General features: G+C 45.1%; 1 protein-coding gene across 1 annotated transcript; it reads left to right on the top strand.

Moving 5' to 3' along the window:
• Positions 1 to 45,301: 45,301 nt before the first annotated feature.
• On the top strand, positions 45,302 to 111,518 carry LOC138669685 (catechol O-methyltransferase-like). Its single transcript, XM_069756366.1, has 5 exons — positions 45,302 to 45,543; positions 76,916 to 77,195; positions 97,458 to 97,651; positions 98,155 to 98,286; positions 110,844 to 111,518. The coding sequence occupies exons 1-5, from the start codon at positions 45,409 to 45,411 to the stop codon at positions 111,021 to 111,023; spliced, it is 921 nt and encodes a 306-aa protein (XP_069612467.1). The 5' UTR covers positions 45,302 to 45,408; the 3' UTR covers positions 111,024 to 111,518.
• Positions 111,519 to 144,179: the final 32,661 nt, after the last annotated feature.

Raw genomic sequence — 144,179 nt, 5'->3', positions numbered from 1 at the left:
CATCTGCCGGCCGGCAGGAGAAGAGCAGTTGGGGCTAAAATTAGGGTTAGGGCTAGGGTTAGGGTTAGGGCTAGGATTAGGGCTAAATTTAGGGTTATGGTTGGGGTTAAATTTAGGGTTAGGCTTCTTTCACACTTACGTCGGTACGCGGCCGTCGCAATGCGTCGGCCCGACATACCGACGCACGTTGTGAAAATTGTGCACAACGTGGGCAGCGGATGTAGTTTTTCAACGCATCCGCTGCCCAATCTATGTCCTGGGGAGGAGGGGGCAGAGTTACGGCCACGCATGCGCGGTCAGAAATGGCGGATGCGACGTACAAAAAAGTTACATTGAGCGTTTTTTGTGCTGACGGTCCGCCAAAACACTGATCCAGTGCACGACGGACGCGACGTGTGGCCATCCGTCACGATCCGTCGGCAATACAAGTCTATGGGCAAAAAACGCATCCGCAGCACATTTGCAGGATCCTTTTCTTGTCCAAAACGACGGATTGCGACGGATGCCAAATGACGCAAGTGTGAAAGTAGCCTTAGGGCTAGGGTTAGGGTTGGGGCTAAAGTTAGGGCTAGGGTTGGGGCTAAAGTTAGGGTTAGAGTTGGGATTAGGGTTAGGGTTTGGATTAGGGTTGGTATTAGGGTTAGGGTTGGCATTAGGGTTACGCTTGGGATTAGGGTTAGGTTTGGGATTAGGGTTAAGGTTGTGATTGGGGGTGTATTGGGATTAGGGTTAGGTTTGAGGTTAGGGTTGAGATTAAGATTAGGGGTGTGTTGGATTTAGGGTTTTGATTAGGGTTATGGTTAGGGTTGACATTAGGGTTGTTTTGGGGTAAGGGTTGTGATTATCGTTAGGGTTAGTGATTAGGATTATGGATCAGGTTGGGATTAGGGTTAGGGGTGTGTTGGGGTTAGGGTTGGAGCTAGAATTGGGGGGTTTCCACTGTTTAGGTACATCAGGGGGTCTCCAAACACGACAGACAATTTTGTGCTCAAAAAGTCAAATGGTGCTCCCTCCCTTCTGAGCTCTGCCGTGCGCCCAAACAGTGGGTTACTCCCACATATGGGGCATCAACGTGCTCGGGATAAATTGGACAACAACTTCTGGGGTCCAATTTCTCCTGTTACCCTTGTGAAAATAAAAACTTGGGGGCTACAATATCTTTTTTGTGGAAAAAAAATATTTTTTATTTTCAGGACTCTGCATTCTAAACTTCTGTGAAGCACTTGGGCATTCCAAGTTCTCACCACATATCTAGATAAGTTCCTTGGGGGGGGTCTAATTTCCAAAATGGGGTCACTTGTGGGGGGTTACTACTGTTTAGGTACATCAGGGGCTCTGCAAATGCAACATAACGCCCACAGACCATTCTATCAAAGTCTGCATTCCAAAACGGCGCTCCTTCCTTCCAAGCTCTGCCGTGCGCCCAAACAGTGGTTTATCCCCACATATGGGGTACCAGCATACTCAGGACAAATTGGACAACAACTTTTGGGGTCCAATTTCTCGTTACCCTTGTGAAAATAAAAACTTGGGGGCTAAAAAATCTTTTTTGTGGAAAAAAAAAATATTTTTTATTTTCACGACTCTGCATTCTAGACTTCTGTGAAGCACTTGGGCATTGAAAGTTCTCACCACACATCTAGATAAGTTCCATGGGGGGTCTAGTTTCCGAAATGGGGTCACTTGTGGGGGATTTCTACTGTTTAGGCACATCAGGGGCTCTCCAAACGCGACATGGCGTCCGATCTCAATTCCAGACAATTCTACATTGAAAAAGTAAAACGGCACTCCTTCTCTTCCAAGCTCTGCGGTGCGCACAAACAGTGGTTTACCCCCACATATTGGGTATCGACGTACTCAGGAGAAATCGCACAACAACTTTAGTGGTCTAATTTCTCCTGTTACCCTTGTAAAAATAAAAATTTGTGGGCAAAAAGATCATTTTTGTAGAAAAAATGCGATTTTTTTTTTTTCACGGCTCTACGTTATAAACTTCCGTGAAGCACTTGGGGGTTCAAAGTGCTCACCACACATCTAGATAAGTTCCTTAAGGGGTCTAGTTTCCAAAATGGTGTCACTTGTGGGGGGTTTCCATTGTTTAGGCACATCAGGGGCTCTCTAAACGTGACATGGCGTCCGATCTCAATTCCAGCCAATTCTGCATTGAAAAAGTCAAACGGCGATCCTTCACTTCCAAGTTCTGCGGTGCACCCAAAAAGTGGTTTACCCCCACATATGGGGTATTGGTGTATTCAGGAGAAATTGCATAACAAAATTCATGGTTACATTTCTGTTTTTACACATGTGAAAATAAAAAAAATGGTTCTGAATTAAGATGTTTGCAAAAAAAAGTTAAATGTTCATTTTTTCCTTCCACATTGTTTCAGTTTCTGTGAAGCACGTAAAGGGTTAATAAACTTCTTGAATGTGGTTTTGAGAACCTTGAGGGGTGTAGTTTTTAGAATGGTGTCACACTTTGTTATTTTCTATAATATAGACCCCTCAAAATGACTTCAAATGTGATGTGGTCGCTAAAAAAAATGGTGTTGTAAAAATGAGAAATTGCTGGTCAACTTTTAACCCTTATAACTCCCTAACAAAAAAAAAATTATTTCCAAAATTGTGCTGATCTAAAGTAGACATGTGGGAAATGTTATTTATTAACTATTTTTCGTGACATATCTCTCTGATTTAAGGGCATAAAAATACAAAGTTTGAAAATTGCAACATTTTAAAAAATTTTCGCCATATTTCCGTTTTTTCATAAATAATCGCAAGTAATATTGAAGAAATGTTACCACTATCATGAAGTACAATATGTCATGAAAAAACAATCTCAGAATCAGCGGGATCCGTTGAAGCGTTCCAGAGTTATAACCTCATAAAGTGACAGTGGTCAGAATTGTAAAAATTGGCTCGGTCATTAAGTACCAAATTGGCTCTGTCACTAAGGGGTTAAAGAAGTTTTTCACTACTTGGACAAAATCTTCTCATATCCCAATAAAATTAAAAAAGCTTATACTCACTTCTCATGCTCGTCCCGCGGTGTCAGCACTTGCTCTCCTCATGACTCCTGTGCTATTATTGCCCAGTTCCCAATCAGCGCTGGCATCACTGTCACCGCCTTCTGTTGAATTGTAAATGAAGAGAAAATCAGAGATCAGCTGCAACCTCCTCAATTTGTCCGAAGGTGGGGACAGTGACGCTGGCTCCCTTGATTGGGCGCCGGGGTTACATGTCACAACAACCTCAAGATAACCCTGGTGTAACGGGGTCTACCAATCTGGGGTACCTCTTTCAGTACGACACCATGTTTCCGGAGGTCCACTCTGCTTTGGCTGGAGTCTGAATGAAGGAGGCTAGCTGGAATTCCTTAGTTACATGGGCGCATATAAAAGATCACTGCTTCTCCACGTATTTCCAGTCTGACAACACTTTACTCAAAGGACACAGAATATATAACACAGATACAGAGGGCAGGCCAATAGAAAAGTGGCAGGCCAGACATACATTACAATAGCCGCAGGTGGCCGGAGCCTGCCGATATTTACTGTCGGAATTACAAAGGTGGGTGTCACGCACGTGGCCAGACTGGTTGGCGTGGGCATACGGGGGTGTGGCCCCACTGGACCACAGACCAAACTTCCCTGGAAGGGGCGTAACTAAGTAGCTTCCTAGGTGTTCGCTGGAGCCTCTGATGGTGAGGTCAGACTTGTGCAATAGGAAGCTACCAGGTGCCACTCCAGGGTAATGTCTGGCTGTGGCTGCTGATCCCACTAAAGAACGGAGCGGGCACGGCTGGCACACTGGCTGACAGGCGGGCACGGCTGGGACACAGGCAGGCAGACAGGTACAACAGACACTGGCGGGCAGGCGGACACGACTGGCTCTCTGGTAGGCAGGCAGGTACGGCTGGAACATAGGAAGAACCGGTAGGGACCGGTCTGCAGGCAGGTATGAGAAACAGGTTGGAACCTGTTCAGACAGGAGGACTAAGTAACAAGTAGAGAAAGACCGCAAGAGCGGATGCAGAGCGAAAGCACAAGAGCTAGAACCAAGAACAGAAACGCAGGAGGCTGAGTACGAGTAGAAGGTGGAACTAAGAGAAGAGAAGGAGAAGGCAGAGCCAAGGGCGGAGCCGCAAGAGGCGGAGCCAAGAGCGGAGACGCTGGAGGCGGAGCCAAGAGCAGAGACGGAGCCAAGTGCAGAAACACAGGAGGCGGAGCCAGATAGAACCGCAAAGAGCGGAGCCAGATAGAACCGCAAAGAGCGGAGCCACAGAGCAAAGCCAGAGAGTGCGAAGCAAGGTCTGAGTGCAGAGCCGTAAGAGTGCGGAGTGTAAGCAGACTGAGAACACAAGGAAAGACAAAGCAGGGAAGGAAGCCACAGACAAGGAGACCGAGAAAAGACAAAGTACAGACAAGGCAATGGAACAAGACACAGGGACAAAGACACAGGGACCAGGATATTCTGCCTCCTGGAGGGCGGACTACAAGATCAAGGCAATAGCACAGAGAAAAGCCTCCAGAGAGGGAGTAACTCAGAGCAAGGCCAGGCAAACTCAGCAGCTAAACACTAACTGAGCTAACACATTGCACAGGCCCAGACCACAGGGTGGAGCTGCACTATATACAGGAGGCCTCTTGATAATTGGTCAGGAACTGATTAGACAGATGCACCTGATTCCTATAAGAACCAGAGAGTTCAGGCGCCGGCCCCCTATACACACAGCCATGAAGCATGCACAGAGCAGAGACACAGAACATGGAGCTGGCATGAAACAGAAACCACATCATGGCCTGGAGCAGTGGGTAAGATTGTGTGAGAGATGTGAGGCCATGCTGTGATGCCAGCAGAGTTGTTACAGTGGGGGGTGGACAAAAGGGGAATATCGTGTCCCCTCTGCCCAGGGGCGCAGCCTGTGGGCTGATGTATTAGGGACATGCATCTCACATGGAACCTATTATACATACATATAACTGCACAACATATTCTGGGTGCTGAGTGGTTCCGTAACACCCGGGATCGCAAGTGCTGACACCACTGGAAAGGCACCTGTTATGATCCGGTGACCTAGGAGCTGCATGAGAACTTTCACTGGAGAAAGTGGCCACTGTAGCGACCGCAATCCTGAACTTATCACCGCAACTAGAAGTAGCCGTGGAGTGTACCTAACACACCTAGACACCTCGTCACAGCCGGAGAACTAAATACCCCTAAAGATGGAAATAGGAATACTATCTTGCCTCAGAGAAAATCCCCAAAGGATAGACAGCCCCCCACAAATATTGGCGGTGAGTCGGAGAGGAAAAAACATACACAGGCAGAAAAACAGGATTAGCACAGGAGGCCACTCTAGCTAGATAGGACAGGATAGGACAGAGTTCTGTGCGGTCAGTATAAAAACCCTTCAAAACATCCACAGCAGAATATACAAAAACTTCCTACATCTTTACTAAAAGATGTAGGAGCGTAAATCTGCAACTCCAGTGAATCCTACAATCAGAGCAGGAATAAAACTGAAACAAGCACACAGGCAGTGTGCCACAGAAACAAAAACCAAACACTTATTTTTTCTTGAAATAGGCAGCGAGTAGGAGAAGCCAGAAAGTGATCCAACACTTCACAAGGAACATTGACTACTGGCAAGGGCTAAAGGATCCTGCCCACTTAAATATCCCAGTCAGAATTGTAATCATCCGATACACCTGGCCAGGTCTGTGACTCAGAGACAACTGCATTCCCACCTACAACCACTGGAGGGAACCCAAGAGCAGAATTCACAACAGGCACCACCACGGAAGGTGAGTATAGGTTGTTTTTATTTTATCAGGGCCAAACATTTACGGGAGATCAAGAAGGGGTTATCTAAGTAGCTGTTCAAGGGCTGACCTGACCAAACTTTTGAAATCTACCTTGTTACTTTATATCATAAAAACTATTCTACGCTTTAACATAGCCCAGCGATTTTGAGATGTTATATTGGTGTGACACACTGTACTTTGTATGTTAGTGAAACATTTAGGTCGATAAATGTTACAAACCCCCAAATATAACAGAAAGCATGGAAAGTCTACTTCTAAAGCAGATAAATGAAGCTGCAACCCATAATGAGGTCCTGGTTATGGGGGACTTTAACTACCCGGATATTAACTGGGAAACAGAAACCTGTGAAACCCATAAAGGCAACAGGTTTCTGCTAATAACCAAGAAAAATTATCTTTCACAATTGGTGCAGAATCCAACCAGAGGAGCAGCACTTTTAGACCTAATACTATCGAATAGACCTGACAGAATAACAAATCTGCAGGTGGTTGGGCATTTAGGAAATAGCGACCACAATATTGTGCAGTTTCACCTGTCTTTCACTAGGGGGACTTGTCAGGGAGTCACAAAAACATTGAACTTTAGGAAGGCAAAGTTTGAACAGCTTAGAGATGCCCTTAATCTGGTAGACTGGGACAATATCCTCAGAAATGAGAGTACAGATAATAAATGGGAAATGTTTAAGAACATCCTAAATAGGCAGTGTAAGCGGTTTATACCTTGTGGGAATAAAAGGACTAGAAATAGGAAAAACCCAATGTGGCTAAACAAAGAAGTAAGACAGGCAATTAACAGTAAAAAGAAAGCATTTGCACTACTAAAGCAGGATGGCACCATTGAAGCTCTAAAAAACTATAGGGAGAAAAATACTTTATCTAAAAAACTAATTAAAGCTGCCAAAAAGGAAACAGAGAAGCACATTGCTAAGGAGAGTAAAACTAATCCCAAACTGTTCTTCAACTATATCAATAGTAAAAGAATAAAAACTGAAAATGTAGGCCCCTTAAAAAATAGTGAGGAAAGAATGGTTGTAGATGACGAGGAAAAAGCTAACATATTAAACACCTTCTTCTCCACGGTATTCACGGTGGAAAATGAAATGCTAGGTGAAATCCCAAGAAACAATGAAAACCCTATATTAAGGGTCACCAATCTAACCCAAGAAGAGGTGCGAAACCGGCTAAATAAGATTAAAATAGATAAATCTCCGGGTCCGGATGGCATACACCCACGAGTACTAAGAGAACTAAGTAATGTAATAGATAAACCATTATTTCTTATTTTTAGTGACTCTATAGCGACAGGGTCTGTTCCGCAGGATTGGCGCATAGCAAATGTGGTGCCAATATTCAAAAAGGGCTCTAAAAGTGAACCTGGAAATTATAGGCCAGTAAGTGTAACCTCTATTGTTGGTAAAATATTTGAAGGGTTTCTGAGGGATGTTATTCTGGATTATCTCAATGAGAATAACTGTTTAACTCCATATCAGCATGGGTTTATGAGAAATCGCTCCTGTCAAACCAATCTAATCAGTTTTTATGAAGAGGTAAGCTATAGACTGGACCACGGTGAGTCATTGGACGTGGTATATCTCGATTTTTCCAAAGCGTTTGATACCGTGCCGCACAAGAGGTTGGTACACAAAATGAGAATGCTTGGTCTGGGGGAAAATGTGTGTAAATGGGTTAGTAACTGGCTTAGTGATAGAAAGCAGAGGGTGGTTATAAATGGTATAGTCTCTAACTGGGTCGCTGTGACCAGTGGGGTACCGCAGGGGTCAGTATTGGGACCTGTTCTCTTCAACATATTCATTAATGATCTGGTAGAAGGTTTTCACAGTAAAATATCGATATTTGCAGATGATACAAAACTATGTAAAGCAGTTAATACAAGAGAAGATAGTATTCTGCTACAGATGGATCTGGATAAGTTGGAAACTTAGGCTGAAAGGTGGCAGATGAGGTTTAACAATGATAAATGTAAGGTTATACACATGGGAAGAGGGAATCAATATCACCATTACACACTGAACGGGAAACCACTGGGTAAATCTGACAGGGAGAAGGACTTGGGGATCCTAGTTAATGATAAACTTACCTGGAGCAGCCAGTGCCAGGCAGCAGCTGCCAAGGCAAACAGGATCATGGGGTGCATTAAAAGAGGTCTGGATACACATGATGAGAGCATTATACTGCCTCTGTACAAATCCCTAGTTAGACCGCACATGGAGTACTGTGTCCAGTTTTGGGCACCGGTGCTCAGGAAGGATATAATGGAACTAGAGAGAGTACAAAGGAGGGCAACAAAATTAATAAAGGGGATGGGAGAACTACAATACCCAGATAGATTAGCGAAATTAGGATTATTTAGTCTAGAAAAAAGACGACTGAGGGGCGATCTAATAACCATGTATAAGTATATAAGGGGACAATACAAATATCTCGCTGAGGATCTGTTTATACCAAGGAAGGTGACGGGCACAAGGGGGCATTCTTTGCGTCTTGAGGAGAGAAGGTTTTTCCACCAACATAGAAGAGGATTCTTTACTGTTAGGGCAGTGAGAATCTGGAATTGCTTGCCTGAGGAGGTGGTGATGGCGAACTCAGTCGAGGGGTTCAAGAGAGGCCTGGATGTCTTCCTGGAGCAGAACAATATTGTATCATACAATTATTAGGTTCTGTAGAAGGACGTAGATCTGGGTATTTATTATGATGGAATATAGGCTGAACTGGATGGACAAATGTCTTTTTTCGGCCTTACTAACTATGTTACTATGTTACTATGTTACTATGATAAGCTGTGTATTCACAGGAAAATATCTAAAATGTACCTTAGGCCGGTTTCACACGTCAGTGGCTCCTGTACGTGAGGTGACAGTTTCCTCACGTACCGGAGACACTGACTCATGTAGACACATTGAAATCAATGTGTCTCTGCACATGAAAAATCCTTTTTTTTTTTTTTTTTCGTGTTTAAAATAAAGATCCCTGTCCCCTTTTCCCCTCCCACCCCCTGTGCGCCCGGCCGCTGTTACTAAAATACTCACCCGGCTCCCTCGCAGCGTCCTCTCAGCGCCAGCTTCTCCTGTATGAGCGGTCACGTGGTGCCGCCGATTACAGTCATAAATATGCGGCTCCACCTCCCATACTTTACATTACCTTACATTTTTACAATTGAATTGTTTAAAAGTTTAAAAGTAATTTTTTTAATGAGATTTCGAATACTTGTTTTTTAGGGGACACTTCACTTTTGAAGTTACTTTGAAGGAAGACAGTATTTTAAAAACAGCAACTCTCAAGGCATTCAAACCATATTCAGATGATATTTGTAATCCAGAAATACATGACACATCCGCAATTAAAAAATATAGAAATGCTTTATTTAATTCATATAAAAAAATATGTCCCACGAAAAATCACATGGTCTGCCCAGCGATTTTCCCTGGGATGTGTGTTCTACAGGTCTGCGCTATGATTTTTCCTGGCACATTAATGGGTAATACCGTTTCGGAGGTTACAGAGTTCATATCTGAAAAGTCATAATCCTGAACAGTTGCTGCAATTTCGGGTGGCCCTAATTCGGAAGTCACAGAGTATGATTCAAAGAACTCGCGTTCTACCACAGCTGCAGTTGTCCTGCGAGAACGACTGGGGCAGTTGATAATAAAATGTCCTGACTTCCCGCAGTAAAAACATAAATTCTCCTTGAAACGAAATTCCTTCCGTTCATCACTTACTCGACTTCGAAGGGAATTTACCTGCATCGGCTCGGGTACGGACTCCTGAGGACTCGAGTCTGGAATCACCTTAGGAAGAAAAGGAAGAAGCGATTTATTGCTGCGGTTCATCTCCGTCCACCTTTCTAGTTTTCGTTCGGAGATGCGAGCGTCTAGGCGAATACAGTGATTGATGAAATCTCCTAGACCAGTGGGAGCCTCCGCACGTGCAAGCTCGTCCTTGATCGAACTGGACAACCCCTTCTTAAATATTGAGTACTTTGCTGCACTATTCCAGGTGGTATCCTGAGCCCACCTTCTAAAGTCCATAGCATACTCAGTCACTGGGCGTTTACCCTGACGCAAATTCAGCAGGGCCGTCTCCGCTGTAAGACCACGGTTCGGATCGTCAAACATCTGCCCCATGGCGGCGATAAAAATATTGAAGTCATTCAGACATGCATCCTGCGATTCTATCAGGGTTTGCCCAGGCAAGAGCCTTGTTAGTCAGCAACATGATAATAGTCAATACTTTGGATCGGTCCGTAGGAAACTGTGTGACATGTGCAGCAAAGTATAAACGACACTGGTTCAGAAACCCACGGTATTTGTCTCGGTCGCCACCAAACCTAAATGGCGGTAGTTTGGGGATGGCAGGAACAGAAGCCTGAGGTTGTGCCTCCAGAGCCGCAACTCGACCACGCAATTCCTGAGGGGTCTGACTGAGCACTTGTATATCATATTTAGTCTGCCCCTCTAGGCCTTCCATTCTGCTCTTCCATGTCTGCACTTCAGCGTGTACAGTGGTAGTGATATTATTTAGCTTCTTAACACGCACCTCTAAAGTCTCTGACCCAGCGGCATCCATTTTTTCTGGCTTGTGTATCCTGACACGATACTAGTGGATACAACTGGACACCAGTGGCTAGGTCAAAGAGACTGCAGACACATTGGTTTGAACAAGCAGAATTGTATTTGTGATCTGAATGCAATATAGCATGTAAGTCCAGATAAATGTTCAGTCAATCTAATAAACAGTAATAGCAGAACTGATACTCTGCGACACAGCATGCAAAGTCACTGAGCAACGAGTGCACAAGAATGTCCAGCACTGACACAGTCTCTTGCAGAGCAGAGGAACACACAAGCTGGCTGGAGTTCTTACTTCACCGCAGGTGTGGTCAGTCAGAGGTTTCTGAAGTCAGGTGTCCATCAATCACTTGGTCAGCGGGCAGGGATCCAGACGTGCAGGTTGGCAGAGGACTCCGCCGTTAGGAAAGGACCAACAGGGATAGTAAGTCCAGGCTTGGGACTGCAGAGGAACAAGGTCCAAAACATAATACACAAGCAATGAAACAGAGCAGGTGCTGGCTTTATATACAACTTTGGCAGGAAGCAAGATGGCCGACGTGAAACATCAAGATCCATGTTAACTAAGGGCAAGTCTAAGGGCAAGAGAAACAGATTCCAGGACTAGATACTGATAGATATATATAATCATGGGCTCACCTCAGATATTAACAATATACAATGTACAATTTTTTCACCTCTACTTGATTTTGGGAATGTTAGCACTGTCACTTTCAATATGCACTGCCACTTTAAGTATATGTAATTATGTATAGGTTCCAATTTATGGGACACACAAAATGACAGTGACATGTCAGTCATGTGACTGCCCTTTTTTCTTCTTTTCACTTCTTTTTTGACCTACCATGGAATGAGATGGGTGCTGGAGGAACTGCCCCATTCTAAAATGTCCACCACTGCTTTTGCCAGAGCTGAAGATGGTGTCTTTCGTGGAAGTGCTCATGCCTGGTGGGCGCAGCTGAACGGAGAATTGCTAAAGGTCTCTGTGATCCCTGGTGCAGGCTGGATCATGACATCATGGGGGATTTCCCCCACCCAGCCGCACTTAGGATGAGATCGAACGTGATGCAACAGCCATGGCACGTGTCACCATGCATGCGCTGACTAAAACATACTACGGTAATTGGAATCCCTATATAAGAGCCATAAGAACCCCCAGATAGTCACAGCCCCCCCGAGGAAGTCCACACAAAACGCATGTTGGGGCTGACCGCATACGGTCCCAGGTGGATACAATGGGTATCCTTGCAGTTTTTATTTCCCTTTAGGCGGTACACATCTTATTATTGAGCTAGTGAATATATCTTCCTGATATGCATGTGTTGCAAATGATTTATGGACTAGCATTTTCTGCAACTTGGGAACAATGTCTGTATGAGCACTAGCACTTTATAAATATACTAGATGGAGGCCCAATACAATCGCATCGGGAGGGTGGTAATGTCACGATGAGGGAAGGCTTTGCAACATTGAGAATCTCACCCACCTATCCACTCTCTCTTTCCCCATCTGCTGACTTCTCCCGTCTGTGCTCTCTTCTTTGACCTAGGCTTCAGTCACTAGGCATTAAGGACACTGCCCTCTTCTGGTTCTCATCCTATCTTTCCGACCGCTCCTTCAGTGTATTGTTTGTCGGCTCCACTTCGTCCCCTCTTCCTCTCACTGTCGGGGTACCTCAGGGCTCAGTCCTTGGCCCACTTCTCTTGTCTCTCTACACAGCCCCAATTGGACAGACCATCAGCAGATTTGGCTTTCAGTACCATCTTTATGCCAATGACACACAACTATATACGTCATCCCCTGACCTTACTCCCACTGTACTACAGAGCGCCAGTGACTGTCTGCCGCAGTCCCCGACATCATGTCCACCCTCTATCTGAAATTCAACCTCTCCAAAACTGAACTTCTTCTGCTCCCACCGTCTACTAACCTCCCTAAATCTGACATTTCCCTCTGCGTGGGAGGCACCATAATAACACCCCGGCAGCAAGGCGCGCTGTCTGGTTGTTACGTTTGACACCTATCTCTCCTTCACTTCCCATATACAATCTCTTGACTGCTCATGCCGCTTATATCTAAAGGACATCTTTAGAATCCGCCCTTTTCTCACCATGGAACAACTAAAACCCTCACTGTTGCCCTGATCCACTCCCGCCTGGACTACTGTAATGCTCTATTAATTGGCCTCCCCCTCACTTGACTTCCCCTCTCCAGTCTAACCTTAAAGCAGCAGCCAGGGTTATCTACCTGGCTAATCGGTATTCAGATACAGCCGCTCTTCACTAGTCGTTACACTGGCTGCCCATTCAATATAGGATCCAATGCACAGTACTTGTTCTCATCCACAAAGCTCTTCACAGTGCAGCACCCCCTTACATCTCCTCCCTTATTTCTGTCTATCGGCCTAACCGACTGCTGCGCTCTGCAAATGACTTTTGACTAACCTCTGCACTAATCCGTACCGCTCACTCCCGTCTCTAAGACTTCTCCCACGCTGCGCCAATCCTCTCGAATGCTCTATCCCAAGAAATTAGGACCATCCAAAATTTGCATAGTTTTAGGCGCACCCTCAAACCCTCAAAACATATTTGTTCAGAGCGGCCTATCACGTTCCCTAAACAAAGTAACAAAGTAATTTTATGTATAAGGGCGCGTGTGTAGCCCATTCACTATCTCCACCTATCCCCCACTCCCTCAAGATGGCTGGTTGTAGTTACATCATTGTAAATAAGCTCCTGCACTTTGTATCTCCCCCATTTAATTGTAGACTGTAAGCTCTCACGAGCAGGGTCGTCTTATTGTGCTTTAATTATTGAATTGTTACCCTTATTACTTATGACTTGTGTTTGAAACTGTTAAACTGTAAAGCGCTGCGGAATATGTTGGCGCTATATAAATAAAAATTATTATTATCATTATTATTATCACTAGATGGTGGCCCGATTCTAACGCATCGGGTATTCTAGAATATGTATGTTTGTATGTACATCGCGCTGTGAGTGGGGGTTAAATTCCGCGCCAATATCGCTGATTGGGCGTGCCCAGCTGGTCGATCAGCAAAGTGTGGTTCAAATCTGGCGCCAATTCGCGGCTGGACTGCGCCTGTCGCTGATTGGGTGTGGCCAGCCGGGCACTACCAATGACCGAAGTGGTGTTTAAATCCCGCGCCAGTATCGCTGATTGGTCACGTCTGGTCAGGCAAAGCGTGATTTAAATCCCGCATCAATTCGTGACTGGACTGCATCTGTCACGGATTGGTCGCAGGATGTCGGGGGTTTGGGGCACTGGATGTCGGGGGTTCGTCGTGCAGGATATAGTACAGCCAAGTAGTATACAACACAGCCACGTAGTATATAGCACAGCCACGTAGTATGTAGTATATAGCACAGCCACGTAGTATATAGCACAGCCACATAGTATATAACACAGCCACGTAGTATATAGCTGCCACGTAGTATATAGCACAGCCCGTAGTATATAGCACAGCCACGTAGTATATAGCACAGCCACGTAGTATATAGCAGCCACATAGTATATAGCAGCCACATAGTATATAGCAGCGACGCAGTATATAACAGCCTCGTAGTATATAGCAGCCACGTAGTATATAGCAGCCACATAGTAAAAGTCACGTAGTATATAGCAGCCACGTAGTATATAGCAGCCACATAGTATATAGCAGCCACATAGTATATAGCACAGCCCATAGTATATAGCACAGCCATGTAGTATATAACAGCCACATAGTATATAGCAGCCACGTAGTATATAGCAGCCACGTAGTATATAGCAGCCACATAGTATATAGCAGCCACGTAGTATATAGCACAGCCACATAGTATATAGCACAGCCCACGTACTATATAACACAGACAGCCATGTAGTATATAGCAGCCACGTAGTATATAGCACCCACGTAGTATATAGCACAGCTACATAGTATAAGCACAAGCATTTTGGTAGAGTGTGGGTTGAGGAAAGGACGGATTCTGGAAATATTTTTGAGCTGGAGGCGACAGGAGGTGGCGAGAGCTTGGATGTGCGGTTTGAAGGACAGAGCAGAGTCAAGGGTTACTCCGAGGCAGCGGATTTTGGGGACAGGGGAAAGTGTGATTTCATTTATTTTGATAGATAGATCAGGTAGGGAAGATATGCGTGATGGAGGAAAGATCATGAGTTCAGATTTGTCCACATTGAGCTTGAGGAAGCAGTATAGTATATAGCAGCCATATAGTATATAGCACAGCCACATAGTATATAGTACAGCCACGTAGTATATAACAGCCACGTAGTATATGGCAGCCACATAGTATATAGCAGCCACATAGTATATAGCACAGCCACATAGTATATAGCACAGCTCGTAGTATATAGCACAGCCACTTAGTATATAGCACAGCCACGTAGTATATAGCAGCCACATAGTATATAGCAGCCACATAGTATATAGCAGCGACGTAGTATATAGCAGCCAGATAGTATATAGCACAGCCATGTGGTATGTAGCAGCCACATAGTATATAGCACAGCCACATAGTATATAACAGCCATGTAGTATATAGCACAGCCACGTAGTATATAGCACAGCCACGTAGTATATAGCAGCCACATAGTATATAGCACAGCCACGTGGTATATCGCAGCCACATAGTATTGATATAGAAGGGTTAATAGTTTGCCTTTAGCTACCTTGCCTTTAAGTGCCTTTTGCCTTTAAGTGTTAGAATTACTAGAATCTGTTGACTCAGTAGCCTGACGGTCTCCTCTTCAAGGAGACTGTACTTCTTATCATGTATGTTCTCAAGAGTCAGTACAGCATATTCTGGGTTATGGTAAATAAAGTATGACCCTGGGTGATGGTGGGGGCTACATGAGTTACATTGAAATGCATTATGTGTAAATGGTATAAAATATTGCTTCTTGCTCTATTACTTCAGATAAAAGTGACTTGCTCACAGGATATGTGTGAGGTGTCTTTTTGTCTCCAAGCGCGCTTGTAAAATGATGGGCGTAACTCCACAATTTGGTCTCACTGGTGATCTGTAAGCTGACATTTGGGTCAGAATGAAAAACAGCTACGACAGTTTTGGCGCCCGACCGGGGCCGTGTATCCAGCCTATTCGGAATCCGTATGGGGGAGCTTCTGGGAGATTGGCATGCAAAACACCAGCTGCAGCAAGGTGAGAAATGTTATTCTTACAAACCTGTTTTGCACTTGCAATCTCTCATCTGGATCTCTCCATACCTCTGGGTAAAAGGCTGCGAGCATGGTTCAAAGAATCCACATCACCAGTGAGTTTTGTGTTTTGTCTATTTATGTCCGTATGAGAGTTGAATAATAGAGTTATAAGATGATAATTGTTATCTGTATCATTTGTCAGTATCCTAATTGGTTGTGTATTTGCGTAGTGTGTAATACAGAGCTGGGATAGACTCTGTGCAGTGTTGTTATTTTGGTCATTTTGGATTGGCAGTACATTATATGAAGCTGTATTTTGTATAAGGCCGTGGTTTTTGTTGTTTGGCCTTAAAGTGCTTTCAGAGTGTCAGTGGACACTGCTGCAGTTTTTGTTATATAGAGTTGTGTTAATTCCAAAGTGCAAAATAGGCAGGCTGTGTGAGCCTTGTATGTCTATGAGAACTCTGAATGAGTAAATGAATATAAGGAATAAACATAAATCCCTGATTGATGAGGGGTTCCGTTAGCTGTGGTCCTCTGTATGTGACAGAAGACATTATTCAGCGCAGTTTGAGCTGAATTAGGTGGAGTGATTGAGATAAGGGATTTTCTTCTTGTAAAAATCAACTGAAAGTGAAAGGAAAAGAAACAACAATCCCTGAATGAGCATGTATGTATGAGTGATCACATAAGTATCATTACTTATCTAACTGTTGTTAATTGTCCAGGATGAATGAGTTGTGGATATTTTTAATTTACATCTGAGATTCAGTGAAACCCATGTTATATATGGTTTGAGATTGGATAGGTTTCTATATGTGTTTTGGCCGGACGCGGTCAGAATCAGCTTATTCAAGTTGTGCAGTGATCTGCCTGTATAGAGAAACTGTTTTTAATTCCGAGAGAATGAATGTTTTGTAGAGATTAAGTTTGAAAACTGCTGCATTCTGTTTGTGTGTGTGTAAGACAACAAGCTTATCAGCGCAAAATAGCTGATGGGAGGGGTAAGCTGAGCCCCTGCGCGACTTGCTTGACATTTCTCCCTTTTGTGCTGTGGGCCAGAGGAAGGGGGTCCACATAACTGCATTCTAAAGTTTCTCTGTCTTTGGTTTAGTATACGCTGAGAGATTGTGTTTAAAGCAATAAGTACTGTAGGTATTGAAGAAAAAGGGAATGTTGTACAATTGAAGTTGGAATTTGAAAGTGAAAGAATGGTGCCTATTTTAGAGGAAATTTAAAGTGATTGAAAAGATCGGTAAAAGATTCTCCTGCTTCAAGTTGAGTGATTGATATAGCAAATTGAGGATCAACAGAGGAGGTAGCCAACTGCACGGCTGATGTAATAGGTGGTGTAACCTGCTACAGTCAGCCTACGGCAAATTGGTGGTGTAACCTTGCCGTCCATGGAGCTGTGCTAGCCAGCTGATCTACCGAGTGGTAGGTGGTGTAACCTGCTCGCTAGAATCCTTTAGGTCTACCGAGTGGTAGGTGGTGTAACCTGCTCGCTAAACCTTGACACTCACTCTGACTTGTCACGTGTTGCAACCCTGGTTTAAGGCAAGGCACACTAAAAGAAGGGCATTTTTAGAGGTGAGTGTCTGAGCGGATAAGTTGAAGCCATGGGCAACTTATTCTGTGTGCAGTCAGGGCCCCCAATGGGATCCAGAACCGCTATAGAGATTGTAAAAGACAGAGAAGGAAAGGAAGCAGTAAAAGATGTGAGACCAATATTGAAAAAGGCAAAAATGCCGGAGTGTGGATGTTTGGATGTTCAAAAAGGCACAGACAAATGAGGAAAATAGCATGTGAATAAATGGCATCTGAGAGAGTGCAGCAGGACGGAAGTAAGGTGTATTATGAATGTTTTGATGCTCAAAAGTCCGACTATGACCGACACATTACTGCTACGGTCATACCTTTGTATAACCAGAGACCAAGACAAGACAGATGGACTTGTAAACATTGCGGTCAGACAAACCCAGACTGGAGAAATACTTGTATGATCTGTGATGTAATCAGGTAGTGTAAGACAGATACAGGAGTATTATCCCTGGAAGCCCTCTGACTAGCTAGCTATGCTAAAACAATTGGCTGACCCTGAGAACAAACCTTTCCCATTTTACAGACAAAGACAATATGATGGACGTATAAGTGCACCTGAGCAGACCTAGAGAGTTGGTGAGCACCAAAGCAGGTGACGTACTAGGATGCAAATTAAGACTTTTACAGATGTGGCAAAAGGAGAGAGAGTAGAGATGTACTCTGGACGGTTACAGCTGAAATGGGCAGACATGGGGTACAGTCCAGTAAACCCACTTGATCTTAAAATATTGGTAAATACATTCATTTACGGTATGACCAAAAGGCTTACGAGACGCAGTACAGACAGCCGGACCTAAATGGAGAAACGTAGATCCAAAGACCTCCTGAAGGTTGCTCAGGAGTTGAAGAAACTAGGACAATAAGACGACGTGTCATGTATGCTGGAGCACAAGGAAAACAGTAGAGACGTAGTAAGGGACCTAAGGACTTAGAAACAGTGAAGTGCTGGAATTGTGGAGAAAATGGACACTCAGACCAATTCAGACTAGGAAACTGACAACCCAGTGACAAATTTGTGCCCTGTTATTGTCCCCTCCGGACCTGGTCCTGCCTTGAGGACCACCATACCAATGCTGGGAGGGAAATAGACAGAATTCTTGACCGACACTGGGGCAGCTGGGACTAGTACACAAAGACTTGATACTGCCAGACATGATTACTGACGAGACTGTGGAATACGTGAGGGTAGGGGGACAAGCGACTGAAGCCCCTATGACTAAACAAGAAAAGACTAGAGTCACGAGACAGCCAAGAGGTGCTTACAAACTTATTGTTAGTGACAATACCCCTATGGATTTGCTGGGAGCAGAGTTGAGTGCTGTCTAGGCACTATACAGTGCTCTCCTGAGGGTATTACAGTCACAAGTCCACTTTCATATAAACACTTGGGGCAGAGGGACGCCAGGGTCTTCCATGTGCACATTATACCACAGGTAAATCATGCCCTATTGTAGTTACACTTAATTCCATTCATTTGCCAGTTTTAGTAGTTTCCTTACACAAGATGGTATAGTTACTGTGTATTTTTAGGTTGTCTTCATATGATATATAGTTTTTTAGCCATTCATTATATTGGCTCAAACCATAGTCACTGGTTATTTGTCTTTTCCAGTTCATATACCTTATCGCAAGCAACTGGCATTGATATTTGGCATTTTTCAAATCCCTTCTTTTTGTATTCGGAACTGTTAGTTATGGATTTATATAGGGCTGTTACTTTCTTAGAATTGTACATTGCTGTGGCCTATGGCATTGTGCTCCCCCGTTTTATGACTCAGAATCTTTCGTAATTATATATATATAATTTTCTTTTGGTAACATTTTGTGAATCAAATTTAGTTTTTTTTAAGGGGTACTCTACCCAATCAAATACGGGTATAAATATTTGGACATTAATGTGTGACTTATATAAACACTTGTGTAATATTGCAGAAATGGTGTATATGGCAAGAGTAGTGAAAGTAATACCTGACACCAGAATGTCTGAGGACAGGGAAAAGAGTCAGGTACCAGACACCGTTTGGGCAAGGGGAAAATCTGATATGGGTCGGCTGCCCATTCCCCCTGTCATGATAAATCAAGAGAAGTAATCACTCCTCTTTGGTTAAGGCAATACCCCTTAAGTCTAGTCAAGTCCGTGGCCCTGAGCAGGAATATTAAAGAGTATGTTAAGGCAGGGGTTATAGTGCAGAGATATTCCCCCTGCAACACCCCTTTGTATCCCATTAAGAAAAAAAAGGGACCCAAGGGTTCCCCTGACACTTACAGAATAGTTCATGACTAACGAGCTATTAATGATGTTACAGTGAGTGTGACCTCAACAGTCCCTAATACACACACCGTACGGTCACAAATCCCTGCGACGTCAAAATGTGTCACAGTTATTGATTTGGCAAATGCATTCTTCTCTGTACCACTGCACTCTGACTGTCAGTATTTTTTTTTGTTTCACTCACGAAGGTAAATAATACTGTTGGACGGTCCTCCCACAAAGGGGGAAAGAACTCCCAAACCATCTATTCAACAGCGATGGCAGGGATTCTTGAGCAGTGGCAACCACCTCATCCACAGATTGTGCTATTACAGTACGTGGATGACCTCTTGCTCTGCTGCCCGGACCAGATGTCCGGAAGCTACAGTTTCCTTGCTGTGTTTTTTTTTTTTTGGCAGAAAAGGGTTGCAGAGTCTCACGTGACAAATTACAGTATTGCAAACAAAAGGTGACATTTTTAGGACATTGTATTGCTGAAGGTACAAGACACCTGACTGAAGACAGAAAACAGGCAATACAAATCTCCCTTTACCCAGGTCACACCAGCATCTACGCACTTTTCTAGGTTTGGTGACCTACTGTAGTCCTTGGATAAGGTCTGCTTCACAAATGATGCACCCACTCAATGACTGTTTGCCATCAGAACCCTACAATCTCACTCAAGAAGCAATTGACTTCTTCCACTCTCTCAAGCTGCTCATTGTGTCAGACATTCCAAACTATGATCAGCCATTTTTCTTAGTTTTCACAGAGCAGGGTGGACATGCTACCGCAGTTCTGACACTACGACATGGAAAGAAACAGAGACCGATAGCTTACTAGCACAAATAGACCCAGTGATTAGAGGGTCTTCTACATGTGTACGTGCTGTAAGAGCTGCTGTATTACTGAAAGGCATGTGAGATCACACTGACTTTTTCTTTTTGACTTTTTGACAATTTTGTTCCCCACGTGACATTAATGCCATACTCGTACAAGTTCAACCAAAACAAATTGTCAATGGATAGACAGATCAGACTTGAATGTGCTCTAATACTAATTCCTGAATATGTCACCCTCAAAAGACATAATGTTCTGAATCCAGCCACTCATCTGCCTGCGGATTCAGAAAAGGGGGAATTGGTGACAGCATTGGCAGGTGGGAAAGAGAACATGACATGACGTTGACATGACGCACGAACATGACTGCATAGGAACTGATGAGTCAGGAGACAGTGGGTTTTACATATGTTCGTGGGAAGAAAAAAACCTGTTCCTAATGCATATTTTGAGTTTTTTTATTTTTGTAGATGGCTTCAGATACCACCAGAATGGGCGACTCTACATTGGATATGCAGTAGTATCCTCACATGAGGTAATCCGAGCTGAACCACTCGCTCCTCACATGTCGGTGCAGGAGGCAGAGTTGAAGGCACTCACTGAGGCGTGTAGAGCTGCTGCAGATAAAGTCGCTAACAGTTACACAGATTCGAATTGTGCATGGGGAATATCCCATGATTATTGCCCTATCTGAAGAAGCAGAACGTTTCTTACATCAGCCGGTAAGCCCATTAAAAATGCAGAGCTGGTGAAACAATTAGTGGAGGCATTGACGTTATCAGTCCAGGTTGGCATCGTCAAGGTAAAAAGCACACACGGACGGTGACTCTGTGGAGGAAAAGGGCAACAGAAGGACGGACGAGGCTGCTAAAGTAGCAGCAAGGCGGCCTAGGGAGCAGTGGATGGTGGCGGGGAGTCAGCGTATTCCAGCCACACTGAGCCTAGATGTCCTGAAATCCCTCCAGCTGCCCAAACAGAGAAGGAACACTGGGAGAATGGGAGCTGAGCTGAACTCAGAAAGAGTATGGTTGAATCAGGATAAATCGTATATACCAAGAGCCCTGCTCCCAATCATGGCGCAAGCAACACAAGATGCCTTCTGGATCGCTCCTGGTTTCAGTTACGCAGCCGCAAAGCTCGTACGGTCATGCCTCATCTGTGCACAGCACAACCCAGGTAAAACAGTAGGAATCCCTAAGAAAGCGACACCCAGGCCTCTCTACCCGTTTCAGAGACTGCAAACTGGCTACATACAGCTACCCAAGGTAGGAGTGTGTGAAAAATATCCTAGTATGTGTAGATCTCTTCTCTGGTTGGCAGGAAGCCTATTTTGTAAAATGTGCAAATACTAAAGCGACTGCAGACAAACTCATGAAAAAAACTGATCTGCAGGTATGGTGTCCTAGAAACCATAGACAGCGATAGGGACACACACTTCACGGGAGAAATAATGAGGGAAGTCATGCAGGCCCTGGGAGTACAGCAAGCATATCATGCACCATATAGACCACAAAGTAGTGGGAAAGTGATGAGACTAAACGGGACACTTAAACTGGAAAATCAAAGGCCATGGCAGACAAAGGAAAGAGCGGGGTAGAGTGTTTGTCTCTTGCACTCTTCAGTCACACACACTCCAAATAAAAAGACAGGCTTGTGTCCTATTGAAGTCCTGTTTAGTAGTTTGCCAGAGGCTGGTCTGTACTTCCCACAGGTGCTACAAAAGCAACACGGTGCTATGACAGCCCATGTCCAAACCTTACAGAAAAGACTTAATGTGGTGCATAAACCTGTGTTTTCATCGATTCCAGATCCTAATGCCAGTGCAGACATATATCAGCTGAATCCAGGTGATTGGGTGGTCATACACAGACGTACATCAGCTGAATCCAGGTGATTGGTGGTCATACACAGACACGTGAGAAGGAGCCTAGATCCACGGTTTGACGGCCCGTTTTAAAGTCCAGCTGACCACATTCACCTCAGGGAAACTTGAGGGAAAGCCCACCTGGATCCTTGCCAGTCACTGCAAAAAGATCTTTTCACCAGCAGAATGACGGTTCTCCTAATCACCTTGCTGGCAGTGGTAGGATGTTTGCATCTTACAGAGACACTGGATAAACAAACTTATTCAACATCTTGCTTTTCTTATAAAAGACGCGGAAGGACAAAAACTGCTGGACTGTTGGATCTGTGCACACAGCCCAGTATCTGCAAGGACTATGCTGTACTTAGCCTTACCCCAGGAGCCAAGGAAGGTATTAACACCACACTGCATGCACAGTGAGACTTGGACACAGATTTTCGTGGTTCCTTAAGGCTCTTAATGAGACTAATACAATATAGAGACTCCTTTTTTTTCCAGCCAATTGGCTTAGCGGCCTAGCGGGATGGATTATTTTCGGTGTTTTACAGACTTCTATGCAAATTTTGTTGCTTTACTTATTCTTTTATGTAGCCGTAAAAGCGCTAATATATATATTACCTAAGCTATGGAATAATGTAGGTGTAGAAAAAAAAGTAAGGCTGAACCTTCTGTAGTGTATCATAGGCCCCGTATGGCCACTGTTGATGGGGAAGTTGAGTGTCCACACTGAGGGTGGATGGGCGAAGCAGGTAGGAAGTCCCCTTGTGGGTACTAGACCCATGAGACAGTAGCTCCTTTGTGGACATCAGCTGACCCCGTAGCAGAGGTTATACCATTTACAAAAGGGGGAAATTGATATAGAAGGGTTAATAGTTTGCCTTTAGCTACCTTGCCTTTAAGTGCCTTTTGCCTTTAAGTGTTAGAATTACTAGAATCTGTTGACTCAGTAGCCTGACGGTCTCCTCTTCAAGGAGACTGTACTTCTTATCATGTATGTTCTCAAGAGTCAGCATATTCTGGGTTATGGTAAATAAAGTATGACCCTGGGTGATGGTGGGGGCTACATGAGTTACATTGAAATGCATTATGTGTAAATGGTATAAAATATTGCTTCTTGCTCTATTACTTCAGATAAAAGTGACTTGCTCACAGGATATGTGTGAGGTGTCTTTTTGTCTCCAAGCGCGCTTGTAAAATGATGGGCGTAACTCCACAATTTGGTCTCACTGGTGATCTGTAAGCTGACATTTGGGTCAGAATGAAAAACAGCTACGACAGTATATAGCAGCGACGTAGTATATAGCAGCAACGTAGTATATAACACAGCCCACACAGTTTAGAACACTGCCCACATAGTATATATCAGTCACGTAGTATATAACAGCCACATAGTATATAGCAGCCACGTAGTATATAGCAGCCACGTAGTATATAGCAGCCACATAGTATATAGCAGCCACGTAGTATATAGCACAGCCACATAGTATATAGCACAGCCATGTAGTATATAACACAGACAGCCACGTAGTATATAGCAGCCACGTAGTATATAGCACCCACGTAGTATATAGCACAGCCTGTAGTATATAGCACAGCCACATAGTATATAGCACAGCCACATAGTATATAGCACAGCCACGTAGTATATAGCAGCCACATAATATATAGCAGCCACATAGTATTTAGCAGCCACATAATATATAGCAGCCATATAGTATATAGCACAGCCACATAGTATATAGCACAGCCACGTAGTATATAACAGCCATGTAGTTTATAGCAGCCACGTAGTATATCGCACCCACGTAGTATATAGCACAGCCACATAGTATATACAGTAGCACAGCCACATAGTATATAGCACAGCCATGTAGTATATAGCAGCCACATAATATATAGCAGCCACATAGTATTTAGCAACCACATAGCATATAGCAGACACATGGTATATAGCAGCCATATAGTATATAGCACAGCCACGTAGTATATAGCAGCCACATAGTATATAGCACGGCCATGTAGTATATAGCACAGCCACGTAGTATATAGCAGCCACATAGTATATAGCAGCCACATAGTATATAGCAGCGACGTAGTATATAGCAGCCACATAGTATATAGCAGCCACATAGTATATAGCACAGCCACATAGTATAAAGCGCAGCCACGTAGTATATAGCACAGCCACATAGTATATAGCACAGCCACGTAGTATATAGCACAGCCACGTAGTATATAGCACAGCCACGTAGTATATAGCAGCCACATAGTATATAGCACAGCCACGTGGTATATAGCAGCCACATAGTATATAGCAGCGACGTAGTATGTAACACAGCCCACACAGTTTAGAACACTGCCCACGTAGTATATATCAGTCACGCAGTATATAACATAGCACTCGTAGTATACAGCAGTGTGGGCACCATATCTCTGTTAAAAAAAAAAGAATTAAAATAAAAAATAGTTACAGTTGTGGCCAAAAGTATTGACACCCCTGCAATTCTGTCAGATAATACTCAGTTTCTTTCTGAAAATGATTGCAATCACAAATTCTTTGGTATCATTATCTTCATTCTCCACAAATGGGCCAGACAAAAGTATTGGCACCCTCAGCCTAATACTTGGTTGCACAACCTTTAGCCAAAATAACCGCTTCCGGTAACCATCAATGAGTTTCTTACAATGCTCTGCTGGAATTTTAGACCATTCTTCTTTGGCAAACTGCCCCAGGTCCCTGATATTTGAAGGGTGCCTTCTCCAAACTGCCATTTTTAGATCTCTCCACAGGTGTTCTATGGGATTCAGATCTGGACTCATTGCTGGCCACCTTAGAAGTCTCCAGTGCTTTCTCTCAAACCATTTTCTAGTGCTTTTTGAAGTGTGTTTTGGGTCATTTTCCTGCTGGAAGACCCATGACCTCTGAGGGAGACCCAGATTTCTCACACTGGGCCCTACATTATGCTGCAAAATTTGTTGGTAGTCTTCAGACTTCATAATGCCATGCACACGGCAAAGCAGTCCAGTGCCAGAGGCAGCAAAGCAACCCCAAAACATCAGGGAACCTCCACCATGTTTGACTTTAGGGACCGTGTTCTTTTCTTTGAATGCCTCTTTTTTTCTCCTGTAAACTCTATGTTGATGCCTTTGCCCAAAAAGCTCTACTTTTGTCTCATCTGACCAAAGAAGATTCTTCCCAAAAAATTTTGGGCTTTCTCAGGTAAGTTTTGGCAAACTCCAGCCTGGCTTTTTAATGTCTCGGGGTAAGAAGTGGGGTCTTCCTGGGTCTGCATAGGCAGCATCAATAGTAAAAAGTTGGTCACACAGGGTTAATAGCAGCGTTAACGGAGTGTGTTACACCGCGGCATAACGCGGTCTGTTAACGCTGCCATTAACCCTGTGTGAGCGCTGACTGGACGGGAGTATGCAGCGGGCACTGACTGCCGGACTGTGCTCGTCGCTGATTGGTCGTGGCTGTTTTGCCGCGACCAATCAGCGTCTTGGGATTTCCGTTACAGACAGACAGAAAGACAGACAGACAGAAAGACGGAAGTGACCCTTAGACAATTATATAGTAGATTATTGACCTCTGAACCCCATGTGCTATCCCCCTTGTCTGCTGTCTCTCTCCTTCCTGTGCTGTGTTCTCCCCTCAAAGACAATGCTGACATTACAGCAAATCGCAAAGGATACATTTTGTGAGGTAAAATATTGTTTAAAAACAGTCAGTGAAATATTTTACCTGACAAAAGAAATCCTCTGTGATCCCCTGCTGTAATGTCAGTATTGTCAGTAATGTCAGTAATGTCTTTTGCTTCCTCCCCTGCCCAGGAGATGTGGTATGCTTCGTACACAGTCAGTCACAGACAATTTTTAAAATGAACTTTCGTTCATGGGAAAACCCCTTTAATGTGACCGGCTTCCTCTGCCTGTAGACACGTTGTGCATCTGCCGCTGGGATCAGCCAAATGATTCACTGCGCCTGCACGGAATTCATGCAGTAAATCAGACCGCCGCCATCTTTGTGCAGACAAATAGCGGCGGTCACATTAAAACTGCACATGCGCTCCTCCTGTACAAAGATGGCGAAGGTCAGTGAATCATTCGGCTGATCCCAGAGGCAGCGTGTTCGCGACAGTGTTCTGCTGGTGGTACCGTGCAAGAGGCTGCATATGGCGTATACAGTGTGTGTGTGTGTCTGTATGTGATGCATACGGCATATACAGTGTGTGTGTGTGTGTGTGTATGGTACATACGGCATATACAGTGTGTCACTAGTGGTACAGCACAGGAGGCTGGTACCACCAGCAGTTTCCATATTGAGACACCCATCACTTGGGTGTCCCAATATGGAGATCGGTGAACTTCCACCGCTTGGAATTTTGGGATCCGGACACATCTGGATGGAACAGGATGTGAAGACATTACAAGGTAAGTACAGTATTTATTAAGATTTTTTGTTATTTTTTTGCTCTTTCCCCATTTACAAATTAGTGAGGCTAATGTGCCTTACATCTGTGCAAATCATCTATCCACCCTTTTATGTGAATCATTTTACTTAATTTTTAATTTATTATCTTTATAATAAACTTTTTCTGCTCTTTTTTTCTTGCGTTTTCACTAGTTATGGGAGCATTCCATGCTAAAATAGCCCCCTCACCGCTTGGTATAGGGCTTGATTTTTTTTCATGATTATGCATTCTGTTTCAAGAGTTGTGATTATACCCTTCGCTGATTTCTGTAGGAATGTACTGAGCATTTTGGACAGACAGGTGATTCACAGAATTTTTTTAACAATGGGGTGTGAAAATGAAAAAAAATGTTTCCATTAAAATATTGCTTTTACATTTTTCGCATTACCCCATATGTGATCAGAAACTACTGTATGAGCACATAGCAAGGAATGAGAGGTGCGCTCTTTGTCTTGTGAAATAAAATTTTGGCTGGAATAGATTATTTATAGGTGCCGTTTTGTATTTTCAGAATTTCTGGGGTGCTGAAACAGAAGAAATCCCCACACTTTGGATACTTCATTCTTTAAGGAATTAATCTATGGATGTAGTGCGCATTTTGTACCAACAGATGCTTCACAGAATTTTATACCAATGGGACGTGAAAATATTTTTTTTCCACTTTAGCCTCTAATTTTTATTTTTACAGGGGTGTTATAGGAGAAAATATGTGGTCAGAAACTACTGTTCTGGCACACTGTAAAGCTCAGAAGGTAAGGAGGGCCATTTTGGGGTGCAGAATTTGCTGGAATGGTTTGCTGGTGCCATGTTGCATGGGCAGAGCCACAAAGATGTCAGGACAGGAGAACCTTCTCATACCCCATCACAAAAGTGATTTTTTTTACATACTACAACTTTCAGTGAATTCATATTGTTTCACAAAATTTTATATCATTAAGCCATGAAGAAAAGAAAAAACATTTTAGTGGTAAAAATGTGTTTGAGCCCCAATATTTTTTTTTTCACAAGAGGAAATAGGTGAAAATAGGCACACTTCTGGGTTCAGCATGGATGGAGTCATTGGTAGAGATGAGCGAATTTGATCGCCAAACATAAATTCGGCACAAATATGGCACATTTGTATTCGTGATTGGAAACGAGCAAAATTTTATAAAATCTGTAAAAATCGGTAAAAGTGAGGGAAAATGTTTGCGTTGCCACAAAAATATTTTCAGAACTTTAGCAACGATAATGGTGGTGTTTTCTGAGCGTTTGGCACATGTTTGATGAGGGGAGGGGGTTTGCAGAGCTCATAGGTGCGGCTTTCTTGGAGGCACGGCAGTTTTCTTTTCCCCTAACTTTATGTGTGCACATTGCGGCTAGCCAATCAGGGCACAGGAAACATCCACAATGTCCTGACATCACAGCTTGTGTCATTGGCTGCTGAAATCACATGTCCCTCTCCATATAAATATCTGACATGTTGTTTTAGCACCATTTGGACACTGATGCAGCACAGAGGCTGCTCCTGACGTTGCCACTGTTGCTAGCAAGATTGCAGCTATTTAGTTAGGGTATGTGCACACGTTGCGGATTTACTGCGGATCCGCAGCGTTTTTTGCCGTGCAGAAACGCTGCAGATCCGCAACTGATTTACAGTACAATGTAAATGAATGAAAAAAAAAATGCTGTGCTAATGGTGCGGAAAATTCCGCGCGGAAACTCTGCAGATTAAAAGAAGTAGCATGTCACTTCTTTTGTGCGGATCTGCAGCGTTTTTGTACCCATTCCATTATAGAAATCCGCAGGGGTAAAAACACATAAAATCTGCACAAAATCCGCAGTAAATCTGCACAAAATCCCCATAAAAAAAACAAATCAAATCCGCACCTGCATTTTCTGCCAAGAGATGCAGAATCAGCACAAAAATTTCCACAGGCAATTCCGCAACGTGGGCACATAACCTTAGGCAGTTGTATATCAGTCAGATAGTGTAGCTAGATAGTGTCCAATGTGGCTGTAAAATTTACCTTCCGGAATTATTATTTATTTATTTTTTTGGCATTACTGAGGTTCCCAGACAAAGCGGGCAGGACACATTTCCTACAAGTGTGTTGTGCACAGCTTTTATACTGCTCCATGCACAAGTAGCATAGCATTCTAAATTATAGGATTTCAGTAGCTAAATGTGGAAAGGTCTGCTGTATCCCACATTGTAGCTACTAAGATAGGTGGTTGTATATCAGTCAGATAGTGTAGCTATCGACTGTCCAGTGTGGCTGATAAATTTACCTTCCAGCACTTTTTTCATTTTTGGCCATATAGATGGGGGCAGGAGTAGGGCGCAGCTGGACGGAGGCTCCCCATGACTGCTTTGAGCCGGGCGGTCTTTTAAATAATGCACGTTTTGGGATAGGAGGATGGCAGGGGGGGAGGAGCTATAAGGGGGGGGGAGTTGGTAGGGAAAGTGTGCACAGCAGAGTATCAGATCAGGATCTGACAGGCAGGGAAGGAGGTATGCTTTCAGCAGGCGCTCCCAAGCCACCTTCCATGCTGGACCCAAAAGGACCCTGCGGCCATCCCTGCACGATGCTTCTCTATGCTGCTGTCACTACTGATCAGATGGGTTAAATGCCCACGATCGGGCGTTGCTGCTGGGTGTCAGCTGTCACATACAGCTGACACCGTCACGCAGTCGGCGTGGGGCTCAGTGTGGGGCCGCACAATCGCAGCGCCGTACTAGTACTGCTCTTGGCACAAACGCACCTCCCACAGAGCAGTACTAGTACGGCACATGTCGCAAAGGGGTTAATGGTTGGTAGGGGATCAAATGCTTATTTTTTACTGCAAAATGCAAATAAATTTATATTTTTATTATTTTTTTTATAGCGCCATTTATTCCATGGCACTTTTTATATACAGTATATACTCGAGTATAAGCTGACCTGAGTATAAGCCGAGGTACCTAATTTTGCTGAAAAAACGAAAATTCCAGCTTGCTCTGAATAAAATGTAAATCTTTAATCCAAAAAGGTTAAAATAGCAGTACATGCTCCTTAGACCCACCGCTTCGATCGACAATTTATGAGGAATACAAGTGTACAAAGACACCACATCACAACTTAACCAGGTGAATTCTGGCAACCATTCTTTGTGTGACATGACATCAATGACATCCTTAGTGTTTCCGAAGCGTTGCAATTCCATCTATGTAAATTTAGCTGCTATTCTCAGGATTTAATTGGATTTATTTTACAGGTTACTTCGTTTTTGTTAACCCATAATTTTTTTTCTTTTGATCAGGAATATTATTTGCAGTGCACTGGTGTTGCAATGGGGGCTAAATTTTCACCTTCTTTACCTTATTTGGTAATGGCGTTTTGGGAACATCAATTTTTGTTTTCCACTTCTAATAATTTTTTGCCATTTATTTCTTGGTATGGCAGATACATCGACGATACACTCATTATTTGGAGGGGCGATGTATCTGCCATACAGGATTTTATTCTTTATATTAATAATAATGACTTTAATATTAGGTTTACTTTTGTTCATGAATTATCCAAAATTTCGTTTCTTGATTTGGAACTTACAGGTGTAGCCAATAAATTGATCTCTACTCGTACCTATTCAAAGCCATTAGCTGGGAACACCATTCTGCATGCAAGTAGCAGCCATCCCAAACACACTATACGCTCAATTCCTGTTGGGGAATTTACTAGATTGAAGAGAAACTGCAATAACAATGATGTCCTTAAACAAGATTTAGCTAAATCATGCACTAAATTCAACAAACGTGGTTATCCCAATTTAATGCTCACTAGAGCTCTTAATATCGTTTCTTCCAATGATAAACAGACAATTACAACTAGTGTTTGTAACACAAGTGCTAATTTACATACTAACAGTATTTCCAACACTAGTGTCAGTCAACGAAGGAACAAACCTTTTGTCTCTTTACAATATAGTCCACAATTTAACAACATCAAAGCTCTTATTAACAAATCTATTCCAATTTTATATGAAGATCCTACTCTTGCTAATATCTTACAAGCGGGGTGCAATATTGTGGCAAGAAGAGCACCCACTTTGGGAAACATTTTATCACCCAGTTTATATGTGACTAAAAAACCTCAAGTGACATGGTTAAATTGCAAAGGTAGTTATAGATGTAATGTTCTTAATTGCTCCACCTGCAGGCACTTGATCACTACTAAAACTTTTTTTGATAATACTGGTTCTAATAGTTTCGTATACAGGGATTTATTAATTGCAATACCCGTTTTGTAGTGTACAAAATAGATTGTGTAGCCTGTAATAAATCCTACGTGGGGTGCACTATTCGCAAACTAAAAAAATCGCATCACGGAGCATTTATATGATATTTCTAATACAAGGAATGTTAATCGTAATATTTCATCTGCAGCTAAGCATTTTGTCGATCACCATTCACGTGATATTTCCTCTTTCAGGGTGACTGGTATAGAGCGGGTAATTAAACCTTATCGTGGTGGTGATTTACATAGAATTTTACTCACCCGGGAAGCTTATTGGATCTTCATGTTGGGCACAAGATTTCCTGATGGACTCAATCGCAGAAATGAAATCATGTTCCATTATTAATAGTCGCCATTCTGCAGCATCTGTTATTCATTCTTTTATATTTTTTGTCATTTGTTTTCTTTCTCGTGTATTTTGATAATTGTTTATATGTTTTTAATTTACCATTTTCTGTCTAGGACCTGTCGATTGCGTGTGTCATGTGATTTGTGTTACGCACCCCCATTGGCTACTGGGTCCTTATATACCGTCACTATTGTCGGATAGATTAGCTTGGATAAAGACTGTTTTTCAGTCGAAACGCGTCGCTTTCTCCCTTATGGGGTTCATGGTGGGTCTAAGGAGCATGTACTGCTATTTTAACCTTTTTGGATTAAAGATTTACATTTTATTCAGAGCAAGCTGGAATTTTCGTTTTTTCATTTATATACTGCACATCTCATCAGGACTGTTTCCGTGCTTCTCTTCAAGATCGGTGAGCTGGCTTCATCTTCCTTTTCTACCTAATTTTGCCACGGAACTGGGTTAGCTTATTGACTCGAGTATAAGCTGGGTATGCATTGTCCCCTTTTCCCTGTTCTGCTATGCGTGGCTCCCCCCGTCCTGTCCTCGTATGTGTGGCTCCTCCGTCTTGTCCTGCTATGTGTGGCTCCCCCTGTCCTGTCTTGCTATGTGTGGCTCCCCCTGTCCTGTTCTCCTATGTGTTATATGCATGACTCCCTGGTGCCGCATGGCTCCCCTGTTCCAGCATGGCTCAGCCCCCCGGTCCCTCATGGCTCGGCTCCTCCGGTCCTACATGGCTCACACCACCCCATCCTACTCACCCTCCTTGCGCTGTCGCTGCATCTCTGTTGTCCCAGCGTGGCAGCTCTTCCTGTGCTCAGCGATCACGTGGTACCACTCATTAAGGTAATGAATATGCGCTTCACGCCTATGGGAGTGGAGATGCCTGCATATTCATTACCTTAATGAGCGGTACCACGTGACCGGAGAGCACAGGAAGAGCTGCCGGCGCCGGGACAACGGAGATGTAGCGACGGCGCAAGGAGGGTTAGTATGATGTCTTCTCTTAGCTGGCGGCTGCAGCTGTCACTGTGCCACAGCCGCCGCCTCCTGCCGCTGCTCCTCTGTTCCCCCTCCCCCACCGGCTTTCTGGACAATGACTTGTGTATAAGCCGAGGGGGGGGGGTGCGTTTTCAGCACAAAAAATGTGCTGAAAATCTCAGCTTATACACGAGTATATATGGTAATTTATAGAATGTGATTTTCTGCATTTTATTTTTGATATTCTATCTCTCAATGATAAAATTAACCTACCCTTAAAATTATAGACTGTTCATGTTTTTGTCAGTGGGCAAACTTAAAAAATCATCAAGGGATCAAGTACTTATTTCCCCCACTGTATGTGTATATCCTACTGTACAATCATTGATAACTCCATGATAACCCCACACTCCTTGCTGCCACCAACAATCCTGTTTTTAAAAAATGTAATAAATATTGGTCCTTTGGATGCCATTCTTCTTTGGAGGTTCAAACCATCAGGGTCTTACATCCCCTCTCCCTCCAAGTAGTGGTCATATACCATCCCCCAGGCTCACTCACTCACTTCTTTGACCATTTTTCTGCCTTGCTGCCACACTTCATGTCCTCAGCATTGCCAACCCTTATCCTGGGAGACGTCAACAGCTCCACCTCCCCAACTGCATCCAAGCTTCTATCTCTAGCAGCTTCTTGTGGCCTCTCACAACTTTTAGCATCTGAGACACACAAGGATGGTAACACCCCTGATCTGGTCTTTGTCCGGCTCAGTTCAATCTCCTACCTAGATAACTCACCTCGTACCCTTTGTCCCCCATGAAACTAGGAATATAACCACAACTTAGTCATTTTTAGGCGCTCCCTAAAACACATCTGTTTAGGGCGACCTATCACGTTCCCTAATCCCTAGTGAGGAAACAATCTTTTAGGTGAGCACAACTGCATAAACGAGGGCTCGCTGCTGTGCTGACACAGAGTGGAGTAGGGTGAACACGACAAGCTCCTGGAGTGTGAGAGAGATGCAAGCAGCAATGTTACGGTGAATTAAGAAAGTGTGCTTGGTATGTAAGATCAGTCAAAAACAGCAGGCATGTCCACTTCCATATCTGCTGACAGGTTCTCAGTCACCCCCAACTGTAGGGGGTAAACAAGTGGAGGTTCTGCGGCCAGAGATCTGTGTGACAACACTTGCCACAGTGAGGGAGGAGGAAGAATCAGAAGATGCAGTTGATGGGGTGGACGGTGGTTGGCTTGTCTACATTTTAGAACAGTGACATTCCCATATTAACACATGCTGATCGCCCATGTGCCAGTTCATGCATGTAGTTCTCAAATTATTGCATTTTTTTAAATTCTACTCTGTCATTTTTTTAAAAAAAGTTTTCAAATAACGTGATTTTTGACATTTTTACTGGTCTGAAAAAAAGGCCCAATGTAACACACTGTGTGTGATGTTAAGGTGGAGGAAGAGGAGCATAGGCCACTAATGCAGAGCTTGACATCTACTGGAACACATGTTCTTTCTGGCCCTCATCTACAAAGCATACCACTGTGCGGCTGCCAAAGAACTGGAGTGGAGTAGCCCGTCCAGTAACAGAAGTTGTAAAAATGCTGTGCAATTGCTCACTGCAGCAAAACTTCTCATCCCTCATTTCATACCTGTCTCACAACGCTAAACAGCTATTCAGTACCTTAAATTCTCTCCTCTGTCCACCAGCTCCCTTTGCCTCACCACCTGTGAACTTGACCCAATAATGTCCCACCTCATTCCAAACCTTACCACAGTCTTCATCCCAAGCCTAACTCACTTCTTCAACCTGTCACTAACAACTGATGTCTTCCCTCCTGATTGAAACATACCTCAATCCTCAAAAAGTCAACCCGTGACCCATGCTCTGTGTCTACCTATTGCCCCATCTCTTTTTACCCCTATGCCTCCAAACCACTGGAACAACACGTCAATTTTGAACTGTCCTCCCACTTTTCCTCGTGCTCCCTCTTTGACCGCTTACAATCTGGCTTCAGACTGCACCATTCCACTGAAATTGCCATTACTAAAGTCACCAATGACCTACTAATCGCCAAATCAAAATGACGCTAGTTTGTCCTCCTCCATCTCCTGGACATGGCATCTACCTTTGACACAGTGGACTATTCCCTCTTACTACAGACTTTCTGAGCTCTTGCCACTACAGACTTGGCCTTTATTGCATCTCCTCTTACCTAACAGATGGGACATTCAGTGTCTCCCACTCACGCACCATCTCATCTCGCCCCCATGTGTCGGTGTCCCCCAAGGTTCAGTTACAGGCCTGGGTACTATGCTTAGGGTGCACGTGTGCTCCCTACTTCTTAAAGGGACCGCCCGCGTCAACCTAAGGTCTTCCCAGCCTACTGTATAGCTGGGCGACAACTTCTATTTATGGCTTCCCCTCCAATATGGAGGTGCCTGAGCTAGGTTGTTAGTTTGCATTGTATGCTTGCTAGTTGTCAGGTTCCCCAGGTCTGCCCATCTGCTTGTCTACCCTGTACCCATCTGCTCATACCTGTCTGAGCTCTTCTGTCCATCAGCTGGTCCAGCTCGCACCTGCCAGTGCCCATCTCTCTAACACCAGGTCCAGCCTACATCTGCCAGTATTTTTCTGTTCCTCAGCCGGTCCCATCTGCACCCATGGTTCCAGTGCCTGCCTGCATTCTTCATCCCTCCTTTGGGCCGTAGCAGCCTACCCACTGTAGGAGGTCACAGTCTTCACCTGCTGCCACTTATCTTTGGTAGGCCACCTAGCTACACCTCTCCAGGCTTACCAAGGGATATGGCACAGTGGTTCCACCACCTTGCCCATTATAGTCTTCATCTGCTGGCTTGGCTGTAGTGTAAGAGGTGCCTATTATACTATTTCTACTGTGGTGAAATTGATGCCACTTTGTTGGTGTCTGCCACTAATTTTTGTAAATGTATAGACTCCTGGTTGGGTCTCGTTCATGCGTGTTGCCTGTAGCAGTAGGCCTCCAAGGCCATCAGGCCTCCGCTTCCTGTGAGTCAACTACCCGTGTTACTTTCCTTAGATTTTTCTGACAATAGTAGTCTACAAAACTGATATTTGTGCCACCTGAGTGTGGATGAGCATGAAAGCAGGTTGAGCTGTTGCATGTGATATCAGGACTTCCAGCACAGCAGGCCAACATTGATCCCTCACCCACCTAACCTTATTTTGACAGTTAATTCAAAGCTGTAAATGCTGGCTCAGACCACGATACCTCATGCATGTGGAGCACCCGCTAGTACCCTGGGGTACTCGGGTTGGGTCCGGTGGTCATTAAAGTGGTGGTCATGGTGGCAGTGACCCGGTCCTTGGCCCTGGGCGTCCAAGTTAAAGGAAAGTTCTTTAAAGGGATTGTTTGAATAAAGAATGTTTGTGACGCCACCTGTGGTATTCGGTCAGGGATGACCGACGCTGCTTACAGGGGATGATGTTATAGCAGCAGGGATGGTATGGCTTCCCACAGGCGAAGCTGGATCCCCAGGGCTCCCGCTGTAGTAGACAAGGATGTCCAAAAAATGTGGTGCACTCTGTATCAAGGAGCGAAAAGGTGCAGGCTGAACAAATAGTCACAATGTTTATGGAGGAACAGCTGCACACATGAAACTTGAAGGTTTTATGCAAAAATTACACTTTTATTTGTGCGTACAGTCATCACCGAGTGCTCATTAGCGTATGAAGAATTTTACGGACAATTAAGTTAGGGTTAACGTCTCAACCAAGGATGGTCTTTGTCAAAACCTCACTTTCAATAAAGAATAGGGTGTGCCAAGAAGAAAATCAGTCCGGAATGGGCGGAATCTGTAGAGGTCCAGGAGCGCTATGTCCGTCTCATTGGTGATGCAGTGTTAACCCTAACTTAATTGTCCGTCAAATTCTTCATACGCTGTTAAGCACTCGGTGATGACTGTACGCACAAATGAAAGTGTAATTTTTGCATAAAACCTTCAAGTTTCATGTGTGCGGCTGTTTCTCCATAAACATAGTAGACAAGGATGACAGACGGTGTAGTGCCGGAAAGAATTAGAGGACATAAGGTTGCAGTCTTTTTACCTTTTACTGGTGTAAGGCAGCCACAGTCCAGGGTACGGATCATAAATGATGGTGAGGTCCAGCCAGCTTGGAAGTGATTCGGAAATCTCCCTAGCCAGGTGGGGTTGGAAGCCTTCCTCACTGCGCTGTGTTGTAGTCCTTTACTGTCTTAGGCTTCACACAAGGTCCTCACTTTCTCTCTGTCCCTTTAAGTAGGACACTACCCGCATGGTAGGCAACTCAAGCCTTTTTACAGGTGTCTCTAGTTATGACTCCTTGCTCTATGTGCTGCTGTGCCTTCGGGTGTTAATGATGGACAGGCGACTTGAAATCTCCCGTCCGCCGGTTTCTGCTGCGGGGCATACAGTTACCCCCACAACCTCGGAATTAGGGGCCTCTGGTATTCTGTGCTTCAGCGTGGAGGGAGCTCAGTCACAGCTCCCCTCCTGCTCTTTCCTCTCCTTCGCTTCTTCTCCCCTATCAGTCTCCTACAGACTGCTGTGTTTCTCCCTCCTCTTTCCAGGAGCTGCAGAACCACTTGACTGCACGGCCCCAGCTTTCTACTCCTCACTCTCACAGACTCCTCTGACAGACTGACTCTAACTCCTCCTCCAGCCAGAATATATAGGGAAGTTCCCCTGAATCTGGGTCTCGAGCTCCCCCTTCTGGCCTGGAGTCAGAACAGTGTTGTATGTACTTGTTACCTGTTAAAGGGATCCTTCCTCGCTTCCAAGCATGGCATCACCCTCCCAGAGAGGAAACCAATGCCACTGTAACAACCGGTTACCTGGGGTGTTATACATGGCTGATTGCTGCCTTACCATGCTACAATTTGTACTGTGGGTGAATTGAGGCCACTTTCTTTCCTGATGCCTGTCCATCATTTGATATGTTTTGGCAGCTTTTGGGGCCGTTTGAAGGTGTTGTGCATGCATTTGTTTTTTCCTCCCATTGACTTGAATGGCGTTCGGCTATGTTCGGCGATTATTCAATGAATAAATTGGCAAATTGCAGATTCGGCGATCGTCATACGAACTGAACATTGAAATATTTGCTCATCTCTAGTTAGCATCTATTTACAGGACAGGTGATACCATTGAGATTGGTGGGAGTCCAACTACTAAGATATAAGCACTTTTGTCCTTGTCTGAACAGGGAGTAGTTGGCCTCTGTATCTGACTCAGTATTCATTCTCTGTGGGGCTGCCAGAAAAAGTCGGGCTCTGTACTCTGCTTTCTCTGGCAGCCTCTCTGGAGCCCCACCAAACTAGAAGTTATCACTTACCAAGCTAGTAGGTGATAACTTTTTGTAACCCGAATACCCCTTTAACTTGCCTGTGTGTTTCTGCCTGGCACTATGCTTTCCTTGTATAAAGAATACGTAAATTCACAGTTCACTTGCTAAGGAAGAAACTGTCTGTCATCACAGCTGTCTTGGCACATTCTTCCGTTGGGAAGCCAGCGGCATGAGCACACAGGCAGACGTCAGCATGGAAGATAGAACTAAAGCAATATCCCTTTGGGTCTATCACATCCATCTATCTTACGGAAAAGCGGATTTTCATTAAAACAGATCTGAACAGATGCTCTTATCAGGAAAAATGAAATTCAGACTGTCGCTGATCATCCATCAGCAGACATAAATATACATGAACATGGTGCATTCTGGCTTTCATTTTTGGTTTACTTCATTTTATTTAACTTATTTACACTTTGTTCTGTGTGGCGGGAGCATATTAGAGTCCCTGTGTAGGCTAATTTGACACATAAGCAGTATCTTACCTTCTATACTTAGTTAGGATTAGCACACTAGGGGCCAGATTAAGGGATTTTCACTGTAGTATTTTATTATCCTTTATTATTCCACATCTTTCTATACTTTGCTCATCTATTCACACATGCATAGCACATGCAAGCTATTAATGCAAGAACACTGATAGTTCTACAGCCTGGGCTCGTGATATGCATACTAAAGAGTCTTTATTCACTTCTTTCCTTCTACTTCCCATTAAATGCACTATTGACAATCTCACTGGCTGGCCTACGAACACCAGTCTTGCTCTATAGTAATCTTCCCATCAGTGTTGGCTGGAAGCAGATGTGAATTATGGTGATAGGTGGACAGATAAATGCAGAATATTACATAAATGATATAGCAGCTAGTACCAGGTGATAAGTGAGCAGGAACTGTCTGCATTACATAGCTCCTTGCGGACCGACTTGTAGTAATGTGAGGCCTGCTTATTGTTGCAGATGCTTGAGGCCCGTTGGGGGCGTCTGATGTGAATCTGAAAGAAGCACTGAAAAGCAAAACTGTGCCTCAAAAAAAGTTTAAAGAGACAACAATCTAACTTTCTTTACTGTCTATCATAACACAAAAGCTTCTCACTAAATTAGAATATCATCAAAAAGTTAATTTAGTTCAGTTCTTCAATAGAAAAAGTAAGACTCATATATTGTATAGAGTCATTACAGAATGATCTATTTCAAGTGTTTTATTACTGTTTATGCTGATGATTATGGCTTACAGCCGATGAAAACCCAAAAGTCATTATCTCAGTAAATTAGAATAATCGACAAAAACATCTGCAAAGGCTTCCTAAGTGTTTAAAAAGTTCCCTTAGTCTGTTTCAGTAGGCTCCACAATCATGGGGAAGACTGCTGACTTGACAAATGTCCAGAAGACAGTCATTGACACACTCATCAAGGAGGGTAAGCCACAAAAGGTCATTGTTGAAAAAAAGCTGCCTGCTCACAGAGTGCTGTATCCAAGCATATTAATGGAAAGTTGAGTGGAAGGAAAAAGTGTGGAAGAAAAAGGTGCACAAGCAACCGGGATAACTACAGCCTTGAAAGGATTGTTAAGAAAAGGCCATTCAAAAATTTGGGGGAGATTCACAAGAAGTGGACTGCTGCTGAAGTCATTGCTTCAAAAATCACCACACACAGACATATCCAGGACATGGACTACAAGTGTTCCATTCCTTGTGTCAAGCCACTCATGACCAATAGACAACACCAGAAGCATCTTACCTGGTCCAAGGAGAAAAAGAACTGGACTGTTGCTCAGTGGTCCAAGCTGTTGTTTTCAGATGAAAGTAAGTTTGGGATTTCATTTGGAAGTCAAGGTCCCAGAGTCTGGAGGAAGAGTGGAGAGGCACACAATCCAAGCTGCTTGAGGTCTAGTGTGAAGTTTCCACAATCAGTGATGGTTTGGGGAGCCATGTCATCTGCTGGTGTAGGTCCACTGTGTTTTATCAAGAGAAAAGTCAGTGCAGCCATCTACCAGGAAACTTTAGAGCACTTCATGCTTCCCTCTGCCGACAAGGTTTTTGGAGATGGGAATTTCATTCTCCAGCAGGACTTGGCACCTGTCCACACTAACAGAAGTACCAATACCTGGTTTAAAAACAACAGTATCACTGTGCTTGATTGGCCATCAAAGTTGCCTGACCTTAACCCCATATAGAGAATCTATGGGGTATTGTCAAAAGGAAGACAAGATACACCAGACCAAGCAATACATGATACTTGTGTGGTATTTCCTTATTAAGAAGTCACTGAGAATTTGAAACGCATTGAATAAACCACCATTCCTTTTATGAAACATCTTTGGATTTCTCATCTATCTGCAGCGTGGACAATTTCCACAAGAACCCTTTCATTCACCAAGAAGAAGAGGAGAGACACCAGATCCAACAATGCAGACGAGATTATTATTATTATTATTATTATTATTATTTATTGTTATAGCGCCATTTATTCCATGGCACTTTACATGTGAGGAGGGGTATACATAATGAAAACAAGTACAATAGTCTTAAACAATACAAGTCATAACTGGTACAGGAGGAATGAGGACCCTGCCCGCGAAGGCTCACAATCTACAAGGGATGGGTGAGAATACAGTAGGTGAGGGTAGAGATGGTCATGCAGCGGTTTGGTCGATCGGTGGTAGCTGCAGGTTGTAGGCTTGTCTGAAGAGGTGGGTCTTCAGATTCTTTTTGAAGGTTTCGATGGTAGGCGAGAGTCTGATGTGTTGTGGTAGAGGGTTCCAGAGTAGGGGGGATACGCGAGAGAAATCTTGTATACGATTGTGGGAAGAGGAGATAAGAGGGGAGTAGAGTAGGAGATCTTGTGAGGATCGGAGGTTGCGGGTAGGTAAGTACCGGGAGACGAGGTCACAGATGTATGGAGGAGACAGGTTGTGGATGGCTTTGTACGTCATGATGAAAGTTGTTAGCAAACTGGGCTTCCAAAATTCATGCAAAAAGACACGACCAAGTACTGAGTGCATTTGCTGAACATACATTTCAGTAGGCCAACATTTCAGATTTCAAAATAATTTTTCAAGCTGGTGATATAAAGTATTCTAATTTACTGAGATAATGACTTTTGGGTTTTCATTCGCTGTAAGAAATAATGATCAACATTAACAGAAATAAACACTCGAAATAGATCACTCTGTTTGTAATGACTCTATATAATATATGAGTTACACTTTTTGTCTCGAAGAACTGGAATAAATTAACTTTTTGTTGATATTAAAATTTTATGAGAAGCACCTGTATATACTATATGCAGGGAAATATGTTCGCTGGGTTTTGTTTTCACTTCTGTATCACTTTTTTTTGTAATAAGGTACATTAAACTCATTAAAAGTAAGACTTGTCCATTTTTAATCCTTACACTTCTCCAAAGGTACTTTTCTACCTGGTAAATAAAAAAAATTTGGTAAATGTAGTCTTTTCTATCCCATGGCTTTTATAGCACTATCATATTTCTCAGCACTGTACAAACTTCAATGGGTCTTACAATCTTGGGTCATTTTAAAATGTCACACCCCAAGTAGGGATTGCAGTGTCCAGACTACTTGCAGGTCTCCTGACCCAAACTCAACTAGGCATCCGTAAGGTTGTCACGCTCCAGTCAGGAGGCCTGCGGCTGGTCCTAATGTTGCAGTCCATAATCAGACAGAGAATGTCAAGAAGTGTGAAGCCGTCGTAATTTCTCATTCTCAGTCAAGCACATTTTGTCCAGTTTCAATGGAAACCTTTCCCTATGTTTTTGGAGGAACCTAGAGTACACGAGGGAACCCAGGGAACACAGGGAGAACAGAGATGCAGATGTTCCTTGTGAGTCAAATTCAAGACCTGTGCACACTGGATCTTGACGACTGCAGTATGATCTTATTATTTTCACCTTACGATAATAATTGGCAGTGACTAGCAGACGATCCACATTTCTGAAGGAACAACATACCCAGTAAGCCCAGCAGGTTTACATTAAAATGACCCTCTATCTTGGCACAAAAGTGTGATTATACATTTCCACGTATAGCAACCCTACCTGGTATCAGTGTTTTGGTTCTTCTGCACCTAGGATTGTCCCAGAGTAGAATAGGGAGTGGGGTGGTCCAAACCACACCGCCCCTGATGTTCCTGTGCTATTAAGGAGTGGTTTAGACTTACCATCCTCATGTATGCCAATACAGCTGGCATCTTGGATGCAGGCTGATGAGAATATACGGTAATTCTCAGTACAGGAGGTAAACGGTAGGTTGACAAGGTACGACAAATGTATAGTCACTTTTCAGTGCTAGGTTGGAGGGCCGCATTAATTGTCGAGGCAGGAAACTGACAAAACCGAGTTCTTGGGCAGAAGTTTACTATTGTGCTTGTAAATGGGCTCTGATATACAGTACATGCCGTTATACACCTGATCCTGTGAGAAGTCTGATTTTTAGCATGAGACATATTACCTAAAGTGTGAACGTAACGCCTGATAGAAATGTCTTGATATTGAATCCCTAATATCTAATGCAACCGCTTCCATCAAATAAAGCTGTGAAGTCTGGTGATTCCTATGACAATTGCATGTTATAGGAGCTTGTGAATGTGTCATGGTCTCCCCCATGTGAATGGCTGATGAGAGGCTAGATGTGAAATATCTATATGTCTCCAGATAGATTTTGTGATATCCCCTTACGGAATACCAGAGCTGAATCTTTCCATAAGCTCCAGCATGTATCCACCATTGGTAGAGAGCAGGGTTTACATACGTTCGCCTGTTACTGACGTAGACCTCCATCAGACTGAACTCTTTCGATAATTCGAGGTGTTTTCACTGGCATTTAGTGTAGCTTTGTTTGTATAATTGTAACAAAAATTTGTTTTGGCTTTTTTATTTACTATATAGAGTTAAAAAAGAAAAACCTGCAGGATGTGGTTTCATGAGGACCTGTCATCAAGGCAAAAGTGGCCAATCAGGTCTTATTTTATTCCTCCTGCTACATTGTGCAATTGTTATGGTCTTTATGAGGGAGCGTAACTCCCAGGATTCTTCGGGATGTATCTTTAAGCTGTTTTGTATAATTACCCTGTTAGCCATGCCCCCTTGTAAAGGCTATAAAAATTGGCACTAAATAAACAGGCCAATATCTCTAGAACTGTTTGGTTGATAAAAATAAAACTGGATAATCTGCGTAACTGTGAGAATATAATATGTTGACAAAGGGTGTAAAAAGGCCAGCAAAATAGAAAAATGGATGCATCTTCAAGAGGTCAAATGGGTATTCCTATCTCCCAGATCCTATCCCAATATGTAGTGGTGTAATAATAATAATATTCACAAATATCTCCTATTATAAATGTAGTATAGTTCCTCTCATTCATTTTGTCACCAACCCAATGTACAGGGCACTGCAATAGCTTAGGTATCCATGGTTACAACCATTAACACCTAACTGTCACTATATGAGTGGTCGTAACTCGTAATCATGAATACCTAAGCTCAGAGGCATAGCTAGGGTTTTGGTTCGGGGGGGGGGGGGGGGAGGGGGCGAAGCTTCTGAGTGGGCCCCTAACCAGGTAGCCTTGATAACAATGTGTCCCTATTACTGCACCTGATACCCCAATACTGAGCCGCTGCTGCCCTATGTGACCCTATTACTGCACCTGATACCCCGATACTGAGCCGCTGCTGCCGTATGTGACCTTATTACTGCACCTGCTGTGTGGTTCTTTGTGCCCTCTAAATTCTAAAGCACCCCTCTATAATATAGTAATGCCGGGTGCAAGTGCCCTAGAAAACAGTGCCCATATTTTGCCCCCTAGAAAGTAATAATGTCCTGTGTGTGCCCCTTTGATAGTCACAGACCAGTACCTGAGTTCCCCTATAACAATAAGTTCCAACTTTACATTTAATAATGTCCAGAGTCTCCCCCTGTGCAGCTCCCCTATACACATCATGATGTTCTATTATACACAGTATAATGCCCCCTCACTGTATAGTACCACCCACACAGTATACTGACCCCTTAGTAGCCTCCAAACTGTTTGATGGCTCCAACACTGTATAATGACCCCTTCACTGAAATCTGCACTGTATGATGGCCCCCATAGATAACCTCCATATAGTATAATGTGCCAGATAGTCCTCAATATAATACAAGGCAGCACCCCCATAGGCAGACCCTGTAGTATAAGACCGCACCCCCCCCCCAAAGGATAGGCAGATCCTGTAGTATAAGGCAGCACCCCACCCCATAGGCAGATCCTGTGTATAAGGCAGCCCCCCATAGGCAGATCCTACATACATAAGGCAGCACACCCCCATAAAAAACCACAATAAATACTCACCTCTCTTCCTCCCTGTTCCAGCAGCGCTCCCTGCTCCCGCTTATCTACTGACAGCGGGCGCAGGGCGGTGACATCATCGTGCCCGCTGTCAAATGATGTGGGGGATGATGGGAGAAGGAGTGCAGCGCTCCTTCCCTCATCACCGCGGTCAGCTGTATCAGCTAGATGCCGATACAGCTGACCTTGCGATGACGGCGGGGGGCCACTGCTGGCACCGGGCCCCCCGCCTGCTCAGGGGCCCCATAGCGGCAGAGTAGGGAGATTGATTCTCCCTGCCCTGTCGCAGAATGTAACTGTATAGTTACAGTAGCGTAGCTTCGGGTGGCCCCCTCAGAGCGCGGGGCCCGGGGCAATGGCCCCCTCTGCCCCCCGGTAGCTACGCTACTGCCTAAGCTAGTACAATGCCCTGCACATGGGGTAAACAACATAGTGTATCAGAAGGACTATCCTACATTTCTAATTGCCTGTATTTCCTAATATTATCAATATTATTACATCTACGACATATTAAGATAGAGTCTTGCAGATGGAAATACTTCTTTAATGACCGCTCAGTGGTTAGCACCGCAGTCTTGCAGAACTGGGGTCCTGGGTTTAAATTACACTAAGGCCGGGTTCACACTGCGTCTAGGCAGTCCGTTAGACGGACTACGTTACACCGTGGCATAAAAGCGGTGTAACATAGTCCGTTACGGCCGCCATTGACAGCAATGTCGGACACATCGCTAGCACACGCCCACAATGGGTGTGCGCTAGGGATGTGCCGTCATTGAGTGACGAACCCGGAGACGCGGGCTGCAGCGTTTCCGGGTCCGTCACTGCTAGCGCAGATAGAGCTAGCAGATGCTCTATCTGCGCTAGCGCCATGTAATGTCGCCACTTGCGCTAGCAGCAGCCCGTTAGCGTATGTGCTGAATGAGCTGCTGCTAGCGCAGTGTGAACCCGGCCTAAGGATAAGATCTGCAAGGAGTTTGTATGTTCTCCCCGTATTTGCGTGGGTTTCTTCCGGGTTCTCCGGTTTCCTCCCACACTCCAAAGACATCCTGATAGGGAATTTACATTGCGAGCCCCATCGGGGACAGCGATGATGTCTGAAAAGTGTCACACAATAAACGGTGCTATATAAGCAAAGCATAATAATGTCGCCTGACGTTACTGATCCCACCAATGGCACTGATAAGTACTGAGTGTACATGATCCATTTTTATCAGCTATAGAGAATAGTTTATTGCAGATCTTGTAGCATTAGACCAGTGACAACCACAATTGCAGGTGTAATAACTTCCAGTTCTGGTTGTCAGAGAATTTTAGAGCTGCATGGATTTTTATAGATTGACATTTTTGCATTTATTGTAAGTTATTGTGCTTGTATTCTTACTGAAAGGACATTGTGCAGAGGGAAGCCCCGGCTCGCACACACTGGCTGGGGAGGCTGTCAGGCTGCATTACGGTAGGAGTGGGGGCACAGCACAGGGCACATCTGCCGATGGGTGGGGAATGGGGCACAGGTCTGGGGCCTCTCCACTGGCTGATGTGATGCGATCTGATTGGAGACTGCAGCTCGCTGACTGCATAAAGTTCACAGCGCTGAGAGCCGAGCAGAGGACGAGAGGAGCTCCCGGCGAGGACAAGGTAGCTGCGTGTCTCCCCACACCTGCCTGCACCTCCCAGTGGGGGCCCAGGGTGCTCTGCATAGGGCAGGGGGGCATGGGACCCCCAATCTGCAGGGTGCTCTGCTCCTGGCATCCAGTGCCCGCTGTATTCGCACAGTAGTGCCAGCACTGTTTGTCTCCATGGTGGCAGTGCTTGGATTCTATTACTGCTACCATATGGTGGTAGAACAATGCTGCCTTTGTTGTGTTCAGCTATTTATTTTTCTTATGAATGCAGTAATAGTAGTGATTGTCATCTGCTCCTGCAGTCCTGGATAGTGATAGTAAACCATATTAAGGGCTACTGATTGCAAAGACTATTAATTCTATACCTAATGAAGTGTTCTGCAAGCTGTATACTCCATACATAGGGAGGCAAAGGAGGACTTCCCCCAGGGACCACCATCAAATGTTGCCCCACCTGAATTTACAGTAATGGTGTTGACCACCATATAGAAAAAAAAGTCAGAATTGCGCATACTTGAACCTTGGCCAGCATTTCTTATTTTACAAGCCTGATAGTAAGCAATGTGTGTTCTCCCTGCTTCCTAGATGCTTATCTACCTGGTTATCCTGCTGCTTTTCGGGTTGAAGGTTTTACTGTAAAGTGGAATTACACAGGATTACATTAGATAAAGATGTGTATTGTCCGCTCTGTAAATAAATTGGAATCAAAATCCAGGATACCAAAACTGTGTAAATGCAGTTTTATTACTGACGCGTTTCGAAGTTGACACACTTCTTCCTCGGGATATAATAATAATAATAATCTTTATTTTTATATAGCGCTAACATATTCCGCAGCGCTTTACAGTTTTGCAAACATTATCATCACTGTCCCCCGATGGGCTCGATAACCATATATCCCGCGGAAGAAACATGTCAACTTCGAAATGCGTCGATAATAAAACCACATACACAGTTTGTGTTTGTTGGATGTTAATATCAATTTATCGGCAATCCACGTTTTTTTCCTTTATCCATTGTACCGGTCGTATGACGTGTGGACCTGCCTCAGCTGTAATCCTATGCCTTCATACTGTTGTGCATGCACAACTTGATCAGGTTAGCATAACCCTTTTGATCTCTTAATTTATATCGGATGAGAGTCCCTTGCGCTGTTAGCTCTCCAGCTCCTGTAACATACAGGATTAAATTAGGCTTTTCTACAAGTAATAAAATGATTAAACATGAATAATAAATGCATAACTATTCTGTTTTGCAAGTAAAAATATGTGGATACCGCAGCTTAACCTTCTTCTATTCGGAAACATTCAAAAGTACACTATATGGACCCCTACACATTTCACCTGTAGGAGCTTTTAGGACATCCATGCTAAATCTATAGGTAGTAATATAGATTTTTTAATAGATTTTTACTTCTTTATAGATTTTTTTTTAGATATTTTTACCTCTTTTGCAGCTATTACTCTTCTGGGAAGGCTTTTTATAACATTTTGGAGTGTGTCTGTGGAAAGTTTTGCCCATTAATGTAGAAGAGCAATTGTGAGGTCAGACTTTCTTGGAGGAGAGCACTTGGCTCCCATTTTCCATTTTCGTTTCTCCTGTAGGTGTTGGAAGGCGTTGACATCATGGCTGTGTGCGGCATGTCAGATTCAGCCACAACAAACTCACCCAACAATGCCTTTATTGACCTTGTTTGGTGCACGGTCAGAAAAGTGCCTTCCCCAAACTGTTCCCCACAAAGTTGGAGGGTACAGTTGTCCAAAATGTCATGGTATGCTAAAGCATTAACGACGTAATCTTGATTGGCTTACACTCGCATCCGTAGGTCAGCTGCTGAAATCATGTCTACAGATGTCTGGCAGCTTGTGGGCTTCCTAGTGAATAGGACAGGTGTGTGACTTCTGCGACTCGCTCATGCTAGCTGGCACATATCCAAGGTTATTACAGTTCTGTCCCTGCTCCCCTCCTGACGTGTAAGTAAGCTGATCCGAAATACATTTTTAAGATTTTCTTTCACTGGAACCAGGGGGCCTAGGCCAACCCCTTAAAATATCCCCGTAGCATTATTGCTCCTACAGCAATCTTTACAGTTGGCACAATTCAATCAGGCAGGTGACATTCTCCTGAGATTCACCAAACTCTGATTTGTCGATCAGACAGAGAAGTGGGATTTCTCACTCCACTGCTCCAGAGTCCAGTCCTCTATACCACTCCATCCGAAGCTTGTCATTGTAATTCGTGATGTTTAGGCTTGAACAGGTTAGCGCTGATAAAAATGCAGAGGAGGTTTGGAGTTCTGCAGTTGAGTTAGGCTACGTTCACATTTGCGTTCTGCCAGGCTGCGTCGGGCGCAGCCGCGGCGACGCATGCGCCATGCGCCCCTATATTTAACATGGGGGCGCATGGCATGGTGATGCATGCATCTTTTTTGCCGCAAGCGTTAGGGCGCAGAGGACGCAGCAAGATGCATTTTTTTGCGTCCAAAATCCGGCAAAAAAAGGACGCATGCGTCGCAAAACTATGCGTTTTGCATGCGTTCTTGTTTGCGTTGTGCGTTGCATCGCCGACGCAGCCCCGCACAACGCAAATGTGAACGTAGCCTTAGCACATTGGCAGCATTTGTGCACTCTGCACCTGAGCACTCGGGGGACTTCACTCTGTAAGTTTACATGGTCTGTCACTTAGTGGCTGCATTTCTGTGGTTTCTAAACTTTTACACTTTTCAATAATACCACTCACAGTTGAATATTTAGGAGTTACATGTCAAAAACCGACATGAAAAACACCTAGCTCTTTTTTGAGCTAGGAGTATATCGCCAGAATATATTCAAATACATTTTATTACCTAAATACCGTACATAAAAGAAAAATGACAGACAAATATACATTTAAAAGGGGTATATTAAAACAGAGGTAAATCTGACCAGTGGTTTTGGTGTGCAAATAATAATAGATTAGTGTTTTTATTGTCAAAAAAAGGTCTCAATTATATTCAATCTGCATACAGGGAGTTAAAAACAATAGACTTCCATGTGCCTGAAATACATTATTTTCTCTCACACTTAGAAATATGTAAGGTGGAAGGGTTGCATAACAAAAATACATTATGAACAGCGTCGGACTGGAGTATCTTGGGCCCACCAGAGAAAAATCATTCTTGGGGCCCACCATGCAGTTTAAAAATACCACACAGGATAGATCCTATATACCACCCCACACAGGAGAGCTGACAGATCCTCTATATATTACACCACACAGGAGAGCTGACAGATCCTCTATATATTACACCACACAGGAGAGCTGACAGATCCTCTATATACTACACCACACAGGATAGATCCTATATACCACCCCACACAGGAGAGCTGACAGATCCTCTATATATTACACCACACAGGAGAGCTGACAGATCCTCTATATATTACACCACACAGGAGAGCTGACAGATCCTCTATATACTACACCACACAGGAGAGCCGACAGATCCTCTATATACTACACCACACAGGAGAGCTGACAGATCCTCTATATATTACACCACACGGGAGAGCCGACAGATCCTCTATATACTACACCACACGGGAGAGCTGGCAGATCCTCTATATACTACACCACCCAGGAGAGCTGACAGATCCTCTATATACTACACCACACGGGAGAGCTGACAGATCCTCTATATACTACACCACACGGGAGAGCTGACAGATCCTCTATATACTACACCACACAGGAGAGCTGACAGATCCTCTATATACTACACCACACAGGAGAGCTGACAGATCCTCTATATACTACACCACACACGAGAGCTGACAGATCCTCTATATTCTACACCACACGGGAGAGCTGACAGATCCTCTATATACTACACCACACGGGAGAGCCGACAGATCCTCTATATACTACACCACACGGGAGAGCTGGCAGATCCTCTATATACTACACCACCCAGGAGAGCTGACAGATCCTCTATATACTACACCACACAGGAGAGCCGACAGATCCTCTATATACTACACCACACGGGAGAGCTGACAGATCCTCTATATACTACACCACACGGGAGAGCTGGCAGATCCTCTATATACTACACCACACGGGAGAGCTGACAGATCCTCTATATACTACACCACACGGGAGAGCTGACAGATCCTCTATATACTACACCACACGGGAGAGCTGACAGATCCTCTATATACTACACCACACGGGAGAGCTGACAGATCCTCTATATACTACACCACACGGGAGAGCTGACAGATCCTCTATATACTACACCACACAGGAGAGCTGACAGATCCTCTATATACTACACCACACAGGAGAGCTGACAGATCCTCTATATACTACACCACACAGGAGAGCTGACAGATCCTCTATATATTACACCACACAGGAGAGCTGACAGATCCTCTATATACTACACCACACAGGAGAGCTGACAGATCCTCTATATACTACACCACACAGGAGAGCTGACAGATCCTTTATATACTACACCGCACAGGAGAGCTGACAGATCCTCTATATACTACACCGCACAGGAGAGCTGACAGATCCTCTATATACTACACCGCACAGGAGAGCTGACAGATCCTCTATATACTACACCACACAGGAGAGCTGACAGATCCTCTATATACTACACCACACAGGAGAGCTGACAGATCCTCTATATACTACACCACACGGGAGAGCTGACAGATCCTCTATATACTACACCACACGGGAGAGCTGACAGATCCTCTGTATACTACACCACACGGGAGAGCTGACAGATCCTCTATATACTGCACCACACAGGAGAGCTGACAAATCCTCTATATACTGCACCACACAGGAGAGCTAACAGATACTCTATATACTACACCACACGGGAGAGCTGACAGATCCTCTATATACTGCACCACACAGGAGAGCTAACAGATACTCTATATACTACACCACACGGGAGAGCTGACAGATCCTCTATATACTACACCACACGGGAGAGCTGACAGATCCTCTATATACTACACCACACGGGAGAGCTGACAGATCCTCTGTATACTACACCACACGGGAGAGCTGACAGATCCTCTATATACTGCACCACACGGGAGAGCTGACAGATCCTCTATATACTACACCACACGGGAGAGCTGACAGATCCTCTATATACTACACCACACAGGAGAGCTGACAAATCCTCTATATACTGCACCACACAGGAGAGCTGACAGATCCTCTATATACTACACCACACGGGAGAGCTGACAAATCCTCTATATACTGCACCACACAGGAGAGCTGACAGATCCTCTATATACTACACCACACGGGAGAGCTGACAGATCCTCTATATACTACACCACACAGGAGAGCTGACAGATCCTCTATATACTACACCACACGGGAGAGCTGACAGATCCTCTGTATACTACACCACATGGGAGAGCCGACAAATCCTCTATATACATACATATATATAAACATATATACATACACCTCTATATACTACACCACACAGGAGAGCAGTAATGTAGGTCCACTATGTGTAGTAAAATACTTACCGGTGGCCATATTCCACTGCAATGAAGACACAAGCAACGACACAGCGGCAGAAGACGGCGACTGCTGCGTATTTTATTACACACAGGGAAGCTTTCTGTTGGGGGCGAGACATTGTTTTTATTAGTACGATTTTGGGATAGATGTGATGTTTTCATCATTTGTTATAGCTTGTGGAATTGTGGCGAACAGAAAAAAGGACATTTGGCATTTGTTTCTTTTTACGGTGTTTTCTGATCAAGTTAATTGTTTTTATAGTTTGATCGATCGGACTTTTCTGAACCCAGCAATACCAAATATTTGTTGTTTTTTATTTTTAAAATATATTTATTTTCAATGGGATAAAAAGGGTGATTTGAACTTTTAGGAATTTTTTTATTTTCTTTTTACCTTTCACTGGTACAGTTAGCCCCCTTAGGCTATGTGCACACGTTGCGGATTCTCTGCGGACCTGCAGCGTTTTTTGCGGTGCAGAAACACTGCAGATCCGCAATTGATTTACAGTACAATGTAAATCAATGAGAAAAAAAAATGCCGTGCACACTTTGTGGAAAATCTGCTGCGGAAACGCTGCGGTTTAAAAAGTAGCATGTCACTTCTTTTTTGTGAACCTGCAGCGTTTTTGTACCCATTCCATTATAGAAAACCTCAGGGGTAAAAACTGCAGCAAATCCGCAAAAAAACCACAGCAAAAACGCACAAAAAACGCTGCGGAACTGCACAAAAAAATGCGACAAATCCGCAGGTGCGTTTTCTGCCAGGAGAGGCAGAATCCATACCAGAAATTCCTAAGCCTAATCCGCAACGTGTGCCCATAGCCTTAAGGGCATGAAGATGCGATCATCCAATCGCATGTGCTATTATATACAGTGATGCCACAGCATCACTGCATATAGAAGAAATTATGGTCTCCTTTAAAGCTCGGCTACAGGAAGAAGACCCCTGGCTGTCATTAAAACCCATCGGCGACCCACGATCACATCATGGGCACCAATGGGTGAGAGAATGATACGCACGCATGCTGGCATGTGTTATATGCTGCAGTCAGAGATTGACACTGGCATTTAACACGCGCCGTACATGTAAGGCAGATGTCATAAAGGTGTTAATCACCTGAGGACCCCCTTCACCACTGTGTCACCCAATATCCTATGGGCCCCCTCCCCCACTATTTCACCTCTATTTTCCTGTGGCCCCCTCCCCCACTATTTCACCTCTAATTTCCTATGGGCCTGCTCAGAGAGTGAAAGGGGAGCCACAGTAAGGCTATGTGCACACGATGCGGATTTTGCTGCGGGTCAGCAGGAGTTTCCCATGCGTTCACAGTACCATGTAAACCTATGGGAAACCGAAAACGCTGTGCCCATGCTGTGGAAAAAAACGCGTAGAAACACAGTGGTTTACATTCCGCAGCATGTCACTTCTTTCTGCGTTTTCCGCAGCGGTTTTACAACTGCCCTTATGGAAAACTGCAGTTGTAAAACCGCAGTGGAAAACGCAGAAAAACCGCGGTAAATCCGCAGCGGTTTTCCACTGCGGATTTATCAAATCTGCTGCAGAAAAATCCGCAGTGGACCCTAGTACGTGTGCACATAGCCTAAAATAGAGGTGGTTGACACAATGGGGGAGGGGGCCCACAAGAAAATTAGAATATCACTGTGGGCCCCCTCCCTTGTGTCACCTATAGGATGCATGGGGCCCCCTCCCCTAACTGCCTCTGTGGCCGGAGATCTACTCAGGGTGCAGGAATCATAACTATTTATGTACTTACAGTCACACTGACTACAGCCATCAGACTCCCTCTGCTCCACTGCTGCTTGGGTAGGACTGCTGACCAATCACAGCACAGCTCCTTGCCTGAGCTGTGCTGTGAGCTCACACAAAGAAAACTTAAGCCCCCGTCTCACATAGCGAGATCGCTAGCGAGATCGCTGCTGAGTCACAAGTTTTGTGACGCAACAGCGATCTCAGTAGCGATCTCGCTATGTGTGACACGTACCAGCGATCAGGCCCCTGCTGTGAGATCGCTGGTCGTGTCGGAATGGCCTGGGCCATTTTTTGATCGTTGAGGTCCCGCTGACATCGCTGAATCGGCGTGTGTGACGCCGATTCAGCGATGTCTTCGCTGGTAACCAGGGTAAACATCGGGTAACTAAGCGCAGGGCCGCGCTTAGTAACCCGATGTTTACCCTGGTTACCAGCGTAAAAAAACAAACAGTACATACTTACATTCAGCTGTCTGTCCCTTGCCGTCTGCTCCTGCACTGACTGCTGGCCGTAAAGTGAAAGTGAAAGCACAGCACAGCGGTGAGTCACACAGCGGTGACTCACCGCTGTGGCTGTGCTCTGCTTTCACTTTACGGCCAGCAGTCAGTGCAGGAGCAGACGGCAAGGGACAGACAGCTGAATGTAAGTATGTACTGTTTGTTTTTTTACGCTGGTAACCAGGGTAAACATCGGGTTACTAAGCGCGGCCCTGCGCTTAGTTACCCGATGTTTACCCTGGTTACCGGGGACCTCGGGATCGTTGGTCGCTGGAGAGCGGTCTGTGTGACAGCTCTCCAGCGACCAAACAGCGACGCTGCAGCGATCCGGATCGTTGTCGGTATCGCTGCAGCGTCGCTAAAGTGTGACGGTACCTTAACGCTGATTGGCTGAATTGCAGCCAATCAGCGTTTACACTGCTGTCCAGGGCTTTGCTGAAGAGGAGCAGAGGGACAGAGCACAGGAGATAGGTGACTGCGGGTCAGCTGTGTGTGCTGTCTGCTCTCAGCCTCACAGTCAGCTGTTCCTCTGACTGCTGGCTGTATTGAGGGTCGGCACTCTGCACACACCGCTCTCCTGGCAGAGGAATGGCAGCGGCAGCAGGTGATATGAAGGAGCTGCTCCTGCACTTTCCATCACCTGTGCAGTCTGCCAGCCGATGCCGGCTATACAGTAACGTGTGCACTGCTGGGTGCATGCTATGAGCATGATGCAGGGCAGGCACAAATGAGGGAGGCAGGGGCTGGGGGCGGGGCCCACCGGAGGATTCTCCGGTGTCCCGGTGCCCCAGTCCGACCCTGATTATGAAATAGGATTTTCATTTGAATATAGAGTGGGTGTTTATACCTTATATTCAGATGTGGATAAGAAGATCCTACAATATAATAAAAAAACCACCACAGATAGAGATGAAAGTTGTTACAACAATGAACTTGTCTAGACTCCCATTGCCATTGAATGCTGAGTATTTTGTGCACACAGAATCCATTTATAAGTAAAGCCACAGTGACATATTTACCCAAGAGAGATCAAAGTACCAAGAAGACCACCCCTAATGCGAGTTTCGCATCTGGCTTCTTCAGAAGGGTGATATTAGGGCAGAGGCATAGGCTATTTATATTAGTACTCACAAATTGGCGACAGGCTATGGCCCTTGAGTCATCCATCTTGCCAACCGGAAGACAGCAGATCCGCATCCCATGTCATCCCTCCTTGCCCACACCAGACCCATAATGGTGTGGGCGGGGGAAGATGACGCTGAAGGGACGTGTCATCATTGCAACTAGACGGCGAGGAAGATGAGATGAGCGCGCGTCACTGGAGAGTTTAAGAGGTAAGTATCCGGATAACGTTCCATTTTACCTGCATGATACAAGCAGTTCACGGCAGGATGTTTCTCACAAAATTTAAAGTTCATTTATTTCAGTTCTTCAATGCAAAAAGTGAACTCATATATAGAGTCATTACAAACAGAGAGATCTATTTCAAGTGTTTATTTCTGTCAATGTTGATGATTATGGCTTACAGCCAATGAAAACCCAAAAGTCATTATCTCAGTAAATTAGAATATTTAACAGAAAACACCTGCAAAGGATTCCTAAGCGTTTATAAAGGTCCCTTAGTCTGTTTCAGTAGGCTCCACAATCATGGGGAAGACTGCTGACATGACAGATGTCCAGAAGGCAGTCATTGACGCACTCCACAAGGAGGGTAAGCCACAAAAGGTCATTGCTGAAGAAGCTGGCTGTTCACAGAGTGCTCTATCCATGCATAATAATGTAAAGTTGAGTGTTAAGAAAAAGTGTGGTGGAAATGGTGCACTAGCAACCGGGATAACCGCAGCCTTGAAAGGATGGTTAAGGCTATTCAAAAATTTGGGGGAGATTCACAAGGAGTGGACTGCTGCTGGAGTCATTGCTTCAAGAGCCACCACTGACAGACGTATCCAGGACATGGGCTCCAAGTATTGCATTCCTTGTGTCAAGCCACTCTTGACCAATAGACAACGCCAGAAGGGTATTACCTGGGCCAAGGAGAAAAAGAACTGGACTGTTGCTCAGTGGTGCAAGGTGTTGTTTTCAGATGAAAGTACATTTTACAATTCATTTGGAAATCAAGGCCCCAGAGTCTGGAGGAAGAGTGGAGAGGCACCCAATCCAAGCTCCTTGAGATCTAGTGTGAAGTTTCCACAATCAGTGATGGTTTGGCGAGCCATGTCATCTGCTGGTGTAGTTCCACTGTGTTTTATCAAGACCAAAGTCAGCGCAGCCGTCTACCTGGAAATTTTAGAGCACTTCATACTACCCTCTGCCGACAAGCTTTTAGGAGATGGGAATTTCATTCTCCAGCAGGACTTGGCACCTGTCCACACTGCCAAAAGTACCAATACCTGGTTTAAAAATAACACTATCACTGTGCTTGATTTGCCAGCAAATTCACCTGACCTTAACCCCATAGAGAATCTATGGGATATTGTCAAGAGGAAGACAAGAGACACCAGAATCTGGGCTTCCATAAAACCTCAGCAGTGCCACAGGCTGATCACCTCCAGGCCGCACAGCATTGATGCAGTAATGAATGCAAAAGGAGCTCCGACCTAGTTTTGAGTGGATTTAGGCTAAGTTCACACTTACGTTTGGCTGGTCTGCGTATGGCTGCATACATCCTCCTTTAAGCTCCGCCTACTTCCGCATGCATCTTGCATCGTCGTGCATACCTATCTTTAACATTGGGCACGCAGGAACATGCGTTGTATGCGGATGCGTCCGCATGTGACATTTTGACATGCCCGCCAACCGCACAGGAGCACAAAAAGTTATCCAATGTTAAAGATAGGTACGCAGGACGAAGTAGGCGGAGCGTAGGCGGATGTACGCAGCTATACGCAGAACAGCCAAACGCAAGTGTGAAGCCAGCCTTACTGAACATACATTTCAGTAGGTCAACTTTTCAGATTTCAAAATCATTTTTCAAGCTGGTGTTGTAAAGTATTCTAATTTACCGAGATAATGACTTTTGGGTTCTCGATGGCTGTAAGCCATAATCATCAACGTTAACAGAAAATAAACACTTGAAATAGATCACTCTGTTTGTAATGACTCTATATAATATATGAGATTAACTTTTTGTATTGAAGAACTGAAGTAAATGAACTTTTTGACGATAGTGCTAATGTGTCAAAGGTGATATACAGGGTGTGAGAACTAGAGGAACTCCTTAGGTGGACCCGCTGGACTGCGGCAGCAAACTTCCCTAGGGCAAGTTGACTTAGTGGACCACCCCCTATACAGGGAGTGTTAGGGGCAGGCCCAGAGGAGATGGCAGTTGGTACCCAGGAGCGGACAACAAGAGTGACAGCGGAAGTCATGAAGGACAGGCCGGAGGAATGATACAGCAGAGACACAGGAACACGAGCAGGACGGAGAAGCAGGAAGTCACGGCAAAGACACGAGAACACGGACAGGCTGGCGACACTGGCAGGCTGACGCAGCTGAAACACGGGAATACGGGCAAGCAGTAGACACTGGTACACTGGCATGGCTGAGACACAGGAAGGCGGGCAGGATGGAGACACTGGTAGCCAGACACTAGAAGAGAGCAGAGAGGAGGACGAAGGTAAGGGTAAGAGGTTAAGTAGCGAAAGCTATGCAGCAGGGTAGCAGGCAGGGAAGAGAGGCTGCATAGGAACGGGGGACCAGAATCACTTGTAAAGGACAAATAACAGGCACAGCCAGGAGGAAGAGGCGGCCTGATAAGCAGAGTGCGCAATGGGACTTCCGGGTCAGAGTCCTCCAGGAGCATAGAGCAGGCTGGAAGGAGCAGACAAAATCAAAGAGAGAGGTGTGCACGTGTGCCGCTGAACCCAGTGCACGTGCGCACCCAACGGGAGACAGGAGTCGGCCGCGCGAGCAGGGAAGCAGATGCCAGGAGGCGATTTGGAGAGTGCCGGGATGCCGGGGACCGGAAGTATAGCGGGACTTGGAGAGCGGCGGCATGACAGTTCCCCGCTCCTTACACCCCTCCCTCCCAAGACCGGAAAGAAATCTTGCCAAGATTCGGGGAGCCTGGATGTTCTCCCGAGGCTCCCAAGATCTCTCTTCAGGACCAAAACCTTTCCAATCAACTAGATAAAAGGTCCTCCCTCTTAGCTTTTTCATAGCAAGGATGCCCTTAACTTCAAAGACATCATCAGCGGAAACAGGCCAAAGAGAATGAGCAGTAGAGGCATGGAACTGGTTGAGGACAACAGGCTTTAGGAGGGAAACGTGGAACGAACTGGGGATACGGAGCGAGGTGAGTAGCCTCAACTTGTAGGAGACATCATTGATACGGGCCTAGCCCTAAAAGGGTCCGATATAGCGAGGACCCAGCTTATGCGGGAGGATCTTTAAGCGGACGAATTTGGAAGATAACCACACCTTATCACCAGCATGATATAGTGGGGGATCTAGGCGCCTCTTGTACGCATGTCTTTTCATTTTGTCATGTGCTTGTTCAAGAGGGTCTTGGTCTCCTGCCAAATCCTGGAGAACTCCTCAGATACAAGATCAGCCACCGGCACACCCAAGACAGGAGGAACCGGTGACGGTACACCAGACGATAAAGAAAGGTGACTTGGAAGATGATTCGCTGGTGTGATTGTTGTACGCGAATTCAGCCCACGGGAGTAAATCTGACCAGTCGCTGTGGTGGGCGTTAGAGAAATCACGGAGATAAGTCACCAGAGTCTGATTTGTATGCTGCACCTGGCCGTTGGACTGTGGGTGGTAGGCAGAGGAGAAGTCAAGCGTGATGTTCAGAAAATTGCAGAGAGCTCTCCAGAACCGAGAGGTGAACTGGACCCCTCTGTCCGAAACGATATGTTAAGGAAGGCCAAGGATACGAAAAATATGGTGGATGAAACCTTTCGCCAACTCGGGTGTCGAGGGCAAACCAGGGAGAGAGATCAAATGAGCCATCTTGGAGAATCTATCCACAACCATGAGGATAACGGCGCAGCCCGAAGACCTAGGCAGACCGGTCCATTGCAATGCGCTGCCAAGGAGCCAATGGGACTGGAAGCAGGTGAAGAAACAATACGGTAGCTGCCTAGGGACCTTGTTCTTGGCACAAGACGGACAGGAGGCTATAAAGCTTCGGACATCTTGGAGAAGGGTTGGCCACCAATAGTAGCATGACAGGAGAATGAGAGTTTTTTTGAGGGGCAGGCATGTCCCCAGCATAAGACTCGCTTCCTGTTGTACTCTGGAACGAAAGTTTACCCGGAGGTAAAGAAGTCAGACAGACAGGTGCTACGGTGATGACCTTGGAAGGGTCCATGAACTCTAGCTTGGGAAAATATTCAGAAAAATTCCCACGCTAGAGTTCATATGAGTTTATGCCACCAGGAGGCGCATCACCGCAAGTCTACAAAGCTACGTTCCCCTGCATTCCATTCATTCCCCAGTTTTTACAGCCAGGGGCAGCTGCATTAGCAGGCTCCTGGTTGTAAAATTATATAACCCCTTCAGATGGATTTACATCATGGGACATGACTGTACGGCGGACATGTATGGGATATTGTTGCTTTTTTATTTTCCTTTTTTTCAGATGACAAGAGTCTTCAGTTGGATTGAGAATACAATAAAGATGTTAAAACCCCATGTGTATTTATGTCATTAAAATACTTTATTCATAATGTGTGTGTTTTTTTTAACCCTTTATTACTATTGGATTAATAATGGATAGGTGTCTTATTGACATCTCTCCATTATTAACCAGGCTTAATGTCACCTTACATTAGCAAGATGACATTAACCCTTTATTACCCCATATCCCACCGCTACTCGGGAGTGGGAAGAGAGTGGCTAACTGCCAGAATAGGCGCATCTTACAGATGTGCCTTTTCTGGGGTGGCTGGGGGCAGATGTTTTTAGCCAGGGGGGCCAATAACCATGGTCCCTCTCTAGGCTATTAATATCTGCCCTCAGTCACTGGCTTTCCCACTCTGGCGGAGAAAACTGCGCAGCAGCTCACGCCAGTTTTTTTTCCGTGATTTAACCCTTTATTTTAACAGAGCTCCCAAATTTTGCACTCAGGCACTTATAACATTAGTAGTGAGGAATATTTAAAAAAAAAAAAGGGATATGAAATGGTTTACTGTATGTAAACCATGTCTCATATCCTGTCGGGTTTGATAAGGAGATAGCAAAAGCCAGCAATTGAATTACCGGCTTTTCTGCTATCTAGCTCTGTATGAAATATAAATACATATATACTGTATATATGTCTCACTGATATATATATATATATATGTTCTCACAAATATTTGAGCCCACGGATCCATTCTATGTCCATTTTGCAAGCCGGCGAGAAAATCTCGCCGTACGGATGTCATACGGATGCCATACAGAGGTTTACATGCGCAAAATACACAGCCACACCTTGCCTACGGATGACATACGGATCACTGTTTAGGGAACATTTTTGCGGATTTGGTCTGTATAAAACGGACCGTTTTTATACGTTGTGTGTGACTCCAGCCTTATAGTTTTATCAGCCTGGATATTTAGTTTAAGAAGGGGTAGTAGTGGAAAACCCCTTAGATAGATGTTTATAAAGGGCACTAGATGGTGGCCCGATTCCAACGCATCGGGTATTCTAGAATATGCATGTCCACGTAGTATATTGCCCAGCCACGTAGTATATTGACCAGCGATGTAGTATATTGCCCAGCGATGTAGTATATTGCCCAGCCACGTAGTATATTGCCCAGCCACGTAGTATATTGCCCAGTGACGTAGTATATTGCCCAGCCACGTAGTATATTGCACAGTCACGTATTGCCCAGCCACATAGTATATAGCACAGCCCACGTAGTATATTGCCCAGTCACGTAGTATATTGCCCAGCGACATAGTATATAGCAGAGCCACGTAGTATATTGCCCAGTCACGTAGTATATTGGCCAGCACAGAGCCACGTAGTATAGAGACTGAAAAAAAACAAAAACATATACTCACCTATAGCCCGTTGAAGTCCTGCTATACTTACCATCCGCCGCCTTTCCCGCTCCTCGCCACGGTCCAGGGATCGCTCCATTGCAAGCGACAGCTTGCAGTCCCAGGGCTGGTGTGAGCAGGACCTATGATGATGTCGCGGTCACGTGACCGTGACGTCACGGCAGGTCCTTGTCGCACACCAGCCCTGGGACGGGACCGGAAGCTGACGCTTGCAATGGAGCGGTCCCGGGAGCGTGGCGAGGAGCGAGAAAGGCAGTGGAGGGTGAGTATGGCAGGTTTTTTATTATTTTTAACATGACCTATTTTTACTATTGATGCTGCATAGGGGAGGGACTAATCGGACTGTGCCCGTCGCTGATTGGTCACGGCAGCCATGATAGGCAGCTGCCGAGACAATCAGCGAACGAATAACCGTGACAGAAGGACAGACAGACAGACGGAAGTACCCCTTAGACAATTATGTATATCTAATATATAATTGCCTAGAATACTACTTCCTGCAATTTGTGCCAACTTCCTGTCCGGAGCTAATGTCCGGAGCTAATGTCCGGAGCTAATGTCCGGAGATAAGTGACGTCAACAGTTTCCAGTGTCTGATTGGTTGCCGCCTGCTGCGAGCGACCAATCAGAAACGTGCCGTACTGTGACACACTCCGCCCGCCATTTTGGTGTGATTTTTGAATTTTTACCTCACAGCAAGTTTCTACTGCGTGGAGGCGGGCCCAGTGACGTTGCTCTTCAAGCTCCTGCCGAATTTTGTCAAAAAAATGATAATACCATTTACCAAAACTATATATATTTAGTTGTGAAGTGGTTCAGTGACATTTTCACACCAATTTTGAACTTTTGTTTGGTGTTTTCTCCATATACTGCCTATTATTCACTGACTGTTATACTGAGAGACTGCCGTTTATTAACCTCTTCTTTGCCACATTGGGTATATTGCTCTATTATTTGCCACATAAGGACATTGTCCATTATTGCCCAGCAATTTCTTAAATAACAAGAATTGTCAAGAGCTGGTAAGTGCAGCCATTTTTTGTTCTTTCTTACTATTATTTATTAATTGTATTATTCTTACATTTGAATAAATAAAGTATATATGGATTCTAGACTCCCGATTCTTTAGAATCGGGCTGCCATCTAGTCTAATATATAATTGCCTAGAATACTACTTCCTGCAATTTGTGCCAACTTCCGTGGCTTTGTCCGGAGCTAATGTCCGGAGCTAATGTCCGGAGCTAATGTCCGGAGCTAATGTCCGGAGATTAATTGCCTAGAATACTACTTTCTGCAATTTGTGCCAACTTCCGTGGCTTTGTCCGGAGCTAATGTCCGGAGCTAATGTCCGGAGCTAATGTGCGGAGATAATGTCCGGAGCTAATGTCCGGAGCTAATGTCCGGAGCTAATGTCTGGAGATAAGTGACGTCAACAGTGTCCAGTGTCTGATTGGTTGCCGCCTGCTGCGAGCGACCAATCAGAAACGTGCCGTACTGTGACACACTCCGCCCGCCATTTTGGTGTGATTTTTGAATTTTTACCTCACAGCAAGTTTCTACTGCGTGGAGGCGGGCCCAGTGACGTTGCTCTTCAAGCTCCTGCCGAATTTCGTCAAAAAAATGATAATACCATTTACCAAAACTATATATATTTAGTTGTGAAGTGGTTCAGTGACATTTTCACACCAATTTTGAACTTTTGTTTGGTGTTTTCTCCATATACTGCCTATTATTTTTGTTCTTTCTTACTATTATTTATTAATTGTATTATTCTTACATTTGAATAAATAAAGTATATATGGATTCTAGACTCCCGATTCTTTAGAATCGGGCTGCCATCTAGTAGATTATAAGTATCAGACAACCCCTTTAAAATATTTATTACTTATACTGTGCACTGTGGGAATTTCATGAATATCTGCGAATACTGCAATGAATATATTCCAAACAATATTTTCTTAAATAGAATGAAGTCAATGACTCCTACATTTTCCTAACCTTGTTGCATAGCTGTGTGGAATGTGCTTTTGGCTTCATGATGGTTTTTTTTCTGAAAAAAAAGGGCCTGACACTTGAGCAGCTGTATTTATGCTACTGGTCTCCCATAGCAATAATTGTGCTGCAGTTGATACCTTGCCTTATGGCCTCAACAAGTCCGAGCTGAACTGTAGAACACTAGGGTGAAGTTCGTTTGACTAGGGGTGGCGTGGGGGGTTATCACTTAGGCATAATCTACTATATAATTGTCTAAGGGTCACTTCCGTCTTTCTGTCTGTCTGTCTGTCCTGTCTGTCATAGATATTCATTGGTCGCGGCTTCTGTCTGTCATGGAATCCAAGTCGCTGATTGGAATCGCCAGCTGCCTGTCACGGCTGCCGTGACCAATCAGCGACGGCTACAGTCCGATTAGTCCCTCCCTACTCCCCTGCAGTCAGCGCCCGGCGCCCGCTCCATACTCCCCGCAGTCACCGCTCACACAGGGTTAATGCCAGCGGTAACGGACTGCGTTATGCCGCGGGTAACTCACTCCGTTACCGCCGCTATTAACCCTGTGTGACCAAGTTTTTTACTATTGATGCTGCCTATGCAGCGTCAATAGTAAAAACATCTAATGTTAAAAATAATTTAAAAAAATAAAAAATTATATACTCACCTTCTGCCGCCTTTCCCGCTCCTCGCTACGCTCCGGTAACCGCTCCATGCAAGCGGCAACTTCCGGTGGCAAGGATGGTATGGGAGAAGGACCTACCATGACGTCATGGTTATGTGACCGCGACATCATCACAGGCCCTGCGCGCCTGCGCGAGAACGACCTGCCATGACGTCACGGTCATGTGACCGCGACATCATCACAGGTCCTGTGCGCTTGCGCGAGAAGGACCTGCCATGATGTCACGGTCATGTGAACGAACTACAAGGGGCCCTCAGAAGGTGAGTATATGTTTATGTTTTATTTTTTAACCTGTGACATACGTGACTGGGCAATATACTACGTAGCTGGGAAATATACTACGTGACTGGCCAATATACTACGTGGCTGGGCAATATACTATGTGGCTCTGTGCTGTATACTACATCGCTGTGCAATATACTACTTGGCTCTGTGCTGTATACTATATCACTGGGCAATATACTACGTGGCTGGGCAATATACTATGTCACTGGGCAATATACTCCGTGACTGGCCAGTATACTACGTGGCTGGGTAATATACTACGTGGATGGGCAATATACTACGTAGCTCTGCGCTATATACTATGTCGCTGTGCAATATACTACGTGGCTCTGTGCTGTATACTACGTCACTGGGCAATATACTACATGACTGGGCAATATACTACGTGGCTGGGCAATATACTACGTGACTGGGCAATATACTACGTGACTGGGCAATATACTACGTCTTTGGGCAATATACTACGTCTTTGGGCAATATACTACATGACTGGGCAATATACTACGTAGCTGGGCAATAGACTACGTGGCTGGGCAATATACTACGTGGCTGGGCAATATACTACGTGACTGGGCAATATACTACGTGACTGGGCAATATACTATGTGGTTGGGCAATATACTACGTGGCTGGGCAATATACTACGTGGGCTGTGCAATATATTACGGGGACATGCATATTCTAGAATACCCGATGCGTTAGAATTGGGCCACCATCTAGTATTGTATATTCAGCACCAAAGGAAACATTGGATGATGTCATGGGAATGATGAAAAACTGTTCAGGAAGGTTTTTTTGAGAATTTGTTTTTGGTTTTCTATTACAGAAATGTGGTTTTCTGCACTAGGTATCAATGCAGATTGAGCTATAACATTTACGTCTGAATGAGGCATCCGTCACAACTCACGACAGATTTTTGCATTCTATAATCCTTTATTTTTTTAATTAAAATAGGGAACACATGATGTCACCAGGAAAAGAAGAAACATCTCCATTGTTTCACAATTAGATCTTTCTTTTGATGTAATATGATATGTGGAACATAACATTAATGGGGCCTAAGCTCTGTGTCCTGGCTACATACAAATGTTTTTATTTTCAATACACAAATTGTCTCTTCAGAGAGGAAGAGGACTGGAATAGTGCCACGTATTTGAAGTAGCAATCCTAACAGTCAATGTCGACCCTTTAACGAGCCTTGTCACATGACTAAAGGTACCTTCACACTGAGCAACTTTAGAACGATAACAACAGCGATCTGTGAGGTTGCAGCGTCCTGGATAGCGATATCATTGTGTTTGACACGCAGCAGCGATCAGGATCCTGCTGTGACATCGCTGGTCAGAGCTAGAAGGCCAGAACTTTATTTCGTCGCTGGATCACCCGCTGACATCGCTGAATCGGCGTGTGTGATGCCGATCCAGCGATGTGTTCACTTGTACCAGGGTAAACATCGGGTTACTACGCGCAGGGCCGCGCTTAGTAACCCGATGTTTACCCTGGTTACCATTGTAAATGTAAAAAAAAAACACTACATACTTACATTCTGGTGTTTGTCGCGTCCCCCGGCGTCAGCTTCCCTGCACTGACTGTCAGCGCCGGCCGGCTGTAAAGCAGAGCACAGCGGGGATGTCACCGCTCTGCTTTATGGCCGGCGCTCACACAGTGCAGGGAAGCTGACGATGGGGGACGCGACAGACACCGGAATGTAAGTATGCAGTGTTTTTTTTTTTACATTTAAAATGGTAACCAGGGTAAACATCGGGTTACTAAGCGCAGCCCTGCGCTTAGTAACCCGATGTTTACCCTGGTTACCCGGGGACTTCGGCATCGTTGGTCGCTGGAGAGCTGTCTGTGTGACAGCTCTCCAGCGACCACACAACGACTAAACAGCGACGCTGCAGCGATCGGCATCGTTGTCTATATCGCTGCAGCGTCGCTTAATGTGACGGTACCTTTAGGATAATAGCCAAACCAGAATCTCAATTTGCAGACAATGTGTTTCGGGGTACTGCCCCTCGTCAGTGCAAAGTGGAGATCTGGTTTGGCTGATTGAGAGGCTTCTGACCGGGATCCAAGAAGTATTGTTTCTCCTTGCGGAGAGTGACATGTAAAGCATGTCGAGGTGAGGAGACTTAAAGCCGCAATGCTCCTCTGGGAAAAATGCAAATTGTCTCTTCAGACAAAAAAAAGATGCTTTATTATCATACCGCCAAACAAAAAGTGGAATAGCACAAGGTCAAAAAGACGGATATAAATAACCATGGTACCACTGAAAACGCCATCCTATCCCGCCAAAAGCAAGCTGCCATACAGCGTCATCAGCGAAAAAATAAAAAAGTTATAGTCCTCAGAATAAAGCGATGCAAAAATAATTATTTTTTAAGTAAAATAGTTTTTATCGTATAAAAGTGCCAAAACATAAAAAAATTATATATAAATAAGGTATTGTTGTAATCGTTCTGACCTGAAGAATAAAACTGCTTTATCAATTTTACCAAACGTAGAATGGTATAAGCGCCCCCCCAAAAAGAAATTCATGAATAGCTGGTTTTTGGTCATTCTGCCTCACAAAAATCGGAATAAAAAGCAATCAAAAAATGTCACGTGCCCGAAAATGGTACTAATAGAAACGTCAACTCGTCCCACAAAAAATAAGACCTCACGTGACTCTGTGGACCAAAATATGGAAAAATTATAGCACTCAAAATGTGGAGACGCAAAAACTATTTTTTCCAGTAAAAAGCATCTTTTAGTGCAGGGGTGTCAAACTGCATTCCTCGAGGGCTGCAAACAGGTCATGTTTTCAGGATTTCCTTGTACTGCACAGGTGATAATTTAATCACCTACACAAATAATGAGTTGGCGATTAAATTATCACCTGTGCAGTACAAGGAAATCCTGAAAACATGACCTGTTTGCAGCCCTCGAGGAATGCAGTTTGACACCCCTGTTTTAGTGTGTGACAGCTGCCAATAAAAAAAAACACTATAAAAGTAAATCAAACCCCCCTTCATCACCCCCTTGGTTAGGGAAAGATAATAAAATTAAAAAAATATATATTTATTTCCATTTTCCCATTAGGGTTAGCGCTTCAGTAAGTTAGGGTTAGGGTTGGGGCTAAAGTTAGGGTTAGGGCTAAAGTTGGGGTTAGGGTTGGGGCTAAAGTTAGGGTTAGGGCTACAGATAGGGTTGGGGCTACAGTTAGGGTTGAGGCTATGGCGTCCGATCTCAATTCCAGTCAATTCTGCGTTGAAAAAGTGAAACAGTGCTCCTTCCCTTCCGAGCTCTCCCGTGCACCCAAACAAGGGGTTTATCCCAACATATGGGGTATCAGCGTACTCAGGACAAATTGGACAGCAACTTTTGGGGTCCAATTTCTTCTGTTACTCTTGGGAAAATACAAAACCGGGGGCTAAAAAAATAATTTGTGTGGAAAAAATTGATTTTTTATTTTCACGGCTCTGCGTTATAAACTGTAATAAACACTTGGGGGTTCAAAGTTCTCACAACACATCTAGAAAAGTTCCTTGGGGGTCTAGTTTCCAATATGGGGTCAGTTGGGGGTTTCTACTGTTTAGTGACATCAGGGGCTCTGCAAATGCAACGTGACGCCTGCAGACCAATCCATCTAAGTCTGCATTCCAAACGGAGCTCCTTCCCTTCCGAGCTCTGTCATGCGACCAAATAGTGGTTCCCCCCCATATATGGGGTATCAGTGTACTCAGGACAAATTGGACAACAACTTTTGGGGTCCAATTTCTCCTGCTACCCTTGGGAAAATACAAAACTGGGGGCTAAAAAATAATTTTTGTGGAAAAAAAAAGAATTTTTATTTTCACGGCTCTGCGTTATTAACTAGTGAAACACTTGGAGGTTCAAAGTTCTCACAACACATCTAGATAAGATCTTAGGGGTCTACTTTCCAAAATTGAGCTTAAATTGAGTTGGTACACATACAGAGGTTAGGCTACGTTCACATTAGCGTCATGCGACGCTGCGTCGCCGACGCACGGCAACGCATGCGTCATGCGCCCCTATCTTTTACATTGGGGACGCATGCGTTGCGTTGTCGTGCGTTTTCGGTAAAACGCACGACGCATGCGTCGTTTCACCGCACCTGGGTGGCGTCGGAGACGCGACAATGTTGCATTTTTCGAGCGTCTAAAAAACGCATGCGTCGCACTTGCGTCGCTCGTGCGTCGACATTGCGTTAAAATCTCCATTGAAACACATTGACAACGCACTTGCGTCGCGTGTGTGCGTCGTGCGTGCGTTGTACGACGCATGCGTCGTTACATAAAATTGAACAAAAAGGTGTCTAGACAGTGTCTAGACAGTGCAAACAGTAGATAAACATCCCCCCTATATAAAGAAAATGTTTGGATTGTTTGTCACTTCTACTGCAGCATCTTGAGGCAAGAAATCCATCACCAGAACACTTCTACACATCCCAGAACACTTCTACTTATCCGCTGTCCAGAGATGATCACACAACGATTTCAGTATAGATAAAGTTGGTTTATTTGTGTAACCAACGTTATCTTTTCTGTAATCGTAAAACGATAGAGCCCCTGCTGTGAGATTTTGGGTGTCAACGAATGATTATGATTTTTTTTTGTTACCCACGCTGTCATTGTTGGATCGGCGAGTTAGACACCGATCAAGCGATGTCTTTATTTTAAAATAGGTAATATTGGGTTACTAGCGCAGTGTTTTAAACACTCAAATAAAAATTAAAAAATACCCCACAAATAAAAAAAGGTGTCAACCACGTCCCTCGCCGTCATCTTTCCGCAATTACTTACACTGTGATTCCCGCCCGTAAATCAGAGCACACCGTTAATAATAAACGCTGTACTGTGGTTTAGGGCTGGCACAGTACGGAAAGCTGACGGCGATGGACGTGTCACACACCGTAATAAAATGTTGTTTTGTATTTTTAATAACTACATTTACAATGGTAAACATCGTGAGTGCGGCCATGCGCTTCATAACATTTCCCAGATTACACGGGACTTGCTCTTTTTGGGTTGCTGGAGAGCTGGCTGTGTGACAGCTCTCCATCAACCACACGACCAATAAACAACGATCACGGTCCGGTGGTATCACTGGTAGTTATCGTTGTAGAATAGTTTTATTAATGTACCTTAAAGGGAACCTGTCACCTGAATTTGGTGGGACTGTTTTTGGCTCATATGGGCAGAGTTTTGGGGTGTTCCAGTCCCACAAAATACAGGTGACTGGTTCCCTTTAAAATATTGGTCAGGTGAGGTGGAAGCAATGTTCACAGTGTCGCCACTATTTGACTCTGGACAAATTCTACCATCCTGAGTACAATAGTGTTAACTCTGTAGAGTTTTGCAAACATGATAGTTTCCCTCCTTGTCAAGCCAGGTTCCATATGAAAATAGTCTTCAGTATTAATTATGGTTAACAAGGTGGGAGCCGATGAAGTTTTATACGTCAAAACTATGGTACTCACGGCTGCAAATTTTATTGTTTTGTCACAGTCCATTTGGGTACTGGTGCTCACATAAATTTTGTGGGACAATCATTACTTTCAATAAAATAGGATTTTTTACAATTACTATGGAAAAACGGATGGGAGATTTGTTTTGTGAAAACGGAAAGGCGGAAAGGCACAATAAACTTTATTAACAAACACAACGCATTAGACAATCGGGTGACATTAATAACCAAACATATGATGGTTACATTACATGGGCTCCACAGTGTTTACATAACATCATAACAACACGTTGAATTACACCATTTGATCTTGCCAAGAAACACGGCCAACATCGGAAACAAAATATGCAGCAAATTGGTCCCTCATATGAGCAATCTCCAAAGTTGTCCGCAGAGGATGAGCTTGATAATCAGGCAATGGATTTTGTATGGGTTCATCGAGTTCCACGTTAACTCTCTCTTTATCAATAATAAAATTGTGTAGAACCACACACGCCTTCACCACCTCATCCACTGTCTCAATTTTCAAATTTATTGCGGATCCTAAGATACGCCATTTGGACACCAGAATGATCAAAGGCGCACTCCACAGTTCTTCGGGCCCTGGACAGTCTATAATTAAAAATACTTTTTGTGCGGTCCAACCCCCGACTAGAGTACGGTTTAAGTAGGTTGCCACACATTTGAAAAGCCTCATCCCCAACCACAACAAATGGCAGGGCCGGGCCTTCGGTGTTAGGAAGAGGTCGTGGATGGGGGAAATTAAAATTGTTCTCGTATAATCTTCGGCCCATGTCAGACTCCTTAAATGTCCGTGAATCATTTGCACGACCAAACGCTCCAATGTCCACAGCGAGAAACCTGCAGTCCGCACCTGCAATTGCCATCAGCACGGTGGAAAAGTATTTTTTATAATTATAAAAAAGAGATCCACTTCTTGAAGGCTTGGTAATCCTAATGTGCTTGCCATCCACGGCTCCGATACAGTTAGGGAAATCACAAACTTTTTCAAATTTTTGGGCGTTGGCATGCCATAATTCTCTTGTAGGGATGGGTAAAAATTCCTCCCTGAGGTTGTCCCACAATGCGCGGCATGTGTCTGCAATAATACCCGACAGTGTTGAGACTCCAATCCGAAACTGGAAATGCAGTGATCTCAATGTCTCTCCGGTAGCCAGGAAACTGACAAGAAGAAAAATAAATAAATAAATATAATTAATTTAATTGTTATGAAAGAATTTTTCATTTTTAATTACAATCCCCCACCCCAAAAAACAAAAACACGTTAATTTAAAAAGTGGCAAGAACATATAAATCCTTCACATTCCATTACGTACCGTAGAGTCACCAGCAGACGTTCCTCAGGGGAAATCGATTTACGGAGCTGCGTGTCCTGCCTGGAAATGGCTCCTTCCACCAGACGCAGCAGATATCGGAAGCTGTCTTTTGACATCCTGGTGTACTCAAAATATTTGTCCTGGTTCTCATTTAATTCGCCAAAAAGACAATGGTACACTCCACGACTCTCTCGGACTTCCACTATAGGGTGTAGCCAAAAACGCCGACGACTCCTTCTCCGTTGTTTGTCTCTTTTCCTCTGTTCTTGACAGGCAAAAGCATAAGCTATAGCAAGGGCTAATTCCAGCTGAAAAGTGAGGTAGATACTCTCCATGGAACGATCCATCTTGATGCTGTATGGTTGGAAATAATGTATGCCGGGGTATATATACCACTATTACATTAATACCCACCCCCATCTACCCATTGGTGGCATTATCGATTGTCTAGACACTAGACCCACCCTCTTCTATTCATTGGTGGTGTTATCTAGTGTCTAGACACTAAATTGTGTGTAAAGATCTAATCAGTGTTTGACAACGCATGCGTCGTAAAACGCTGCGTTTTTGTAAAAACGCACCAAAAACGCACCAAAAACGCTGCGTTTTACGACGCATGCGTCACAAAAGTTGCGTTTTTGCGTGCGTTTCCGATGCGTCGTGCGTTGCGTCGGCGACGCAGCGTCGCATGACGCTAATGTGAACGTAGCCTTAAACGGATGTTCACATTGGCCACAAAACATTGAAACCTACAAGAGAAAAAAGTTAAAGAAAACCCTGATGTAACTAAGTAAAAAACCAAAAGTGCATTTAAATAACACAGAGTTTTTAGTAATACTGTTTTTTGATAAAAAAATACCACAAAAGCCATCCCACCTCGTCACGGTAACTCTGATCGGGACCAATGTGAACATGTGTTTAACCTCTGCATGTGTACCAACTCAATTTAAGCTCAATTTTGTGTTGTTTTTTTCTCTATATTGTTGCATTCTGTGCAAGCCGGGGTGCGGCCTCCCTGTTTCTGAGCTAGAGACTATATAAGGCTTCCCCAGTCTAGTGTTTCACTGGTTGGGCCCAGTCCTTTTGTCTGTCCTTATTCACACTGAGGTCAACATTGACACAATGTAAGGTTTTAATATTAGACAGTGTAGGACTGTCCCAATCAGAGTTACCGTGACGAGGTGGGATGGCTTTTGTGCTATTTTTTGATCAAAAAACAGTATTACTAAAAACTCTGTGTTATTTAAATGCACTTTTGCTTTTTTACTTAGTTACATCAGGCTTTTCTTTTACTTTTTTCTCTTGTAGGTTTCAATACTTTCCAAAATGGTGCCACTTGTGGGGGGTTTCAATGTTTAGGCACATCAGGGGCTATCCAAACGCGACATGGCATCCTATCTCAATTCCAACCAATTTTACATTGAAAAGTCAAACGGCGCTCCTTCCCTTCCGAGCTCTGCCATGCACCCAAACAGTGGTTTACCCCCACACATGGGGTATCAGCGTACTCAGGACAAATAGCACAAAACTTTTGTGGTCCAATTTCTTCTGTTACCCTTGGGAAAATAAAAAATTGGGGGCGAAAAGATCATTTTTGTGAAAAGAATATGATTTTTTTTTATTTTTACAGCTCTACATTATAAACTTCTGTGAAGCACTTGGTGGGTCATAGTGCTCACCATACATCTACATGAGTTCCTTAGGGGGCCTAGTTTCCAAAATGGTGCCACTTGTGGGGAGTTTCAATGTTTAGCCACATCAGGGGCTCTCCAAACGCGACATGGCGTCCCATCTCAATTCCTGTCAATTTTGGATTGAAAAGTCAAACAGCGCTCCTTCCCTTCCGAGCTCTGCCATGTGCCCAAACAGTGGTTTACCCCCACATATGGGGTATCGGCGTGCTCAGGACAAATTGTACAACAACTTTTGGGGTCCAATTTCTCCTGTTACCCTTGGTAAAATAAAACAAATTGGAGCTGAAATAAATTTTTTGTGAAAAAAAGTTAAATGTTCATTTTTTTTTAAACATTCCAAAAATTCCTGTGAAACACCTGAAGGGTTAATAAACTTTTTGAATATGGTTTTGAGCACCTTGAGGGGTGCAGTTTTTAGAATCGTGTCACACTTGGTTATATTCTATCATATAGACCCCTCAAAGTGACTTCAAATGTGATGTGGTCCCTAAGAAAAAATGGTGTTGTAAAAATGAGAAATTGCTTGTCAACTTTTAACCCTTATAACTCCCTAACAAAAATGTTGGTTCCAAAATTGTGCTGATGTAAAGTAGACATGTGGGAAATGTTAAGTATTTTGTGTGACATATCTCTGTGATGTAAGGGCATAAAAACTCAAAGTTGGAACATTTCTGTTTTTTTCACAAATAAACGGAGGTAATATCAAAGAAATTTTACCACTATCATGAAGTACAATATGTCACGAGAAAACATTGCCAGAATCATCTGGATCCGTTGAAGCATTCCAGAGTTATAACCTCATAAAGGGACAGTGGTCAGAATTGTAAAAATTGGCCCGGTCATTAACATGCAAACCACCCTTGGGAGTAAAGGGGTTAAAGACATTTTGCAAAAAGTTTGCAAAGACATACTACGTAGTTGACCAAATCATTTTTTTTCCTTTAAATTGTGAGACTCTTAGACCTACTGACCTTAGACCTACTGCAAAACTTGAGTATTGTGTTTTGCAGTTACATTATGGTCCCCCTCATTTTAGCTGTGCAATGCCTTGGAAGAGAGGTTACCCACAGACCCCTTGCTTGTTACTTCTGACTCAAATATCATGTTGTGTCATCACATTATAAGATGAAATTCTTCTACTACTCAGTACTTATTATCGTAGCTCATAATAGTCTTCACAACTTTTTTCTCCAGACCAAGAAAGAAATTAAGAGCCAAACATTTTTCTTACCTTGAAGTATATGAAAAACAGATCATAATGGATGTTCATCCAATTAATTGATGTTTTTTTAGCACTGCTCATGCCCAGAACACTAGATGTGCGCAGTTAAATTGGATCTGTTACACATGGAACAAAATCTGTTACAAAACACAAACCAGCTTCCATTTTTAAAGGGAACCTGTCACCTGAATTTGGCGGGATCGGAAAGATTGGCTTACGCAGGCGTGTACTACGGAGGACAGAGAATGAACTTCAATCCAATATTGCGGCCAGCATGCAGCCAGCGGGTAAGGAAAGGGTGAATCAAACACCGAAAACTCCGCCCATATGACCGAAAACCGGTCCCGCCAAATTCAGGTGACAGGTTCCCTTTAAGTGAATCGGGTTTTGTTTAACACTGGATCTGTCACAGAAAGATGACAACTGGATATGTGAACACAGCCTAAGCTGGATAGTTACATGCCATGAGGAAGATAGCCCTATAAAGCTTCATATACTTGCACAGTTATATTGATACAGCACTATTATTGTACTTATATTTTGGAAAGTGAATAGATGTTAAAGAAGTTGTCCACTACTTGGACAACTCCTTGTCATACCCCACTCTTGGCCCCGATAAAATAATAAAGCTTATGCTCACGTACCATGCCTGCGCTGTTCCCATGGTGTTGGCACTCGCTCTCCCCAGGGCTTCTGTGTTGTTGTTGTGACACGTGATTCTGGCGCCCAATCAGCACTTGTGTCACTATTGGCGCCTCCTGTCAAATTGAACTTGAAGAGGAAGACAGATCAGCTGCAGCCCGGACTTCCTCTTCATGTTTGATTTGTCCCAAGGCGACAGTGATGCCAGCGCTGATTGGGCCCCAGGGTCACATGTCACAAGAACCGCACGAGAGCCCTGGGGCCGCAAGTGCTGACACCGCAGGATCGGCACCAGCACGGGAGGGGAGTATAAGCTTTTTTTGTTTTATCGGGGCCAAACATTTAGATCAAGAAGTAGTTGTCCAAGTAGTGGACAACCTCTTTAAGTATGGCAAAAGGGAATGAGTTATATGTATGGTACTCATTTTCTTTCCCTTCCCAATCTTGCTATGCTCCAGCAATCTGTTCCTTAAGGTGTCTCTGTTGCCTAAGTGCTGCTGTATTCACCCTGCAAGTACCGCTGGTAATGGAGGAAACCTCAAGGCCTGTATTACTGAATGTCACAGATGCGGTCTGATCAGATATACTGGGGTTGCTGGACTCAGTGGTGTCACAGAATTGTTGAGTGTGTTGTAAAACAACTCAGCAGGTGTATTCAGCTCTTCACTTAGGACAATGGGATTATAGGGATTGTACCACCCTATACTAAATCTTCCAACATAATTGGATTTATCCCTATACTTTGGTGCTGTTACCTTATTGTGTTTATCTTAATCCTCACCCCACCTGTAACTTGGCTACGTCTTTCTCTGAAATCCCTCCTGATTTTGACCCTGACTCAACTGATTCTTCTTATGGACTGATTTAATTGTTTCTGATCCAGGCTACTCCTCTGACTTTGGTCTTGTTTTCTGATTCTATTCCTTGTTCTGTCCCTCCTGATACTGACAGATTTGTTTGACCAATCACTGCTTCTGTCTTGCTTATCCAGCCATCAGATACTCCATGGACGCAACCAATGGGGCCCTCTTGTAAGTCTAGATTCCTTTATAGAGGTTAAAGTGTGAAGGACGAGGTGTACCTTGGACCTTCTAGACGGAGTGCCTAGTCAAGTTTGTCTGAGGTAGCTTTTCTGTGCTGATGGTCTATGACAGACTTTAAGGGAACCGGTCATGTAAAATAATGCTATTAACATTTAGATATGGGGTTAATCTGCAGGTTACTAGTGTTCTGATACTGTGCGGCCGCTGCACTGAGAGCCCCACTGCCAGAAGCATATAAACTCTATTTCTCCTGGCAGCCTTGCTCTTTCAGTCAAAACTGCACCCCGAGCACTGACTGGCAGCTGGCTCAGCATTAGGGTCAACTGTCAGTCAATGCCATGGGTGTGATTACAACTGCCGCTCTCTATGCACAGAGCGGCAACTGACACCATGCTAGTGCCACCCCTGTGACTGAAAGAACAATATATGACAGCAGTAATAAAGTTCATTTCTTTTGCTTTTTTATATTTTCATTTCCCATACAGCAAACCTGTTACTGGTCCCAATGTAAGGATAATTTTTGGACTGCTTGTTAAGAAAAATGCATTGCTTCTGTCTGATACTGTTTGTAAAGCTCGTTAAAAAGCCAAAACTGCAGAATTTTTCACACACTCGAGTACATCCCATGAATCAGTAGCTTGTAAAATCACCTTTTGCAGCAATTACTTGAAGAAATAGTATTTTGTATGACAATCAGTCTCGCATGGTTCTGGAGGAATTTTCGCCCACTTGTATTTGAAATGTTGCTTAAGTTAATTGCAGTTTGTGGGCATTTGTTTATGCTCAACTTTCTTAAGGTGCCTCCACAGTATTTCAGTTGGGCTTTAGCTTTTGGATAGATGATCTCATGTTGGAATACTTTGGTATGCAGAGCAGTTTGTGGTTGACTAGATAGAAGGTGCTCAGATTCTGTGGCTGTAAAACAAAACAAAATCATCAACCCTCCACCATATTGACAGTTAGAATGAGGTGTTTGTGCGGATATGCTGTGTTTGGTTTTCAACAAACATGGAGCTATGCATTATGGTCTAACATCACTAGCTTACTCTCATCTGCCCAAAGGACATTGTTCCTGTAGTCTTTTGATTTCTACACATCTCACTGTTATCAATGCTAGCACGTTTGTTTGTTTTTTGAAAGAAGCTTCTTTCTCTTGACAAAACTTCCAAATAACCCACACTTGTTCAGTCTTTTTCTAACTGTACTGACATGAACTTGGATATCTAACATGCTAACTGAGGCCTTTAATGTCTGAGCTGTACCTCTTTGGTTCTTTGCCATCTCTCCTAGCACTACATGGTCTCACCTAGGAATACATTTCCAGATATATCCACACCTAAGAAGAATTAACTGTCGTGAATGGTAAACATTTGTGAATAATTTTCCTCAATGTAGAACGATAGACTCCACAATTTGAAAACATCACTATAACCCTTGGCAGTGATCTAGGCTGCCCTAGTCACATGCAACATTCACACTAGAGGATCTGATGGGCCCAGGCAGGGCCTGTGTGGGCATTGAGGTGGGGGGGGGGTTGTTTAGTTGCTGTGGGCCCCCATCTTCAAAGAGGCCCCATGCAAGACCCAACACAGCTTCAGAATTAGTGGGATGGTTAGTCACTTGACCACCTGTCTTAAAAAAAAACAGAAGCCGCACGATAATGCCAGTTTTGCATAATCATCGCAGTTTCCAAGGGAAGAAGGACCTTTGGAGGCATGATGGTCATGGGACCAAAGATCATTATAAAGCCCAAGACAACTGTTCTTCTTCCAATATGAGCAACAGACATCAAGAGGTGGGACACACTCTAAAGCAGTCTTCCCTAACTTCAGTCCTCAGGACCCACAAACAGGTCATGTTTTCAGGATTTCCTTAGTATTGCACAGATGATTGATTTTTTTTAATCTGTGCAGGTGATGCAATTATCACCTGTGCAATACTAAGGAAATCCAGAAAACATGGCCTGTCGGTGGCTCCTGAGGACCAGCGATGGGGAACACTGCTCTAAAGGATCAGAAAATAAATTATCTTTATTTAAATCAATAAAAATGTATATGCATTGTATTTGAATAATTGTCTAGTTATAATTTTAAGCTAGCGCATATGGTATAGAGAAAGAGACATTGTTATGATGAGCCTTCCCCTTTAAAACACGTAAATAGCTCGCTTTGTAATGTACTGTCTTTTTTTTTTTCTCATGCAGATGATAGACTTCAACCTACTGTTCCTATTTGCTGCAAGTATACTGCTTTTTTTAACTTTGTACGTAGTTCTACATGGTCCACGAAGAGCTTTTGCTAGAATCGTTTTGCATGAAGCAACACAAGGAGTCAAATCTTTTTTCATGAAGCAAACCAAGGAACAGAGAGTTTTACAATATGTGCTGGATAATGCAACGCGTGGAGACCCCCAGAGTGTCGTAGATAATATTGATAAATACTGTAAACAAAAGGAATGGGCTATGAATGTGGGAGACCAAAAGGGTAAGATTATGTAAAGAAATTAAATGCATACGTATATATGTACAGTCCAAACATAAGTTCCATCACATATCAAAACACCAGGAAACATGTAAGCTCAACTCTCAGACAAATATAGAAAATGCAACACACAATAGCAAAATGCCTAAATGATACTCTACATGTTACCGACATAGTTGTTTACAGTTTATTTTTGTAGAGTTTGTGAAATAATTGTATACCTTCTATAGAGAACCTTGTTTTACCACATGTCAGACAGTTTGGTACCACTCGTGCGGCTGCGGGGTTGATTACCACTCATCTGGTGGATGTACATCGCCTCCAGCTAGTGGCTGGTTGGGTGTCAGTCAAGCCTGAAGGGGTGTGGTTGGAAACCAGACTGCCCAACTTTCCAGGTTTTGTAAACGCCCAGATAAATCTTCATTTACAATGTGTATAAATTGTACATCATTAAAAAAAAAAAAAAATCTAGTTTGACTTTGCAGCATCAGGAAAAGCATGCAGGAACTGGTTTGGAAACATTGTAAGATGTAAGGAATTTTACTGTGTAATTTACAAATTGAAACTTCTGTGATATAACTGTCTAAAATTGCTTTGAAATAATGAGTTGGTCCTTTTAATGAAGATGACCATTAGATATAGGCTATGATGAAAATTTTTCACAGAAAATCTGGTCTAAATAAAGGTTGGGCAATTCAGTGGTGGCCTTTCTGAGAAGTTGCACCACAATAATATAATACAGTATATAATAAAATGCATATTGAGGCTCACATGAAGAGGTAAAATAATCGTTTTTCTTGTTTGATGTCACCAATTCTAAGTGCATTTCACAATGAATAATGGTCATAAAATTTTCTTTATTACAAAATATTATATTTTTTTCACGTCAGTTCTAGAATAGATTATCTTGAAGCTATTTTGGAGGTTTGTGATTGTTTATTATATGGCTGTTGATGCAACATTCAGCTGGAACATAAATATACAGGTGCATCTCACAAAATTAGAATATCATCAAAAAGTTAATTTATTTCAGTTCTTCAATACAAAAAAGTAAAACTCATATATTAGCTGGAGTCATTACAAACAGAGTTATCTATTTCAAGTGTTTATTTCTGTTAATGTTGTGGTTTGTGGAAACCTCACACTAGACCTTGGAAATCAAGGTCCCAGAGTCTGGAGGAAGAGTGGAAAGACAGACAATCCAAGCTGCTTGAGGTCTAGTGTGAAGTTTCCACAATCAGTGATGGTTTGGGGAGCTATGTCATCTGCTGGTGTAGGTCCACTGTCTTGCAAAACTCTCCCCGCTCCAATCTGTCCTGAATGCTGCAGCCAGGATCATATTCCTCACCAACCGTTACACCGATGCCTCTACCCTGTGCCAGTCATTACACTGGCTACCCATCCACTCCAGAATCCAGTACAAAACTACTACCCTCATCCACAAAGCACTCCATGGCTCAGCACCACCCTACATCTCCTCCCTGGTATCAGTCTACCACCCTACCCGTGCCCTCCGCTCCGCTAATGACCTCAGGTTAGCATCCTCAATAATCAGAACCTCCCACTCCCGTCTCCAAGACTTTACACGTGCTGCGCCGATTCTTTGGAATGCACTACCTAGGTTAATAGGTTCATTTACATTACTAAAAAGTGGATTACTCTAGAATAAGACATCAGATCACAGATATCAATGAATGATTTTATCCAGCTTCTTATGACCTGCATGCCCATATAGATGGCTTAGGAGGGTTGATTGTACTGCCAGATTCTCTTTAAGTATAGAATCCGTACAACGTTCCTCTGCCCCTTATAATCACTTATAAAGACAGAGAGGTTGGGTATGGCATAATATATCCACATACAGTTGTGCCCAAAAGTTTACATACCCCAGGAGAATTTTGTCTTTCTTGGCCTTTTTTTTCAGAGAATATGAATAATAACACCAAAACTTTTTCTCCACTCATGGTTAGTGGCTGGGTGAAGCCATTGTCAAAAACTACTGTGCTTTCTCTTTTTAAATCATAGAGACAACCCAAAACATCATAATGACCCTGATCAAAAGTTGACATACCCTGGTGATTTTGGCCTGATAACATGCACAGAAGTTGACACAAATGAGTTTGAATGGCTACTAAAGGTAACATCCTCACCAGTGACCTGTTTGCTTGTAATCAGTGTGTGTGCATAAAAGCTGATCCAGTCAGACTCTTGCATCTTTCATCCTGCCACTGATGTTTATGGATTGTGAGCCATGGAGAAAGCAAAAGAATTGTCAACGGATCTACGGGAAAAGGTAGTTGAACTGTATAAAACAGGAAAGGGATACAAAAAGATATCCAAGGAATTGATAATGCCAGTCAGCAGTGTTAGGTCTCGAGTTCCCACTTCTGCACAGGGGGAATCTCGGGCCGTCTCCGCTGCGGTCTCCCATTCCTATCCAGCCGCAGTGGAGTCTGCTCAGCAGGGACGTCGGTCCCAGCATCTTGCTCGGTCTCGCTCTGTACAGAGAGTTACTGCTGCTTCTTCAGCTCCTGCCATTAAAGTCAGTGCTGGTCAGCAGCGAGCGGACTTCTCTGGGACTAAGTCCTTATTTGCGCACACTGAGCATGCCCAGGGCAAGATCTCCCGTTGGAGATCGAGGGTCATGTGCTCAGGCTCTGCAGCGCATTCCATTGGTCCTCTTGGCAGGTCTTGGAAGGGCAAAGTTTCTGTGGCCACTTCCTGTCCTGCAACTATATAAACTGCGCATGACCGCACGGCCATGCGCTAGTGTACAATTATTATGTGTGTGTGTAGATGGATGTATGTCGATGGATGAAAGCTCCTAAGTATCCCTCCCTAGAGTTGTTGATTGCTCGCGGATGATGGTAGCTCTCTAGCGCCCGACTATCCATCTGTATGTTACACACATCACAGCGTCCTATAGCTGTGCCTGCCAGTACGGCGCCGTGCGCTTGCCTTGCTCTTTCCATACCCAAGCCTGGGTGGTTAGTGGCGTCCGTCAGTGCGGCATCGCACGCACTCTTGTGCTCATATATTGCTGATAAGCTTCTTTACACACCCAGTTGCGGTGTTGTGCCAGCAAGGGTCTAATCGGACTTCAATCCCTTTTGGGGTTAAGTTCGCTGACTGCTTGCTCACGCTCTATGTTCGGTACCGCGGTCCTGTGACGTAACAGGATCGCTTTCTTCACGTTGGGTGAGGTTTAACCCACGTGTTTATACTTTTAGTACCGCCATATAGTCTGTCATTTACTAGCAGCGGGTTTCGCCTGCACGGTGGACCCCGGACTGCGAACGCATCTATATCATCTTTCTTGGTGCGTTCCGCCAGTCCTAACATTACACTAGCGCCAGGGTCTGGCTAGTGATGACAGACAAACAGCAATCCTTCCGGTATATCCAGCAGCTGGAGGGTAGGTTGGCGGCTCTCGAGAGCGCAATCTCAGCTGTGGATGTTACCGAAGTTGCTGTACAGGCTGCCAGCGTGGCTGCAGCAACCTTGTCCATTGCCACCCCTGTTCCGACATTTTCTCGCCTCCCGCTGCCAGAAAAATTTTCTGGTGATAGCAAATTTTGTAGGGGATTTGTGAGTCAGTGCTCTATTCATCTTGAGCTCCTGGCTGCACGCTTCCCCACAGAGCGGGCTAAGGTGGGATTTATTGTATCTCTATTGTCGGACAGGGCGTTGAAATGGGCTACGCCGCTGTGGGAGCGTGGCGATCATATGGTGCAGAGTGCTCCGCTGTTTTTGAGCACTCTGAAACAGGTCTTTTTAGGACCTCAAGTCACCCATGATACTGCGCTCCAACTGCTGGCATTAACTCAGGGTGAGTCCTTGGTCAGTCATTTTGCCGTCCAATTCCGCACTTTAGTATCTGAGCTGGAATGGTCGGATAAAGCTCTTATCCCCATATTTTGGAGGGGCTTGGCCGACCACGTAAAGGACGCTCTGGCCACTAGGGAGGTTCCTGCCACACTGGAGGAGTTAATAACAGTCTCCACTCGAATTGATCTCCGTTTTAACGAGCGGATGTTAGAGCGAGCCCAGTGTAGGCAGAGGTTTCGGCTGGCTCCTACTTTCGCCAAACCTCTGGAATCTCCGGTCCTGGTTCCTGAGTCACATGAGGCCAGAGAAGTGTCACAAGCGGGATCTAAGTCCCGGACCGCTTGTGCACTCAGGGTCTGTCATGTTTGCCAGCAGTCAGGACATCTAGCCACCAGATGTCCTCAGCGGTCGAGGAAACGTCAGCGTCTAGTGGTCGTAGGTGGAGGTACACTAGACACGGCGACGTTTGCCTCTAAATTGTCCTTTAAGGGGACAATTACTATAGGCTCATTCTCCCACTCGGTAGAGCTCTGCGTGGATTCTGGGGCGGAGGGCAATTTTTTGTCTTCTGCCTTCGCCCAACGTCACGCAATACCCCTGGTTATGCTAGCTCAACCTGTAACGGTACGAGTGGTGAATGGGTCGACACTGCCCTCACAGATAACACACCAGACCATCCCTTTTACTCTGTCCATGTCGCCATCTCATCAGGAGATTATTTCTCTGCTCGTCATTCCAGAAGGAATTGATGAGGTCCTGTTGGGAATACCTTGGCTACGGTACCACTCTCCTCATATCGAGTGGTCCTCAGGCAGAATTCTGGGATGGGGTGAATCTTGTGGGGATAGGTGTCAGAGGGAGTGCGTTCAGGTTGCTACAACAGAGGTACCCGCAGATCTATCCTCTCTCCCCAAGCAGTATTGGTCTTATGCAGACGTGTTCTCCAAAAAGGCGGCGGAGACCCTTCCGCCCCATCGCCCCTATGATTGTCCTATTGACCTCTTGCCTGGTGCTGAGCCTCCCCGGGGTAGAGTCTATCCGCTATCTCTCCCGGAGACGGAGGCAATGTCACAGTACATCCAGGAAAATCTGGTAAGAGGGTTCATCAGGAAATCAGTGTCACCTGCTGGGGCAGGATTCTTCTTCGTGCAGAAGAAGAATGGGGAATTGCGTCCATGCATAGACTACAGGGGTCTTAACGCCATCACCGTTAAGAATAAGTACCCTTTGCCTTTGATATCTGAGCTATTCGATAGGCTTCGGGGAGCAAGGATATTTACTAAATTAGATCTGCGGGGTGCTTACAACCTGATTCGCATCCGTGAGGGGGACGAATGGAAGACGGCGTTTAACACCAGGGATGGGCACTATGAATATCTGGTGATGCCCTTCGGGCTCTGTAATGCCCCAGCCGTTTTCCAAGACTTTGTGAACGATATCTTCCGGGATATGCTTTCCACCTCGGTCGTAGTCTATCTGGATGATATTCTCATCTACTCTCCAGATATTGACTCCCACCGTAGAGATGTTTGCAAAGTCTTCGACCTCCTACGGGCAAACTCCCTCTATGCCAAGTTGGAGAAGTGTATGTTTGAGCAGGAGTCCTTACCTTTCCTAGGCTACATCATCTCAGCCCAGGGATTGGCTATGGATCCTGCCAAACTACAGGCTGTGATGGACTGGCAGGAACCCCATTCTCTTAAAGCGGTGCAGCGCTTTATGGGATTCATCAATTATTATCGCCAGTTCATCCCGCACTTCTCAACTTTGGTAGCTCCCTTGGTTGCCCTCACCAAGAAGGGGGCAAATCCCAAATTGTGGTCTGAGGAGGTCTCCAAGGCCTTTATCTCTATAATGTCACACTTCGCTAGCGCTCCCATTCTACATCACCCCGATGTTGATAAGCCATTTATCATGGAGGTGGATGCCTCTTCTGTTGGTGCTGGAGCAGTCCTCTTCCAAAAGGATGCTCAAGGTCGGAAGCATCCTTGCTTCTTTTTCTCCAAGACCTTCGCACCAGCAGAGAGGAATTATTCCATCGGGGACAGGGAGTTGCTAGCCATGAAGTTGGCTTTCTCGGAGTGGAGACCTCTCTTGGAGGGAGCACGTTTTCCCTTCCAAGTCTTCACAGACCATAAAAATTTGGTGTACCTGCAGACTGCTCAGCGGTTGAATTCTCGCCAGGCCAGATGGTCCTTGTTCTTCTCCCGGTTTCATTTCACCCTCCATTTCCTTTCTGGGGAGAAGAACATTCGGGCCGACGCTCTCTCTCGCTCCGTTGTGTCATCTGCGGAGGAGGAGGAGCCTCGGCTTATTGTCCCCACCGAGAGCTTGAGAACTGTGGCTCCGGTTTCGCTGGAGTCTGTGCCCCCGGGCAAGACTTTTGTTCCATCTAGTTTGCGACCAGAGGTTCTTTCTTGGGCGCACTCGTCCAGGGTGGGTGGACATTTTGGTACTAAAAGGACATCTGAGTTACTGGCGAGGACATACTGGTGGCCGCATATGGCCCGTGATGTCGCGGAGTATGTTCGGGCGTGTGTCTCTTGCACCAGGAACAAGACTCCTCGGCAACGGCCAGCTGGTTTGCTTTATCCTCTGCCCGTGGCGGACAGGCCCTGGGAGATGGTCGGGATGGACTTTGTGGTGGGCTTGCCCAAGTCTCGTAACTGCACCTTTATCTGGGTGATCACCGACCATTTTTCCAAAATGGTGCATTTGGTGCCTCTTCCACGTCTACCATCTGCACGTGCATTGGCTGTCTTGTTTATCAAGCATATCTTTCGCCTACACGGTATGCCAGACAAAATTGTTAGTGACCGGGGTCCCCAGTTTGCGTCTCGATTCTGGAGAGAGCTTTGTCGTCTACTCAGTATTGAGTGAAATCTCTCTTCGGCATATCATCCAGAGAAGAATGGGTTGGTTGAAAGGGCCAACCAGACCTTGGTCACATATCTGCGACATTTTGTTTCTGCCAGGCAGGATGACTGGGCATCCTTGCTACCGTGGGCAGAGTTTGCACTTAACAATGCCGTAGCCGACTCCACCGGTCATACTCCATTCCTCTTAAATTACGGCCAGCATCCGCGTGTTCATGTGCCCATGCCTGTGTCTTCCGCTGATTCCAGGGTGGCAGACTGGGCTGTGGAGGCACGGGACATTTGGGATCGCACGCAGGATGCCATTCGGGCCTCCAAGGAGAGGATGAGGTCCTCCGCCGATGTTCATCGGCGCCCCGCTCCGACCTTTGCCCCTGGCGACTTGGTGTGGCTCTCCGCCCGTAACATCAGGCTGCAAGTTGAGTCCACTAAGTTTGCTCCTCGCTACTTGGGTCCCTTCAAGGTTCTCGAACAGGTTAATCCCGTGGTCTACCGTCTGGCTCTTCCTCCACGCTTGGGTATCACCGACACCTTTCACGTGTCCCTCTTGAAACCCGTATACATGTCCCGGTTTTCCGAGTCATCTGCCGGGACATCGGGTTCGTCTACGGACGATTATGAGGTGAACGCTATTTTGGGGTGCAAGGTGGTACGCGGCAAAAAGTTCTATCTGGTGGATTGGAAGGGTTATGGCCCAGAGGACAGGTCATGGGAACCTGCTGAAAACATTCGGGCCCCGCAGCTCATTGCTGCCTTCGAGCGTAGCGAGGCCCAAGGAGGGGGGGGCCCTAGAAGGGGGGTAATGTTAGGTCTCGAGTTCCCACTTCTGCACAGGTGGAATCTCGAGCCGTCTCCGCTGCGGTCTCCCATTCCTATCCAGCCGCAGTGGAGTCTGCTCAGCAGGGACGTCGGTCCCAGCGTCTTGCTCGGTCTCGCTCTGTACAGAGAGTTACTGCTGCTTCTTCAGCTCCTGCCATTAAAGTCAGTGCTGGTCAGCAGCGAGCGGACTTCTCTGGGACTAAGTCCTTATTTGCGCACACTGAGCATGCCCAGGGCAAGATCTCCCGTTGGAGATCGAGGGTCATGTGCTCAGGCTCTGCAGCGCATTCCATTGGTCCTCTTGGCAGGTCTTGGAAGGGCAAAGTTTCTGTGGCCACTTCCTGTCCTGCAACTATATAAACTGCGCATGACCGCACGGCCATGCGCTAGTGTACAATTATTATGTGTGTGTGTAGATGGATGTATGTCGATGGATGAAAGCTCCTAAGTATCCCTCCCTAGAGTTGTTGATTGCTCGCGGATGATGGTAGCTCTCTAGCGCCCGACTATCCATCTGTATGTTACACACATCACAGCGTCCTATAGCTGTGCCTGCCAGTACGGCGCCGTGCGCTTGCCTTGCGCTTTCCATACCCAAGCCTGGGTGGTTAGTGGCGTCCGTCAGTGCGGCATCGCACGCACTCTTGTGCTCATATATTGCTGATAAGCTTCTTTACACACCCAGTTGCAGTGTTGTGCCAGCAAGGGTCTAATCGGACTTCAATCCCTTTTGGGGTTAAGTTCGCTGACTGCATGCTCGTACTCTATGTGCGGTACCGCGGTCCTGTGACGTAACAGGATCGCTTTCTTCACGTTGGGTGAGGTTTAACCCACATGTTTATACTTTTAGTACCGCCATATAGTCTGTCATTTACTAGCAGCGGGTTTTGCCTGCACGGTGGACCCCGGACTGCGAACGCATCTATATCATCTTTCTTGGTGCGTTCCGCCAGTCCTAACAAGCAGTGTTCAAACTGTGATTAAAATATGGAAAATCAGTGGCTCTGTAAAAGCAAAACCACAGGGAGGCCAACAAAAATGTCGACTACAACTGCCAGGAAAATTGTTTGGGATGCAAAGAAAAACCCACAAACAACATCAGCTGAAATACAGGACTCTCTGAAAACTAGCGGTGTGGTTGTTTCAAGATGCACAATTAGGAGGCACTTGAAGAAAAATGGGCTGCATGGTCGAGTTGCCAGAAGAAAACATACTACATACAAGGGACAAATACCACCACACCATGTCCAAACCACATATTACCACCACGTAGTGGCCAAATAATAGCACATATAAGGAGTAAATACTGACACACGATGAACAGATCACATATTACCACAACATAATGACCAAATACTACAATACTGATCATTAATAAAAAATACTATTATCACCAAAAGTGCCATTGTACACAGGAGATCTGTACTTCGTACACAGTGTCTGTGTACAGGAAATACAGCGATCACTGGTAACATTATATACAGGAGCTCTGTATATATTATACACATGAGCTCTGTATATAGTGTCAGTGTACAGGTAATACTGTGATCACCAGTGACATTTTATACAGGAGCTTTGTATATGGTGTACAGTGATAGTGTCAGTGTACAGTTAACACACTGACTCACCGGTGACGTTGCTAGTTGAATTCCTTCATCTTCGCTTTTCATCTTCATCCAGCACACACCACCATCACTTCTTCCAGCCAGGACTCATCTCTGCAGAAAATAACATTTATCTAGAGCACATTCCCCAATTTTTCCCCAACCTCTACACTATGCCAGAAGAAGAAAAAAAGCAACCGTGTCGCCCTGCACAGTAACAGGACATTTTCTCCCCCACACTGAAAACAGTATCCTCAAAAATAATATCCTTTATTTATTATTATTACTTATTTCTATAGCACTATTGATTCCATGGTGCTGTACATGAGAAGGGGTTACATACAAGTTACAGATATCACTTACAGTAAACAAACTAACAGTGACGGACTGATACAGAGGGGCGAGGACCCTGTGTAACAACTCTGCTGGCATCACGTCATGGCCTCACATCTCTCACACTCTTACCCACTGCTCCAGGTCATGATGTGGTTTCTGTTTCATGCCAGCTCCATGTTCTGTGTCTCTGCTCTCTGCATGCCTCATGGCTATGTGTATAGGGGGCTGGCGCCTGAACTCTCTGGTTCTTATAGGAATCAGGTGCATCTGTCTAATCAGTTCCTGACCAATTATCAAGAGGCCTCCTGTATATAGTGCAGCTCCACCCTGTGGTCTGGGCCTGTGCAATGTGTTAGCTCAGTTTGTTTCTTGCTTCTGAGTTTGCCAGGTCACGCTCTGATTTTCTCCCTCGCTGGAGGCTTTTCTCTGTGCTATTGCCTTTATCTTGTTGTCCGCCCTCCAGGAGGCAGTATATCCTGGTCCCTGTGTCTTTGTCCCTGTGTCTTTGTCCTTGTGTCTTGTTCCTTTGCCTTGTCTGTACTTAGTCTTATCTTGGTCTCCTTGTCTGTGGCTTCCTTCCCTGCTGTGTCTTTCCTTGTGTTCTCAGTCTGCTTACACTCCGCACTCTTGCGGCTCTGCCTGCTCTGTATCTTGGTAGCTTTACCGCTGCTCCGCACTCCTGCGGTTCTGCTCCGTTCTACTCTGCTCCGCTCCCGTTGCTGCAGAAACCTCTTTCTGCAGTTCCTCTCTGCAATCCTTGCGGTTCCACTCTGCTTAGCTTCTGCAGTATCTCTTGCTGCAGCTTCTCTCCACATTCTTTGTGGCTCTGCTCAGCTTTTGTTGCTACGCTATCTCTTGCTGCTTTTCCACTCCTATCTGCAGTCTTGCACTCCTCTCCTGTGTGAACAGGTCCCTACCTGTTCCTTCATATTTCATATCTGTTCCTGCACCTCCAGTGTGAACAGGTCCCTACCTGTTCCTCCAAACTACATATCTGTTCCTGCACCTCCAGTGTGAACAGGTCCCTATCTGTTCCTCCAAACTACATATCTGTACCTGCACCTCCAGTGTGAACAGGCCCCTACCTGTTCCTCCAAACTACATATCTGTACCTGCATCTCCAGTGTGAACAGGCCCCTACCTGTTCCTTCATATACCACATCAACCAATTCTGTGTTCCTGCCAGTCCTGCCGTTCCTGCCCTGCCTTCCAGTCCTGTGTTCCTGCTGTCCTAGCCAGTCCTGTGTTCTCTGCCGTGTCTCTGCCAGCCTACTCGTCTGAGTTCCAGCCGTGCTCTTCTGCCAGTCCTGCCTAATGCCCGCACCAATCCTGGTGTTCCTGTCTCCCAAGTGGGATCAGCAGCCACAGCCAGACACCACCCTGGAGTAGCACCTGGCAGCTGCCTGCTGCTCAAGCCTGACCTCACCATCAGAGGCTCCAGTGAAAACCCAGGCAGCTGTCATAGTCACGCCCCTTCCAGGGTAGTCTGGTTTGTGGCACAGTGGGGCCACAAACCCCCAAGCTCACGCCCACCAGTCAGGGCATGAGCATGACAGTTTTCACAGGCCATGGCCTCCGCTGTATCCCAAGTCTTACCGCTTGCAGAGCATGATGAACTTTCTCTCTACCCGTATGAGCAAGCTGAAGAATTTGTTCCGCCCTGTGTCGTTCCAATTGAGGAGACCTCGGGCCCAATCATAATTTCAAACGCTCTCTACAATCAACTTCGGGCCTATGAGGAAGAGCACAACCCAGCAGACCCGCCTAGGTTCTATGGGAATCCAGAAGAATGCCAAAGCTTCCTGGAACAGTGCTTGCGCTACATCCTGCAGAATGCAGCTTGTTTTCCCTCTGACCTGATTAAGGTGTGCTACATCATGTCCTACCTAGCAGGAGATGCTTTATTATGGATTTGTCCCCTCTAGGAAGCAGGGGATCCTATCGTCATGAGTCTTGGGGCCTTCCTGGTGGCCTTCCGTAAAGTCTTTGACATGCCTCGTCCTGCTGCTCCTGTGAAGTCTTCCCCATCTAGATCCGAGAGGCGCTCCAGACGGGCGAAACCCGTGAAGAAACCTCCACATCAAGCCATGACCGTCTGTGATCCTCCAGTTCCTCTATCCGTTAAAGCAGCTACTCAAATAGAACCCAAAAAGACTGTCAAGAGTGGACTGGCAAAGCACCAGTCTAAGACCAGTCGTAAGAAGGGCTTACTATGTCGCTGCTGTTGTGAGGGACACCTGGATAGCCTCTGTCCAGGGGATCTAAAGCCCTAAAACCTCGGGCCAGTAGGAGAGACTGCCCTTGGTGAGAATAATTCCCTTCCGCTAAAGTCTGTGTTCCGGTGCCTTGTGGGAGCTTCGGCCCTGCAGATATATTCAAGCTGCTAACCAGACGGAGTCTAAATGTGGTTCCTGTTCCACTACTCCAGAATCCTGTGAAGGTGTTTGGTGATGCTCGAGCCCTACTTATGAACAGTCCAGTGTTGAAGGGACAACTACAGCTCCAAATCGGAGCATTATATGCGGAGAAATTTGTTTTCCACTTGTTGACCAGTCCGCCCGTGGGTCGTTCTGAACCGGATACTCTGCTGCCCGTTCCAGCCCGAAGACCCAGCGTGGTTCTGCGTTTGGAACTATCAAGTCTCCAGAAGTTTCTTGTTCCTAAACTGCAAGGTCAATGTACAGTGTTGATATCTTCTCCACCTAATCAGCTGGCTATTGAGTCACAGTGTGCTGACCTCACTGAAGTAAAGGAAGCAGTGACGTCCTCTCCATACACCTCCAGTGACCAGTTCCCAGGAACATCCCTGTCACTTAAAAAATTTTCCCTGAACTTTGCGAAGAAGATGCTTCCTGTAATTATGCCTTCAGATTCCATGTGGCAGGTGGATGAAGAAGTTGAAGCTGAAGCTCTTGCATCTCTGTTCTTCACCAATCCGGAGGAAGAGATGGTCCAGTTTTGTCTGAGTAACAAGCTGATGGGGCTTCCTGAATGTATGCCTTCTGCTTCCAAGTGGCTACTTGATACTAAGACAGAGAATTACTCATCCTCTAATCTAGAAGAGGAGGTCCAGTTTTTTCAGGGTACCAGGCTGAAGATGTTTCCTGTATGTATGCCTCCAGTTTCCATCTGGCTATTTGGTGAAGATCCCAAGACAGAAGTATTCTCATCTCTGCTTCCCACCGGTCTAAAGGAGAAGGTCCAATTTTCTTGTAATCATGGGCTTAAGTTGGATCCAGTGAACGTGTCTTCAGTTTCCAAGGAATCACATTATGTTGTGGTCAAATCGCAAGCTTCCAAGTCCCTGCTTTCAATTAACCAGGTGAAAGAAGTCCTGGCCCTTGCATCTTCTGTGTGGGAAGCTGATCTTACTGGACTCAAAGAGACTGGGCAACCTGAGATCTCTAATGTCTCATATACCTCATTCTACCAGAGGAATGTTGTGATGGCTCTGACTATGTGTGCTCCTATCCTTCTTCTACAAGTTATTCTGGCGGGCTTGAAGAAGAGGGGCCGTAAAGGGGGGGGGGGGGTACTGTAACAACTCTGCTGGCATCACGTCATGGCCTCACATCTCTCACACTCTTACCCACTGCTCCAGGTCATGATGTGGTTTCTGTTTCATGCCAGCTCCATGTTCTGTGTCTCTGCTCTCTGCATGCCTCATGGCTATGTGTATAGGGGGCCGGCGCCTGAACTCTCTGGTTCTTATAGGAATCAGGTGCATCTGTCTAATCAGTTCCTGACCAATTATCAAGAGGCCTCCTGTATATAGTGCAGCTCCACCCTGTGGTCTGGGCCTGTGCAATGTGTTAGCTCAGTTTGTTTCTTGCTTCTGAGTTTGCCAGGTCGTGCTCTGAGTTTCTCCCTCACTGGAGGCTTTTCTCTGTGCTATTGCCTTTATCTTGTTGTTCGCCCTCCAGGAGGCAGTATATCCTGGTCCCTGTGTCTTTGTCCCTGTGTCTTTGTCCTTGTGTCTTGTTCCTTTGCCTTGTCTGTACTTAGTCTTATCTTGGTCTCCTTGTCTGTGGCTTCCTTCCCTGCTGTGTCTTTCCTTGTGTTCTCAGTCTGCTTACACTCCGCACTCTTGCGGCTCTGCCTGCTCTGTATCTTGGTAGCTTTACCGCTGCTCCGCACTCCTGCGGTTCTGCTCCGTTCTACTCTGCTCCGCTCCCGTTGCTGCAGAAACCTCTTTCTGCAGTTCCTCTCTGCAATCCTTGCGGTTCCACTCTGCTTAGCTTCTGCAGTATCTCTTGCTGCAGCTTCTCTCCACATTCTTTGTGGCTCTGCTCAGCTTTTGTTGCTACGCTATCTCTTGCTGCTTTTCCACTCCTATCTGCAGTCTTGCACTCCTCTCCTGTGTGAACAGGTCCCTACCTGTTCCTTCATATTTCATATCTGTTCCTGCACCTCCAGTGTGAACAGGTCCCTACCTGTTCCTACAAACTATATATCTGTACCTGCACCTCCAGTGTGAACAGGCCCCTACCTTTTCCTCCAAACTACATATCTGTACCTGCATCTCCAGTGTGAACAGGCCCCTACCTGTTCCTTCATATACCACATCAACCAATTCTGTGTTCCTGCCAGTCCTGCCGTTCCTGCCCTGCCTTCCAGTCCTGTGTTCCTGCTGTCCTAGCCAGTCCTGTGTTCTCTGCCGTGTCTCTGCCAGCCTACTCGTCTGAGTTCCAGCCGTGCTCTTCTGCCAGTCCTGCCTAATGCCCGCACCAATCCTGGTGTTCCTGTCTCCCAAGTGGGATCAGCAGCCACAGCCAGACACCACCCTGGAGTAGCACCTGGCAGCTGCCTGCTGCACAAGCCTGACCTCACCATCAGAGGCTCCAGTGAAAACCCAGGCAGCTGTCATAGTCACGCCCCTTCCAGGGTAGTCTGGTTTGTGGCATAGTGGGGCCACAAACCCCCGAGCTCACGCCCACCAGTCAGGGCGTGAGCGTGACACCCTGCCCTTGCGGGCTTACATTCTACAGGATTATGGGGAAGGAGACAGTAGGTTGGGGGTTGCAGGAGCTCCGGCGTTGGTGAGGCGGTAGCTTCGGTAGTGATGAGGAGGCAGCGGGGTCAGTGCAGGCTGTAGGCTTCCCTGAAGAGATGAGTTTTCAAGTTCCGTCTGAAGGATCCGAATGTGGTTGATAGTCGGACGTGTTGGGGCAAAGAATTCCAGAGGATGGGGGATATTCGGGAGAAGTCTTGGAGGCAGTTGGATGAGGAGCGAATAAGTGTGGAGGAGAGAAGGAGGTCTTGGGAGGACCGGAGATCACGTAAGGGAAGATATCGGGAGATTAGTTCAGAGATATATGGAGGAGACAGGTTGTGGATGGCTTTGTATGTCAGTATTAGTAATTTGATTTTTAAACTTGTGCACTGCCTGTGAATTAGTGGTGCTCAGGTAGGTTCCAACACCATAACCATATACAATAAAACCTGGCACTCAACTTATATGTCTGGAAATATATTTTATTGTCAGCAACGAAACGTTTCGGTCCCAAAAACTGGACCTTCATCAGTCACTGAAAGTGCAAAATAAACAATGCACAAAAAAATAATAAAATAAAAATTTGAACAGAAACAAAGTATATATAATACTGGACATCCAGTGTATAACAAATATGGCAATTCAGTTACTAAGAGGTACAAAGGTAATATCGAACTGACCAATATTGGCACAATGCTACTCCGGATGGTAAGTGGTTAATCTATAAAAAGTGTGGAGGTAATCACATACCGTGCTTATGCAGAGTTTTTAGAAGAGATGTGCCCGTATGGGCAGACGATAGGTAGTTACTGTAATAGAGGATTAAGTATATGAGTGGTGGGCCAGGGGAATCGTGGTACAGAAAGAACGATTCATACCAGTAAAGATGCAGGATAATGGTCTGTATGGCTGCATGGGCAGCATCCTATTAAAGTATATAACGCAGGGAGTTAGATAAAAAGCATTTGTCTGTAAGATCCCGTGGAGTGTGTAAGCACCTTACCGTGCAGGGATGGCGATATCGACGCGGTGTCCACCGCTAGTCAGACGTCCTTAGGGAAGAGAGTGCGCCATATATAGTCGCAGCCGTCTAAAAGCCGCTAACCGGAAGTGGGCGTGTCCGGCGCGCAGTGCAGCGAGGTCATGTACGTCATCACCAACATGGTGGTGCGTTCCAGGGGGCAGCATATGCGTGTCATGTCAGGAGGCGTGTCCCATAGAGGGAGGTGTATTCCTGTGCGCAGCCTCTGAGCCGTCCGACCGAAAAGGGATATATTGGGTCGGTTCGATATTGCCTTTGTACCTCTTAGTAACTGAATTGCCATATTTGTTATACACTGGATGTCCAGTATTGTATATACTTTGTTTCTGTTCAAATTTTTATTTCATTATTTTTTTGTGCATTGTTTATTTTGCACTTTCAGTGACTGATGAAGGTCCAGTTTTTGGGACCGAAACGTTTCGTTGCTGACAATAAAATATATTTCCAGACATATAAGTTGAGTATTAGTAATTTGAACTGGATACGCTGAGGGAATGGGAGCCAGTGAAGAGATTTGCAGAGGGGAGAAGCAGAGGAGTAGCGAGGAGAGAGATGAATCAGTCGGGCAGCAGAGTTAAGAATGGACTGGAGAGGTGCAGGGGTGTTAGCAGGGAGGCCGCAGAAAAGGATGTTGCAGTAGTCAAGGTGGGAGATGATGAGGGCATGCACAAGCATTTTAGTAGATTGAAGGTTGAGGAAAGGACGGATTCTGGAGATATTATTGAGCTGGAAGCGACAGGAGGTGGAAAGAGCTTTGATGTGTGGTTTGAAGGACAGGGCAGAGTCGAAGGTTACTCCGAGGCAGCGGACTTCCGGTACGGGGGAAAGCATGATGCCATTGATTGCGATAGATAGGTCAGGTAAGGAAGATCTGTGGGATGGAGGAAAGATGATGAGTTCAGATTTGTCCACATTGAGTTTGAGGAAGCGAGAGGAGAAGAAGGAGGATATGGCTGATAGGCATTCTGGGATTCTGGACAGCAGAGCGGTGACGTCTGGGCCAGAGAGGTAGATCTGAGTGTCATCAGCATAGAGGTGGTACTGGAACCCATGGGAGTTTATGAGTTGTCCCAAGCCAAGTGTATAGATTGAGAAGAGTAGGGGTCCTAGAACAGAGCCTTGAGGGACTCCAACAGAGAGGGGGTGGGATGAGGAGGTAGTGTGGGAGTGGGAGACGCTGAATGTGCTGTTGGAAAGATTATTTCCCTATTTAGCCCCTACAGTAATAATATCCCACATTCTGGACCCCACGTGTCTTCCCATTCTGCCTCATGTCTCTCCATACTTCCCCCATGTCTCTCCATATTGCCCCCAAATTCATCCATAATAGTATAATGTACCCCATAGTCATATATAGCAGTATAATGCACCCCCATAGTAGTATAATGTACCCCATAGTCATATATAGCAGTATAATGTACCCACATAGTGGTAGAAGTATAATGCAGCAGCCCCATAGCAGTATAATGCAGCAGCCCCATAGCAGTATAATGCAGCAGCCCCATGGCAGTATAATGCAGCCGCCCCATAACAGTATAATGCAGCAGCCCCATAGCAGTAAAATGCAGCAGCCCCATAGCAGTAAAATGCAGCAGTCCCATAGCAGTATAACGCAGCAGCCCCATAGCAGTATGATGCAGCAGCCCCATAGCAATATAATGCAGCAGCCCCATAGCAGTATAATGCAGCAGCCCCATAGCAGTAAAATGCAACAGCCCATAGCAATATAATGCAGCCGCCCCATAGCAGTATAATGCAGCAGCCCCATAGCAGTAAAATGCAGCAGCCCCTTAGCAGTATAATGCAGCAGCCCCATAGCAGTAAAATGCAGCAGTCCCATAGCAGTATGATGCAGCAGCCCCATAGCAGTATAATGCAGCAGCCCCATAGCAGTAAAATGCAACAGCCCCATAGCAATATAATGCAGCCGCCCCATAGCAGTATAATGCAGCCGCCCCATAGCAGTATAATGCAGCAGCCCCATAGCAGTATAATGCAGCAGCCCCATAGCAGTAAAATGCAGCAGCCCCATAGCAGTTTAATGCAGCAGCCCCATAGCAGTAAAATGCAGCAGTCCCATAGCAGTATAACGCAGCAGTCCCATAGCAGTATGATGCAGCAGCCCCATAGCAGTATAATGCAGCAGCCCCATAGCAGTATAATGCAGCAGCCCTAATAGGAGTATAATGCAGCAGCCCCATAGCAGTAAAATGCAGCAGCCCCATAGCAGTAAAATGCAGCAGTCCCATAGCAGTAAAATGCAGCAGTCCCATAGCAGTATAATGCAGCAGCCCCATAGCAGTATAATACAGCAGTCCCATAGCATTATAATGCAGCAACCCCATAGCAGTATAATGCAGCAGTCCCATAGCAGTATAATGCAGCAGCCCTATAGCAGCATAATGCAGCTGCCCCATAGCAGTATAGTGCACCCCATAGTATGATGCAGCAGGCCCGCAGCAGTATAATGCACCCATAGTATAATGCATCCCCTTTCCCTTTCCCCCATAGTAGAATAATGCATTCCCATACTGGTATAATATGCCCCATACTGCGGCTTTACAAAAAAAAAGTTATGCCTTGCCTGGCCGAGCTCCAGCGATGTCCTCACCTGTGCAGTATCATTCCGGTGTATGACAGTGACGTCATATGTCGGTGACATGTGTTCACGTCAGCTGCCGGCCCGTGAGTGGCTGGTGGCTGTTAACTTCTCGTGCATGGCAACAGATTTTAACTTATCGTGCGTCGCAGGATGCGTGATCAGTTACTGAATCGGCCCAGTTTGCTCATCGGGCCCCATACGCCAGTAAGGGCAATAATGCGTGAAGGTTCTGGAGTGGCCATCTCAGTCTCCTGACCTCAATATCATTTAGCCACTCTCGGGAGATCTCAAGCGCGCAGTTCATGCTGGACAGCCCAGGAATTTATAAAAATTGGAAGCTTTTTGCCAAGAAGAGTGGGTAGCTCTTGTCATGATATGTACTTTTGCCCTGTCCTGTATTTGAATAATATGCCATTTGATGTATGTAACTGTTCTCTGGTTTCTATTAGCTGTAATTTATGTATTTTCTTGGCTGGGAGTTCACCTGTAACAATATGTCTCCTTCCCCCAATACTTGCAGCCCAAAGCTCTAATGTAATTAAGCTTTGTCAACATCACTAGTGGAGGAATAGCCATTCTTCCTCACAGCAGGTGGCTACTCAAATGTACATATTACATAGACTGCCTGGAGCCCACCAGTCTAGAATCTTCTGGTGGACCCAACCATTGAATAGAAGGTGTAACCCCTACCCCTTCATGGGCGGATCCCAGGAGCTCAGACAATCCATTCTTATTTTGAGATCAGATGTGAGTTGATCCTTGAAGGAGGAGTGGGGATTCTTAGCTGAGGCAAGACCCCATGTCCATCTGTGACTGCGGAAGCGAATGGGGCGAGACTTGAGCTGAGGACATATCTTGTCACTCGTGGGATTGTGTTGGGATCCCTTGGACTCGTGTGGACTATTGCTTTGTTAGCTGGCACAAGGATTATCGGGAGGTGCCCCCGAACCTGTTCTGTTGGACTAATTGTGGACTCTGTAGATCTACCTGCATGTGTTGTTCCAGCGTTCTTGATAATAAATCTGTGGAATCATCCCTTGGCCTGTTGTCCCTTCTTGCTCTGCCTTACACCCCGTCACAGCTCTGCCGTCTGAGAAAATAAAGAACCTCATCCACAACTACCACAAAAGACTTCAAGCTGTCACTGATGTTAGAGGGGGCAATGCACGGTATTTAGAAATAGGGTATGTGAACTTTTGATCAGGGTCATTTGGATGTTTTGGGTTGTCATTATGATTTAGAAAGAGAAAACACAGTAGTTTGACAATAAATGGCTTCACCCAACCACTAATCATGAGTGGAGAAAAAAGTTTTGGTGTTATCATTCATATTCTCTGAAAAAAGGCCAAGAAAGCAAAAATTCTGCCAGGGTTATGAAAAATATTTAGAATTGAGAGTCCTCAGTGGTTGATACCTTTTGGCTAACACGGTACCAAGATATATAACTTTCCTGTATCAAAAAGCTAGGGTTATGTAAACTTTTGAGCACAACTATACATTATGAGCTCAGAACATGGGCGTACATAGAAGTCATGGGGCCCCATAGCAGAAGTTCTAATCCATTATGCTGATACATTTGAACATGCGATGTATTGTTATATAAAGGAAACTGTACAGTGTATATACAGGAGGTATATAGTTGTCTGGCTAAACCAATTACGATATGTTGAATTACAAAAGAGAAAAAGAAAGAAGTTAGCATTTTTCCCATTGTCTCCTAGTTACTAGTTCTGTTCTCATTAAATCCTCATCTGTAAAGAAAAAAAAAATGTGTCCAAAGTATAAATAAAGTTTAGACTTTACAAATCATTTGCACAGAGTCATAGCTCACTTCTTCACCCAATTATTTTATGAAATTCTATGCCATAAGCCCGCACATCTTCTGCTCCATTTTTCCAATGATACCACTTTCTTCTCTTTGCACTGGAAGTTTAGCCATGTCATTATAAAAGTGTGTTGAACTAAGTCGTCATTTCTTCTCAACGACTGCTATGCAACTAGTTATATGGTTATCAATCAAAGTGTTGTCATGGAGAAAAAATGAGTGGTAGATATGGAGCTGCCGGCTTCCAGCCTATAATGTTGACATTATTCATGTACACTGAAAAGCTTGTGCATTTTCATTTTACTTTCCTATTTATTCACATACATGTTTTCTGTTACAGGCTTGATCCTTGATAATATTGTGAAAGCGAGTAATCCAAATCTCGCCCTGGAATTGGGCACATATTGTGGCTACTCAGCTGTCCGTATTGCACGGCTTTTAAAGCCTGGAGCTCGTTTATTTACTGTGGAATTTAATCCAGAATATGCCGCAGTAGCTAAACAGATTGTAGAATTTGCCGGTGTTAATGACAAGGTATTTCTATACATTTTATCTGAAAAATGTTGATTTCGCCACACCATGTCCACTTTCTGAAGATGGCTATGCCATGCACATTAAAATGGCCACTTCTCTCAATACCATGTACATTAGCACTTAGTGCTTCATTTTATTTTGCCAATGTTCCACTGAGAGACACAGACGAGAAGCTGGTCGTCATGTGACTGCCTGCCTTAGCAGGCAACAGAACGGAATCCTGTAAGTGTGCCCATTATACACTGTCAGGAATCAGCAATCTGCACTTACACAAAGTGACTGCAGTAATTTAGTTGAACCCTAGAAAATCCCTTAAAATAATGTCCAACATTTTGGCTTCAGTACAACTGTCTTAATAAATGTGACCCACAGTCTGTGTACGTTGTTTTTACTGACAAAGAGAACTGATGCTTGTCCACTGCACTCTGCCGATAGTTGACGAGAGTAATCAGTGGCCAGTTATAAAATAAAATTTAAAAAAGTCAACTATTTTTTTTTTTCAGGTACAAATAATAGAGGGAAGTACACACAACATTATTCCTCAGTTGAAGAAGAAATGTGAAATAGATACACTAGACTTTGTTTTTGTGGATCACTGGAAGGATAAATACACAGAAGATACAAAACTTTTGGAGGTAAGGGCGTATTTTAGTGTTGTATATTTACTAGCTGTTCAGCTATGATTTGGTGGTAGGTTATTTTAAGTAATTTATTTTACCATAGGCATTCAAAAAGCATCTAGTCTTTTATAAATGTTAAACATAAATATGAGCCAGCACACCGACTGTATTAGTAAAAGCGTAATATGTAATGGCACATATATACTGTGGTCATTAACAAACAAATATAACCTAGTTTTCAATCAAAGCGTAGAAACATTGCAGTAAGTAAATACTAATAGTGCATGTAAAAAACATAGGGTACATGACTTTTTTTTAATCAAAAAAGCATAAAAGCCATACCACTGCGACAAAGTGTACCCAATGAGGATGGTCTCTTTCTCTAGTAACTTGCCTCACTATGTGCCAACAGGCCTCAAAATAGACGAGGGTTGAGCAGTACTTGTGCCTGACTGTGTTTAAAACCTGCCTGTGGAAAGCCGAATAGGTGAGGTGCACATCCCAAGGGGAAGGTCACACCCCTAAATTTACTGAGTATGACATACTGATGTAAAAACAAGGGTCAGCACACGTGGTTGTATAAGTATAATATGTAAGTGGCACATATACACTTTGCCATTAACAGCAAATATAACCTACAATTAAAAAATCTATCAAAACACTGCAGTAGGTACATAAACAGCAATACATGTAAAAAAAAAAAACATATGATACTTAGTTGACTTTTTTAAATTAAAAAAGCATAAAAGTTTTCTCACTGTGACTAGGTGTACGCAATTAGGATAGTCCCTATCTCTAATAACTCACCTTGCATCATGCCAGCATTCCTCCAAATACTGTAGACAGGGGATGGAGCAGAACAAGACCTGTGTCTGATTGTGTTAGAAGAGGTAGGGACCAACCTGATTGGGTACACCATGTTGTGGTGGGATGGCTTTTATACTTTTTTTGAATAAAAAAAGTCACCTAAGTATGGTTTTTACCTGTGTTACTGTATATTAACTTGCTGCTGTGTTTCTACGCATTGTTTCTTCTATATTATATTTCTATAAATGGTGATAGATATACTACCTTCCATTAATATTTATGGAGGTAAGAAGTGACTACTCTAACTGTAATTAGTAAATACAGCCCAAAATGCAAAACATAGCAGTGACCCTCCCAAACCTGCTCAACACCATGTGGGGGAGCTAATGATAGAGAGATCACACTAGAAGAATAATAGGACACTCCAAATTGTGAATCATCATAACCAAGAAAAAAAGCTGGAGTATATATCCAAGATAATGTAAAAAGTATAAGTTTATTACATACTATATCAAAAACAATGAATGCAAAATACAATTATACAAAATGACATGTTCAGCAGGGAATGCAAGATAGAACCAAAGAACAGTGTGACCTCCTAATACTGCTCCAAAGATATTTCATAGTAAAGTGCTTAGTGCTTTCAAGATAGATGGGGAAAGAAAGTAGGACAGGGTAAATAATTGAATCAAATATACTGGGAACTCATCATTATGAAAATTTCCCTGAGTTTCTTACCCATATTGCAATATAGAAGGGGTCCACACCGTGCTGCCCCAACGCGCGTTTTGCGTCGGCTTCTTCAGGGGCCGGTGCTGCAGTGTGTATCTGGCAAGATCTTATAGAACCCCCACTTACCCCTAATGCACCATTGATTGCGGTGCATGTGTCCCGTCAGTCGCGCCAGGAGCTGCATCGCTTCAGGCGTCCACAGCCGTGATTCGGTTCACAGCAACATCGCGGTGACGTCACTGGACGTTGAATCATTCAGCTGAGTCGATGAAAACTTAATCTCCGAACACTAACAAATACTCGGAGACCACCCGAGCGTGCTCGAGAAAACCCAAGCAAGGAGTATACTCGCTCATCACTAATTTTGACCATATCATCATTTTTAGACATTTTCCAGCGCAGAACTAAATATATAAACGTGAACACTTACTGGATGAAGCATATCAAGTCATGCGTATTTGTTTAATGATATAGGATGTGGCCTAAGGATATTAATACTCTTTATCAAGGTGTGCAGAATTATTAGGCAGCTTTTTTTAATCTCAGACAAAATGGGCCAAAAAAGAGATTTAACTAATTCTGAAAAGGCAAAACGGTTAAAAATTTTACCAAAGTATGCAGCACACTTGAAATTGCTAAGATATTGGGGCGTGACCACAGATCCAGCAAAGGTTTTATTGAAAATAGTCAGCAGAGTCGCAAAAAACTGTGTTAAGAAAAAAGATGCATATTACGTGCTGAAGATTTGTGAAGAATCAAACATGAAGCAACCAGGACCCCATTATCCTCCAGTGCTGTCATATTCCAGAACTGCAACCTTCGTGAAGAGCCCAGAATCACAAGGTGTTCAGTGCTCAGAGACACGGCTACTGTAAGGAAGGCTAAAACCTGACCACCATTGAGCAGAACACATAAGTTGAAACGTCAAGACCAAGAAATATCTGAAGACAGATTAGTCAAAGGTTTATGGACTGATAAGATGAGTGACTCTTGATGGGCCAGATGGATGGGCCCATGGTTGGATTATTAACAACACATACCTCCAATGCAACTCAGACGTCAGCAAGGTAGAGATTGGGTACTGTTATTATTATTATTTATTTATATAGCACCATTAATTCCATGGTGCTGTACAAGAGAAAGGGGTTACGTGCAGAGTTATAAATATCGTTTACAGTAAACGAATTTACAATGACAGACTGGCACAGAGGGGAGAGGACCCTGTCCTTGCGGACTTACATTCTTCGGGATGTTATGTGTTGGTATTTTTAAAAATGAGCAAGTTGAACCTTTTCGGGTTGAAAATGGAATCAAAATCAACTCCAAAACCTAATGGCAGTTTTTAGAAGACACTTTCTTCCTGTACCCCACCATGCAGGTCACCGACTTACCACTCCAGGCCATGCAGTGAGTTATGTCCTCTGCTTGCTTATGCTCTTAGCCCCGTGCCCTCTGCTTGCTGTGTGCATACTTACTGGCTGTGTGCTTAGGGTAGCCGCATGTGCCCTTCCTGATTCTTAGAGACAGTGTGTTAGGAGTCGAGTTTCCTCTGCTGCACAGGGGGAATCTCGATCCGTGTCTGCTGCGGTCTCCCATTCGGTATCGGCCGCAGTGGGCTCTGCTCAGCGGAGACGTCGCTCCCAGCGTCTCGCTGAGGCTGATTCGGTGCATAGGGTCACTACTGCCTTTTCTGGCTTTCCTATGGTACCCTGCACTGATCTGCGGCGAGCGAGCCTCTCTGGGACTAAGTCCTTGTTTACTCACACTGAGCATGCCCAGGGTAGGGTCTCCCATTGGAGGTCGAGGGCCACATGTTCGGTCACATGCTCAGGTGCTGCAGTACATTCCATTGGTCCTCCTGGAAGGTCCTGAAAGGGCAAAACATGCTCAGGTACTGCAGCACTTTCTATTGGTCCTTCTGGAAGGTCCTGAAAGGGCAAAAACTTCAGTAGCAGCTTCCTGTGCTGCAACTATATAAACTGCGCATGACCGCACGGCCATGCGCTAGTATTGTTTTGTAAATATGTGTGTGTGTGTTGTGAGTGAAAGTCGCTCTTTAAATAACCCTCCCTATTGAATGTCTGTTCGCGGAAGGTGTATGTTTGCTATCTAGCGCCCGACTTATCCAACAGCACGTAACACACATCACAGCGTCCAGTTGCTGTGTCCGCCAGTACGGCGCCGTGCGCTTCCTCTGCGCTTTCCTTACCCAAGCCTGGGTGGTTAGTGGCGTCTGTCAGTGCGGCACCGCACGCACTCTCGTGCCTTTATTTACTATTTCAATAGTTTCCTTACACACCCAGTTGCGGTGTTGTGCCAGCAGTGGTCTAATCGGACTTCAATCCTAGTTGGGGTTGTGTTCGCTGACTTATTGCTCGCGCTCTATGTGCGGTACCGCGGTCCTGTGACGCAACAGGATCGCTTCCTTCACGCAGGGTGAAGTTAACCCTTGTATGTATACTTATAGTACCGCCATATAGTCCGTCTTACTTAGCAGCAGGTACTTTCCTGCACGGTGGATCCCGGGTTGCGAACGCACCAATTCCATCTAATAAACTATATATTTGGTGCGTTCCGCCAACCCTAACAGAATACTAGCGCCAGGATCTGGCTAAGTAATGGCAGATGAACAGCGATTGCAGGGGTACATCCAGCTGCTGGAGGGCCGGTTGGCGTCTCTTGAGCGTGCAACCTCGGCGGTGGATGTTACCGCAATAGCTGTTCAGGCTGCTAGCGTGGCTGCAGCAGCTTTACCCACTGCCACCTCTGTTCCGACCCTATCTCACCTTCCTTTGCCTGAGAGATACTCTGGGGACAGTAAGTCCTGTAGGGGTTTCGTGAGCCAATGTGGTATACACCTCGAGCTCCTGGCTGCACGTTTCCCTGCTGAGCGGGCAAAGGTGGGATTCATAATCTCCCTCTTGTCGGACAGAGTGTTGGAGTGGGCTATGCCGCTGTGGGTGCGCAGCGATCATGTGGTGCGGAGTGTTCCTCGGTTTCTGGACTCTCTGAAACAGGTCTTTTTAGGACCTCAAGTCACCCATGATACAGCGCTCCAGCTGCTGGCTTTGACTCAGGGTTCAACCATGGTCAGCCATTTTGCTGTTCTCTTCCGGACATTAGCGTCTGAGTTGGAATGGTCAGATAAAACCCTCATTCCCGTATTTTGGAGGGGGCTGGCTGACCATGTGAAAGACGCTTTGGCCACTAGGGAGATTCCCGCCACACTGGAGGAGCTCATAGCCATATCTACTCGCATAGACCTTCGTTTTCACGAGCGAAGGTTGGAGCGAGCCCAGTGTAGGCAGAGGTTTCGGCTGGCTCCCACCTTCGCCATACCTTTGGAATCTCCAGTCCAGGCGTCCGAGTCACATGAGGCCTTAGAGGTGACACGAGCGGGATCCAAGTCTCAGTCCGCTCGTGCACATAAGGTCCTTCATGTTTACCGGCAGTCAGGACATCTTGCCTCCAAGGGTCCTCAGCGGTCGGGGAAACGTCAGCGTTTAGTGGCAGTTGGAGGAGGTACACTAGACACGGCGACGTTTGCCTCAAAATTGTCCTTCAAGGGGACAATTACCATAGGCCCATCCACTCTTATGGTCGAGCTATGCGTGGATTCTGGGGCAGAGGGTAATTTTATGTCTTCCTCTTTTGCCCAGCGTCACGCAATACCCTTGGTGATGCTCGCCAAGCCTGTGACCGTTCGAGTGGTAAATGGGTCAACACTACCCTCATAGATTACCCACCAAACCATTCCTTTCACGCTTTCTGTGTCTCCATCACATCAGGAGATAATCTCCCTATTAGTCATTCCTGAGGGAATTGATGAGGTCCTGTTGGGGATACCATGGCTTCGCTACCATTCTCCTCATATTGAGTGGTCCTCTGGGAGAATTTTGGGATGGAGTAAATCCTGCGAGGGTAGATGTCAGAGGGAGTGCGTTCAGGTTGCTACTACACAGGTACCCGCAGATCTTTCCTCTCTCCCCAAGCACTATTGGCCCTATGCAGACGTGTTCTCCAAAAGAGCTGCGGAGATCCTTCCGCCTCACCGCCCCTATGACTGTCCTATTGACCTCTTGCCTGGTGCGGAGCCTCCCCGGGGTCGAGTCTATCCGTTATCTCTCCCGGAGACGGAGGCAATGTCTCAGTACATCCAAGAGAATCTGGCAAGAGGATTCATTAGGAAGTCAGTGTCACCGGCAGGGGCTGGGTTCTTCGTACAGAAGAAGACTGGAGACTTACATCCATGCATAGACTACAGGGGTCTTAACGCCATCACCGTTAAGAACAAGTACCCATTACTCCTGATATCTGAGCTGTTTGATAGGCTACGGGGAGCGAGGGTATTTACGAAGTTAGATCTGCGGGGTGCCTACAACCTGATTCGCATCCGTGAGGGGGATGAATGGAAGACGGCTTTTAACACCAGGGATGGGCACTATGAATATCTGGTGATGCCCTTTGGGCTCTGTAATGCCCCAGCCGTTTTCCAAGACTTTGTGAACGACATCTTCCGGGATATGCTCACCACCTCGGTCGTAGTCTATCTGGATGATATTCTCATCTTCTCTCCAGATATTGACTCCCATCGGAGAGATGTTCGCAAAGTCTTCGACCTCTTACGGGCAAACTCCCTCTACGCCAAGTTGGAGAAGTGTGTGTTTGAGCAGGAGTCCTTGCCTTTCCTTGGTTATATCATCTCTGCCCAGGGTTTGGCTATGGATCCTGCCAAGCTACAGGCTGTAATGGACTGGCAGGAACCCCATTCTTTTAAAGCGGTGCAGCGCTTTATGGGGTTCATTAATTATTATCGCCAGTTCATTCCACACTTCTCAACTTTGGTAGCTCCCTTGGTTGCCCTCACCAAGAAGGGAGCAAATCCCAAGTTGTGGTCAGAGGAGGTCTCCAAAGCCTTTCTCTCGATCAAGTCACACTTCGCTAGCGCTCCCATCCTACATCGCCCCGATGTTGATAAGCCATTTATCTTGGAGGTGGATGCCTCATCCGTTGGTGCTGGAGCAGTCCTTTTCCAAAAGGATGCTCAAGGTCGGAAGCATCCTTGCTTCTTCTTCTCCAAGACCTTCACACCAGCGGAGAGGAATTATTCCATCGGGGACAGGGAGTTGCTGGCCATGAAGTTGGCTTTTTCGGAGTGGAGACATCTCTTGGAGGGAGCTCGCTTTCCCTTCCAAGTCTTCACTGACCACAAGAACTTGGCGTATCTGCAAACGGCCCAGCGGCTGAATTCTCGCCAGGCTAGATGGTCCCTGTTCTTCTCCCGGTTCCATTTTACTCTCCATTTCCTCTCCGGGGAGAAGAACGTTCGTGCTGACGCTCTCTCCCGCTCCGTGGTGTCATCGGAGGAGGAGGAGCCTCGGCTTATTGTCCATTTGAGAGCCTGAGAACTGTAGCTCCGGTTTCGCTAGAGTCTGTGCCCCCGGGCAAGACTTTCGTACCAGCTAACTTGCGACCGGAGGTTCTCTCTTGGGCTCACTCCTCCAGAGTGGGTGGGCATTTTGGGACCAAGAGGACATCTGAGCTTCTGGCGAGAACATACTGGTGGCCGCATATGGTCCGAGATGTCAAGGACTATATTCAGGCGTGCGTTTCTTGCGCCCAGAATCGGTCTCCTCGGCAATGGCCTGCTGGGTTGCTTTACCCTCTACCTGTGGCAGACAGGCCCTGGGAGATGGTCGGGATGGACTTTGTGGTGGGCCTACCCAAGTCACGTGGCTGCTCCATTATTTGGGTTGTCACCGACCATTTCTCTAAAATGGTGCATTTGGTGCCGCTTCCTCGGTTACCCTCAGCACGGGCCTTGGCGGTGTTGTTCATTAAGCATGTTTTCCAATTGCATGGTATGCCTGATAAGATTGTCAGCGATCGGGGTCCCCAGTTCGCGTCTCGGTTTTGGAGAGAGCTCTGCCGTTTACTCAGCATAGAGTTAAACCTCTCCTCTGCATACCATCCCGAGACGAATGGGTTGGTGGAGAGAACCAACCAGACACTGGTGACATATTTGCGACATTTCGTCTCTGCTAGGCAGGATGACTGGGCATCTTTGCTACCTTGGGCGGAATTTGCCTTGAACAATGCCGTAGCCGATTCCACTGGTCAAACTCCTTTTCTCCTTAATTACGGCCAGCATCCGCGTGTCCCTGTGCCCATGCCCGTGTCATCCACCGATTCTAGAGTGGCAGACTGGGCGGTGGAGGCACGTGACATCTGGGACCGCACACAGGATGCCATCCGGGCCTCCAAGGAGAGAATGAGAGTTTCGGCTGATACACACCGGCGCCCCGCTCCGGTCTTTGCTCCTGGCGACTTAGTGTGGCTCTCCGCCCGTAACATCAGGCTGCAAGTTGAGTCCACTAAGTTTGCTCCTCGCTATATTGGCCCGTTTAAGGTTCTGGAACAGGTCAACCCTGTGGTCTACCGTTTGGCTATTCCTCCACACCTTGGTATCACCGATACTTTCCACGTTTCCCTCTTAAAGCCCGTTCATTTGTCCCGGTTTTCTGAGTCATCTGCTGGGACATCGGGTTCATCCACGGATGAGTTTGAGGTGAATGCAATTGTGGGGTGCAAGGTGGTACGTGGCAAGAAATTTTATCTGGTGGACTGGAAGGGTCACGGCCCAGAGGATAGAACCTGGGAGCCTGTGGAGCACATTCGGGCTCCGCTGCTTATCGCAGCTTTTGAGCGTAGTGAGGCTCAAGGAGGGGGGGGGCCCTAGGAGGGGGGGGTAATGTTAGGAGTCGAGTTTCCTCTGCTGCACAGGGGGAATCTCGATCCGTGTCTGCTGCGGTCTCCCATTCGGTATCGGCCGCAGTGGGCTCTGCTCAGCGGAGACGTCGCTCCCAGCGTCTCGCTGAGGCTGATTCGGTGCATAGGGTCACTACTGCCTTTTCTGGCTTTCCTATGGTACCCTGCACTGATCTGCGGCGAGCGAGCCTCTCTGGGACTAAGTCCTTGTTTACTCACACTGAGCATGCCCAGGGCAGGGTCTCCCATTGGAGGTCGAGGGCCACATGTTCGGTCACATGCTCAGGTGCTGCAGTACATTCCATTGGTCCTCCTGGAAGGTCCTGAAAGGGCAAAACATGCTCAGGTACTGCAGCACTTTCTATTGGTCCTTCTGGAAGGTCCTGAAAGGGCAAAAACTTCAGTAGCAGCTTCCTGTGCTGCAACTATATAAACTGCGCATGACCGCATGGCCATGCGCTAGTATTGTCTTGTAAATATGTGTGTGTGTGTTGTGAGTGAAAGTCGCTCTTTAAATAACCCTCCCTATTGAATGTCTGTTCGCGGAAGGTGTATGTTTGCTATCTAGCGCCCGACTTATCCAACAGCACGTAACACATCACAGCGTCCAGTTGCTGTGTCCGCCAGTATGGCGCCGTGCGCTTCCTCTGCGCTTTCCTTACCCAAGCCTGGGTGGTTAGTGGCGTCTGTCAGTGCGGCACCGCATGCACTCTCGTGCCTTTATTTACTATTTCAATAGTTTCCTTACACACCCAGTTGCGGTGTTGTGCCAGCAGTGGTCTAATCGGACTTCAATCCTAGTTGGGGTTGTGTTCGCTGACTTATTGCTCGCGCTCTATGTGCGGTACCGCGGTCCTGTGACGCAACAGGATCGCTTCCTTCACGCAGGGTGAAGTTAACCCTTGCATGTATACTTATAGTACCGCCATATAGTCCGTCTTACTTAGCAGCAGGTACTTTCCTGCACGGTGGATCCCGGGTTGCGAACGCACCAATTCCATCTAATAAACTATATATTTGGTGCGTTCCGCCAACCCTAACACAGTGCGCGCACTCCTAATGTGTACCCAGCCTATTGCTAAGAGGCAACTGGTACTTAAGACACCTCCCCAATGGGAAGGTGCCTGAGCAACATTCTCTTTTTGTCTGATGGCAACTACTGAGTTGCCACGTCCTGTCCTGTTTCTGATCTTGCTTGTTTCCGTTTCTGACATTCTGTATACCTGTATACCCAGGCCTGAACCCTGATTTTGTGTTTGTATCTGACCTTTCCGGTTTCCTCCACCGTGGGGGCTGAGTACCCAGGACTGAATCCTGAACCTGTACCTGTGTCTGTCCTTATCTGAATTAGGACCTATCCCTGAACCTGTTTGTGTCCAAGTCTGGATCTTTCCCTACCCTATTGTTTTTTGTCCCTGTTCCTATTCCTTTAACTTACAGTGTCTGAACCTGCTTCTATCTCTTAAGACCTGCAGTTTCTATACTGACAGTTATCTAAAAAAAAAATGCAGTATCTGAACCAGCATCTATCTCTATTCTGTTCTCAACGTTGGTGATCTTTGTGTACACTTGCTACTTCTTTGTACGTACCTGTGTGCATCTGGTCCTGTCTGTCCTGTTCGTACCTATCCTGGTATTGGTCTAGTGTGAACTCTATCCTGTTTTGTGTGCACTTGTCCTTGTTATTATCCTATACTTGATCACATCTGTGGCTTCCTGCCTGACCGCATCTGCTGCTTCCTGCCTGAATGGTCTGCGGCTTCCTGCCTGACCCTGTCTGCAGCTTCCTGCCTGACCCAGTCTGTGGTTTTCTGCCTGACCCTTTCTGTGGCTTCATGCTTGATCACGTCAGTGGTTTCCTTTCTGTACTGCACCTGCGGCTCTGCACCTTTACCGCACCTGCAGCTCTACACCTTTTCTGCACTTGCGGCTCTGCATCTCTTCTGCACCTGTGGCTCCTTGTCTGTCCAGTCTGGACTGGGTCCTATATGTTTCGGTATTTGAGTGGTAGTTGTCTGTGTCGCAGCCCTTCCTGAAACTGCTCCTACTATGAACTGGGCCCTTCCCATCCCTGTTTTCCTGTTGTACCTTCCGGTGTCCTAGTCCTTACTGAAACTGTTCCTGTCCTTTCAGTCTGAACTGGGTCCTACCTGTTCCTTTATTCCAGTTGTACCTGCAGTCTGGGCTTGAGTGGTAGACAGTGGTACAGGAAAAAGTCTACATCTTTCAAGAAAACAATGATTTTTATGTAAGACAATATTCAATCACATATCGAAGTACTCCACTGCTTGGGTACCCAGTAAAGGCCTTAAAGATGAAAAGATAATAACATTGCCCCCTTCCACACCTGACCCAAACTGGAGAGATATAGTCCACGTCTGACTTTTCAAAGTATATGTTCTGTGAAACACCGCAGCACTTCAGAGTAAAACATACCTGGCTGCAGTTGCATAGCCTATGTCTATATTAATCTGATACAGGAAAGAAGAGACCTGTGTAGTCTCGAAAGCTTGCAATTTGTTACCATCTTTTCAGTTAGCCATTAAAAGGTATCAACCACTGAGGACTCTCAATTCTAAATATTTTTATATTAATCTGTTCACCTGTTCCCTGTATAAACAGTATTACTATTACTTTACATTTATGGACATAAAAATTCTGCATGTTTTTACCCATTCTGCCAGCTTATCTTGACATTGCTGTAATGTTGTATAATCAGAGTTTTAGGTACAACGTTTTACTTTTATCAGCAAAAACTACCACTTCCCTTTCAATCCCAAATACGTATTAACAAAGAGAAAGCAGAGGGGTTGTTGCCTTAGGTTACAATTGGGTAATGTGAGAAAATACGAAAAACTTGCATTCACCGTCCCTCAAAATCCTCTTTTATTTGTAAAGGTTAAAACATGGCAGCAGGCTGAGAATGCAACTCAGATGACTGTATGCATCTGTAGGCATATATCATATCGAAGAACACTTTAATCAAAATAATTTCTGTTATATAGTGGCAATCCTCACAAGGCTATGTATTGTCATCTAGATTTGTATTCATGGAAGTTACAATTTAGCCACTCACATCTCACTCGTGTTGCTTTTCTATGGAAAATTAAGGCTGTCATTATGTGTTTTCTATATGGAATACTATCCCTTTGTAGAGTCATACTGTATATCAACTACTGTACAGTGACCCATGGTGTAATTAAAGCTTGATGGCCCCCTGTGCAAAATGTGGACCTGGACCCCATCCTTCATTTTGTTCAGATGTATGAGCTCTTCTAGCATTCTAAATCCTATAAAAACACTTGCCCTCCCCATAAAGTAATATTGTCCCCCATCCTGTACGAATGTCATCCATCCTTGGCCCTTTACAGGTACAATGTCCTCCATATGGAGCCCCTTCTGGTACTAATGTCTCCAATCCTGGGCCCCTTGCAGTAATAATGTCCCCCATCCTGGATCTCTTGCAGAAATAATGTCCTTCATCCTGGTATAAAGTCCCTCATCCTGGTACAATCTCATCATCCAGTCCCTTTCCAGTAATAATGTCTCCCATCCTGGGTCCATCCCAGTAATATTCCCTGTTCTTTCGCTGTTCTCTAACTCTTTTTTTTTTTAACGATTTGTCTCATCTTTCCCCACTCACATGATGTGCTGTGTCCTCTTCTAAAGCCGACACAGGGGCCATCAACTGCCTGACACTAATTGGTTGGTGGCGTGTATTGCAATGCAGAGACTTAGCGGAACTCCGCAATACATTTCCGCTGAATGTGCATACTTGGACGAACATCTAGCTGAAATAGTCACTGGCATCGGCAGACCCCTTTCCCGCACGGCCCGTTTGGGGTCACACCCTCTGTGACCGTGATCGTTACAGCCCTAATAATGAGTACATTGAGATAGTGTTAGGCATGTGTTGTACCTAATCATTTTATGGCTGTTAATAGGATTTGAATGCCAATTGCTCCCTCACTGGGTACCTAAAATATACACTTCTCAGTATAGAAATTGTACAACCAAGAAGGCAAATTCATGAACTTAGGGAAATCAATCAATTTAAAAATGTTAAGAAAATTTTCAAACCATTACTATGTATTCAGCATTGCGTATGAACGCCATATGCAGAAATACACACGATGCTACTAGCCAAAGTAATACAAAGTGCCACTTTGGTGAACAATTTAGCTGCTGGTGTTTTTTTTTTCATCTAAGACAGCAGAAGGTTTAATGTTGTAGGTTCGCTCACAAGTGTTTTTTTCTTTCTGCAGAAGTGCAACCTGCTAAAAAAGGGCTCAGTTGTTCTCGCCGACAATGTCATCGTTCCAGGTGCCCCAGATTTCCTGGAATATGTCCGTACCTGTGGAAGATATGACTGCACACACTATCCTTCACTTCTGGAGTACATGAATGAGAAAGATGCACTGGAAAAGGCAGTATTCAGAGGATAGATGCTATAATCCTTTTACAGGGCTTGTTCCAGCACTGACAACAAAGACGTAACAAAGTACCTTCCAAGAATACAGTGCTGAGGTAACAGGGTCCTAAATCACAATAATAAAGACTGATCTTCACAATAGTGACTAACTTGGATGCAATTCCACACATATAAAACTCCATATAAAAGGTTTAACCCCTTCATGACCCAGCCTATTTTGACCTTAAAGACCTTGCCGTTTTTTGCAATTCTGACCAGTGTCCCTTTATGAGGTAATAACTCGGGAACGCTTCAACGGATCCTAGCGGTTCTGAGATTGTTTTTTCGTGACATATTGGGCTTCATGTTAGTGGTAAATTTAGGTCAATAAATTCTGTGTTTATTTGTGATAAAAACGGAAATTTGGCGAAAATTTTGAAAATTTCGCAATTTTCACATTTTGAATTTTTATTCTGTTAAACCAGAGAGTTATGTGACACAAAATAGTTAATAAATAACATTGCCCACACGTCTACTTTACATCAGCACAATTTTGGAAACAAAATTTTTTTTTGCTAGGAAGTTATAAGGGTTAAAATTTGACCAGCGATTTCTCATTTTTACAACGAAATTTACAAAACCATTTTTTTTAGGGACCACCTCACATTTGAAGTCAGTTTGAGGGGTCTATATGGCTGAAAATACCCAAAAGTGAAACCATTCTAAGAACTGCACCCCTCAAGGTGCACAAAACCACATTCCAGAAGTTTATTAACCCTTCAGGTGCTTCACAGCAGCAGAAGCAACATGAAAGGAAAAAATGAACATTTAACTTTTTAGTCACAAAAATGATCTTTCAGCAACAATTTTTTTATTTTCCGAATGGTAAAAAGAGAAACTGAACCACGAAAGTTGTTGTCCAATTTGTCCTGAGTACGCTGATACCTCATATGTGGGGGTAAACCACTGTTTGGGCGCACGGCAGGGCTTGGAAGGGAAGGAGCGCCATTTGACTTTTTGAATGAAAAATTGGCTCCACTCTTTAGCGGACACCATGTCACGTTTGAAGAGCCCCCGTGTGCCTAAAAATTGGAGCTCCCCCACAAGTGACCCCATTTTGGAAACTAGACGCCCCAAGGAACTTATCTAGATGCATAGTGAGCACTTTAAACTCTCAGGTGATTCACAAATTGATCCGTAAAAATGAAAAAGTACTTTTTTTTCACAAAAATTATTTTAGCCTCAATTTTTTCATTTTCACATGGACAACAGGATAAAATGGATTCTAAAATTTGTTTGGCAATTTCTCCTGAGTACACCGATACCTCACATGTGGAAATGAGAAAGTACTTTTTTTTCACAATAAATTTCTTTTCGCCTCATTTTTTTCATTTTCACATGGGCAATAGGATAAAATGGATCCTAAAATTTGTTGAGCAATTTCTCCCGAGTACGCCGATACCTCATATGTGGGGGTAAACCACTGTTTGGGCACAAGGCAGGGCTCGGAAGGGAAGGCGCGCCTTTTGACTTTTTGAATGGAAAATTAGCTCCAATTGTTAGCGGACACCATGTCGCATTTGGAGCGCCCCTGTGTGCCTATGCAATGGAGCTCCCCCACAAGTGACCCCATTTTGGAAACTAGACCCCCCAAGGAACTTATCTAGATGCATACTGAGCACTTTAAACCCCCAGGTGCTTCACAGAAGTTTATAATGCAGAGCCATGAAAATAAAAAATAATTTTTCTTTTCTCAAAAATGATTTTTTAGCCTGGAATTTCCTATTTTGCCAATGGTAATAGGAGAAATTGGACCACAAATGTTGTTGTCCAGTTTGTCCTGAGTACGCAGATACCCCATATGTGGGGGTAAACCACTGTTTGGGCGCACGGCAGGGCTCAGAAGGGAAGGCACGCCATTTGGCTTTTTAAATGGAAAATTAGCTCCAATCATTAGCGGACACCATGTTGCGTTTGGAGAGCCCCTGTGTGCCTAAACATTGGAGATCCCCCACAAATGACCCCATTTTGGAAACTAGACCCCCCAAAGGAACTAATCTAGATGTGTGGTGAGCACTTTGAACCCTCAAGTGCTTCACAGAAGTTTATAACGCAGAGCCATGAAAATAAAATAAAAAATTTATTTTCTCAAAAATGATTTTTTAGCCCGCAATTTTTTATTTTCCCAAGGGTAACAGGAGAAATTTGACCCCAAAAGTTGTTGTCCAGTTTCACCTGAGTACGCTGATACCCCATATGCGTTTGCAGAGCCCCTGATGTGGCTAAACAGTAGAAACCCCCCACAAGTGACCCCATTTTGGAAACTAGACCCCGAAAGGAACTTATCTAGATGTGAGGTGAGCACTTTGAACCCCAAAGTGCTTCACAGAAGTTCATAACACAGAGCAGTGAAAATAATAAATACGTTTTCTTTCCTCAAAAATAATTTTTTAGCCCAGAATTTTTTAATTTTCCCAAGGGTAACAGGAGAAATTTGACCCCAATATTTGTTGTCCAGTTTCTCCTGAGTACGGTGATACCCCATATGTGGGGGTAAACTACTATTTGGGCACTTGCCGGGGCTCGGAAGTGAAGTAGTGACGTTTTGAAATACAGACTTTGATGGAATGCTCTACGGGCGTCACGTTGCGTTTGCAGAGCCCCTAATGTGACTAAACAGTAGAAACCCCCCACAAGTCACCCCATTTCGGAAACTAGACCCCGAAATGAAATTATCTAGATATGTGGTGAGCACTTTCAACCCCCAAGTGCTTCACAGAAGTTTAAAACGCAGAGCCGTGAAAATAATAAATACGTTTTCTTTCCTCAAAAATAATTTTTTAGCCCAGAATTTTTTATTTTCCCAAGGGTTACAGGGGAAATTGGACCACAAAAGTTGTTGTCCAGTTTCTCCTGAGTACGCTGATACCCCTTGTGTGGGGGTAAACCACTGTTTGGGCACACGTCGGGGCTCAGAAGGGAAGAAGTGACTTTTGAAATGCAGACTTTGATGTAATGGTCTGCGGGCGTCACGTTGCGTTTGCAAAGCCCCTGGTGTGCCTAAACAGTAGAAACCCCCCACAAGTGACCCCATTTTGGAAACTAGACCCCCAAAGGAACTTATCTAGATATGTGGTGAGCACTTTGAACCCCCAAGTGCTTTACAGAAGCTTATAACGCAGAGCCGTGAAAATAATAAATACGTTTTCTTTCCTCAAAAATAATTTTTTAGCCCAGAATTTTTTATTTTCCCAAGGGTTACAGGAGAAATTGGACCCCAAAAGTTGTTGTCCAGTTTCTCCTGAGTACGCCGATACCCCATGTGTGGGGGTAAACCACTGTTTGGGCGCACGTCGGGGCTCAGAAGGGAAGTAGTGACTTTTGAAATGCAGACTTTGATGGAATGGTCTGCGGACGTCACGTTGCGTTTGCAGAGCCCCTGGTGTGCCTAAACAGTAGAAACCCCCCACAAGTGACCCCATTTTGGAAACTAGACCCCCCAAGGAACTTATCTAGATATGTGCTGAGCACTTTGAACCCCCAAGTGCTTCACAGACGTTTACAACGCAGAGCCGTGAAAATAAAAAAATCATTTTTCTTTCCTCAAAAATGATGTTTTAGCAAGCAATTTTTTATTTTATTTTCTCAAGGGTAACAGGAGCAATTGGACCCCAGTAATTGTTGCGCAGTTTGTCCTGAGTATGCTGGTACCCCATATGTGGGGGTAAACCACTGTTTGGGCACACGTCAGGGCTCGGAAGTGAGGGAGCACCATTTGACTTTTTGAATACAAGATTGGCTGGAATCAATGGTGGCGCCATGTTGCATTTGGAGACCCCCTGATGTGCCTAAACAGTGGAAACCCCTCAATTCTAACTCCAACACACCCCTAAACCTTATCCCAACTGTAGCCATAACCCTAATCACAACCCTAACCCCAACACACCCCTAACCACAACCCTAATTCCAACCCAACCCTAACCCTAAGGCTATGTGCCAACGTTGCGGATTCGTATGAGATTTTTCAGCACCATTTTTGAAAAATCCGCGGGTAAAAGGCACTGCGTTTTACCTGCGGATTTTCCGCGGATTTCCAGTGTTTTTTGTGCGGATTTCACCTGTGGATTCCTATTGAGGAACAGGTGTAAAACGCTGCGGAATCCGCACAAAGAATTGACATGCTGCGGAAAATACAACACAGCGTTTCCGCGCGGTATTTTCCGCACCATGGGCACAGCGGATTAGGTTTTCCATATGTTTACATGGTACTGTAAACCTGATGGAACTCTGCTGCGAATCCGCAGCCAAATCCGCACCGTGTGCACATAGCCTAATTCTAAAGGTATGTGCACACGCTGCGGAAAACGCTGCGGATCCGCAGCAGTTTCCCATGAGTTTACAGTTCAATGTAAACCTATGGGAAACAAAAATCGCTGTACACATGCTGCAGAAAAACTGCACGGAAACGCAGCGGTTTACATTCCGCAGCATGTCACTTCTTTCTGCGGATTCCGCAGCGGTTTTACAACTGCTCCAATAGAAAATTGCAGTTGTAAAACCGCAGTGAAATGCGCAGAAAAACCGCGGTAAATCCACAGCGGTTTAGCACTGCGGATTTATCAAATCCTCTGCGGAAAAATCCGCAGAGGACCAGAATACGTGTGCACATCCCGAACCCTAACCCTAGCCCTAACCCTACCCCTAACCCTAACCCTACCCCTAACCCTACCCCTAACCCTAACCCTAACCCTACCCCTAACCCTACCCCTACCCCTAGTTCTTACCCCAACCTTAGTGGAAAAAAAAAAATTATTTATTTATTTTATTGTCCCTACCTATGGGGGTGACAAAGGGGGGGGTCATTTACTATTTTTTTTATTTTGATCACTGAGATATAACCTATCTCAGTGATCAAAATTCACTCTGGAACGAATCTGCCGGCCGGCAGATTCGGCGGGCGCACTGCACATGCGCCCGCCATTTTGGAAGATGGCGGCGCCCGGGAAAGAAGACGGACACCGGCAGGCTCGGTAAGTATAAGGGGGGGAGATCAGGGCACGGGGGGGCGTCGGAGCATGGGGGGGAGGCGTCGGAGCATGGGGGGGGGCGTCGGAGCATGGATGAGGATCGGTGTGCGTGCGGGTGGATTGGAGCACGGGGTGGGGGATCGCTGTGCAGGGGGGTGGATCGGAGCACGGGGGGATCGCTGTGCGGGGAGGGGGATCGGAGCACGGGGGGGTTTCATTGGAGCACGGGGGGTGTGATTGGAGCACGGGGGAGCGGACAGGAGGACGGGGGAGCGGAGCACTGGACGGAGGGGAGCGCTGCACAGATCGGGGGGCTGGGGGGGGCGATCGGTGGGGTGGGGTGGGTGCACATTAGTATTTCCAGCCATGGCCGATGATATTGCAGCATCGGCCATGGCTGGATTGTAATATTTCACCAGTTTTTTAGGTGAAATATTACAAATCGCTCTGATTGGCTGTTGAAAGTGAAATTGCCAATCAGAGCGATCGTAGCCACGGGGGGGTGAAGCCACCCCCCCTGGGCTAAACTACCACTCCCCCTGTCCCTGCAGATCGGGTGAAATTGGAGTTAACCCTTTCACCCGATCTGCAGGGACGCGATCTTTCTGTGACACAGCATATGCGTCACAGGTCGGATTGGCACCGACTTTCATGACGCATACGCTGTGTCACAGGTCGGGAAGGGGTTAAATACATTTACATATATTACTTATGTGATACAGCTCAGATCTGCATTCATAATTATGCAACCTTCAGAGATTAAATCTCCCACTAGCTCTTGTCGTTTCAGTGTGTGTGTGTGTGTGTGTGTGTGTGTGTGTGTGTGTATGTGTGTATGTCTGGGATTGGCATCTGCACCGTCACAACTACAGCCACAAAATTTTGCACAGTCACACGTCTGGACCCCGAGAGCGTCATAGGCTATGTTGTGAGGTGAAATTTTAACCCCACGCATTCCAATTCACCAAACAATTTTGCTCCTATCTACATAATGGGGAAAAAGTGAAAGGAAAAGTGTTGGAAGCAAATTGACAGCTGACAGATGTGAACAAGGGGGACTTAAAGAGTGAGAGCGATGACGCCAAAGAGTATATACCGTACAGTTGCTAAGGTGGGGCCCCGACATGGGATACTCACCACACACGGGGATATGAACACACACACACAAAATGTGCCACACACTACCACGTGCTTGAACACATATACCACCCTCAGCACACATTTCACCATACATACACCAACCTCGCTACATAAAAGTTGAAGCACAAAATTCGCCACTCTAAACTTGCCACGCGCAAAATTCGCCACATGCAAAATTAGGCTCACGCAAAACTCGCCACATGTGCAAAACTCACCTCATGGAAAATTTGCCACAAGCAAAACTTGCACACGCGGAAATATTGCCACATGCACAAAAGTTGCAACACATGCAAAAGTTGCCTCACACAAAACTTGCACACACTCAAAATGCACCACACATAAAACTCGCCACGTGCAAAACTCGCCATGCGCAAAATTTGCTGCACACAACTTGCTACACTAACCTGTCACATGCAACTCGACACACAAAAAGTTGCTACATGCATGTCGCCACACAAAACTCATCTCAGAAAAGTCGCTACATGCATGTCACCACACGCAACTCCACACACACAACTTGACACATTAAACTCGCCCTAAAACACACACAAGTCTGGTATTATCCTTCAAAAATAAAAATCTGATTAATAAGCAGACAAACTACAAGAGCAACAAATGTACCATATAGGAAATACGGCAGCTGTCTGTCACATGACCTGTCTATTACGTGTATGTGTGAGCTAATATATACTGCCAGGGGGGAGGGCTTCCTGTTGGCTGGAGATTTATCAGGCTGCCAATAGCAACCAATCACAGCTCAGCTTCTATTTTGCTACGGTTAATTAATCTGAGCTCTGATTGGTTAATGTAGGCAACAAAGGACATTCTCAGTATAACAAAGCTTGTACTATATACAGGAAGAGATGACATGCAGGTAAATACTATATACAGGGGAGATGACAGGTATATACTATATACAGCGGAGATGATATACAGGTATATACTATATACAGGGGAGATGACAGAGGTATATATTATATACATGAGGAGATGACATACAGGTATATATGATATACAGGAGATGACATACAGGTGTATACTATGTAAGGGAGATGACAAACATGTATATACTGAGGGGAAAATGAGAGGTATGAGTCCAAATTGAGCGGTGTGAGTGCAAAATGAGAGATTAGCGAGGGAAAATAGTGGAGTGATCGGAAAATGACAGATGTGAGGTCGAAATGACAAGTGTTAGGGGGGAATGAGAGGAGTGAGGAGGAAAATAAGAGGAGTGAGGGGGAAAATGAGAGATGTGAGGGGGAATATGAGAGGCGTGATGGAAAAATGAGAGAAGTGGGGTGCTAAATGAGAGGCGTGATGGGAAAACAAGAGAAGTGAGGTGCTATAACTAACCACAGATATTTACTATGCCCAGGCAACGCCGGGCTCTTCAGCTAGTAAAATATAAAGGTAAAGAAACATCATCTCCATCGCTGACTTTTGCCAGTTGTGGGATATGCAAGGGTTGAATATGGGTTTGCCGCCTTCTTCTGAATACACAAACTGTTGTTGAACGCCCATTGCTACTTCGTAAATTGTTTGGGATTGTGCTAATGCCATGTTGATATTAGGATATGTTGTCATATGTAATGCAGTGTTTTGTACTTTACCATGTGTTTATATGTATGCTGCGACTATTGTCTGACAGATTAAGTGAAGAGATGCAAGTGCAATGCGAGGAAATGGTGTTGCGCGCATCAATACATTTTGTAGGAGAAATGATGTGGGTCATATGAATAGACAGCGGGCCATTGGATAACAGGAGTCATGAATCTGTATAAATAGGTAATACACTGAGCTACTACATGAAGGACTGAATAATTGAGAGTGTGGCATTACAAGTCTGCCTCCTTGAAGAATTAAAGACACAAAAAGAGCACAGCGAGGTCAAAAATACTCTGTTGTAAAGAAGTCACAGTAAACGAGCAAGTGCTAGTCAAAAAATGAAAAAAAAATACAGGGTATTTAGTTAATACGTTTTTTGCAAAAAAATGTATATTAAGCTGCTTCACCAATCGCCAAGGTATACCCATAATAGAGCAGTCTTATCTAATGTATATAATCCCTATCTGACGTATTTAAAAACCTGATCATCTGCATAGTACCTGTATAAGCAGGGTTCAGAGAGAAAATATCCATGTGGACATGCAGGATGGAACAGCTTAAGTGCAAATGGCCCACAGAGGAATGGTGGACTCCCCAGTCTTGTAGAAACAAGAGAACAATTATAGAACTAAAAACACATGGGCTACTTGCACAGTAAACAAATCTGTAGAAACCTGTTCACACCACCAAGAAACTTGAAGACACAAAAAGAGCACAGCGAGGTCAAAAATACTCTGTTGCAAAGAAGTCACAGTAAATGAGCAAGTGCTAGTCAAAAAATGGAAAAAAAATACAGGGTATTTGGTTAATACGTTTTTTTGCAAAAAAATGTATATTAAGCTGCTCCACCAATCGCCAAGGTATACCCATAATAGAGCTGTCCTAACTAATGTATATAATCCCTATCTGATGTATTTAAAAACCTGATCATCTGCATAGTACCTGTATAAGCAGGGTTCAGAGAGAAAATATCCATGTGGACATGCAGGATGGAACAGCTTTAGTGCAAATGGCCCACAGAGGAATGGTGGACTCCCCAGTCTTGTAGAAACAAGAGAACAATTATAGAACCAAAAACACATGGGCTACTTGCACAGTGAACAAATCTGTAGAAACCTGTTCACACCACCAAGAAACTTGAAGACACAAAAAGAGCACAGTGAGATCAAAAATACTCTGTTGTAAAGAAGTCACAGCAAATGAGCAAGTGCTAGTCAAAAAATGAAAAAAAAAAAATACAGGGTATTTAGTTAATATGTTTTTTTGCAAAAAAATGTATATTAAGCTGCTTCACCAATTTGGTTCTCCTTGAAGAATTAGTTGTGTTTTTTTAAACTCAGAAGCAAAATGTCTGCAAAATAGGTTGCTAGCAAGTAGAAGGATGAGTAACACTTGCCAAATGGTGTTCACGCCAGGAAACTAGTTAGGGCTACAGAGGAACATGTAAGACAATCCATTGTGCACTGCAGTTGTTGCAGTCTGCCCCAGGAGAAGAAAAAAACATCCTGGATAAGAGAGCCACCATTAGAGATATAAGGACTGCCACCACAGAGGGGAAGAAAAAGGCTTATTCCTATGATTGAAGAGTGAATCTACTGGCAGGGCGAAGATGGTAGCCATTATAGTAGGAAGATTAGATGCATGGAGGCTTATTCCGACTGTGAAGTTGGCTAAATAAGTAGCATCTTGCACCTGATTGTTAAGAGAATTACTACATCAGAGATAGACAGATACAAGTGCATGTGTGTGTGAGAAATTGTGATGTGAAAACTGATTGACTAGGCCGCAAGTGTGCATGTTTCCAGACAAGAGCTACTACAGTGTACCACTGCGAGGAGAGGTTACTATGAAAAGCGGCTGGGACCAACACCATAAATGTGTTCTGTGCAGGACTATGAAGAAGAGAAAAAGATTGTGTCTGTGTGAAGAAATTGCTGCCGACATGTTTGCCAGCAGAATGTCGCAAGTGCAAACAAAGTGTCGCCAGTGTTCGCTCGTTGATGTAAACCAACCTTCCATTTATGTTCAAGCCTGTTACCTCTTCAAGAGCTATTGTAATGATCATGCTGAATGCCTCGTAGCGAGTTAAATTCACTTGAACTGTTGCTGGTGTCTGTTTGAAATTCTTTCACTATCCCTAAGTGGTAAATTACGGTATGCCTCTCCAACGACGGTAAGTGTATCCATAAGAATTAGGTAGTGAAAATTAGACATAATTTTATAAATATACCCCATTATGTTTCTTCTGCACCCTTTATCACCAGAAATATTGGGTGCTAACCCATAACCAGCTAAAACCACCACTGGAATTTCTATTAACTCCTTTACCACCCTAGAATATCAGATTTGTTATTACTCCTAAGGCTGCCGTCACACTAGCAGTATTTGGTCAGTATTTTACATCAGTATTTGTAAGCCAAAACCAGAAGTGGAACAAACAGAGGAAAAGTATAATAGAAACATATGCACCACTTCTGTATTTATCACCCACTCCTGGTTTTGGCTTACAAATACTGATGCAAAATCCTGACCAAATACTGATCGTGTGAAGGTAGCCTAAATGGCTATCGGAGCAATACAGATATTACAAGGGATTTTGTATCCCTTGTAAATCAGTTAAAAACCATTTGTATAAGTGTTAATACAGAAAGTTAACAAACTGAGCAGTGTTGGCTGTTTTACGGGCACCAAAACCGTTTTTCTTTATAAACCCTTTTTACCTTTGTGCTATTTTAATTTGGAGCAAACTGAACAAAATATATTATCCTGTTGTATGATACGTAATAAATTTGACAACATATGTGACACACTTACAGCACAATATCTCATGCTATTGAACATTTATGCCGGTATTTTGAAGCAAGCATAATGTCATCTTTAGTACATTTTGTGCAGCTGTTAAGGATAAATGTATTTGTGCTGGAATTAAAATTGCCCGAATCTTCATCCAAAGTTTGTGAGTACCATGAAATTTATCTTAGGAAGATTTCCTAATAGAGTTTCGTGAAATCCATGTGCCTGGTGCGGAACACTTAAACATTTGAATATAAGAAATGGCTTTTCAATCAGAAAATGATTGCAAGAAACCGGCCATTTGTGAAAACATCTGAAAATACACCCACAAACATCTTTTATAAAATGCCATTACAATAAGCCATAATGTGAAACAAAAAGTAAGATTGTGCAAAAGTCACTTTGGGTACTTTCACATGAACGCTGAAATTATCAGGCCAGCTATATACTGAAACTGTGGATGTGACGGTCTGCAGCAGCTGCATATCATTAATGGGATTCTCCTCTCCAGAAAGGCCTACTGGGGGGCCCACGGCACTTAAGGAGAGGCCGCCATGACGGGGTTACGTGGGACCTGGGGAGCTGGAGCAGTTTAGATGGGGTACAGAAGCAAGGGTTAACCGGAATTTGAGGGGTGGCTTAAGGGGCATTTTTTGAATGAAGGGGGTGGAACTATGGGACTGTGGGGAGGGGGCACATAAAAAGGGGCACGCTCCTCACGCAGGCATGCATTTTAGGTGCCTGCGCGACAAGTGAGGAATCTCTGTCACACTTACCATGGAAGTTGAAGCGATCCTCCAGCGTCTCCGGGCGGCAGCCAGCTCCCAGGGGACAGATTGGCTGAATGCTTCTGTTAACAGCCTTCTCCAGGGGACATCGGATGCTCCATCGCAGGCACAGCAGGACGGGCGCCGGCCGCGGAGGACTAGGCCTCCGACGCGCCTAAGCCCTGACGTGATCCCCAGGGCCCGACGCTGAAATAGGAGCCCCTCCGGGGACCCTCTGGTAAGCAGCGCTGTCACCTCCACCTCACAGCGCAGCGCCGGGAGGAATCCTCCAGTGCGTCGGGGCCTACAACGGGGGGTGGATCCTTCCTCCCCTACTTCTGTGTCTGGGCGGCGAGGGGCGACAGGAGCAGGAGCCGGAACTGCGGCCGCCAGCATGTCCGCTGGCGCCGCTCAGCGTGGGAGGCAGCGACAGCTGAGGGGACGGGGGTCAGGTGCGGTGGCCCCTCAGCACTGGGGACAATGCGGGTGGCAGTCGGCTGGCTCTGGCATCAGCGTGCGGCCCTCTGCAGCGCACAGCTCCGGAGTTTTCAGCGCAGCTGCGCCCTCTGCTGGTGGTGGCCAGGATGTGACAAGATCAGCGCCCTCTGCTGGTGATGGCCGGGATTTTCCTGGATCAGCGCCCTCTGCTGGTAATGGCCGGGATTTTCTTGGATCAGCGCCCTCTGCTGGTGATGGCCGGGATTTTCCTGGATCAGCGCCCTCTGCTGGTGGTGGCCAGGATTTTCCTGGAACAGCGCCCCCTGCTGGTGGTATCCGGGATTTTCCGGTTTCTGGCAGACGACATTCTGTCGCTTCGGGAGGCAGTGCAAGGGACGTATCCGTGGCAATGAGCCACACATCTTCCAGCGGGCGGCAGGATGCTGGCTCAGCCTATTCCGCATCCGCAGCGCCAGGGCAGTCAACGGCATCCCCGGGTCACCAGTACATGGATACGGCCGCCAGGAGTTCGGCGGTCAACATCGCGGATCAAGCCGGACTTGATCCAGGTCACATTCGGCTGGAAGCTGGATCTTCGGCTGCTGGGCTCACAGCACCCAGGCAGCTAGGTGAGAACATTTTCCCTATGATTAATATGCCAGGCTTAGTTTCCCCTGAAGCTAGGAATACTGATTACTTCGGGAGTTGCTAGTGGGGGTATGGGTTTAATCCTTAGAGGTTTAGGGGAGCTAGCGGGCTTGTGGGGGATCCGGGCTTAGCAGAGGGTCTTTGCCGTCAGCAGCTTGGTTAGGAAATACGGGATCATTTGAGGGGTCCAGAGAGTTGACCGAGATTACAGGTACGTCTAGCAGTGCGGGTCCTGTGTCAAATACTGGGGGCTCATCAAGGGAGAATAGCGGAGCAGCACCGGCGTTATCCGTAGGGCCCGGGTCAGGAATTGATGGGTCAGGTGAAGGAGCTTTGCAGGATAAGGAAAAGGAGGACGTCCCGCAACTGGATGATGCGGCTAGGGGGGAGGTCTATATCTGCTTTGAGGGCCCGTTAGGGGCACACTTAAAACAAGAAGTTAGGGAAAAAATCTGGAAAGGGGAGTACATAGAAATATTTTCTCTTTTACCCCTAGAGAGATTTAACTTGGATAGACTTAGAACGGAGGACTCTAAAAAAGAAGATGAGGAGAAACGGAGATATAGGCTGATTCCTAGATCATTTTCAAATTGGCAGCAAGCATTTGCTATTATGGCTAGCGTAATCGGGGAGAAGGCCCCGGAAAATTGCTTGGCGTTATTCTGTTACTTAGATGCCATAGGGGAGGCTTACAGGACCTATGGGGGACAGGGATGGCTACGCTATGACGAACAGTTTCGTCAGCGGAAAGCTTTTAGGCCAAATATCAGGTGGGATCACAAGGACATAGCGCTGTGGATGAGAGTTATGGTCCCATCCCGTTTAGGTCAGACGAGCCAGCCTTTTCACGGGGGCGCCGGAAGGTCGGGACAGTCAGGACACTCGGCGGCTTTGCAGAAGGGACTGTGTTTTGCCTTTAATGATGGAGTATGCAGATTCGGAAGCAAGTGTAAATTAAGGCACGAGTGTTCATCGTGCGGGGGGGGTGCATAGTGCCTCAAAATGTTTCAGAGGTAACAGGCAAAAAGTTGGAGATTCAGCTGAAAAAGGGGTGACTCCGGTACAGTGGGTCGTGATGGAGGCCTTTCTAAGTAGATACCCTGATAGGTCAGCTGCAGTTTTATTGCGCAATGGTTTTAAGGAGGGTTTCAAAATTCCTTATGTTGAGCAGGACGTTAGTTCAAAAATAAAAAATTTGAAATCGGCGTTACAATTCCCGGAGGTCGTGTCGGATAAGTTGAATAAGGAAGTTGCTCTGGGTAGAATGGCAGGCCCAATTGTTGCCCCCCCGATTGCAAATCTGAGGGTGTCACCTCTTGGCGTGGTCCCTAAGAAAGAACCTAATAAATTTAGGTTAATCCATCACCTATTGTTTCCAAAGGGATCTTCGGTCAATGATGGTATTGATCCCAAGTTGAGTTTGGTGTCGTACTTATCATTCGATTCAGCGATGGAGTGGGTTCGAGCATGTGAAAAGAGGGCTAAGCTGGCAAAGACCGACATCGAAGCGGCCTTTCGCTTGTTGCCAGTTCATCCCGACAGTTTGCATTTATTAGGTTGTTTGTGGGATGGCGGCTTCTTTGTTGATCGTTGCCTTCGCATGGGTTGCTCAATTTCATGCGCTTACTTTGAGGCCTTCAGCACGTTCCTAGAATGGGTGGTGAAAGATGTGTCTGGGATTTGCTCATGTTCGCACTATCTAGACGACTTTTTGTTTATAGGGCCAGCGGAATCAGCAGATTGTTCGATTTTGTTGCACACAATGGAGAGTGTGGCAGAAAACTTTGGTGTGCCTTTGGCGGAGGACAAAACAGTTGGTCCGGTGACAGTGTTGAGCTTCCTATGCATTGAAATTGACACGGTAGCAATGGAGTGTAGGCTACCTGCAGATAAGCTTACCGCATTGCGTCAGGATGTGGTTAATGCGATTGGTTCGAAGAAGATAAATTTGCGCAGTTTGCAATCGTTGTTAGGGAAACTGAACTTTGCATGTACGATCATGCCGATGGGTCGAGTGTTCTGCCGCCGCCTATCCTTGGCAACAGTAGGGGTGAAGTCCCCTTTGCATTTCATCAGTATAAAGAAAGAGTTTCGGGATGATTTGAAGGTGTGGGCGGCTTTTCTTGACGAGTACAATGGCAGATCTCTGTGGATTCAGCCTGTGGCAAATGCCGCCTCCTTGGGCATTTTGGTTCATGTCATTGAAATGAGTGGCTTTGGTCTGTTCTTTCGTGGTAGCTGGTCAGCAGCGGCTTGGCCAGAAGAATGGAAGTGTGGCAGAAAACTTTGGTGTGCCTTTGGCGGAGGACAAAACAGTTGGTCCGGTGACAGTGTTGAGCTTCCTATGCATTGAAATTGACACGGTAGCAATGGAGTGTAGGCTACCTGCAGATAAGCTTACCCCGTTGCGTCAGGATGTGGTTAATGCGATTGGTTCGAAGAAGATAAATTTGCGCAGTTTGCAATCGTTGTTAGGGAAACTGAACTTTGCATGTACGATCATGCCGATGGGTCGAGTGTAGTTGCGTTGGCCCTGTGGGGCGACAAATTGAGGAATTTGAAGATTTTTTTTCATTGTAAGCATGTAGGAACGGTGACTGCGGTAAACTCGTTGTCAGCGGCTACTGTTATGATGCGGTGGTTTAGGAGCAACATGGAACGAGCTCTGAAGGAAGTGGTAACTGTACTGACCACAGTCCCTAAGCTCAACACAACACTAGAAGTAGCCGTGGGGTGCTCCTAACTCTCCCTAGGCACCTCGTCACCGCCTAAGAGCTAACTACCCCTAAAGATAGAAGCAGGAAAACTATCTTGCCTCAGAGAAAAACCCCAAAGGATAGATTAGCCCCCCACAAATAATGACTGTGAGTGGAGAGGGAAAAGACATACACAGAATGAAACCAGGATGAGCACAGGAGGCCAGTTTAACTTGATAGATAGGACAGGATGGAATACTGTGCGGTCAGTATAAAACACTACAAAAATCCACGCAGAGTTTACTAAAAATCTCCACACCTGACTAAAGGTGTGGAGGGTAAATCTGCTTCCCAGAGCTTCCAGCAAGACAGAATTAATTCATACTGATAACGCTGGACAACTATAGAAGCACAGAACGGATAAGTCCACAAACTGTGAACAGAAAAGAGCAAGCAAAAACTTAGCTTTGCTGAACTGGTCAGGATAACAGGGAACTCCAAAAAGATGTGAATCCAACCAGGAACCATTTACAAGTGGCACTGGCAGAAGGACAGAGCCAGGCATAAATAGCCGAGCAGAAAACACGATCAGTGGAAGCAGCTGAAGACAGCTAACTCCAAAGAGCAGCCATACCCCTTGAAACCACAAGAGGGAGCCCAAGAGCAGAACTCACAAAAGTGCCACTTACAACCACCGGAGGGAGCCCAAGAGCGGAATTCACAACAGTACCCCCCCCCCTTGAGGAGGGGTCACCGAACCCTCACCAGAGCCCCCAGGCCGATCAGGACGAGCCAAGTGAGAAGCACGTACCAAATTGGTGGCATGAACATCGGAGGCAACAACCCAAGAATTATCCTCCTGACCATAACCCTTCCACTTGACAAGATACTGAAGCCTCCGCCTCGAAAAACGAGAATCCAAAATCTTCTCAACCTCATATTCCAACTCTCCCTCAACCAACACCGGGGCAGGAGGGTCAACCGAGGGAACAACGGGCACCACATATCTCCGCAACAAAGATCTATGGAAAACATTATGAATGGCAAAAGAGGCTGGAAGAGCCAAACGAAAAGACACCGGATTAATAATTTCAGAAATTTTATAAGGACCAATAAACCGAGGCTTAAACTTAGGGGACGAAACCTTCATAGGAACATGACGAGAAGACAACCAAACCAAATCCCCCACACGAAGCCGGGGACCAACACACCGACGGCGGTTAGCAAAACGTTGAGCCCTTTCCTGAGACAACATCAAATTGTCCACCACATGAGTCCAAATCTGCTGCAGCCTGTCCACCACAGAGTCAACACCAGGACAATCAGAAGGCTCAACCTGCCCAGAAGAAAAGCGAGGATGAAAACCAAAATTACAAAAGAAAGGTGAAACCAAAGTAGCCGAACTAGCCCGATTATTAAGGGCAAACTCAGCCAACGGCAAAAAAGACACCAATCATCCTGATCAGCAAACACAAAGCATCTCAAATAGGTCTCCAAGGTCTGATTAGTTCGCTCAGTTTGGTCATTAGTCTGAGGATGAAACACCGAAGAAAAAGACAAATCAATGCCCATCCTAGCGCAAAAGGCCCGCCAAAATCTAGAGACAAACTGAGAACCTCTGTCAGACACAATATTCTCCGGAATGCCATGCAAACGAACCACATGCTGAAAAAACAATGGAACCAGATCTGAGGAGGAAGGCAACTTAGGCAAAGGTACCAGATGGACCATTTTAGAGAACCGGTCACAAACAACCCAGATAACAGACATCTTCTGGGAAACAGGAAGATCCGAAATAGAATCCATGGAAATATGCGTCCAGGGCCTCTCAGGGACCGGCAAAGGCAAAAGCAACCCACTAGCGCGGGAACAGCAAGGCTTGGCTCGGGCGCAAGTCCCACAGGACTGCACAAAAGCACGGACATCGCGCGACAAGGAAGGCCACCAAAAGGACCTAGCAACCAAATCTCTGGTACCAAAAATCCCAGGATGACCAGCCAACACTGAACAATGAACCTCAGAAATCACCTTACTCGTCCATCTATCAGGAACAAACAGCTTCCCCACAGGACAGCGGTCAGGCCTATCAGCCTGAAATTCCTGAAGCACCCGCCACAAATCAGGGGAGATGGCAGAAAGAATCACCCCTTCCATAAGAATGCCAACGGGCTCAAGCACTCCAGGAGAATCAGGCAAAAAACTCCTAGAGAGGGCATCAGCCTTAACATTCTTAGATCCCGGAAGATACGAGACCACAAAATCAAAACGGGAGAAAAACAGAGACCATCGAGCCTGTCTAGGATTCAGCCACTTGGCCGACTCGAGGTAAACCAGATTCTTATGATCAGTCAAGACTACAACGCGGTGCTGAGCTCCCTCAAGCCAATGTCCCCACTCCTCAAACACCCACTTCATAGCCAACAACTCCCGATTGCCGACATCATAATTGCGTTCCGCAGGCAAAAACTTTCTGGAAAAAAAGGCACACGGTTTCATCAAAGAACCATCAGACTCCCTCTGAGACAAAACGGCCCCTTCCCCAATCTCAGAAGCGTCGACCTCAACCTGAAAAGGAAGAGAAACATCCGGCTGACGCAACACAGGGGCAGAAGTAAAACGACGTTTAAGCTCCTGAAAGGCCTCAACAGCCGCAGAGGACCAATTCGTCACATCAGCGCCTTTCTTCGTCAAATCAGTAAGGGGCTTAACCACACTGGAAAAGTTGGCAATGAAACGGCGATAGAAATTAGCAAAGCCCAAAAATTTTTGAAGACCCTTCACAGATGTGGGTTGAATCCAGTCATGAATAGCTTGAACCTTAACAGGATCCATTTCTATAGACGAGGGAGAAAAAATAAAACCCAAAAAAGAGACCTTCTGAACTCCGAATAGGCACTTAGACCCCTTCACAAACAAAGCATTATCACGAAGGATCTGGAACCCCATCCTGACCTGCTTCACATGAGACTCCCAATCATCGGAAAAAATCAAAATATCATCCAAATATACGACCATGAATTTATCAAGATAATTGCGGAAAATATCATGCATGAAAGACTGGAACACAGATGGAGCATTAGAGAGCCCAAATGGCATCACAAGGTATTCAAAATGGCCTTCGGGCGTATTAAATGCAGTTTTCCATTCGTCACCCTGTTTAATACGAACAAGATTATATGCCCCTCGGAGGTCAATCTTAGTAAACCAACTATCCCCCTTAATCTGAGCTAACAAATCAGTAAGCAGAGGCAAGGGGTATTGGAATTTAACTGTGATCTTATTAAGAAGACGATAATCAATACAGGGTCTCAAGGAGCCATCCTTCTTAGCAACAAAAAAGAAACCCGCTCACAATGGTGACGAAGAGGGCCGAATGTGCCCCTTCTCCAAATACTCCTTAACATAACTCCGCATGGCGGCATGCTCTGGCACAGACAGATTGAAAAGTCGCCCCTTAGGGAACTTGCAACCAGGAATCAAGTTAATAGCACAATCACAGTCCCTGTGTGGTGGAAGGGAACTGGACTTGGGCTCATCAAATACATCCTGGAAATCCGACAAAAACTCAGGGACCTCAGAAGAGGGGGAAGAAGAAATTGACATCAAAGGAACGTCACTATGTACCCCTTGACAACCCAAACTAGTCACAGACATAGTTTTCCAATCCAGCACCGGATTATGTTCCTGTAACCATGGAAAACCCAGTACAACAACATCATGCAGGTTATGCAACACCAGAAAACGGCAATCTTCCTGATGTGCTGGGGCCGTGTACATAGTCATCTGCGTCCAGTACTGAGGTTTATCCTTGGCCAAAGGGTGTAGCATCAATACCCCTCAAAGGAATAGGGCTCTGCAAAGGCTGCAAGGAAAAACCACAGCGCCTGGCGAATTCTAAGTCCATTAAGTTCAGGGCAGCGCCTGAATCCACAAATGCCATGACAGAAAAGGACGACAATGAGCAAATCAGGAAAAAAAGACTCGCACATCCAAACTAGTGTGAATAGGTGCATACCAGGAGCAGCTACCTCCATACATAAATATACAAAAAAGGTTGCACTCTATCGTGCAAAAGCATGTCTAATATGAAATATATGAAATATGAATAGCAAAATGGCTTTTGAACATTAGGAAAATATTTAAGAGATGCTTTGCACAGAATTTGATATAATCAAATAGTGTGAGCCCATCAACCAATCGTCAAGGTGGTCTCATAAAACTGATGGGTCCCTGATCTCCTTGTCCAAATGTGAACACTTACCGAAGGCCAATGTCTGTATGCCTGGGTGAATGTGGACACCTCTGTTCAGCAAAGCCTACATATGGGTTGACCGGGACCAAGTGTGATGAGATGCAATTAAAAACCACATGGTGATGGGAGGAGTGCGCAGTCAGTCAGCTAACATAGAAATGACAGAAAAAAAGACTCGCACATCCAAACTAGTGTGAATAGGTGCATACCAGGAGCAGCTACCTCCATACATAAATATACAAAAAAGGTTGCACTCTATCGTGCAAAAGCATGTCTAATATGAAATATATGAAATATGAATAGCAAAATGGCTTTTGAACATTAGGAAAATATTTAAGAGACGCTTTGCACAGAATTTGATATAATCAAATAGTGTGAGCCCATCAACCAATCGTCAAGGTGGTCTCATAAAACTGATGGGTCCCTGATCTCCCTGTCCAAATGTGAACACTTACCGAAGGCCAATGTCTGTATGCCTGGGTGAATGTGGACACCTCTGTTCAGCAAAGCCTACATATGGGTTGACCGGGACCAAGTGTGATGAGATGCAATTAAAAACCACATGGTGATGGGAGGAGTGCGCAGTCAGTCAGCTAACATAGAAATGACAGAAAAAAAGACTCGCACATCCAAACTAGTGTGAATAGGTGCATACCAGGAGCAGCTACCTCCATACATAAATATACAAAAAAGGTTGCACTCTATCGTGCAAAAGCATGTCTAATATGAAATATATGAAATATGAATAGCAAAATGGCTTTTGAACATTAGGAAAATATTTAAGAGACGCTTTGCACAGAATTTGATATAATCAAATAGTGTGAGCCCATCAACCAATCGTCAAGGTGGTCTCATAAAACTGATGGGTCCCTGATCTCCCTGTCCAAATGTGAACACTTACCGAAGGCCAATGTCTGTATGCCTGGGTGAATGTGGACACCTCTGTTCAGCAAAGCCTACATATGGGTTGACCGGGATCAAGTGTGATGAGATGCAATTAAAAACCACATGGTGATGGGAGGAGTGCGCAGTCAGTCAGCTAACATAGAAATGACAGAAAAAAAGACTCGCACATCCAAACTAGTGTGAATAGGTGCATACCAGGAGCAGCTACCTCCATACATGAATATACAAAAAAGGTTTCACTCTATCGTGCAAAAGCATGTCTAATATGAAATATATGAAATATGAATAGCAAAATGGCTTTTGAACATTAGGAAAATATTTAAGAGACGCTTTGCACAGAATTTGATATAATCAAATAGTGTGAGCCCATCAACCAATCGTCAAGGTGGTCTCATAAAACTGATGGGTCCCTGATCTCCCTGTCCAAATGTGAACACTTACCGAAGGCCAATGTCTGTATGCCTGGGTGAATGTGGACACCTCTGTTCAGCAAAGCCTACATATGGGTTGACCGGGACCAAGTGTGATGAGATGCAATTAAAAACCACATGGTGATGGGAGGAGTGCGCAGTCAGTCAGCTAACATAGAAATGACAGAAAAAAAGACTCGCACATCCAAACTAGTGTGAATAGGTGCATACCAGGAGCAGCTACCTCCATACATAAATATACAAAAAAGGTTGCACTCTATCGTGCAAAAGCATGTCTAATATGAAATATATGAAATATGAATAGCAAAATGGCTTTTGAACATTAGGAAAATATTTAAGAGACGCTTTGCACAGAATTTGATATAATCAAATAGTGTGAGCCCATCAACCAATCGTCAAGGTGGTCTCATAAAACTGATGGGTCCCTGATCTCCCTGTTCAAATGTGAACACTTACCGAAGGCCAATGTCTGTATGCCTGGGTGAATGTGGACACCTCTGTTCAGCAAAGCCTACATATGGGTTGACCGGGACCAAGTGTGATGAGATGCAATTAAAAACCACATGGTGATGGGAGGAGTGCGCAGTCAGTCAGCTAACATAGAAATGACAGAAAAAAAGACTCGCACATCCAAACTAGTGTGAATAGGTGCATACCAGGAGCAGCTACCTCCATACATAAATATACAAAAAAGGTTGCACTCTATCGTGCAAAAGCATGTCTAATATGAAATATATGAAATATGAATAGCAAAATGGCTTTTGGTTGATGGGCTGACGATTGGTTGATGGGCTCACACTATTTGATTATATCAAATTCTGTGCAAAGCGTCTCTTAAATATTTTCCTAATGTTCAAAAGCCATTTTGCTATTGGGGTCAGCAGGAGGACCTAGGACACTTGTTATTATGGGTGAGTGATGGCATCCGATCTAGAGGTGTGGTGAATATGGGGACTTTGTAATTAAGGTAGCATCCGTATATAGTTACACATGGAGTCTGGATGTTAGACCTATATAGAGTGTATCTCTCCCCCCTTCTCACTATACTCAGGATTAACTGTACCCACCCGTACATATATTGTAGTATTGGTCCATAGAGTCTGCTGTATTAGTAGGTTCCCTATACATATGTATATTATTTTTCCTCTTTATGGTATTTTGCCCTCAGATTGGGCTGCTTTTGTATGTTTTTAATGTATTAATAAAATGATTGTTTTACTTTTACAATCAGTTGGTGCTTTTTGTACTCCATGTTCTCTAGTTTGTTACATGCTTTAGGAGTAGTACACCTATGATTATTTTGGTTTCATCCATGTACGTACGGAGAGAGCAGGGCCTTTGCCCCTCTCAGTCTGGTTACTTTGCTAGATTTGTTGTGATTTTTGTTCTAAGTAAAAACACAGCCTATTCTGACGTCTGAATTCCTGCCGTTCTGTTCTAGTCAAAATCCTATCACATTGCATAGGTTCAGGACTCTGCTCCGAGGACACTGCCATATGGTGCACAGCTTTGCGCTCGCGCAGACGCCGATCAATCTGAATAGCTAGAGACATAGATTCGCTCAAACCGGCAGGCATAGGAAAGCCCACCATAACATCTTTAAGGGCTTCAGAAAGACCTTTTCTGAAAATAGCAGCCAGAGCCTCCTCATTCCATTTAGTGAGCACAGACCATTTTCTAAATTTCTGGCAGTATAATTCTGCCGCTTCCTGACCTTGACACAAGGACAACAGGGTTTTTTTCTGCATGATCCACAGAATTAGGTTCGTCATACAATAATCCGAGCGCTTGAAAAATGCGTCTACATTCAATAATGCCGGATCCCCTGTTTCAAGAGAAAAGGCCCAGTCTTGAGGGTCACCACGCAGCAAGGATATGATGATTTTTACTTGCTGAATGGGATCACCTGAAGAACGGGGTTTCAAAGCAAAAAACAATTTGCAGTTATTTTTAAAGTTCAAAAACTTGGATCTGTCCCCAAAAAACAAATCAGGAGTAGGAATTCTAGGCTTTAAAGCCGGAGTCTGGACAACGTAGTCCTGGATACTCTGTACTCTTGCAGCAAGTTGATCCACACGAGAAAACAAACCCTGAACATCCATGCCAGAGCATATATCCTGAACCACCCAGATATCAAGAGGAAAAAAAGACAAACCAGAGCACAGAAAAAAAAAATGGTTCAGAACTTTCTTTTCCTTCTTTTGAGATGCATTTAATTCATTTTTGGCCACTTGTACTGTTATGATGCGGTGGTTTAGGAGAAACATGGAACGAGCTCTGAAGGAAGTGGTAACTGTACTGACCGCAGTCCCAAAGCTCAACACAACACTAGAAGTAGCCGTGGGGTGCTACTCTCCCTAGGCACCTCGTCACCGCCTAAGTGCTAACTACCCCTAAAGATAGAAGCAGGAAAACTATCTTGCCTCAGAGAAAAACCCCAAAGGATAGATTAGCCCCCCACAAATAATGACTGTGAGTGGAGAGGGAAAAGACATACACAGAATAAAACCAGGATGAGCACAGGAGGCCATTCTAACTTGATAGATAGGACAGGATGGAATACTGTGCGGTCAGTATAAAACACTACAAAAATCCACGCAGAGTTTACTAAAAAATCTCCACACATGACTAAAGCTGTGGAGGGTAAATCTGCTTCCCAGAGCTTCCAGCAAGACAGAAATAATTCATACTGATAACGCTGGACAAATATAGAAGCACAGAACGGATAAGTCCACAAACTGTGAACAGAAAAGAGCAAGCAAAAACTTAGCTTTGCTGAACTGGTCAGGATAACAGGGAACTCCAAAGAGATGTGAATCCAACCAGGAACCATTTACAAGTGGCACTGGCAGAAGGACAGAGCCAGGCATAAATAGCCGAGAAGAAAAGACGATCAGTGGAAGCAGCTGAAGACAGCTAACTCCAAGGAGCAGCCATACCACTTGAAACCACAAGAGGGAGCCCAAGAGCAGAACTCACAAAAGTGCCACTTACAACCACCGGAGGGAGCCCAAGAGCGGAATTCACAACAGGCTACGCCTGCAATAGTGAAGGTCTTGCAGCACTTGGTTTTCCTGGGTCTTAAGTTTAACTTATGGATTGTATCTGAAGTTAGCTTGTCAGCGCCTGATCCAATAGTTGTTGCTCTTTCTCAATTTCAGTGGCAGCTTTTCCGAGATTTGGCACCACAGGTGGAGAGCGCGGGTCTGGATTGTCCGGTGGAATTGTGGAACCTGCCGCGAGGGCTGTAATGGAGTTATTTACCAAATCGCTCGCGGATTCATCTTGGTCTCATTATAATCAGGCTTGGAGCCTGTGGGAATCCTGGATGTCAAGTTTGGATCAGGATATAGAGGAGGAGTATGGTTTGTTGTTGTTCCTAGGTCATCACTGGGAGGCAGGTTGGTCTGTTACACGTTTGAATAAGTTTTTGGCGGGGCTAGCCTTCAACCTTAAATGCAGGGGGGGGGTAAGGATATAACGAAATCCTTTTTGGTTTGGCAAGTTGTTCGGGGTTGGAAGAAAGGCTGGAAGGCTTCGGATGGTCGGCGACCCGTGTCTTATGAGCTGCTTTCAGCCATTGGGCGGAAGTTGCAGGAGGTGTGTTTTTCCGAATGGGAAGTGGTTTTGTTCCGGGCAGCCTTTTCTTTGGCCTTCTTTGGGGCATTTTGGTTAGGCGAGTTGGTTAACCCGTCCGTTAGTAAAAAAGGTACTTTATTAAGAGAAAACGTTGATGTCGAGGGGAACAAGGTGGTGGTGTTTCTTAAGGCCTCAAAAACGGACGTGTATGGGAAAGGGTGCAAAGTAGTGCTGTTCAATGTTGAAGGATCCCCGGTGTGCCCGGTGGCATCCGTGAAGAAGTACATGGCAAAGGGCGGTGTGTTAGACGAGCCATTCTTGGTGCACGAAAATGGGTCTTTCTTGTCCCGTTTTCAGTTTATTTCTGTATTTAGGAAATGTTTGGCGGTAGCGGGCTTACCTGCAGCACAATATAGCGGTCACTCCTTCAGGATCGGGGCAGCGACTGAGGCCGCTAGGTTGGGCCTTGGCGAGGATGTGGTTCGGAGAATTGGGAGGTGGGAATCTTCAAGATTCCGGTCATATGTTCGCCCAAACCTATTGTGAGTTAGAGGCTGTGGTGAGTTAATTGTTTGTTGCCTTTCTTTCTTTGTTGCAGGGGCTGATCCGGTGCTCGTCTGGATCATGGGGCACTCGTTTGTTATGTGGGCCGCGTTGCGTGCTGCGGTTCGTTCGGACGGTCGTCAATTGGGTCTTTCTCGAGAGACAGTGACATTACGTTGGATCGGTAAAAGGGGGATGGTCTGGAAGGAATGGTTACCTGAATTCCATCGTTTGGTTAGACTAGATAGAGTGCCGGAGATTGTGGTGATTCACCTAGGGGAGAATGATTTGGCTAAACGGTCTTGTAGGGAGCTGATTAAGGATATTAAATTTGATATCCTGAGGTTCTGGGTCATGTTTCCAAAGGTGTTGTTGGTGTGGTCCAACATCATTCTGCGTAAAAGGTTGCGAGGTGCTAGATCTCATGAGGGGGTGAATAGGGCCCGGATCAAAATAAACAGGGCCATATCTCGGTTCATGGTGAGGAATGGCACGTTGGCCGTGAGACATGTGGACTTGGAATCGGGTCAAGGAGCTTACTGGAGAGCCGATGGCGTACACCTGAACGCGGTGGGAAATGATATGTGGTGTTTGGCTATCCGCAGTGGCATTGAATTAAGCTTGAAGGTGTGGAGGGACATGAATGGCTAAGGTGTCAGGCCATTCGTGTTCTTGGCGGGGGTGGAGGTCCTCGAAGTCGGTGGAAATGGTAAATGGTGGTTCAATGGGGGGGGATCTTGAGTGGTCCTGGACCCCCAATAAGAGAATTTAACAAGGCGCGGTTCAGTTATCCTGCGTGAGGTGGATTTATGGGCCCCTGGCATGGGGGTGGGTTCGGTGGACCAGGATTGGTTGTTAGCTATCCCTGAGCTGGTGCTTTACAGCTGGGGGTAAGACTCATCCTGGGCTGAACATTGTGGAATTTTGGGATGCTGAGTTTTATAACTTTGGGGCTTCGAGGACTGCCCCTCCTATTCTGGGTTGTTATAAAAGTTATGTTATCTTTTATTTAATAAAATGGCTGCTGTGGCCAATTAAATCCAACATATGTCTGTCTGTTTTGTGTATGATAGAAGTTTATTCTTTAGATGGTTATGGGGCCTATTTAAGGGGATTAGGGGAATTTTTTCCAGGTCACGAAACTCACGTATACCCTATGTCAAGAAAGGCCGTACTGGGGGGCCTACGGCACTTAAGGGAAGGCCGCCATGACAGGGTTACGTGGGACCTGGGGAGCTGGAGCAGTTTAGATGGGGTACAGAGGCAAGGGTTAACCGGAATTTGAGGGGTGCCTTAAGGGGCATTTTTTGAATGAAGGGGGTGGAACTATGGGACTGCAGGGAGGGGGCACATAAAAAGGGGCACGCTCCTCACGCAGGCATCCATTTTAGGTGCCTGTGCGACAAGTGAGGAATCTCCCGCCCACCCTCCCTTTTTTGATTAGGGTAATGAGGGGGGAAGTCGCCCACGAGGTTTCGGGTTCTGTTTTAAGAGGCGTTTAAATGTATTTATTTTGTTCTGTGAATGCTGTTAGGTTATTGTCACGGCAGTTTGGCGGGGGTGGAGGTCCTCGAAGTCGGTGGAAATGGTAAATGGTGGTTCAATGGGGGGGATCTTGAGTGGTTCTGGACCCCCCATAAGAGAATTTAACAAGGCGCGGTACGGTTATCCCGCGTGAGGTGGATTTATGGGCCCCTGGCATGGGGGTGGGTTCGGTGGACCAGGATTGGTTGTTAGCTATCCCTGAGCTGGTGCTTTACGGCTGGGGGTAAGGCTCATCCTGGGCTGAACATCGTGGAATTTTGGGATGCTGAGTTTTATAACTTTGGGGCTTCGAGGACCGCCCCTCCTATTCTGGGTTGTTATAAAAGTTATGTTATCTTTTATTTAATAAAATGGCTGCTGTGGCCAATTAAATCCAACATATGTCTCAGTCTGTTTTGTGTATGATAGAAGTTTATTCTTTAGATGGTTATGGGGCCTGTTTAAAGGGATTGGGGGAATTTTTTCCAGGTCACGGAACTCACGTATACCCCATGTCATGAAAATGAGAAGACATGTGATAATTAATCAAATGATTTGTCAGCCCATATAGCCCTAATACTGAGCAGTCTCCCTGTATAATTATAAATCCTAAACAGGAAAAAACAACATACAAGGTCTGCTGATGAAGCTAGTGGACGTACTTTTCCACTTCTATTGGAACTGCTATGAATCATGTGCCTCCTTGTTGAACGGTTTTGTCACGTTTCCTCCGCTCAGTGAGTGATTGTTATGCTATCCTATGGAAACTGTGTCATGCTGAGATGTTAGCGTTTTGATTGACAGCTTGGCTGTCCTGTCCTGTGATGGGTGTGCTGAGCTGGCGGTGCTTTGATTGACAGCTCAGCTGTCCAATCTGTGATTGGGAGGTGCGGGTCTTTCTCCTGGTGTTCAGTGTTATGGAGTTTGAGTAAGCTATTTAACTGAGTTGTCTGCCCCTGAGCCCTGTCAGATGTAGGTTATGCTTCCCAGTGAGTGTTAGCCTGATTCTGTATTTCTGAGTGCTGATCTTCTGCTGCCTTACCCTTTGGACTGAGTTCTGAATGTCACTGCCTTGTCCTTTGGCTTTGATCCAGTATCTCTCTTTATTGTCCCCTTCCTGACATTTGTAGTATATGTACGTCATGATCAGAAAGGACTTCCTGACCAATGCAGTATATGCAAGTCATGACGATTGCCCGTGCACAGGGGGCTGGGCACCAGCAATTGTCGCTGGGTGTCAGCTGTTAAAGACAGCTGACATCCAGCTCTGAGTGCCAGGAGCGCTCCCGCTATCACGGGGTCCCGATCATTGCCATGGTAACCCCATGCCATCATGACAACATTCGGGTCATCAGGCACGAGGAAGTTAGTAAGTGCATGATCTAACTAACTTGTGTCTGAAGGGCTGACAGGCTATGAGGTATAGCAATGCTCCTGCATTGCTATACCTTATAATTGTGATCAGACTGTAGAAGCAGAAAGTGAAAGTCCCATAGTGGGACTAAGTAACAAAGTTTAAAAAAGTTGAAAAAGATTCTTTTAAAAACTCACAAAATAATATATATATATATATATATATATATATATATATATATATAATTTGTATATGTAATATATATTCATATATTTATATATGTATGTATATATATATATATTTTTTTTTTTTTTCCTTTTTAGGGGACATGAAGATGTGAGTGATTTTACTATTTACTGCAATGCTACAGTACTGTAGAATTTGAGAGAAAATACCAGAATTTTAAAAATAAATATTTATAGAGCTTAGACAAACAGAAAGACAAAACCTGATACAATGTCAAAAGCCCAAAAACAGGAACAGAATAACAAGAAATATCCTCTATAAGTCACAATATACAGCTGTGCTCAAAAGTTTACATACCATGGCATAATTTTTGCTTTCTTGCCCTTTTTTGAAATGTTTTCTCCACTCATGGTTAGTGTTTTGGTGAAGCCATTTATTGTCAAAAACTACTGTGCTTTCTCTTTTTAAATCATAATGACAACCCAAAACATCATAATGACCCTGATCAAAAGTTCACATACCCTAGTGATTTTGGCCTGATAACATGCACAGAAGTTGACACAAATGAGTCTGAATGGCTACTAAAGGTAACATCCTCACCAGTGACCTGTTTGTTTGTAATCATTGTCTGTGCATAAAAGCTGAGTGAGTTTCTGGGATCCAGTCAGACTCTTGCATCTTTCATCCTGCCTCTGACGTTTCTGGATTGTGAGCCATGGAGAAAGCAAAAGAATTGTCTGCGGATCTACAGGAAAAATTAGTTGAACTGTATAAAACAGGAAAGGGATACAAAAAGATATCCAAGGAATTGATAATGCCAGTCAGCAGCATTCAAACTGTGATTATCAAATGGAAAATAAGGGGCTCTGTAAAAATAAAACCACAGGTAGACGAACAAAAATGTCATTTACAGCTGCCAGGGAAATTGTTCGGGATGCAAAGAAAAAACCCACAAATAACAGCTGAAATACTGGACTCTGAAAACTAGTGATGTGGCTGTTTCAAGATGCACAATAAGGAGGCACTTGAAGAAAAATGGGCTGCATGGTTGAGTCACCAGAAGAAAGCCATTACTGCGCAAATGCCACAAAGTATCTCGCCTACAATACACAAAACAGCATAGAGACAAGCCTCAAAACTTCTGGAACAAGGTAATTTGGTGTCATGAGACCAAAATTGAACTTTTTGGCCACAACCATAAACGTTACATTTGGACAGAGGTCAACAAGGCCTATGATGAAAGGAACACCGTTCCTACTTTATGTAAAGCACGAAGGTGGATCGCTGATGTTTTGGGGATGTGTGAGCTACAAAGGCACAGGAAACTTGGTCGAAGTTGAAGGAAAGGTAAATGCAGCATGTTATCAGCAAATACTGGAGGCAAATTTGCAATCATCAGCACGGAAGCTGTGCATGGAATGTACTTGGACGTTCCAACATGACAACGATCCAAAACACAAGGCCAAATCGATGTCATTGGCTACAGCAGAACAAAGTGAAGGTTCTGGAGTGGCCATCTCAGTCTCCTGACCTCAATATCATTGAGCCACTCTAGGGAGATCTCAAGCGCGCAGTTCATGCTAGACAACCCAGGAATTTACTGGAACTGGAGGCTTTTAGCCAAGAAGAATGGGCAGCGTTACCATCTGGGAAAATAAAGAACCTCATCCACAACCACCACAAAAGACTTCAAGCTGTCATTGATGTTAGAGGGGGCAATACAAGGTATTAAGAAATGGGTTATGTGAACTTTTGATTAGGGTCATTTGGATGTTTTGGGTTGTCATTATGATTTAAAAAGACAAAACACAGTAGTTTGACAATAAATGGCTTCACCCAACCACTAACCATAAGTGGAGAAAAAGTTTTGGTGTTATCCTTCTGAAAAAAGGCCAAGAAAGCAAAAATTCTGCCAGGTATATAAACTTTTGAGCACAATTATTTATATATATTTAAACTACCATTCCAAAGTCTAGGGTCACTTAGAAATTTCCTTATTTTTGAAAGAAAAGCACAGTTTTTTCCAATGACGCTAAGATTAAATGATTCAGAAATACGCTCTATACATTGTTAATGTGGTAAATGACTATTCTAGCTGCAAACATCTGGTTTGCAGTGCAGTGGCTTTATAGGTGTTGTAATGCTGCGGTAGCAACCGTACACAGTGAAGAGGCATTGACCCACAAAGTTCCAACACAAAGTCTCTTTAATGTGTTTCCTCACAGCATTAAAGTCCAATTCACACACAAGTGCATATCATTTCAGTGCATATAACTTCAGTGTATATTATCAGTGTTCCGTTCACACCAGTTCATAGCACTACATATCATATGGCTTTTAGATTGCAGTCCCTAAACACGCCAGACCTCTCCTTGTCCAGTATCCATGGGGCGACCACACGTCATATTACATCCAATACAAGAAAAAATAGGAATGCACTCACCGGTCTGTTGAAGCAAAAAAATCCTTTATTGGGACATGTGCAAGAGACGACAGGGAGAACGTGGAATAAAAGGACGACGATCGTTTCGCGCTGCTGCGCTTCTAGGGGTCGGACCCCTAGAAGCGCAGCAGCGTGAAACGATCGTCGTTCTTTTATTCCATGTTCTCCCTGTCGTCTCCTGCACATGTCCCAATAAAAGATCCTTTTGCTTCAACAGACCGGTGAGTGCATTTCTATTTTTTCTTGTATTGGATTTTACATTATCTTTGGATCGTTGCACCCGAGGGTCTTCTTTGTTTAGTCAGTTGTGGCAATAGCAGCGACATTAAGCGGTGGAGGTACAGACTTTGGGTCTCAGCGGTGCCGATTTTTTTCTTTTATTGGATATTGCACGCCATATTTCAGTCTCTATACACAGCCTCATATGTGGCAGACACTACACATGCCAGCCTTCCTCTGACTAGTTCCCGTGGGTGTCCTGCATCACTATATCACAGTCTCTCTACTCACACAGCCAAACAGAGCGCAGGATATCCTCTGGATAGCAGCCGGGCACCATATCCACCTGTTTGCAATCGTTACACATGCTAGTCCTCCTTCGGGCACAAGACATCCACCTCCGGGCACAGGACTGTCCACATCCGACTCCTTTGGGCACAGGACATCCACCACCAGGCACAGGACTGTCCACACACCTATACCCCTTACTGCAGGGCTTTAAACACACAAACCTGTGGCCTTCAGCCACATGGAAAACCCGAACCGGAAATCCGTGACTCCCATGCACACCTATGGACTTCAACCGTCTCTATGCACAACCTGGGGAGAACACACAGCGACCCAAACATGTGACACTGCCTCACATTGCATTCACAGCTATACCTGCGACTGCTATGCACACCTATGGCCTTCATACGCCTCTGCGCATTCTGGGGAACACAAACAGCACAAACAGCACCCCATAGCTGTAACAGGGGTCACTGCCTCAAATATTCTCCCCCTGTTCATACCTGTGGGGTTGAACACTTGTTACCCCTTATGGGCATGAGATAAGGCATCCGTATTACCCTGTGACATCCCCGCCCAAAACAACATTTTCAGTTTCTCCTGCCAATACCTCTAGCGGGAACCTATCAGGATTGCACTCTTACCCTAATTTGGTGACCCCTATGGCAGGTATCTCAACATTTTTGGGTTCTATGCCCGACAAAGTACATAAACACATTCTCTGCTGCTTCCATTGCAACTGCAGCGCCTCTTGCTGCTGCCGCTAGAACTGCAGCTCCTGCTGCTGCAGAACCTCTTGCTGTGCAGAGTTCATGGACTCGCCGATCCACAGCAAATCTTCGTAACCCCTCTGAGTTACCACCAGAAGCCTTTAATCTTCGTGGCCCCGCCGAGCCACAGCAAGCTGTCTTGAAATTTTTTTCCAGATTTTGCACAACGCTATGCAGCACGCTTTGGGGTATGCCTCAGTTCACACTGCCCGCATTCTCCACCATATGCAAGATTGTGGTAGCAACCGTATGCAGTGAAGAGGCAGTGACCCACAAAGTGAAACACAAAGTCTCTTTAATGTGTTTCCTCACAGCATTAAAGTCCAATTCACACAGAAGTGCATATCATTTCAGTGCATATAACTTCAGTGTATATTATCAGTGTTCAGTTTACACCAGTTCATAGCACTACATATCATATGGCTTTTAGATTGCAGTTCCTAAACTTGCCAGATCTCTCCTTATCCAGTATCCATGGGGCGACCGCCGACAGCACATCATATTACAGTCTCTATGCACAGCCTCAGATGTTGCAGACACTACACATGCCAGCCCTCCTCTGACTAGTTCCCTTGGGTGTTCTGCATCACTGTATCACAGTCTCTCTACTCACACAGCTGTACACAGTCCAGGATATCCTCTAGATAGCAGCCGGGTACCATATCCACCTGTTTGCAATTGTTGCACATGCTAGTCCTCCTTCGTGTACAGGACATCCACCTCCGAGCACAGGACTGTCCACATCCGACTCTTTTGGGCACATGGGACATCCACCTCCGGGCACAGGACTGTCCACATCAGACTCCTTCGGGCACAGGACATCCACCTCTGGGAACAGGACTGTCCACATCGGACTCTTTCAGGCACAGGACATCCACCTCCGGGCACAGGACTGCCCACACACCTGACACACCTATACCCCTTACTGCAGGGCTTTTAACACACAAACCTGTGGCCTTCAGCCACATGGAAAACCCGGACCGGAAATCTGTGACTCCCATGCACACCTATGGACTTCATCCGTCTCCATGCACAACCTGGGGAGAACACACAGCGACCCCTACCTGTGACACAAATCACCTCCTCACATTGCAATCACAGCTACACCTGTGACTGCTATGCACACCTATGACTTTCATATGCCTCTGTGCGCATTCTGGGGAGCACAAACGGCACCCCCTAGCTGTAACAGGGGTCACTGCCTCACAGTGTATAGAGGCCCCTTTCCAACAACCATCACTCCAGTGTTCTTATGGTACTTTGTGTTTGCTAACTGTGTAAGAAGGCTAATGGATGGTTAGAATACTCTTGAAAACCCTTGTGCAAGTATGTTAGCACAGCTGAAAACAGTTTGGCTGATTAGAGAACCTATAAACCTGACTTTCCTTTGAGCTAGTTGAGAATCTGGAGCATTACATTTGTTGGTTCCATTAAACTCTCAAAATGGCCAGAAAAAAAGAACTTTCATGTGAAACTCGACAGTCTATTCTTGTTCTTAAAAAAATGAAGGCTATTCCATGCGAGAAATTGCCAAGAAACTGAAGATTTCCTACAACGGTGTGTACTATTCCCTTCAGAGGA

This window comes from Ranitomeya imitator, chromosome 1, assembly GCF_032444005.1.
Source record: "Ranitomeya imitator isolate aRanImi1 chromosome 1, aRanImi1.pri, whole genome shotgun sequence".
NCBI lineage: Eukaryota > Metazoa > Chordata > Amphibia > Anura > Dendrobatidae > Ranitomeya > Ranitomeya imitator.
This window is presented reverse-complemented; position numbering and strand designations above follow the sequence as displayed.

Coding starts and splice junctions, on each gene's coding strand:
- LOC138669685 (XM_069756366.1), top strand. CDS start 45,409: ATGGGGCACAGGTCTGGGGCCTCTCCACTGGCTGATGTGATGCGATCT. Junction 77,196..97,457: donor GAATGTGGGAGACCAAAAGG/GTAAGATTATGT, acceptor TTTCTGTTACAG/GCTTGATCCTTGATAATATT. Junction 97,652..98,154: donor TTGCCGGTGTTAATGACAAG/GTATTTCTATAC, acceptor TTTTTTTTTCAG/GTACAAATAATAGAGGGAAG.